The sequence below is a fragment of the Prionailurus viverrinus genome, chromosome A2, assembly GCF_022837055.1.
Source record: "Prionailurus viverrinus isolate Anna chromosome A2, UM_Priviv_1.0, whole genome shotgun sequence".
NCBI lineage: Eukaryota > Metazoa > Chordata > Mammalia > Carnivora > Felidae > Prionailurus > Prionailurus viverrinus.
The window spans coordinates 9177386-9283460 of NC_062562.1; the positions used below are offsets into that span (position 1 = coordinate 9177386).

Sequence of the window (106075 nt, forward strand, 5' to 3'; positions counted from 1 at the left end):
CGCTCAGGTCACGGATCTCGCAGTTCAGTTTGTGAGTTTCAGCCCCATGTTGGGCTCTGCGCTGACAGCTGCAGAGCCTGCTTGGGATTCTCCGTCTCCCTCTCTCTCTGCCCCTGCCCTAATCGCTGTCTCTGGAAAATAAGTGAACACTAAAAAAACAAAAGAATGGACTCATTTAAGCTTCCCAGTAACCCTATGAAGCTGCGTGGATTATCATCCCCTTTTACAGACGAAGAAACTGAAGCACAGGGCAGTGAAGTCACTTGCTCAGAATTTTACTGTTGGTCTGGGGCGCTGCCAGGATTTGAGCCCAGGGAGCCTCACTCACCTGAGCCAGGATGCCTGGCACACCACAGGACACTAGCCCCTATGTTTGTTACAAACTTGATACATAGTTTCACTTTCTGTTCTTCAGTAATGGATATAAGCACTATCAAATTGTATCATTTTTTTTCTGCTTGCTTTTTTTTTTTTTTTTTTTTTTAATTCCCCCTCCAACCCAATGGTTTTTTGAGTTTAGCCTTGTTGATACGTTTATTCTTTCTGGTGCCAGACGAATCTACTCCCCTCTCTTTTTCTGGCCCCTGCTGGAGGAGACTTGGTTTGCAAAGAGCCTTATCTTTTGAGAAACGATCCTTAGTCCCTCCCCTGCTAAGAATCCGTCAGTCGCTCCCACAATCCTCAGGGTCAAGCTTGAACTCCAGAGACGTGCTGGAACCCCTCCATCCCCACCATCTGCAGCATCTGGAGACTGCCCCCCACTTCAGGTTCGTCAGCGTGAAAAACTCCAGCCATACCCCATCATGCTCTGTTTGTTCAACCATCTGTTCACCCAGCAGCTACTTACTGAGCCCTTTCCACACGCTAGACACTGTTGTAGGAGCCAGGGACTCAGCAGAGGACAAGACAGACAATGATCCTTGGGGAGCTGACATCCTGGTTGAGACAGACAAGTAAAAAAAAAAATAGAGTTGTATTTACTAAAATTTGCAAGGAAGAAAAATTGAGCTGTTTGAGGATAAGAATTTGGTAGAGATGGGGTGGGGCCTGTTTTAGGCAGAGATGCAATCAGGGAGGATTTCTCTAAGAAGGCAACATTTGAGGGGCGCCTGGGTGGCTCGGTCGGTTGAGCATCCGACTTCGGCTCAGGTCATGATCTCATGGTCCGTGAGTTCGAGCCCCGCGTCGGGCTCTGTGCTGACAGCTCAGAGTCTGGAGCCTGTTTCGGATTCTGGGTCTCCCTCTCTCTCTGCTCCTCCCCTGTTCATGCTCTGTCTCTCTCTGTCTCAAAAATAAATAAATGTTAAAAAAAATTAAAAAAAAAAAAGAAGGCGGCAACATTTGAGCGAAAATGGAAATGAAGTGAAGAAGAGAGAATGCGGAGAAGGGAAAGCATTGCGGGCAGAGAAGACAACAAGTACAAAGGCCCTGAGGTTGGAATAGGCGGGTTTTTTTTTTTTTTTGAGGAGCGGTGAGGAGGCCACATGGCCAGAGGGGCAGGAGCGAGGGGAGCAGAGTGGGAGATCGGGGGAGAAGTCAGGACGTGCCAGGTTCTCCCTCGCCCACCTCTAGGGCTTTGTCCTTGCTGTTCCTTCAATCAGACACCCTTTTCCTCTCTATCCACTTTGCAGTTTCCTAATTGGTCCCTCAATGTCAGCCCTTCTGCCTCTTCCACAGTAGTCCTGGGATACCTTTCTCCTGACACCCGACACCCTGTCCACTCACTCATTCGGCAAAGACTCATTGAGAATAGGCCAACTGCTGGGCAATTTCAGAGGAGTGACAGTTAAATAAAATAGGGCTGTATTTGATAATAAATACAACAGGGCTTAGAAAGGTCTCTCAAGGAGGTGGCATTTCAACAGAGACCTAAATGATCAGAAGAGGCCCGTCTTGGGGAGATATGATGAAAGGGCACTCCAGACACCGGCTAGTGCAAAGGCCCTGCAGTTGGAAGTAAAGTGAGAATATCTGAGGAACAGAGGGAAAGCCAGCGTTGTTGGATGGGGATGAGGGGAGTGGAGGAGGTACCTCTGGACAGGTGGGCAGAGGCCATACAAGACTGCCTTGTAGACCAGGTGAGGGGCGGATGTGTTTCCTAAGGCCTCCAAAGAACCAGGAACAGGTTGTCCAGCAGGCAGAGGTGGGGAATGGGGTGTGATTTAGGGTTCCTGAGGCCCCGGAGAAGACTGGAGAGGGGCCAAGAGCAGCTGCGGGGACGTGCCAGTACACTTATCGTATTCGATTGAGATTGCACAGTAAGTCCCTCGGTCTCCTTGTTTCAAGCCTGCATGCGACTCTGTTTACAGTGCCACCAAAGTCCCCAGTGGGCATCGATAAATACTCACTGAATAAATGAATGCTGGGAGTTTGGAGTGAGAATTTGGCAGGGTTCCCCAGCTCTATCCAGGGAGGGAGTCTGGGACCTGGCAGGCAGCAGAAAGCCCATCCCTGGACACAGTAGCCCAGTCCCTGGGCCAGCCTGGAGCCTAGCTTTGCCACATCCTCTCCATCTGTGAAATAGTTGGGCTGAAGAATTAGAAGAAGACAGGGCAAAGTCTATAGACATCCCAGCTCCAGAGCTGGGGACTTTCCTGACACCCCACACTGTGTCCACCCACTCTTTCCACAAAGATGGAGTGCACCTAGGCCAAATGCTGGGCAATTTCGGAGAGGAGTGACAGTTTAAATAAAGAAAACAGGGCCATGTTTATATATGACAGGGCATGGAAAGGTCTCTCAGAGGAGGTGACGTTTAAATGGACACCTAAATGATCAGAAAAGCCTTGGGGAGATGTGTGCCTCAGTTTCCTCATCTGTAAATTGGGAGCAAAAGAACTACCTCAAAGCATTCTTTAAAAAAATTTAAAAAAAATTTTTTTTAACGTTTATTTATTTTTGAGACAGAGAGAGACAGAGCATGAACGGGGGAGGGTCAGAGAGAGAGGGAGACACAGAATCCGAAACAGGCTCCAGGCTCTGAGCCATCAGCACAGAGCCTGACGCGGGGCTTGAACTCACGAACCGCGAGATCATGACGTGAGCCGAAGTCGGACGCTTAACCGACTAAGCCACCCAGGCGCCCCTAAAAAAAATTTTTTTAAAACAATATTTATTTGGGAGAGAGAGAAAGAGAGAGAGTGGGGGAGGGGCAGAGAGTGAGGGAGACACAGAATCCAAAGCAGGCTCCAGGATCCGAGCTGTCAGCACAGAGCCTGACATGGGGCTCAAATTCACAAACAGGGAGATCGTGACCTGAGCCGAATTGGGATGCTTAACCAAATGAGCCACCCAGGCGCCCCTCAAAACGCTCTTTAATTCAATTGACAAATGAACGAGGGACAGCCAGGAGGCTGGTATGGATGGACTAGTGCGCAAGGGGAAGAGATACAGGGAGAGAGAAAAGGGAAGGTGAAGGAGGTGAATCGTGTAGGGCCTGTGGTCTTTGGGTAGGACTTAGGCTTCTACTATAAAGACAGTGGGAGCCATGGAGGGATCTAGGCAGAGGAGGGAGGTGACCACACTCAGGTGTTCACAGGCGTTCTTAGACTGTTGTTTAGGCTGTGGTGGGGAAAATAGACTAGGAGGTAAAGGGTGGAGCTGGGAGACCTGAGAGGAGGCTACCGCGCTGGTCCAGATGAGCAATGAGACCGGACCAGGTAGGTGAGGGCCGAGGAAGGGGTGAGAAGTGGGCGGATTCTGGATCGGTGTCATTCTCCTCCTCTTCCTTCTTTTTCTTTCTCCGTTAAAACACCCCAAATTAAAAAAAAAAAAAAAGAGGAAAGAAAACATCTCTCCCTGGTCTCTAGGTAACCAAAGTATCCTCAGCCCTCGGCGTTTTGGCTGATCCCCGGAGGGCGCTAATGTTCAGGCTCAGTCGCCAGGGAGCGCTCCCCGCCCTGAGCCCCAAGGGACCAAGGTTTGGCTCACTTACCGGGTTTCCAAGGGAGTGCGGGGTCGGCCTCGAGCCAAGCTGCGCGCTCTAGAGACTCCAGAGACCCTGGAGAAGCTCCGAAGAGACCTCCACTCTCCTCCGCTTGGGCACGGGCCTGCTGCATTTATGGAACGCCACCTGCATGCAACAGCTCTGAAGAAGAGTACGGTCTACATTTTACAGCGGGGAAGATTGAGGCTCAGCAGCCACAGGATCCTTCGGGCCCACAGCGAGTCAGTTGTAACAACGGCAATAACATTAAGCATGACAGCCGCTAACATTTATTAAGCGCTTACTGTGTTCTCAACACTTGGCACGCACGGTCTCAATTTCATCAACACCGAGGGGTGGGTAGGGTAAATCCCACTTCACAGATGAGGCGCTCTTTGGACGTGGGGCTCCCCCAAGGCATGAGATGCTGGGATTTGAACCCAAATCTGTCCAGAGATTGTCTCCAGGCAAAGGATGGTCCTTCCCAGGAGCCCCGAGCTTGCGAACGAGGGGGGAGATGAATTGTTTTTGTGTTTAGAGGGGTCCCGGGAGGCCCAAAGGCCTCTGCCAACCCCCGCCTTAACGTGGCTCAGTCTTTTCTTCGGGTTCCCGCGCGCTCAGATGGGGGACACCTGGGCAGGGTGAGGATGCAGAAACAGGCAAGGGCGGGGGGAGCAGACGGGGTGAATTCGGCCGGGAACGCGGACGGCCCTGCAGCCGAGACCCCGCAGCCCCGGGGGCCGCCGGGAGCCGCGCCCCCTCGGCCCCGCCCCCTCCCCGGGCGCCGACCTCGGCGGTCACGTGACCCGGCCCGGCGGCCGCTGGGGCCGGAGGGCGCGGCGCGCGGACGCGGCGGCCTGGCCAGGCGGGGCCCGAGCGGAGCAGGCCGGAGCGGGCCGCGCGCTGGCGGGGGCTCGCGCCGCGCCCGCCCCTTCCCCGCCCCGCGCGGGGCGCACGCGCGCTCCTCCTGTTGCCCCTCCCTCCGCGCGGGGACCCCTGGCGGGCGGCGCGAGGACATGGCCAGCGACGCCGTGCAGGTAGGCGCACCTGCGTCCGCAGCCGCCGGGCGGCCGGCCAGCGCCGGGGACCCCCCGCCCGCGCGTTGCCGGGGCTCCCCGGGGCCCGGGAGGCCAAGGTGGGGGCCTCCCGAGGGCCCGGCGCCCCCTCCCTGGGACGACACCGTGGAACCAGCACGGTCCCCCTTTCGGCAGGTGAAGGTACGCACCGAGGGGAACGGGGAGGTCCGGAAGGCCCCCGCCGCACCCCTAAGCTCCTCCCCTCCCTGAGCATTAGAAGGGGCGCGGCGGAGGCTCTCGTTCGAACGTCTGTGGCTGGCTGTGCGTCCCGGTGCCTGTCGCCCCCGTCACTCAACTAGGCACTCCCCACCCCCCCACCCCCCCAGCATTCAGTTCCCGGCAGGTGCGGCTCCACCTGGGGCAGGTGCCTGGCGCAGTGGCCCGGAGGGGAGGAGGCCTTTCGGTCGGTGCCCCTCCCCCAGCACAACAAAGCTCTGGCGGCCCCCCGCCTCCAGACGGAGCTTTATGATGGTCCCGACGCCACCCAGATTGGCACCTGTTGGCGGAAGTGCCCGAGTCACCTCATTAGATTGAGGAATGGGGGATCCACATGGCCACCCTCAAGGCTGCCTGGTGGAACCTCATCCCCAGCTGGGGATTCTCTTGCACCTAGAACCCAACCTGGGCATGGGTGGCAGGGCTGGGTCACCCTTCCCGCACATGCAAACACACACAGATTGGCACCAACCTGCCACCCAGCCAGGTTCTCCATGTGCCACCTTGTGAATATCACAGCCTTGGACTCACCTTCCACATCTGTGACAAGCGAGGCCAGGGTGACTTCTGACTTTGGTTCAGAATCTGAGGCACATCCTGTGCCTCTGGCACCCTCGTTAGTGCCTCAAAATCCCTCTTTTGTCCTGTGGTTGCTGTGTAACTGGGTTTTCGTCTCCTTCTGCACCTGCCCCCATCCCCTCTGTGTCTCCCCCATGATCCCCTGTCCCCCACCCCAGTCCTGCTGATGGCCTGTCAGCCTTGCCGCGGAGCTGGGCGTATCTGGTGTTGCCGATCACATAAGGTCAGACCTTGGGGCCGGGGTGGGCCGGGGTTTCTGCCTCTACCCGCAGCCCTGGGAGGGCTGTGTAGGAACCCCCTGGCGCATGCATGCACTTGGCATGTAGCAAACACGACCTGAGAGGAGGCTGTGAGTCCTGGAATGAGGCTGGGCCTGTGCTGTGGTCCCCCCTGCCATCTCTTGCCCAGTTTCTTACCCCCTCCTGGTCACCCCTTTCTTGTGCCTGCTTGGGCCTGCCACCCTGTCACTGTCTGTCTGTCCCGACGTATGCCTGTCTGTCCTGTGTCCGGCAAACGGATGTCCTGTCCAGATTCCGGAAACGCCCAAAGCATTGAAATCTCCGGATGTGAGGGTCTAGGTCCCTGGCTGCTCTGGGAAGGCGGGGCAGGGAGGGAGGATTCTGGGAAGTGGACCCTCTGGACCTGGGTGTCCTGTGCCTTGGTAGGAGGTGGGGGAGCAGGGCTTCTCCAAGGCTGGGCCAGGCTTCTGATTCATGGGTTTGCCTTGCTGGCCCACAGGTGACCTCTGCCCTCTGGGTAGGAGTGAGTCACCCAAGGGAAGAGAACCCAGGAGGCTGGACCTCCCTCCCTCCTTCCCTCCCTGCTCTGCGTACTCTCAGGCCTCAGCTTCTGTTCCTCTGTGCCTGGGCTTTCCCCATTTGAGCTGGCCTGGATCTTCGCAGTACCCTGCTCGGCCTGCTAGGGATGGGATGGGGCTGGGTGGTGGGCGGGGACTGGTAGCCAGCCGGTAGTATTAGGTGAACTGGGGTTTAAATTCCAGCGCTGTCACTTTCTCACTGTATGTCCTGGATCCACTGCCTTTGCCTCTCTGAGCTGTGGTTTTGCCACCAGAAACAATGGGCCTAAAAGTGCATTCATTGTCCAAAGGGAGAGGTGTAGATGAGCCTGTGCTCTGCAGGTGGGGCTGCTGGGAAAGCCTTACTGGGGAACATGGTCAGCAGCCCAGGGTGTGAGTCTGTGTCCTTTAACGCAGGGTTTCTCAGTCTCAGCACTATTGACGTTTGGCGCTGAATCATTCTTTGAGGTGGGGGCTGCCCTGTGCAGGGAAGGATATGGAGCAGGCTCCCTGGTCTCAACCCAGTAGATGCCAGGAGCACACCCTCCCCACCCCCAGCTGGGACAACCCAGAATGTTTCTGGATGTCGCCCAACGCCCCTGGAGATGTGTGTGGGGATAACCCCCCGCCCCCCCATCTGCTGCTGTCATCTCTCTGAGCCTCAGTTTCCTCAGGATTAATGTGAGGGATGGGTAGGCTGGCGAGAGTGATACTCTTGGCATGCATAAACCCTCCCTGGGGGCAGCTGCCCTCCAAGTTGGCTGGGAGCCAAGGAAGACTTTGCTCATCTGTGAAATGGGTTCTCCTGGTGGGGGTTCTCACGTATTGCGAGGCCTGCCACTTAGCTGGTGATCAGATTCTGGGCACTCCCGTTTTAAATCCCAGCCCTTACTCCTGCTGGCTGTGGGACCTTGGGGACAAGTTATGTCACCACTCCAGGCCTCAGTTTCCTTGTCTTGAAATGGGGTGATAATAGCACCCCACTCGTGGACTCACATTAGTTGACCTAGGTGGAGCTTGTAATAACTGCTCTTATTATTAAGTCATACTTGGCCTTCAGTGGGCTGCCGGTTTGTGGGTACCATCACCCCAGAGCTCCAGCACTGGCTTCTCATGATGTGGGTTTCAGGGAGGTGGCATGGCTGGGCCCTAGCTGTGGTCACAGCAATTGGCGACCAAATTGAGAGGAAGCCGGAAGTCGGGACAGCCTGCATCTGCAGGAAGGGGGCTGGCCCATAGAAGCACTCGTATATCGGGCATGTGCACATCAGCGTCTGTGGGGTAGGCACAGGGGTGTGCACACACTTGCCTGCCTGTGTTCCGAGTACACTCCTGTAGGTACATGAGAGGGTGTATACACCCCAGTCGGCCCCTGGAGCCTGTATACACCCAAGGGAGCTTAGTCTCCATGTCTACACTAATGGGCATGTGAGGTGCATGTACACCTTTCAAGTCCTAGGACAAAGAGCGAGGGCCCTCCCTGGTTGTCTCCTGAGAAGCAGGCTTAGTCCTAGGGGAGGTGATGAGGAAAAGGTCCTCTACATGCCCCAGAGCCCCGGAGCTGGCCCCACGCAGGGGATGCTGGGAGCTGGCAGGAAAGAGGAAGTGGCGGTCAGGAGGCCCTAGCAGGGCTGAGGTTCAGGAAGAGGGCGGGGCCCTCAGCCCGGACCCAGGATGGCGCAGGCCAGTCCCCCTTTGGACCAGGAGCTGGAGGTGGGGGCTGGGGTTGGGGTGGGGGGCAAAGAGGATCCCAGTGACACCGGCCGGAGGCCCTGCCCTTGGGACCTCTTGATTTTGGACCAAGAGGAGGAGACGGGTCCCTAGCCTGGGAGTTTTCTGTTTTGAAGATGAAAATATGTGGGGCTTTTTGAGGCTCCCAGGCCAGGATAGAGGAGGAAGGAGCCGGGGCGCTGCTCTTTGGGGTCCAGGTGTAGAGGACAAGAGGAAGGGAGACAGGGCTTGTCCCAGGACCTCCCAGTTTGAGGACACAGCAGGGGAAAGATGGGGTTTGTCCCCAGGATGTCATTTGGAAGGAGGGAAGAGGAGGCCTGCCCTTGGCACTTCCCAGTTTGAGGGCATCCCAGAGAGGAAAAGGGGCCTGCTCTCCAGATCTCAAGGCCATTGTTTTGGGGGGCGGGGGAGCAGCAGCAGAGGCCTGCCCTTGATACTTGTTTGAGGAGCCGCAGAGGGAAGATGGGGCCTGCCCTGGGGACCTAGTTTTAGGGACAGCAGAGGGGAGTTGGGGTCTACCCTTGGAACCTCCTAGTTTAGGGGGGCAGCAGAAGGGAGAAGGGGTCTGCCCTCCGGACCTTGTTTTGTGGGGGGGCAGTGGGAGGTAAGGCCTGAACCTGGGGACCTTCAAGTTGGGGGGGGAATGCACTGGTGGGGTAATGGGGCCTGTGCTCCCGAAACCCGGTGCATAAGGAATAGATGAAAGGAGATAAGACTGTACTTACTTATGGGGCCCCCTAGTCCGAGGGGACAGAGAAGGAAGAAGGCCCTGCCCTTGGGACCTCACAGTTTGGGGGAATCGGGAAGCCGGGACAGGGCCTTGTCTCACCTCCCAGTTTGGGGGCTCAGAGTATGCGGAGCAGGCCGGGTCTCGGAAGTCCCAGGCCCAGCTGGCCACGTGCGGCGTGCACCGTGGGGTGGGGTCCCCCCTCCTCCCACTGACCACGCTCCGTCTCCTGCAGAGCGAGCCGCGCAGCTGGTCCCTGCTGGAGCAGCTGGGCCTGGCAGGTGCGGACCTGGCGGCCCCGGGGGTGCAGCAGCAGCTGGAGCTGGAGCGGGAGCGGCTGCGGAAAGAGATCCGCAAGGAGCTGAAGCTGAAGGAGGGCGCCGAGAACCTGCGGCGGGCCACCACCGACCTGGGCCGCAGCCTGGGCCCCGTGGAGCTGCTGCTGCGCGGCTCCTCGCGCCGCCTGGACCTGCTGCACCAGCAGCTGCAGGAGCTGCACGCCCACGTGGTGCTGCCCGACCCTGCGGCCGCCGCCCGAGGTGAGCTGGGGGCTTCTCCGGAGGGGGCGGGCCTGCGGGGGGTGGGGTGGGGGTGGGGGGCTCTGCTGCCAGGGGCCCGCCCCGGGTCTCCCAGAGCCAGGCTGGCCCGGTGTGCACGGAGCCCCGGGGAGACGCACCGGCGCGTGACAGCCTCCGGCCTTGGCCTCCGATCCCAACCAACACCCAAACCGGCCCCCAGGGCAGGGTCCTGCGCAGGCGCACCGCCACCCGACCCACACGGGGTCACGTGAATATCTGAAGACTCACACAGTTGTACCAACATCCGGACAACACCCAGAGATGCTTTAAAAATTTTCTTTAGTTTTTGTTTCTTTAAACAATTCTCGGGGCTCCTGGGTGGCTCAGTCAGTTAGGCTTCTGACTTGGGCTCAGGTCACGATCTCACAGTTCGTGAGTCGGAGCCCCGCGGTTGCATGGGGCTCTGTGCGGACAGCTGGGAGCCTGGAGCCGCTTGGATCCTGTGTCTCCCTCTGTCTTTCTGTCCTTCCCCTGCTCGCACTCTCTCTCTCTCTCAAAAATAAACATAAATAAAATAAAATAAAATAAAAATTTATTTGTGGTCAGAAAACACACAACATAAAATTTATCGGTTTTTAAAAAAGCGTTATTTATTTGTTTTGAGAGAGAAACAGAGCCTGCGAGTGGGGAGGGGCTGAGAGAGAGGCAGGGAGAGGATCCCAAGCAGGCTCAGCACGGTCAGTGCAGATCCCAACACGGGGCTCGAACCCATGAGCCATGAGAGCATGACCTGAGCTGAAATCTAGAGTCAGACGCTTCACCGATTGAGCCACCCAGATGCCCCTAAAAGTTACCATTTTTAAGCATACAGTAGATTCACATTGTCGTGCAAGGCATTACAGAACTTTTTCTCTTGCAGCCAAAGACTTCTTCCACATCACATCAGTAGCCAGAGACCCTCACACACAGTCAACACCAGCACCCAGATGACACCCAAGGACCCAGGCATTATCATGCGAACACCCAGAAACTTCCATACCTCTGCCCAAAGAAGCACACACACAGTCACAGCCACACACAGACAGTATCTAGAGCCTCTTGCCCATGGTTACACCAACCCCCAGAGATTGACACACACAGCCGTCCAACCCTTACAGATGTACATTGTCCCGTCCACAGCTGGAGACATACACGCACAGTCAGACCAGGCCCGCAGACTCCCCTGACACCCGTACCCTGCCTCGGCCTGTCAGCAGCTGGGGACCGACGTTGTTATGGCAGTGCTCGGAGATAGCTCATCTAACACCCGGCGTCTCCTACGGTAGCATCTGCACCGAAATTCCCTCACCCCCACTCCCAAGTTACACCACCCTCCGGGACTCACACAGAGCCATGCCGGCATCTAGGGACACACGGGTCTGACTGTACCCACAGGCAGAGAGAGCCAGTGCAGGCACACCGGCTGGAGATCTGAACGCACCATTGGGCCAACAGTTAGAAACGCGTGCATTGGGTCACCCCAGCACCCAGACCTCATGCCTGGCGTTTCGCCTAGGTACGGGAGCACGTGAGGAGATGCATACTCAGTCATGCCAACACCCTGTGGGCACAGACATAACCACACCTGAGCCCACAGACTCTCACACAGCTGCGTGAGGAGTGGGGGGCTTCTGTACATAGTTACACCAACACCAAGGACATATGTACACGTGGACGTTTGCCCACACTTGTTCACACCGGTCTCGTCCCAGTGCCGAGGGGGTTTCTCTGGGCAGGCCGGAGTGGAGGGACCTTCTGGGCCCTGGCCCCCTTTTCCTCTTTCCCCTGGCCTTGGGGGCAGAACCCAGGCTGGGCAAAAGGTGGATCCTCTCAGCTGGGCAAAGCCTCTTAGGCAGATGGAGGTGAGGGCCGTTGTGACTTTGTCCTCCCCCCTCCCCCCCCCAACACCTCTTAGATGCCCCTCAGTCTCCTGGTGCAGGTAGCCAGGCCTGCTCGGCCACCAACCTGAGCCGTGTGGCCGGCCTGGAGAAGCAGCTGGCCATCGAGCTGAAGGTGAAGCAGGGGGCAGAAAACATGATCCAGACATACAGCAACGGCAGCACCAAGGTAGGGGCAGCATGCATGCGCACACCCCACGTGCGTGTGCACAACCCCCACGTGCGTGCACACCGGTGAGCAGATCCCAGGCTGGGGGGTGGGAACCGCCGTGCCACCTACGTCTATCTGCCCCGTGGGAGGCTGGGACCCTCTGGGTTGGGGACAGAGGGACTGATGGGGGACTTGGAGGCTGGACTGCGGTGTGAGCAGCTTGTAGGGGGCATCTGAGAAACAGGATGACCGTCTGAGATGTCAGACACACGGCAGAGGCCATGCCCCACGCTCAGTCACGCCAGAGACTCGAGGGATGTCCACATCTGGTGGTGTCACTGCTGGTGGCATCTCTGAAACGTACACACATGGTCAGGTCAATACTAACACCTGGAGACACACAGGGTCATGTCAACACTTGGGCACACGTCGGCACTGCCATAACATCTAGAGACGCAGCCATAATGACACTTGGAGACCCGTGGAGGAGGCCCACCACGGCCACCTCTAGACGTAGAGACCTACGCCATCACTTAATCCCCTAGGACACACGCACAGGCCAACAGGGTGCCTTGGACACACAGACCCACAGACCATTACATTCACACCCAGAGACTGGAGGTGTCACACAGATTGGAGGTGTCACACCCAGTCCTGGTGTCCCTGGAGTCCCCTTACTGCAGCCTGTCAAACACATCCACCCAGCGACCCTTGGACTCACCCATGTGGCTGTAGTCAGGGCTATGCCCGCCTCAGGGAACACTCACCCACGTGTCTGCTGTGGTGACAGCTGACTCTAATACGGTGCGGCCCTGAGCCCCGCACACAGATGGGCTCCCTCAGTCCTCAGCCCCGTGGTGGTCGCTACTCCCCTCCCTGCAGGGGAGGAAACGGGCCCGGGAGGCTGAGTGGCTTGCCAGCAGTTACGTGTGTTAGGGGGGCAGAGCCAGGATTCAGACGCCACGGGCCACATCTCCCCTCTCCTCCTGGGAGTGCGTGGATGCGCGTGCTGTCTACACATCGCCTCTGTGACACAGTCACCACGGCCCGCACGGGGTGCATGGAGGGCCTGTGGGCAGACCCCCGCTTGCCCAGCCTTCCCCTTACAGCCCGTCCCCACCTCCAGGACCGGAAGCTGCTGCTGACGGCCCAGCAGATGCTGCAGGACAGCAAGACCAAGATCGACATCATCCGAATGCAGCTTCGCCGGGCGGGCCAGCTGGAGAGCCAGGCAGCCCCCGATGATGCCCAAGGTGAGCCCCTCGCCCCGAGGCACACTAGCCCGCGTCCCACCTTGCAAGAGCTCAGCTCCCGGCCCCGTCAGGGGACCCTTTCTGAGGCAGGGAGGTGGCTGTGGTTACTCACGGTATGACCGGAACCCATTCCTGACCGTCTCTGGGCCGGTTTCCCATTGTGTCCTATGTAGGGTCTGCCCTAGACCAGCTATTAGCAGACTACAGCCCGAGGACTAAATCTGCCACTGCCGTCTTATTTTTGTAAATAAAGTTTTACTGACACACAGCCATGTGCATTCGTTTACTATCTCGTGAGGCTGCTTTCGCTCCGCAGGAGCAGAGCTGAGCGGTGGCAACAGAGGCTGTGTGCTCCGCAGAGCTGAAAAGACGGACTCTCTGGCCCTTCGTGAAAAGAAATGGCGGACCCCCGGACTAGGTGGCCGCCTCGTCACGTTGGCCCCCGCTGTGTAGCACTGGGGGTGTCCACAGCGTGTGTCTGTGTCCACGAATGGGTCTGTGTGTGGATTCCCGGGGGTGACTTGAGCTGACTGCCAACCTGAATTTGTGGCAGGGTCTTGATGTGTGCAGGGTGGTAGCTGGGTCTGTGCCACAGATGTGTGTCAGTATTAATGTGACATTGTGGGGACCAGGGTCCGTGTGTGTGTCCCGGTAGCCATGACAGTTTGTGTGTCCCCCATGTAACAGTGTTAGCTGTTAGTGGGGATTAGTGTGTTCGGGCCGCTGGAACAGAATGCCGTAGACTAGGTGCCTCACAAACAACAGAGATCTGTTGCTCACAGTCCCGGAGGCCCAGAAGTCCAGGATCAAGGTGTCTCGTGAGAGCCCTCTTCTGGGTTCACAGACCGCTGCCTTCCTGCTGTGTGTGTCCTCCCATGGTGGAGGGGTGGAGGAGCTCTCTGAGGGCCTCTCTTAAGAGCCCACTGCTCCCATTCACGAGGGCTCCGTCCTCATGACCTAATCACTTGCCAAAGGCCCCACCTCCTAACACATAATACCATCACATTATGGGTTAGGTTTGTTTGTTTCTTTTCTTTTCCTTTCCTTTTCTTTCTTTTCTTTTCTTTTCTTTTCTTTTCTTTTCTCTTCTTTTCTTTTCCTTTCCTTTTCTTTCTTTTCTTTCTTTCTTTCTTTCTTTCTTTCTTTCTTTCTTTCTTTCTTTCTTTCTCCTCTCTCTCCCTTTCCCTTTTTCTTCCTTCCTTCCTTCCTTTCATTTTTATGAAAGACAGAGGCAGCTTGAGTGGGGAAGGAACAGAGAGAGAGGGAGAAAGAGAATCCCAAGCAGGCTCTGCACCGCCAGCACAGAGCCTGATGTGAGGCTTGAACCCATGAAACTGTAAGATGACGACCTGAGTCAAAACCAAGAGTTGGTTGCTCAATCAACTGAGCCGCCCAGGCACCCGGGGTAGGGTTTCAATATATGAATTTCAGGGGAACAGAAACATCCAGTCCATAGCAATGGGAATAGATAACTCAGATGACAGAGTGTGGGTGTCGTGTGTGTGTCTTTGAGGTAGGGGAGGTGTTAGTGTGATTGCTCATCTGTACTGGGAATACCTACATGGGCTCTCGGTGACAGTGAATGATGGTATGGTCATGTCCCTGTGCCTGTGGGTGGTATTGTAGCCTTGGGTAATGGTACGATCTTGTCCCTGTAAGTGTAAAAGCCCTGGCGACTCTCTGGACATGTGTGACAGCAGGCCTGGGGGCAAGAGTGCGGCTGTGTTTGTCAGACAGTGTGCCTGTGACTGCTATGTCTGTGTGGTTGGTGTCTGAGTGAGTGCCTGTGAGTGATAGCATGACTCTCTCTGAGTGCCAGGGTCTGAGTCTGGGTCAATATACAAGATAGTGGGACTGTCCTTGGAACCTACACCCATGGAGAGTGTGGTCTTATGCCTCTGGTGACAGTGTGTCCTTATTGTGCCTGTCCCTGTGCCATTGGGTAACTGTGACCGTCCTTTATTGGGCCATGGCTGTGTCCCTACGACTTCATACTGGGTGTGATACCCAGTCTGTTTCCCTGCAACATTTGTGCCTGTGGGTATTGGTGATGCTGTCCTGCCTGTGTGACAGTGTGATGGCATTTCTTTGCCGTCCCTGTGCCTTACCCATGTGGCAGTGTGATTATGGTTCTCCCTGGGCTGGAGTTAGGGGGCCCCAGGGGTTTTGCCACAGTGTAAATGTGTCCCGTGAGGATGTTTGTGTCTTGTGATCATGTCTCTCTGCCCTGTGACAATATCCCTGTGTGGTGGTGTGGCTGAATCTTTGTGAGAGTGTGTTCTCTGCCTGTGGGTGACTGTGTGCCTACGCTGGTGACAAAGCAATAATGCCACTGTTCCCCTGTGAGTGACAGTGTGGCGATGTCTGTGTGACAGTGCCCTTGCTCTCCCAACTGCATTGTATTTCACCACGTGGATGGTCACATTCATTTACCCAGACTCCTACTGGAAGAAACGGGGTTATTTCCGATCTTTTGCTCTTAGAAAGAAGGCTTCGGTGAGTAGCGATGTACGTATGTCAAGTGCAGAGGTGTTTCTATGGGATAAAGTTCCTGAACTGGGTTTGCTGGATCAAAGGGCCATTACATTTGCAATTTTGATAGGTGTGGGCAAACTGCCGACCTTGGAAGGCAGTTAGTAAAAGTTACTTTTTTTTTTTTTTTTAAGTGTCCCTGGGCCTGTGTGATTATCTCCTTCTGGTTATCTTTTTTTTTTTTTTCTTCTGGCTATCTAAATGGCCACAGTGTCCCTGTGACCGTCCCTGGGATGCAAGGGGACCCTGCCAACACGTCTGTCCTTTAAGCCTTTGTTGATCGTGTCCCTGTGTACATGACTGTTCCTGTATGACAGCCTAACTCTGTCCCTGGGATGGTGCCTGTGGGTGACCATGTTTGGATGAAAGAGTGATTGCATTTGGGTGGAAGTCTGACTGCCTGCAGGTGACAGCGCGACTGTGGCACCGTCACCCCTTGCTTGGGAAAAACCTGACGCATCTTGGCGGTGGTGCGTCTGTGGCCAGTGCCCGTTCCTGCGGATACCTGCGCATCCGGGGCTGGGGTGGTCGGACCTGGGTCCTAAGCTGGCCTCACCACCCGGCGTCCCACGCCCACAGGGAGTGCAGACCTGGGGTCCGTGGAGCTGCGCATTGAGGAGCTGAGGCACCACTTCCGAGTGGAGCACGCGGTGGCCGAGGGTGCCAAGAACGTGCTGCGCCTGCTCAGCGCCGCCAAGGCCCCGGACCGCAAGGCGGTCTGCGAGGTGAGGGGCGGGACTTTGGGGGGCGGGGCCCCAGCGAAGGGGCGGGAATTGACCCCGTAGGGCCTCCTGCGGTGAGGCTTCAGCGAGGGGCGGGACCTTGGCCAGGGGTGGGGCCTCAGCCGGGGGTGGGGCCTCGTTTTCCCGGAGCCCAGGGGTAGGACCCAGGTGGTTTGAAGGCTAGGGCCAGGTAAGACTTAACCAGGCTTGGGGAGGCGCATGCCAGGCCCCACCCCTAGTCCCACTCTGTCCCTCCCATTACAGGCCCAGGAGAAGCTGACCGAGTCCAACCAGAAGCTGGGGCTGCTGCGGGAGGCTCTGGAGCGGCGACTCGGGGAGTTGCCCGCGGACCATCCGAAGGGGCGTCTGCTGCGCGAGGAGCTTGCTGTGGCCTCGTCGGCAGCCTTCAGTGCCCGCCTGGCGGGGCCCTTCCCTCCCACGCACTACAACACCCTGTGCAAGCCCGCGCCACTCACAGGTGGGTCCAGACCTCCCCCACCCAGACCCCGCCACCGCGGCTCTGTATCCTCGACTTCTCCCCAAGCCCTGAGAACCTCAACCTAGATCTCCGCTTTCCCCACGCCTGTACCCCATCCTACTTCATCCTCCATGCATCCCAGCTCTGTAGCCCGGGTCCCCACTTCCCTAGGCCCCACAGCTCTATGCAGTCGACTTCCGGGCCCAGCTTGTCCTCTGATTCTGGACTCTTGCCCCCATGCCCACCATGTCCCCATCACTACCCCTTCTTACCCGGCCCTGTTTTTCCCTCCAGCCCATAGCCCCCCAGCCCAAGTCCCGCAACCCCTCATTCTCAGAACCCTCAGCCCTGAGTCTGCCCCCACCCTGCAAGGCCAGCTAGCTCCTCCCTCCCTAGACCCCTCAGCGGTTACTTCCCCCTTAGATCAGCCCTACCCTAGACCCCTGACCCCTTCTGGGACCTCTGGTCAGCTCCCTGAGTCCTACCCTCGACGCCCTAGTCCAGTCTGGCTCCCATTGCCTCATCGGCCCGTGCCCTAAACCCGTCTTCTGTCGATAACCCCCAGCATCCAGAGCCCCTCCCCAGCCTGGCCTACTCCAGCCTCAGCCCTGCCCCTTCTCCCATATTTCTCACTTGTGGGCATCCCTGCATCAGACCCCCTGCCCCACCCCCCGCCCCGGTTGTCCCTCACCGACTTCCACCTGTGTGCTGGCCACTTCTGGATATGCCCACTTCGCCTTTGGCCTGTGCCAGATATGGGCGCCTCCTGAGCCTACCCTCCCTCAGGGACCCTGGAGGTGCGTGTGGTAGGCTGCAGGGACCTTCCAGAGACCGTCCCCTGGAGCTCCTCACCCTCGGTGGGGGTGCCTGGCACCCCCGACAGCCGCACCACCTTCCTGAGCCGCCCAGCCCGGGGCCTTTACAGCCGAAGCGGAAGCCTCAGTGGCCGGGGCAGCCTCAAAGTGGAAGCCGAGAACACCAGTGAGTGGGCACTGAGCCTTGGAGGGATGAGATGGGGCGGGGATCCTGGGATGTCACACGCTTGTAACACTTTATTTATTTATTTTGAGAAAGAGACAGAGCATGAGCAGGGGAGGGGCAGAGAGAGAGGGAGACACAGAATCCGAAGCAGGCTCCAGGCTCTGAGCTGTCAGCACAGAGCCCGATGTGGGGCTCGACCCCATGAGCTGTGAGATCATGACCTGAGCCAAAGTCAGACTCTCAACCGACTAAGCCACCCAGGCGCCCCTAGAACTAGTACGTTACCTTCATTAGGGTGGATATTGTTTTAAGAAAAAAAAAAAAAAATACAAGTGCTGGGGAGGATGTGGAGAAACCGGAACCCTCGCGCACTACCGTTGGGACTATAAAGTGCTGCAGGCTCCGTGGAAAGCAGGATGGCAGGTCCTCAAAAAATTAAACATGGCATTACCGTATGACCAGCAACCCCTCTTCTGAGTACACACCCCAAAGAGTTGATCTGTGGACGCTCATGTCCACAGCGGCATTATTCCCGACGGCCAAGTTGTAGAAGCGACACAGGTGTCCGCTGACGGATGAACGGATAAGCAGAATGCGCTGTGTATGTGCCGCGGGGTGGTAGCCTCAATACTGACACGGGCTACAGCATCGGCGAACCTGAGGGCATTAAGCTAAGTGAAACAAGCCCGTCACAAAAAGACACGTTCTGTACGATTCCACTTCTCTGAGGTGTCGAGACTAGTCCAGGTCACGGAAATGAAAGAAGGGTGGTTGCCAGTGGCTGGGCGGGAGGGGAGAGCAGAGAATTGTTGTTTCACGGGGACAGAGTTTCAGTAGAGGGAGATGAAAAACGTTCTGGAGATGGATGGTGGTGGTAGTCGCACAACAGTGTGAACGGAACGCTTCAAAGTGATTACAGCGATAAATTTTATGTTACGTGAATTTTACCCCAGTTAAAAAAAAAAAAAGGCATCCAAGAAAGTAGGTACAAAAGAAGAAGAATAATGGAGCAAACACCCATGATACCACCACCCAGGTCAAGTCAAGCAATAGAACTTTCTGGAAACCCCCCTTCCCTCTCCCCTCCCATTCTAGCCCCTTCCTCTGTCCAGAGGTAGCTACTCTCCTGACGTGTGGTTATCATTTCCCTGCTTTTCTTTGTAGTTTTAGCACCTATGTACACATCTCAAAACAACATAGTTTAACCTTGCCTGGTGTTTGAACTTTACATACACAGAATCATACAGAACGTATTCCATGGTAATGGCTTCTTCCACTTAACATTGTTTGGGAGATTTAGCCATATCATAGCATGAAGCTATAGTTTATTCATTCATTTTAACTCCTGTTTAATAGCCTGTTGTCTTAGACTGAGCTGTAACAAACTGCTGGGGCTTTTTAAAGTAAAAAATAGTAAGAGTTGAATATCAGCTAATAAGACTATACTATAGTTTATATGTTAATTCTCCTCTTAATAGATATTTCTAGTCTGGGGCCAATGTAAGCGTTACATATGTGCATTTCCCAATGTAAACTGCATGCATTTTTTTAGGGTGAATTCTCAGGAGTACATTGCTGGAAGTTGCATATAGAGTAAAAGCGAATTTGGGTCCCTACCTCACACCATACACAGACATCAACTGGAAGTATATTAAACGCCTTAACGTGAAAGGCAGAACCATAAAGCTTTGTCACGATAGCACGGTGAACATGATGGGGGGAGGAGAGATTTCTTTACTAGGATAGGAGATATGATCCCCCCTACACACACCCCAAACATTTTCTGACACCCTCCCCCACCCCTCATTCCAGGCGAGGTTAGCACTGTGCTCAAGCTGGATAACACAGTGGTGGGGCAGACCTCCTGGAAGCCGTGTGGCCCCAACGCCTGGGACCAGAGCTTCACCCTGGAGCTGGAAAGGGTGAGCTAGGTGGGGGGGATGGCAGGGCCTGGAGGAGGAGGGTTCTGGACCTCAGGCACCCCAAGTGATGGCTCAATTCCTCTCCCTCAATTGAGGCCCGGGAACTGGAGTTGGCTGTGTTCTGGCGGGACCAACGGGGCCTGTGTGCCCTCAAATTCCTGAAGTTGGAGGATTTCTTGGACAACGAGAGGCATGAAGTGCAGCTGGACATGGAACCCCAGGGCTGCCTGGTGGCCGAGGTACAGCCCGACCCCTGAGCACGAGAAACTACTTTCCCACATACTCCCATTGTCCAGAAGGGAAGAGAGGTTTGGGATTAATCTCTGAACCTTGATAGAAAAATGTATGTAATTAGTGACATCAGTGACACAACGTAAGCTGGGGTTGGTTTTGTTCTGAGGGGAAAAGATTGACCAAAAAAAAAAAAATTGCAAAATTTTGCCAAGCCCGAAAAGAAAAGAAAAACCTGGTGATGTGTCAAGGAGATTGCTATCAGAGCCACAGCAGACTAGAGAGAAATCCCTTCTGCAGTGCTGTTAGGGTTAGGGTCTCAGTCGGGGTACCCCACCCTTGGTGCTGTGGCCAAGTGCGCCCCAGTGGGCCGGATCCTTCTCGGTTTGTGCGGTCGGGTGTTGAGCAGCACCCCTGGTTTGCACCCACAGGAAGCCAGCACCCACCCCCACCCCCAGTTGTGACAATCAAAGATGTCTCCAGACACTGCCAGTGTCCCCTGGGTGAGGGCCCGAGGTCTAATAAATGACATTCCTAGCTGACCCCTTGAGGTGTGAGCCACACCCTGTCCTAAGTGCTTTGCCGGCTTTAACTTGTTAATCCTCACAAAGACCCACTTCAACCCAGTTCAGAAGCGATCCTCCTTAGTCACATCTGAGCGGGGAGAAAACAGAGGCACTGAGTAGGAAAGCCCCTGGCCCTCTCATCAGCCAAAAGCTTCCTCAAAAGTGCTTTAAATTTGCCCCTGACACATATACATGTGCCCTGTGTGTGTGGGAATCCGTGCCTCGGTGTGGGAATTCTGCCGTGATCTCATAATCGAGGACCACTGGTGGAAAAGAGCAGGGACCAGGGCTGACTCGAGCGGCAGGGCAGTGAAATTGTTCTTCCGTTAGGGAGACCGGCCAAAACCCAGCGGGTGGCTGGGTGGGTAGCAGGGGTGCGAATTCTGAAGCAGTCCTGCTCGCCCTCGAGGTCTACTTATAGCGTTCTGTTTTGTTTCTCTGCCTCCCCAAAAGCACCAGCCGATAGAACTTTCTACAGTTCTGTGGTCTATGAGCCTACAATAGTCGCATTGTGTGGTAGATGGAAATGCTGTATCCAAGCCCCGTCCAACACAGCAGCCGCCAGCCACGTGAAGCGTGGCTAGCCGGACCAGGGAACTCAAGTTTTAATGTTCCTTTACATTTTTCCTGAATTTAAATAGCCCTTCATGGCTAGTGGTGACCATATCGGACACGCATAAGGTCACACGGTTCTGTGACTTTTAGCACCTTACTAGAAGATGCAACCAGAATTGGGAGAATGGCGCCAGACCGGCGGCTCCCCCACATGGGTGGCACCGGCATCCCCTGGAGAGCTTGTTGACACATGGACTTCTGGGCCCCTCCCCCGTATTTCTGATTCAGTGGGTCCAGGTGGGGGGCCCAAGAATCTGCATTTCCGGCAGATTCCCCAGGTGATGCTGCTGGTCCGGGACCACACTTGGGGAATCAGGACACTCGAGGATGTAGGACCTTGCTGGAGCTGAGTGTGCGTCTTGTTGGGTCAGACCCCCCCTCTGCACCCCTGGAGGAGGGTTTGGTTGCCTGCTTCTTGCCTTTCCAAGATGGGGTTTCAGGAGGTAGCCCTGCCAGGCCATGGATTGTTTTTTTAGCCCCTTAGTACCTTATAACTTCTTAATACTCTGTGTTTGGATATGGGGCCGCAGTGATCAGAACCCCCAAAACATATGGGTGTGCACACCTCCTCTCCTAAGGGCTTCCCCCTCTGCCTAGAGGTGGGGGCAGGTTCTCACCCACTGGCGCCTCTCCCCAGGTTACCTTCCGCAACCCTGTCATTGAGAGGATACCCCGGCTCCGAAGGCAGAAGAAAATTTTCTCCAAGCAACAAGGTGAGGAGGGGGTGAGCAAGGCAGAGGAGAGGCCAGGGGTCCCGGGAGTATCATGAAGGGTGACGCCTGCCCCCATCCCTCCAGGGAAAACATTTCAGCGCGCTAGGCAGATGAACATCGATGTTGCCACCTGGGTGCGGCTGCTTCGAAGGCTCATTCCCAATGCCACGGCCACGGGTACCTTCAGCCCTGGAGCCTCTCCGGGACCTGAGGCCCGGTCCACAGGGTAAGGAGGGAGGTCCCTGGGGTCTAGGCTGTCCCTGGTTGCTTGGCAGGGTGCTGGGTCCCAGACAAACCCTCCTCCCGTGTTCTACAGCGATATATCTGTGGAGAAGCTGAACCTTGGGGCTGACTTGGATAGTTTGCCCCAGAAGAGTCCTCTGGGCCCTCCTTCCAGCCCATCGAGCCTGGTGAGTATCCCACTCATTTCCCCCTGGGCCTGGCTCAGGCAGCTTCAAAGATTCCTCCTCCGGGCCTCTTTCCCAGCTCAAGGTCCAGAGACCACCGGGAACTTCCCTGGGTCACACACCTCTTCTAGAAGCAGGGTCCCACTCTCTATTCCTGAATAAAAACATGAGCTCAGGAGCCAGGCCACCTGGGTCCTTGTCCCTGCTCTGCTATTTATCAGCTGTGTGACCCACAGCAAGTTGTTTCGCCTTGCTCTGCTCTGTGCACTGGCCTGTAAACCAAGCACGTTTAAGACTCAAGTCAAGGACAGAAGTCAAGATAGAGGTTTTCTCTGGTTGTGGGGGGGGAGGCGGTTATTGATAGGAGGGAGATACAAGGGAGCCCATCAGGGTCATGGCGATGTTGTGGGTCTTAATCTCGGGCAGAGATCAGCACAGTTTTTCCATAAAGGGCCATTGCAGAAAGCAGCCACACATGATACATCCATACACCAACGGCGTGGCCGGATCCTGGCACAACCTCGCTGACGGACACTGAAGCTTGAATGTCATATCACTTCCACAGATCATAAAATGTCACTCTCCTTTTGATTCCGCACCCCCCCCCCCCTTTAAAAACGTCAAAGCTATTCTTAGCTCACAGATGGTGCAAAACATGATTTACCCACCCCCGGTCTGGGTGCCACGCACCCAGGTGGACACGTGTGTGTAAGAGCTGGCTCCCTTGAGTGCATTTTACACGTCGCCTAAAAAAAAGAAGAATAACATATGCTTCTGGGTTATATTTATAATAATAATATAATGACAGGCACCATGAGATGAGTTTGGCAAAACAAAATCCAAAAGTTTCATACCACCAAATGCTGGGCAGGAGGCGGGGGAACAGGCAGTCAGTGGGAGGCTCGCAAATTGTTGCACCTCGGGAGGGCATAGCCGGCTGAGCTAAAAATGGGACATCGTCTCGACCCAGGAGTTCCAATCCTGGACGTGCACACATGTGCGCATCCCGGAAGTTCACTGCGGCAGCTTTGTGTGGGCAGAAGTGAAAACGTCAGAGTCCGTTCGTAGGAGCCAGTGCTAAATAAATGACAGGTTGGAATAGTACGTGGCTGTGACATATGCGCAGTGGCGTAGAATAGCTTCTAAGACAGGTTGTCCGGTAGGAACGTCCGGATTAGGATATTGTCAGTCGTGGGAGCCAGGAAAATGGAGCCTCTACCATCAACATTTGCTTGTAGAAAATCTATCTAGAAAGGCACTCAGGAAATCCTTCATGGTGGCTGGTTCCGGGGAGGGGGGCTGGGGCACGAGAGGCCGGTGTTTCCCACCACACACCTATCCGTCTGATTGGATTTTTACAGCCGTGTCTGCAGTGGAGGATGATGAACCAGTAGTAACATATTCCCGTTTGCAATATTGATCTTGACTCTTTCCAAAGTTCCATGCACACGTGGGGTAAAGAATTAAGTGGCTCCCAGGGCACCTACCCATCAAGGCAATAAGTAGGCAAAATGATGAAATGTATTTACAGCATGAAAAAAAGCAGCGAAAGGGGACGGGGAGTATGTGTGTCTTGGGGAGGGGGGTTCTGTGAGTTGTCTGATATGCTGACCAGCTGACCATCTGCGAAGGTGACATCCCGATAAATGCCCGGAGGCAAGGGAGGAGCTGTGCAGATGCTGGTGGGGAAGAGAGGACTCCCCACCCTGGGTGGAGGGAATAGTCTGGGCAAAGGACTTGAGCTGGTGTGTGCACAGGACAGTGTGGCAGGAGGGGAGTGAGCATGGGGGCGAGCGGGAGGAGAGGCTACGTCAGAGAGGTGACTAGAGTGCAGTTATATTATGGGGTGCCTCTGACCCCCTGTCTCTGCTGCAGAGCTCCCCGATCCAGGAAGCTACCACTACTCCCGAGCTGCCTTCGGAGACCCAGGAGACCCCAGGCCCCGCCCTGTGCAGGTGACGCCCCTCCCCCACTCCCCACCTGCCACCCCTGCCTGCCATCCTTGTCCCCACCACTGTCTTCTCTCCGCAGCCCTCTGAGGAAGTCACCCCTGACCCTCGAGGATTTCAAATTCCTGGCGGTGCTGGGCCGGGGTCACTTTGGGAAGGTGAGGCAGGGGGCAAGGAGTTGAGGGAACTGGGGGTTCCCAGGCTGGCCACGAAGGTCCTCGCTGTCCACTGTGGTTCCAGGTGCTGCTCTCTGAGTTCCGGCCCAGCGGGGAGCTGTTCGCCATCAAGGCTTTGAAGAAAGGCGACATTGTGGCCCGAGATGAGGTGGAGAGGTGGGGAACCAGCTGGGGCCCTCTGAGAACCTTGGTCTCTTCTTCTGGGGAGTGGGAGACAGAGCAGTCCCCTCTTTGGAGCTGCTGTGACAGTGATTTATAACAGCCACTTATTACTAAGCCAGCACTTAAGATGTTAACAGCTCTTAGAAAGTGCCCACCGTGCGCTTTATGTCCAGTAACTCATGACAGTCCTATGCGGTAAATATTACTGTTCCCCTTCTGCCGATAACACAGAGAGGTCGAGCAAGCTTCCCAAGGTCACAAAGCCAGTAAGCAGCAGGTCAGGGATTCAAACCTAGGGACTCGGACTCTTAAGCCTGCACTCCTTTTTTTTTTTTTAAATGTTTGTTTCTTTATTTTGAGAGACATTGGGAGAGAAAGAGGGGAATTCCCAGCAGGCTCCACACTCAGTGTGAAGGCCCAATGCGAGGCTCGATCTCACGACCATGAGATCATGACCTGAGCAGAAATCAAGAGTCAGATGCTTAACTGACTGAGTCACCCAAGCACCCTTGAAGGCTGCACTCTTAATGGCACCATTACACTGCCCCTGCTTTGGGGTTAGGGCCCTGGGTCCAAATCCCACCTCTGCCACCAATTTGCTTAGAGGCCTGGGAGAAGTCACTTTGCTCTTCTGATCCCCAGCCTCCCCATGTATAAAAGGGGGGTAATGATGCCTTTCTTGCAGGGTTGTCAGGTAGATTAAGTGAGGGGATGCATCTAGAGCATTCTACACAGTATCTGCCCCCCCCTGTAAAAATGCCCGAGAGAGACCCTGATTGTCCCTAATCTTCCTGACATTTTTTTTTTTTGTTAATCAGGAACCCAACTCAGACAGCCTTAAGCAAAAGAGGAATTTATTGCTCTGGATCAGAAAAGTGTAGGGGTGCGTTGCCTTCAGGCATGGCTGTATCCAGTTGCTCAGATGACGTCTCGCTGTCCTCTTTCCTCTTTGTGGGCTTTGCTTGCAGTCATTTCACTGGGGGCAGAGAGAGCCCCCTACCACAGCAATTTAAGGTTCATCTACCAGTTTTAGCCCTTCTTCCTTAATAATTCCAGCAGAAATCCTGAGGTTGAGCCCCACTAGCTTGGCTCGACCATTCCCAAACCAATTCCTGGCCAGGAAAATGGGGTGCTCCAATTAGCCCACCCGGGCTGTTCCCTAAAGGGATGTCTGGCGGGGCAGGGGGGCGCTGTTACTAGGATGATAGATGGATTCTGGGTGCTTGTTTGGCCGCTGAGGTTCAGAAATATTAAGCAACTTGCCTCAGGTTGCACAGCCATTCGAGGCCCCCAGCAAATAGGTGACGGCTGAGGACTCCGGGGAGTGTGGGGCTTGGGGGTGGGGGGCTGCTGTGGTCTCTGACCCCTGCCTGCAACCCTGCCCAGCCTGATGTGCGAGAAGCGGATCTTGGCGGCGGTGACCAGAGCAGCACATCCCTTCCTGGTGAACCTGTTCGGCTGTTTCCAGACGCCAGAGCACGTGTGCTTCGTGATGGAGTACTCAGCCGGCGGGGATCTGATGCTGCACATCCACAGTGACGTGTTCTCTGAGCCCCGCGCTGTGTGAGCCCCCCGCCCCCGCCCCGCGCCCCGCCCCCGGAGAGGCTGTGGCGGCCCTCTTCCTACCCTCCACCCTTTGGCCCCTGCCTTCTTCCCCCAACCTCCTGGAGTTCTGGGGAGCTGGGGGGCTTTGGGGGACGTGAGAGCCGGGTTTCTGTGGCCTGCCTTCCTTGCCGGGAGGCCTGGCCCCGTCACACGAGCTTCTCTCTGCAGCTTTTATTCGGCCTGTGTGGTGCTGGGGCTGCAGTTCCTGCACGAACACAAGATCGTCTACAGGTGTGTGCCCGTGTGTGCGTGTGCTCCTGTACACACGCTCTGCCCGCGGGGGGCCCTCAGGCTTCAGGCAGGGCCCCCCCCACTCATCCCTCTTTACATCCCCCCAACCCATCACAGGGACCTGAAGTTGGACAATTTGCTCCTGGACACCGAGGGCTATGTCAAGATCGCAGACTTTGGCCTCTGCAAGGAGGGTGAGGGGCGGGGCTGGGATGTGAAGGGCTGGCCTTTGGGGATTAGACAGAGTGGGGAGGGAATGGAGTCCCCAACCCCACCTGGGCCGCCCCCAACCCTAACGCTGGGGCGGGGCTGACTGGCTAGGCCACCCCATGCTGGGCTGGGCTGGGCTACTGCTGGGACCCCCACCCGTAGCTGGGACCCCCCACCCGAAACCTCACGTGGCCCTACTGCCCCCAGGGATGGGCTATGGGGACCGGACCAGCACATTTTGTGGGACCCCGGAGTTCCTGGCACCTGAGGTGCTGACAGACACATCTTACACGAGGGCTGTGGACTGGTGGGGGCTGGGTGTGCTGCTCTACGAGATGCTGGTTGGAGAGGTGAGGCCCCAGGCTGCTCCCACCCTGCCTGACCCTGGGATCACACTGGGAACTGCTTAAGCCTGGGGGAGGGGGGGGGAGGAGGGGGGAATGGGGAAAAGGGAGGAGCGGGGGAGAGGGGAGAGGGGGAGGGGGGAGCAGGGGAGGGCCGGTGGGGAATCATAGTGTGCCTCCATGTACTGTGTGATGGGGGCAGCTGGCTTTGCCTCCCTAGCCTCAATTTTTGCATCTCTAAAATGGGGTACTTACCTTCCCTCATCAGTCAGCCCCCAGAAGTAGCTGGGAGTAGATGGCTCAGGTGGGGCTGGGAGGGGAGTGGCCAGAGGAGGGGCCTAATTCACCCTGGCTCTTCCTGTCCCCAGTCCCCGTTCCCAGGGGACGACGAGGAGGAGGTATTTGACAGCATAGTCAATGATGAGGTTCGCTACCCACGCTTCCTGTCGGCCGAAGCCATTGGCATCATGCGCAGGGTGAGGAGCCCCCGACTTGGGCCTCGGGAGGGGCTCTGGGGCCGGGACGGGGAGGACTGACACCTCTCCTCCCCCCAGCTGCTGCGGAGGAATCCAGAGCGGAGGTTGGGGTCCAGCGAGAGGGACGCAGAGGATGTGAAAAAGCAGCCCTTCTTTCGGGTAAGGTCCCCCCAAGTGCCTGGCCAACCCTCCCCCCACCAGAGACCTGGTCAACCTGGTCACCCTGTCCCCCAGGGCCTAGTCATTTCTCCCCTACCAAGACCTAGTCACTTCACCTCCAACATTGTCACCTCCGTCCCCCACCTCACTCCCACTGACCCTCCTACACGCACATCTGCGTGAACCCAGGCTTCCTCTCCCCCACCCCTGGGCTCCCCATGCTCACACTGTGATCCTTATTGGGCTGCCAGTAAGGATCACATTTTATCCCTCTATCTTATGACTCCTTATGTCAATCCCCCAGATGCAGGGCTGGTCAGGGCACAGGGGCTGGTCGCTCGGGCAGCCTGCTCCCCAGCCTCTCCTGCTGACTTCTGTCTCTCCTCCGCCCCTGCAGACACTGGGCTGGGACACTCTGCTGGCCCGGCGCTTGCCACCTCCCTTCGTGCCCACGCTGTCAGGCCGCACGGATGTCAGCAACTTCGATGAGGAATTCACAGGGGAGGCCCCCACGCTGAGCCCGCCCCGCGACGCGCGGCCCCTCACGGCCACTGAGCAGGCAGCCTTCCAGGACTTCGACTTCGTGGCCGGGGGCTGCTAGCCCTCTCCCCTGCCCCTGCCCCTGCCCTGACCAAGCTCTTAGTAGTTTTTAAAAAGGCCTTTGGGGTTTGCCCCACCCACGCATCCTCTGGCTCCTAATGTGTGCAGTAATGTTGGCATGGGGCGGGGGTAGGGGAGAGGGGTGTGCTTGGAAGCGGCCAGAGTTGTGGGGGGCAGATCCGATGGGTGGCCAGGGGCATAAAGAGTGACGGGGAGATGCCCTGAGTTTGCATGGGGCTCGCTTGATGAGGGTTAAGGGAAGGTGGGGACTCTGGGCTATTATAGTGGGGATCGTGCGTTGGCTGGGATGGGACAGACATGGCTCGGAGCTGTGTTTAGGGATTTTGGAGTTTGGAGGCCCTGATGGGGCGTGGATTGGGGGTAGGGCCTTGAGGATGTGTTGGGGGAGCTCAGGGTCACAATGAGAGAATTGTTGCTGGGGTCAGTCTGGGCGGTGGCAGGACAAAAAGCGCCCCTGGCGGCTCTGGGTCGGCCAGCCGCTCTGCTCCAGACGGGAGCCCGGGCCCTCGGGCTGCGGCCGTGGCTTTCTGCGCATGCTCCGGCAGCTCTAACTCCGCGTCTGGCGTGTCTGCGCCTCTGCCTGGCAGGTCCCAGAACTGCACACCCCGAAGGTTCATGGGGCGCCTCTGTCACCCCCGCGCGGTCACAGGGGCGCTGCAGCCCCGACCGGACACATGCCCTGCGCATGTCCGCAACATGGCTTTATTCCCCCGAGGGCTCAGTGCTGCGGCCCCACCTGGGCCCGGCCCGGGATGGTCTGACTCAGCCGCTGGGGCTGTTGGCGCGCCTAGAGGTGGCTGAGGCTACTGTGCCTGGAGCTGCGCAGCGAGCTGGCCTCCCAGGCGCTCTTGGTTAGGCCCAGCCCTGCAGGGCTGCCCTTGGCGCCGGCCCTCGGGGGCAGGAGGCGAAGCAGTTGGCGCAGCACGGCCTGGCGCAGCAGGATGTACACCCAGGGGTCCAGGATCTGGTTCCACGAAGCGAGGCGCACAGCCAAAAACAGCGGCCGCTGCAGGGAGCCGGAGCCCCAGCCCCCGACAGCCAGCACCACTAACACCTGCGGGAGAAGCGGGTGTGAGCAGTGGGGCAGGTGTGAGAGAAGGGGGCTGGCCAAGGGTGGGGCTGGGATGGATGAAGCGTGGCTGGAAAGTAAGGGGGCTGTGAAGAGGAGCAGAGGCTCACCGGGAGGGTAAATGGGAGACCTGGTGGGAAGGAGCTCCGGAAGGAGGGAGAAGGTGTGGCGGAAGCAAAGGCCTTCAGCGAGTGGCGGCTCGAGCAAAAAAAAAGGAGAGAAGTCCCAGGTATCCCGAAAGACAGGGGACCGAAGGGGGAGAGAAACGGGGCAGCGTGGTGACGGAAGGGGGCTGGGGAGGAGGCTCGAGTGGGTAGGGTGAACTGCAAAGACCCCAGGCAGGAGAAAGACAAGGGGACTGGGTGGAGGGGTGGGAGATGAGAGGGAGGGACGAAAGGGCGGGCTGCGTGACAGGTGGAGCCTCGAGGGGGTGGGACCGTGGTTGGAAAACGCAGAGAGAACCCAGGGATCCTAGGATGGAAAAGGGTGGGAAGGATGGGGGGGGGGGGGAGACAGGAAGGAGCCCGGCCGGAGGGGCGTGTGCGCCCCTCACCAGCAGCGGGCTCCAGCAGATGCACGACACCGCCATGATGCCCACGAGCTGGCCCACCATCTCCACATCGTGAGCGCGGGCTCTGCGCGCTGAGCCGCGGCCCGGGGAGCCGCCGGCGGCCGAAGCTACGGACGAGGCGGACGAGGCGGAGGCCGAGCGGGGCGCGCGCGCCCCCCAGCGACGGCGGCTGTCGGGGCCACTCGCCGGAGGACGCCGTCGAGAGCGGCGGCGCCAGCGGGCGCGCAGCAAGGCCAGGCCGCTGAGCGTGTTGCACACGAGCGCGGCGAGCAGAGCGGCCAGACCGAGGCCGGCGAAGAGGCCGGGGAGCAGCGCCTGGCGCCAGCCGCCCGCCGGGCCCAGGCCGATGAAGCACCACGTGCCCGGGTACTGCAGCTCGTAGCGGCCCACTCGCGCCAGCGGCAGCAGCGCCACCGCCAAAGCCACGGCGGCCAGCGCGGCCAGCGCCAGGCGCGCGCGGGCCGCCGAGACGCGCGCCGCGTGCAGTAGCGGCCGCGTGACGCCCACGCAGCGCTCCACGGCCATGCCGCAGCCCAGCAGCAGCGGGCACAGGCCGAAGAACACCATGCAGCCGCCCAGGAAGTGGCAGGCGCCGCCGGCCGGCGAGCGGCCCGCCGCGTACAGGCGCAGCACCAGGGCTCCGGGGATGACGTGGCCCGCCAGGTCGGTGGCCAGAAGGCTGGCGACGAACAGCAGGAAGGTGGCAGCCGAGCGGCGGCGCCGCAGGCGGCCCGCGGCCTGCGCCAGCAGCGCCAGCGCCAGCACGTTGGACACGGCGCCCAGCGTCATGGAGAAGATGGGCAGCGCCGGCGAGGCGCCCGCCCGCCCGGCCGGCGGCCCGGCCGACGCGTTGGGGGCCCCGGGCTCCGCACACATGGTCGCCTCGCCTGCCAGGCTCAGGTTGAGGGGCCCGCAGAGACTCATGTCAGGTGCCGGGGGTGGGGCTGGGGAGAGGAGAGGAGGGTACGGTGAGGCCGGCCAGGAGCGCAACGGCCATCCCAGGCCATCCCATCGTCAAGCTGAGCCTAGCGGGTGGCTGGCTCCACCTCAGATCGTCGGGACCCATTTGAGGCCACTGGCATTTTCCCGTCCACCTGCTGCCCGTGGCAACTCCAGGTGACCACGACTGCCCCATTCCCGACCCTTTCTCCTCCTCTGCCCCATCAGCCCGTCTCTTGCTCCCCGCCTGCTCTGTCCACCCCGGTTCCTCCAGCTCCAGCCTTCCTCCGGGTCCGTGTCCCCACCTCTGGGCCTCACAGATCCACCGCTGGCACCCACCTCCCGTTTTTACACCACGGCCAATTCCCGGCCTCTGGCTCTGTCCGATGCCCACTGACCCACTTCTGACCCCAGGGCCCACCTGCCCTCACTGCCCTTTCCTGACGATCACCAGGTCACCTTTGGTCCAGTCCCACGTTTGATGCTCACAGCCCCACCTCTGCCGCCAGGCGCACATCTCTCCCCACCGCGTTGTCCTTTTCCCCAAGGCCACGTCTCTGTCCCTACAGTCCCTGTCCCCCCACACTGCAACCTCAGAGACCTGTTACTGGGTCACCCTGGCCCTACCCCCGACCACAGCCGCCCGGATGCCCCACGGTGCCGTTCCTGCCAGCTCCACGTCCCTGCCCCAAAGGCCTCAAGGCGGACCCAGCACCACCCATCTCTGGATGCCCTGGTGGTGAGGGCTGAGAGGGCAGAACTGCCTGCTGGCCAGGTGGGAAGGGCGGATGGACAGATGGTAAGACGGACAGGGACAGACCGACGGGGCTGAGAGTCAAGAACATGGGACAGAGAGACTGAGGTAGCCACGGCCCCATCCTTCCAAGCCCCCCTCCCCCACCAGGGACACTCTTGCCCCCCTTTTCTTACCCACTCGGCTTGGGGCTCCAGGCCCCCATAGCCTGCTGCCGGCTGCACGCGCCGCCCCAGAGCTCTGCGCACCAGAGCTCTCCGGCAAGCAGGCAGGAAGGCAGGCCGCTCCCTCTCCCTCCCTCCTAGGGCGGCTCCTCAGCTCCTGGCCTCCTCCCGCTGCCCTCTCCGGCCTCCAGGGGCCTCTCCGACCACCCCATCTCCCCAGCTCAGCCATCCCATCTCGTGCCCGCAGGGAGCCTGGGGTGACAGTGACCTCTCTCTCTGCTCCTGGCAACGGGCAGCGGCCACTCAGAACCCCAGCTGCCCCACCAGGAAGGGGGCTCCCGGGGAGCTGGCCTGGTCCCCCATGACTCCCTCCCCCTGGCAGGGCGGGAATAGCCCTCTCCACCCTCCCCCCCCCCCCCGCCCCCAGGCGCGGGCCTTTTGCCTGCCTCATTAATAAAGTGGATAAAATCTAAACACTGGAAAATGTGAGCATCGCCCAGGGCGGGCTGGGGCGGCTGCAGGGGGTGCCACTGCCTCCGTGGAGATGGCCAGGTTGTGGGGGCTAGCCCTGCTGGGAGGCAGCAACACCCTCCTGTCTTGCCAAAGCCTTCATGGATGCTGGGGCGGTGGGGGTGGGGGTGGGGGTGGCGGTGGCGGGCAATGCCTCGGCAGACCAGCTTGGATCAGGCCCAGCCTGGCCTGGAGACCCGCCCACTATTTACACAGGGGCTTAAAGCCCAAGCCAGGGCCAGCGGGCGAGTCATGGGAGGGGGAGTGGGGGAGGCTGAAGGCGGGCTGGGGAACCAAGATGCCTGGTGACCAGGGGACCATCTCCTGGGACTCACAAGTCCCAAGCCACCTGTGGACACATGACGGCGACCTCCCCTCCTGCCCTGAGAAGCAGGGGACACACACACACACACACACACACACACACAGTCTCCCATCCTAAAACAACACAATCATACCCCTTAACACCCTGAGATCAGATACTGTCAACTCTGTCCCCAGCACAGCAGCAGCCACGTTCCTCAAAGCCTTGGGGTCACCTGTCGTCCTACCCGTGAACTCACTGAGACAGTGTCCCCCCCCAAGAGATGCCCCGACAGTCACTGGCTCAGACTTCTCCCAACGCGCTGAAACGCAGGCCCCTTAGCGCTGCGGGACCCAGTCTCAGCACTGAGACAGCCACAGTCTGTATCACCCGGAGACACCCCCTCACAGTCCGAGACGGGCCCACCGGTACACTGCATGCACCCAAGACACAATGGGTTGCACCTCCTGGACATCCTGGGATCTAGCTGGTCAACACCTACCCCGCAAACAGAAAAGCGCAGGGACACCCTCGCTCGCGGCCTCGGCCACGTCGAGACGCGCCTCCTTGGCCGCCCTCCACACAGAGGTGCCGCCAGTTACACCCACAGACACCCGGGAACACGGAGACAGTCACGTTCTTCCCTCAGCAGAGTCACAGACGGCCAACTCCCCGAGAGACACAGTCGTACTCTCGAAACACGGAGGCGCGACCCGAGCTGTTTACCAGCACAGACACAGGGGGCACCCGTGGGTGTTGGGACCCCAACATCAGCCGTCTCCGTCCCACCCCAAGAACACAACTGCGGGCCGCGCGCACACCCCAGGCCTAGCCGGTCCTCCCAGCTGCCCTTTCCTGGGCAGGCCCCTCACCCTCTTGTTGGAAATAGGGATGGAAGAGGGGAGCGGGCTGAGCTCACACATTCCTGCCGGGACCTCTGGCCTGGCCCCCCTTGCTTCAATTCCTGCCCTTCCCTCCAGGTCTGGCCAGGGTCCCACCCCCCTTCCTCGATCCCCACTCAAATCCTTGAGGATGAAGTGGGTTGTCAAAACAAGCACGCGGGGTTTATGTCCAGTGCAAAACATGGTGCACCGTGGACGCCAGCGGACCCCACACGTCCAGAGCGGGCAGGAGTGGGGGCTCCGTCATGACTGCTCCCCTCGGTCTTGGGGGGCAGGGCTCCTGCCCACAGCATTTGCCCTGGCAGGCCTCCATCTTGGGCCCGCCATCTTTCTTTTCCCAAGCCAGGCTTCCACACCCCTCCGGGCCCTGGTGCTCCCCACGGCCCCGGGGCTGGGACGGGCTGTAGCCCACAGTCTTGCGCCCACGGCGCGCCTCAGGCTTGAGGTGGCGGGAGCTTCGTTCAAGAGGGAGCAAGACTTGAACCCCAGTAGGCCGAGAAGCTCCAGCCTTTGACAGGAAGCCTGGTGGCCCACGGCCAGAAACCTCGTCAGGCAGAACGGGTGTGGGGGGTGGGGGGAGGGTGGCCCAGGCAGGCTCCTAATTCAATTTGGAGCCTGAAGGGGATGGATTTCAGCTGCTACATTCTTTCCCAGCCTTGGCTCACCCCCTTCTCCCACCCCGAAGCCGCCACACAGGTCCAACGGCAGATAGATTCTTTATGTTCAAGACAGCAAATTCAGATACAAAAGCCCACCGCCATCCTCCCTCCTGCCCCTTCTGTCCGGGGCTGGGCTGAGGGAGACACAGGGGGCAGGGGAGGGAGGGAGGTTGGGGGGTTCACAGCAGACTAGTATTTCAAATGCAGAGGTAACAGACTCCACAGCGAGGGGGTTCCTCTGGGGGGGGGGGCGCGGAGGGGGAGGGCGTTATTGCATTTGCTGAGGGGGGATGCCCCCCTTCTGCATTCCCTGCAGCAGGAAACTAGGGAGGTCACGACCCCCAAAACAGGCCCCAGGGAGACAGAGGGACCAGTTTGGCAGCTGATGCGGAAAGTGTTGCGGGCGGGGGTGGACGCCCAATCTGGCTGGTCCCTCCCCGCGCCCGGCCCGGCTGAGGTAGGTGGGGAACAGGGCAAGGGGGGACCGGGGACCCCACCCAGGGCGGGAGCTGGGGAGGGGTGGTACCGATTGGAGTGGGGCAGGGGCCTGGCGCCACCTCCACTCTGCATCATCCTCGGGCTGCTGAGCCAGGTCCAAGCCGGATGCTGGGGTCCAGGCCACGGTGTCCCTCCCATAGGGGGCTCCCACCAAGCGGAGCCAGGTCACTGAGAGGTCTGGAGGGAGGCCTAGAAGCGGCCAACCTTGGCATCCCCAATGGCACCCCAGACGTCAAAGACAAACTCATCAGGGAAGGCAAAGTCACCAAGCCGTTCGTCCAGGGCCTCCGCCAGCTCATCCGGGTTCCTCTTGTCCTTTCCGAGCTCCACCATGGTGGCCGCTGGACAAGGGTAGGGGCGGAATGGAAGCACAGATGGCAGAGGTACCCAGGAGACACCCAGCCCCGCAGGACCTAGAAGCCCCTCCCCCAAACTCGCACCCATCCCCAGATCCAGGTGTCCCCACTCACCCAACTCCGTGTCCCGGATGCCCATGTAACTCTCCAGAAGGTCATCTACCTTCTCAATGGCCTTCTCCTCAAAGGCTGAGGGCTGGGGGGTGGGTAGGAGGGACAGCGACACCACAGTGATGTGAATACGTTTGCCATCGTACTTACTGAGTGCCGCACCATCTTTTCACCACTTCCTGTGTATTAAGCCACAGCTCATCCTCACCACAACCCTGGGTGTTATCGTCCCATTTTACACACAAGGAAACTGAGGCCCACTTGCCCAGCAAAAGTCCCAGAGCTGGGATGTGGCAGAGGTAGATGATACATCTAGTGCTCCGAGGTCCTCAGCTAACAAAGGATGCGGCCACCTATGGGTACGCAGGGAAGGAGGGATCGGGCTGGGCTAGAGCACTCACCACATCCTCTACTGTGGCGGGGCCGCGGGATCTGAGCCGGAGGGTCCCTCGGCCAGTGCCCAGCTGGGGGCCAGAGCCAGGGCGGCCACCCCCTGAGCGTACGCTGATCATGTCTGTGGGAGGCAGGCGAGGGGTGAGTGAGGGTCGGGGAAGCCCAATTCCAGCATGCCCTGGGCAGGACCCCAGGCATCCTGGCCTCAGTTACCCTCTTCTACCTTCTCGAAGCTTCTGCAGGCTCTGGGGAGATGGGGCCTGAGGTGACCCCAGGAGGGCAGGACTCCCGACTCAGGCTTGGCATGGACTGGGGAGGGACAGCCAGGGGCTGAGAATGGAAAAGGCTGGAGGGGAGACAGAAGGGGGCCCTGTTCCCAGGGCAAGAGGGACAGGAAGGGGGTGGGGCCTGGGTCTTGAGCTGCTCTCCCCAAGGCCAAGGAGATATAGCTGCTGGGCCAAGGACCAGTCCTGTCTGCCGGGGGAAGCATTTGAGAGTCCCCCACCCCCAACCTCGGGGGCCTCAGGCCCATTCCAGAGAGTTAGTGAAGCCAGACGGAAAAGAGGGGGTACTGGCACAGGGCAGCCAACCCTGGCCTCTCCAGGCTGGGGGGGGCTCGCCAGGGTTGGGGGCGCTTGGCTGGGCTAATGGTTCCGGGAAGCTGGGTGCGGGGGGGGGGGGGGGGGGGCAACTTCCTCCTTGCTCTGGCCCTCCGGGGGCTGGGCAGAGAGCCAGCACCCCTCCCCAGGGCAGGGCGGGGCTACCCCTCCATTCCACCGCAGCTGGCTGGGTTTGGGCGCCACCTGCTGGTGGCTCCCTGCCACTGTAGCCTGAACCCAAGAGAATAGGGTGACGACAGGGGTTCCGGGGGGCAGCCCCCTCACCAAAAGCTTTGCGGGGCTCTGTGAGCTTCAGCGTGAAGGTGCGGCCTCGGGGTAACTCCTTGAGCAGACGGGCCACCTCGTAGTGGCGGCAGCCCAGCAGGCTCTGCCCGTTGATGGCCTCAATCATGTCCCCCACGCTGATGAGCTGGATGTGGTCGATCACGCTTCCCTCCTTAATGCGCTGTGGGGAAAGGAGCCGTGAGTCCCCTTGGCTCGGCCCTTGGGTCCTACGGCCAATCTTTACCCTTAGGACCCGGGTGTCCCCATCCACCCCAGGCACCTTGATGAAGGCATAGCCGGCCCCGTTGTCGGTAATGGTGAGTCCCAGCGCCTCCTCAGACTTGAACACCTCTACCTCCTTGCGCTGCCCCTTGATGTGGGCGAAGATGAAGTCTTCCAGTCCGATCTGGCCCCCCAAGAGTTTGTCCATGTCCACTTTGTGGGTGTTGAGGGTACAGAACATCACCTGCATGGGGGGAGACACTCAACCCTCACCTTCATCCCTCGCCCTTTGCTAACCATAACCCGGGGGGATAAAGGGAGCTGGGAAAGGGCTGGGGGTCCCCACCCCGGGGCCTGACCACCCCCAGACTGGCCTCCACTGGGATGCAGCTCTTCTAGAGTCGGATTTCTGTCCTAGCAAAAACTCTGTGCTGGTTCCAGGGCACAGAGCCTGACACACAGTGGGTGCTCAGTAAAGGGCTTGTGGAATGAATGAAGGGGAACAGAATACCCGCCACCCCTACTGAGACCCCTGCATCTACTTCCTGTTCAATCCCACTGCGGCCCTTCTTGTCCCCCTGCCTTCAGCCCCCCAAGTCCTTGGGGTCAGGCCTCCCAATGCATCCCAGAGAAACGAACCTCACATCTGACCGCCAGACCCCATAATCAACTGGGGCACAAGCCTCCCGATGCATCATGGGAAGATAGCATCCAGCCCTGGCCATCCATCTCCGCAGTCCACTGGGGCACAGGCCTCCCAATGCTTAATGGGAACTCAGCACCCAGCCCTACTCTCCAGTTCCCCACAGTTTGCTGGGGTGCAGGCGCCCTAATGACTGATGGGAACTCAGCACCCAGTGTGACCCCACCAGTTCCTCCAGTAGGGAGCTGGTGTCGGCGTCTGCACCTTCAGCAACTGAGCCGCAGCTCATGGACAGGACGCACGCCCAGGCCTCAGCCCGCCGTCAGGGACCCTGGTGCCTGGCTCCCTGGTGGGTACCTCGGCAGCCGGCAGCCGGAAGGCCTCGGCGATCTTGCCATACAGCTCCTTGACGTTGGTAAAACCCTCGATGCGGCCAGTGGGACTGCCGTGGGCCAGCTGGGTGTGGAACACGAGGCGGGGCCGCAGGGCCGGGGGAGGGGGGGGCAACCCCATTTGGGGCCCCCCCGCCCCACCCCCACCCAGGGGCCCCGGCTCCCCCACGCCCAGCCCCCCACGGCCTGGCTCGGCCTCCTCATTCTCCACCAGAGGCGGCGCCTTTTTCCGCCGCCCCAGTCCCAGCGGCATGAGCGGTGAGAAGCAGGGGGCACACTCAGGAGACCTGCAGGGCGGGAAGGCGGGCTCAGGGCCTGGGCGGTGGCCTCGGGTCGCCCCTCCCCCACTAGGAGCACACTGCTGACCCGGTGAACAGACCGGCCTCGGCTCAAAACCCGGTCCAGCGTTTCTGTACTGGTTCAGAAGTAACCACAGCATATAACAGCTACTACGACCCCGTGCAAAGTGCTCTGTGACCTTACTTAACCCTCACACGACGTCGTGATATGGGGACAATGTTTTGCTACGAATACGCCCACTTAACGAGAAAGTGGAGGCTCAAAGCGGTCACGTTTCTCTTCATTCTTCTAGATATTTATTCATTATTATTTTTTTAAAGTAGGTTTCACGCCGAGTGCGGAGCCCAACACGGGGCTTGAGCCCACGACCCTGAGGTCAAGACCTGAGCTGAAATCAAGAGGCAGATGCTTCACTGACTGAGCCGCCCAGGTGCCTCCAGTTTCTCCTTCTTCTTCTACTGGTTGCAGTCACTGGTGCTGTGCACAAAAAGTTTCCGACTCTCCCTTCAAAGCACACGGCCAGGTGACATTTACTGACCTCCCTGTGACTGGGCAGGCATATGACTAGTTCTGGCCAATGAGCTGTGAGAGGAGGGGACACATGGCATTTCTGGGCTGAAGCATTTCAGTACTAGATCAAGAGCCTCCGGGGGTCTGCATCTCCCAGGCAGGGTGACCTGACACATTTGTCCAGGTGGCAGCGCCATCAGCCTGGCTCCGAGTGACAACGGACTACGACGAATGGAACCCCCTAATGAGCTGCAATGGAGACGTAGCAGGACTAAAAAAATAAACCTTTGTGGAATTCAGCCAGTAAGATTTTGGAGGTTGTCGGTTACTGTAGCAAAACTTGTCCTGATACACTTTCTTTCTTTCTCCTACTGCTATTCTCTCAGTTTCTCTCTCCCACCCTCCTTTCAAATAAGTATCTTTCGCATACTTACTATATGACATGCACCATTTTAGATACTGCCTTCAGTAAGATGACCAAGGTCCCTGACTAGGGGCACTGTATGCAGTTCCACAGGTTGTTCACTGTGCAAAAGCACCCGACCAAGGTGGCGAGTGGGACTGAAACTCAGCCTCTGCTCTGGCTCGTCGAGCTACATGCCAAGCTGATGTGTTTGCTGGGAGGAAGGCCTGCCTCTTTCTAACTCTCTCCTGGGTGCCATATACACCAGCTGGGGTTCTGTTCACGCTTTTCCGAAGCATACAGTCCAGAGGAAATGCGCAGCGAGCAAGCCAATGTGTAAAAGCCTAGTATAATTTCTAAGGGTGCTATGAAGACAATAAAACAAGACAAGTGCTTCTACTGACAAAATCAAGGAAGGCCTCTCTGAGCAGGTGAAGCTGAACTTGAGACTCGAATGACAGGAAGAAGCCTCCATATAATGACGTGAGGCAAGACAGCTCCAGGCAGAGGGAACCGCCAGTGCAAAGGCCCTGAGATGGGGACACGCTTGGCATGTGTTTGAGGGACAGCAAGTGGGCCTGCACGGTTGGAACAGAGTGGTGAGGGGGACAGCAGGAGGAGGTGAGGGCAGGGAGGGATAGGGCAGAGCGGGCAGGGCCCTGAGGGCCCAGGCAGGACTTAGGCTTTCGCTCTGAGCAAGGGGCAGCCGCGGGAGGGCTCTGAGCAGACTCGCAGACTCTGCTCACAGAGCAGCAAGGGGCCAGTGTAACTGGAACAGAGAGAGCGATGCGTGAAGGCGGGGGGATTAAAGAAGTGCTGGGTGTAGGAGGGGTTGACCGTGCCGGCTTCCCAGAATGGGAAGGAGGTCAGGTTTCATTTTCAAGCCACGCACCCTAAGCCACAGAAGCCGCCCTAAGCCACAGAAGCCGGCAGCACTCTCGGGTCTGTCTGCCCCCCACGTGCAAAGTGGTTCCCTAGGCCACTCGCTCTCCCTGGGCCTCGGATGCCTGTTCTGCAGACGGGGACACTCACCTGGCCAGGCTGTGCTGAGGATCACATCATGCCAAACGATATTCTTCTGTGTAAAGGGGACTTCCCGCTCCCTCCCTTCAACTCTCCTCTTCCAGGGAGCCCTCCAGGATTCTGCCAAGCCCAGTGCGCTGCACTCACACTCACGCATCCGTTCATTCGCTCCCGCATGCATTCGTCTGCTCTCCACCGCCTCCTCTAGGGGCACCTGGTCCAGCCCCATCATCTCTCACCTACACTAGTGCGGTTGCCTCCTCCGAGTCTCCCGGCTTCTGCCCTCACCCTCCACGGTCTCCGGTCAACACGGCAGCCAGAATGATCCTGTAAAACACAAGTCCCGTCTCACCTCTGTCCTCTGCTTCGACCCCTCCCGGAGCTCCCACCTCATTCACAGTAAAAGTCACCGTCCTCCCCTCCACCCACACGCCCCAAAAGACCTGCCCCCATCGCCTCCCTCCCCCCACCTTCTCCCGCTCTCCCCCTTGCTCGGTCCTCCCAGGCACACGGGCCCGGTCCCTGCCCCTCTAACACACCAGGTACAATCGAGTGTCCGAGCTTTTGCACTTGACTGCGCCCTGTGGCATCCACACAGAGACTGTCACACCTCTTTCAGGTGGGATGTAGATTTCATCCACTGTTCTCGTTCACTGTTTTGGGAAAGGGCAAGGCAGTCTGTCTGCCTTGCTCATCCCTATATTCTTAGCACAGAAAACAGTGCCCGGGGGTGTAGCAGGTGCTCAGTATGCATTTGTCGAATGAATGAAGGGATGGATGAAGGAATGATCCTAATAGTCATTAGCCCACCAGTCCCCGTGCCTGGCTCTGTAGTCCCTGCCCTCGAGGGGGTACTGTCTCCCCAGCAAACACGCAAGCCCCACCTCTGTGATCCTCGGCCCTCACTTCCCAGCATGGTGCTGGGTGCAGGGTAGGTGCTCCATCCGGCCACACAGACACGGAGTGTGTCTCCCTCACCTTTCATCGCAGTTTCGTTTTTACTCCCTTCATCATCAGTGATGCTGAACAACTGTTAACACGTTCATGAACTGGTTGGATTTGTCCTGTTGCAAACTGCCTGTTTAAGTCTTTGCCCGCTTTTAAAAATTGCATTCAGTTTGTTTTTTATCATAATGCCTATCTTTTTTCTTCTTGATTTGCGGGCACTCCTTAGACATTTCAAGTGACCGGTCTTTTTTTTTTTCTTTAATGTTTTTTTTAATGTTTTTATTTATTTTTGAGAGACAGAGAGTGACAGAGCACAAGCGGGGCAGGGGCAGAGAGAGAGGGAGACACAGAATCGGAAGCAGGCTCCAGGCTCTGAGCTGTCAGCGCACAGCCCGATGTGGGGCTCGAACTCATGAAGCGTGAGATCACGACCTGAGCCGAAGTGGGACGCTTAACTGACCGAGCCACCCAGGCGCCCAAGAGACCAGCCTTTCATCGGTTATCCATCTATCTCCAGCACCCATCGCAGAAGGCGCTCACAGAACATTTGACAAAAAAGAAAATTCTGAATGAACCAAAACTTTTGCCTCGGGGTATGAAGGTATTTCATCACACTCAATGATGCTTAAACAAACAAAACCACCACGAATCCTCATCATCCCCTCCCCTGGTTCTCCTGCTGCTGCTCCTCATACATTTTAGCAGGAGGCTGAGAACATGAGTCTGGAACCTGGCTTTTCCACTTACTGGCTGTGTGACCCTGGGCAAGTGTCTTAACTTCTCTGAGCTCCAAGGAAATCACGCATGTGGGCGCACAATAAGGGTTCCGTAAAGGGTGATTTTTCCTACTGGTTCCATCTGTCCCACCATCTTTCAGTCAGTTGCTAAGATTCAAACTTCCCCCTTTTCCCAGGGCCCCCACATCCAGATCACCAGTTCCCAGCCTCCTCACTCTGCCTACATTTGCTGCCCTGGTTCAGGCTAGTTTCCATGGCCTTACCTGTGAGGAGGGAATAGTGGTGGTGAAGAAAGTGAGTGATTAATGAAGTTGCCTTTCAGGCTACAAGAGGCAGGATGGCCTGGGTTCAGATCCCACCCCTGCCACTTACCAGCTGTGTGGCTGTGGGCAAGTCACTTCATGTGATGGGGCCTCAGTTTTCTCATCCGAAAAAATGGGCAGAATTCCTGTTTCTCAAGGTGCTTATGGGAGTCCAAAGAGATCACGCATACAACCTGATTAGCATTAACAAGCATTTTGCCTGACATTCAATTTAAGGAAACTGTTACTATGATTGTCATTATGATTATTGCCTCCTCCCCTGCCCTGCCCGGGAACATCCCAGTCCTCTCTGCCTGCCTGCCGAGGCCTATGCTAAGCCACCTCCTCCAGGCAGCCTCCCTGGCTTGCCCCAGCCTGTAGGAACCGCCCCTGTGGTCCAGACAGCTCAGGCCCATGAACTTAATTACACGTTGCCCTGGCAGAACTCTTGTCTTCCAGTCTTAGGCTGCTATTTAACTTCGTGTCTCTATTTTAAAATGTAAACCAGATCGCGTCACTACCCGGCTTCCAATTTTACAACGGGTTCCCACCTCACGGGAGAAAAGCTCTGAGCTCCTTAATATGAGCCACAGACCCCTGCGGAACGGCCACTGTGGCCTTATCCCGTGCCCCAGCCACACTATTCCAAGCTCGGTCTAGCCTCAGAGCCTTTGCCCTGGCCGTGCCCTCTGCCCGATCTTCCCATGGCTGCCTACTTTTTGTCATTCAGACCCTGTCTCTGAAGTCACCTCCTCCAAGAGCCCCCACCCCCACCCCCGCCTTGCCCAACAGATTCTACCAAGCCACCCCCTCATATTTTATTCATAGCACGGAGCACTTCTCCCGTCTGCAGGGATCTTTATTTCCTTGTTAACTTGGTTGTGTCCACGAGAATGACAGCTCCCACAGAGCTGGGAGTTTTGTCTTGTTCACTATTGTGTTCTCTGTCCCAACAACAGTGCCTGGCACATGGTAGGTGCTCAGTAAGTGTAGAATGAATGGATGTGCCTTATGCCCTCATCCCGCCTACTCTGAGCCCTCCTATCCTCGGAACATGCCTGCCGTGGAGTTGCTAACGGCCACCCCCTCCCCACGTTCCCGGTCTCCCCTCAAACCTGAACATAGGGATGGAGGAAAAGAGCGTCAGCTTGGGCGCCAAGCACATTGGCTGGAATCCCAGCATTCCCACCCTCTCTTCCCTGGGAAGGGCCTGAAACTTAGCAACGCCACAACCACGCAGAAGTGCAGTGGGGGCAGCAGGAAGCAGGGGAGGGGGTTCCTGGGGGCTGACATAAACTGGGGGAGGGGGGGACACCACACCCAGCCTCCCCTTTCCAGTAGGATATTGCTTCGGAGAGGAGGAGGGAGGGGGAGGCCTCTGATTCAGTCTTGAAAAACCGGCTCCCGGGTGTTTCCGGGAGAACGCCTACTGCCCAGGGCCTCAGCCCAGGCTTCCCAGAGGGGCCCAGGGGGCAAAGGACCCCAACATCCAGGTCCCCTATGTCCCCCACAGACGTCACTCTCTTCTTTGGACCTTGGTATTCAGACCTTGCCTTTCCAGCTCAGGGGAGGCAAAGTAGGGCTGATGTCTGGTGACCTCTTAGGGGGAAAGCAAAAACCGGCAGGTGTGGCCAGATGTGTATGCTTGGGGGCTGGGGATAGCAGCAAGCAGAGAGGCCACGGAGCCATGTGGTCTAGTGGCTGAGACTCCAGATCTGGACTCTGCAGCACGGGTTCGAGTTCCAGATCTGCCACTTACTAGCTAGCTGTGTCACCCTGGGCAAGTCACTCTACCTCCTGGGTCTGTTGCTTCACCTCTAAAAGAAGTAAGCGTACCTTCCATGAGGTGTTCAGACCCACTGATACGCATGGTAAATGCCTGACATGGAAGCGTTCAGCAAGTGCCAGCCAGGGTGATTTTCTTCATTATTATTGTCGGGACCTCGGTCCTCCCCAGGTTCCTCTAGGCCCTGGAGGATGGGGACGAGGCCACCTCCAGGGAGATGCCCAGGCAGGGCTCACAAATACCGACCCCGCGCCTGTCCCTAACGGGAGGGGGATTGTCCAGAGGAGCGCAGGGGGCAGGGTGGCCTGTCGGCCCCGTTTGAGCGGCGGGAAGCGTCTGACCCTGCCCCCAGCGGAAAGACAGGCGCCCCTCTGGGAAGGGGCCTCGGGCATCCTGGCGCCCAACCTAGACTTCCAGCCATGTCCCTGGGGCCGGCCCCGCCCCGCTCGATCCGCCGGATCCCCGCGCGTCTGCGGCCCCGCAGGCCCGCGCTGGGGTCCCCGGAGCGGCCGCGCCGCGCCCCGCCCGCGGGGGGCACTCACCTGCGCCGCCGCCGCCACCCTGCGCGCGCCCCGCTCGGCCCTCCGCAAACTCCGGGCCGGGCCTCTCCCGCAGCCGCGGCCAGGGGGGCGGGGCCGGCGCCCGCGCCCCGCCAATCAGAAGCGGCCGTCCGACGCTCGTGGCCAATCCGCGCCGTGCCGCCCCGCCCCGGGTGGTTTCGACGGAAACATTCCAAAGGGATCCCTCCGCCTCGCCCGGCTCTTCCCGACCCACTCCCCCCGCGCCGCGGCGCAGTGGACCTTCCCACCCCGCCTAAGCCACGGCAGGCTGTACCACCGTAGGGCGCGGAGGGGGGACCTGAGGCTGGGCCCCTCCCAATCGCGGGGAAGGAAGGAGACAAGCAGCCAATGGGAAGCTGGGGCCCCTGGACCACGTGCTGGTGGCTGAGTGTCGGTCTGGGGTGTCCTGGGTGGTAAGGGGCGGGAGGGACTGGGGGCTGGTCATCAGGTGGCCGAGGCTGAGTTTCGCCAAGAGGTAAACTCCCCACGTCCGGAAAAGCTGACCCTTTAGGAGACCCGGGAGGGGGCCCAGGACAGCCCCCGATCCCCTCCTCCTCCCGGTCTGCCCCCGACCCGGCCCGGCCATCCTCGGAGCGGATAAAAGGGAGGCATTCATTCCAGGCCGGCGAGCGGGCGGAGGATCGAGATGAATAGGGAGGGTCCCGAGTGTCCCTGCTTCCTGGGATGGACAATGGACAAGGGCATTCATTCATTCATTCATTCACTCGTCAAATATTTAATGTGCTGCTGCTCCGTGCCAGGCTCTGGCCTACAGACACACCAACGGGGAAGCTGAGTGTGCTTCTGGTAGACGTAACAGCGCGTGCAGAAGGCCTGGAGGCCGGACAGAGAGATACAGCACATTTCAGGACAGTGCCGTATCCTAGGAGCCGGCAAAACCGGGGGAAATGGTGTAATGGAAGGGAAGACAAGGGAGAGATAGACTGTCTGCTTGTTGGTTAGGCCAGCGGATGTTTACTGAGCACGTAATAGATGCTAGACTATAAGGGGTACCCAACCAGCCCAAGCCATTTCTCTTTCATGAGGCTGTCTCCTCCATCTCAGTGCTCCCCATCCACGCCCGGGTCCTGAGACTGGCACAGAGCAGGGTGACAGCACACATGTGTGAATCTCACCGTCGCCAGGTTTGGCTTGTAACCGAGAGTTCTCAGGCAGGAGGAGGTCCAAGAAACACAGACACGAACGCACCTCATGCAGACCAGGACGCTGAGTTCCCAGGACAGGTGAGATTTCCTTGTTCTGCTTCAAAGCCGGGGCCACTGGGGCAGTTGGGGCTGGGCCAGGGGCTTGCTGTGTGTTCTGGGAATTGTAGTTCTTGGAGGCCCCTAACAGCTGCGACTCTGCTCAAGCTTCATTAAATAACTGGGTCTCTGCAGTGCCCAGGGTGAGTTGTTGCACATCCCAGCCCCGCCAGGGCCTACTGAGGGGAGAAGTGGAAGAGGAGAGTGTGGCCTGGGCTTAGCCACTGACGGCTTCGAGCGAGACCGGCCCCACCCAGCTGGCAAACACTGCCACTGCCGTGGCAACAGGCACAGCTATTGTCCTTCTCTTCCTGTTCTGCTGACCTCTGCCATCCCCAGTGAGTGATCGGTTGCTGTGGCTGGGCCAGTGTCCTCTGTGGGACTGTACCCACTGCCCTGCTTGTGCCTGGCATCTGAGCTGCCTCCCACACACCTGAAGAGGACAGTATGTGAGGCCACGGGGACAGCAGAGTCCTGAGCAGAATCCACCTGGATCCACCTGTTGACTGATGAGGCGCCTAGGGAGGGGTGTGGGGGTTGTCCAAGGGCGCAGAGGTGGCCACCTCTTTACCCAGTGTTACAGCTCAAGAGGTTGGGGGGCCCAGCTGCTGAGGAGCTTAGACCTGAGCGCTACCTCTGCCCCTTTGGGGGGAGGAAAAAGTCTGGAGTGCCAGCTAAAATGTGCCGAAGGAAAGATTGAGTGAGAAAATCCCCATTTTGCAGCCAGTAGAGGAATAATTAACTCAGGCTAGGCTCCTCAGTGGGGGAGTAGATATTCACACAGTCTCAAAGGACCAGCCCACAAATTACTTGTTAATTACAGTGGGAAAAAGATACCTCAGAAAATTCACCATGGAGAAAGTTGGCAGTCACCACTTTAACCAAATGATCAAAATTAACATCATCAGGGATGGGACAGGCTGACCTCACATGCATCTTGCTGTGATGTACTGAGAAGGACACCTGCAAAGTACTTGGTCCTGTCCAAAGTGTTTACCTGAGTCTAATCATAAGGACACAACCAGATACTTCCCGATTAAGGGGCATTCTGCCGGCAAACAAATAAACAAAAAAACCCAAACCAAAAAACAAAAACCAAAAGTGCCTGGACTCTTCAAACAGATCTATGTCATGAAAGGGAAAATCAATCTATTCATCGAATGAATGAAGGAGTGAATGAATGAAATGCCAGGAAACTGTTCTAGACTGAAGGAAACAAAGAGATGACAGCCAAAATCAATGTATAATCCTTGATTGGATCCTTGATAATTTTCTTTAAAAAAAAAAGGATGAAACAGCTACAAAAGATATTCTGGGGATAATCGAGGATATTTGAATGTGGGTGGATCTTAGATAATATCATATCCAGGTTAAATTTCCTGAATGTGGGCATTGCACCGTGGTTGGATAAAAGAATGTTCTTATTTGCGGGAGAAACACACTGAATTCTTTAGTGGTATATTTGTGATGGTTGCGACTGCCAAATAGCTCAGAAGAAAATCATATGTGTATATATCTTATATACAACATCATAATATGTTATACATTAGTATTAATATAGAGGAGGAGAGGAGAGAGAGTGTGAGCAAATGTGGCAAAATAGTAACAATTGTCGCTGAAGCCAGGAGAGTAAGTAAGCATATGGGTATTATTATTTTTTTTTTAATTTTTTTTAACGTTTTTATTTATTTTTGGGACAGAGAGAGACAGAGCATGAACGGGGGAGGGGCAGAGAGAGAGGGAGACACAGAATCGGAAACAGGCTCCAGGCTCCGAGCCATCAGCCCAGAGCCCGACGCGGGGCTCGAACTCACGGACCGCGAGATCGTGACCTGGCTGAAGTCGGATGCTTAACCGACTGTGCCACCCAGGCGCCCCAACATATGGGTATTATTTTACTGTTCTTGTGAGTTTTCTTTTTTTTTTCCATACATTTTTTATTCTCTTTTTTTTTAATTTTTTTTTTTAACATTTATTTATTTTTGAGACAGAGAGACAGAGCATGAACAGGGGAAGGGCAGAGAGAGAGGGAGACACAGAATCTGAAACAGGGTCCAGGCTCTGAGCTGTCAGCACAGAGCCTGACGCGGGGCTCGAACTCACGGATCGTGAGATCATGACCTGAGCCGAAGTCGGACGCTTAACCGACCAAGCCACCCAGGAGCCCCTATTCTCTATTTTTGAGAGAGAGAGAGACGGTGAGACAGAGCGCAGTGGGGAAGGAACAGAGAGAGAGGGAGGCACAGAATTCGAAGCAAGATCCAGGCTCTGAGCTGTCAGCACAGAACTCGACGTAGGGCTCAAAGTCATGAACCGCGAGATCGTGACCTGAGCCGAAGTCGGACACTTAACCGACTGAGCCACCCAAGCGCCCTAAGTTTTCTTTTTTTTTTTTTAATGTTTGTTTTTGAGAGACAGAGAGAGAGAGAGAGAGCAAGTGGAGAGGGTCGGAGAGAGAGGGAGACACAGAATCTGAAGCAGGCTTCAGGCTCTTAGCTGTCAGCATAGAGCCCCACGTGGGGCTCAAACTCACGGACCATGAAATCATGACCTGAGCAAAGTCGGGTGTTTAACCTACTGAGCCACCCAGGCGCCCCAAGTTTTCTTTTTTTTAATGTTTATTTTTGAGAGAGAGAGTGAGTGGGGGAGGGGCAGAGAGAGAGAAAGAGAGAGAGGATCCGAAGCAGACTCCAGGCTCTGAGCTGTCAGCACAGAGCCTGATGCAGGGCTTGAACTCACGAGCCATGAGATCATGACCCAAGCCAAAGTCGGTCCGTCAACCGACTGAGCCATCCAGGGGCTCCTCTTTTATTTTTTTTAAGTTTATTTATTTATTTTGAGAGAGAGCAAAAGAGCGAGCAGGAGCAGGGGAGGGGCAGAAAGAAAGAAAGGTTGAGAGAGAGAGGATCCCAAGCAGGCTCCACACTGTCAGCGCAGAACCTGACTCGGGGCTTGAACTCACCAACCTTGAGATCATGACCTGAGCTGAAACCAAACATCGGATGCTAACCAACTGAGTCACCCAGGTGCCCCTTCTTGTGAGTTTTCTGTACCTTTGGAAATTTCAAAATAAACATTAGGGAAAAATACCCCCCAATTCCCTCCCATCTCTGGTCCAACACTGCCATGGGCTTAATGTGCACCTTTCTGTTTGTATGTTTCCTTGAAAATGTGCCTTGTTTTATGTGAGTATTCTATTACATTTGGCTTCTTACTTTCCTTTTCCAGTTAGCACTGTATTGCTTGCTTGCTTGTTTGCTTGTCTTGCAGTAGGAATTCAGTATACATCCGTGTTGTCAATCTCTTGCGTCTGTTTTCTTCTGATTTCTACTTGATGTTCCACAGATGCATCCCTCACGTCTTACGACTCTGTCCCCTGGGGATGGACATCAGGCAGCCTCCAGCTCCCAGCCACTGAAGCCTTGGACATGTCCCTTCAGAGACCTGTGTGGAAATCTCCCTAGGAGAGAGACCTGGTTGCAGAGATGCTGGATCACAGGGCACAGTCCGTTGCTGTGTGGCATCCTGGACTAGCTGCCCCCAGCCACACCTTCTGTCAGTGCAGAGGGTCCCCTGTACCCACATCTCCACCAGCTGTTAGCTTTATCCAGCTTCTGATTTTTACCACTCTGACTCGATGTCAAGTGATGTCACCATTGCTATCTTTCACATTTCTCTGATTTCAGGTCACTTTGAGCATCTCCTCATTTGCTTGATCGCCTTCAGTTTCTCCTCTTTTGTAAATTGCCTGTTCATATTCTTTGCCCTGTTTGCACTTGGGTTGCCGTCTTTTACTCGTTGATTTGCATGTGCTCCTCATAGAATCTAGCTGTGCCCTGTCCCATCCGATCTGTCCTACACGAAATCTCTGCTCTCCACATGTAGGTATGAGCACTTGAAATACGGCAAATACAAATTGCGATGTGCCGTAAGTGTAAAATACACACCAGATTTCGGAAACTTAGTACAAAGAAAAGATGTAAAAAGATGTAAAAGATGTAAAATATCTCATTAACTCATTTTTATTCTGTCTACGTTATAATAATAATAATAATGTGGATGTATTGGGCTGCATAAAATGAACTACTCAAATTACTTTCACCTATTTGTTTTTTATTATTTAAAATTTTTTTAATGTTTATTTTTGAGAGAGAGAGAGAGAGAGAGAGAGAGAGAGAGAGACAGCAGGAGCCTGGGAGGGGCATAGATAGGGAGACACAGAATCCGAAGCAGGCTCCAGGCTCTGAGCTGTCAGCACGGAGCCCGACGCGGTGCTTGGGCTCACAAACTGTGAGATCGTGACTGGAGCCGATGTCGCACGCTTCACCTACTGAGCCACCCAGGTGCTCCTGAGCCGTGTAACTCTCTTAACAGCCCTGTGAGGTAGGTGCAGTATGAGGCATTGCGAACATATTCTCCCATTCTGCCATGTGATGATTCGTGTCACCATTATATCCTTTCTTGGAAGAAAATTCTCAGCTGCAATACAACAGGACTTACCCGCTTGTGGTTTCCACCCATGATGTTTCATTAAAGGGGCTCTTCTCTTAAGTCACAAAGTCATTCTTCTGTATTTTCTTCTATTCGCTCTATGGTTTTGCTTTGCTTTTGCTTCTATTCGTTCTATGTCTTTTATTCCATCTCTCGTCCACCTCAGGTTGTGGGGTAGGATACAGTCTTTTTTCTCTATCACCTCTACTGGTCGCCGGCTGTGTGGCCCCGGGCAAGCCCCTTCGCCCTGTGTGCCTCAGTCTCCTCCTCTCTAAAATGGGAATAATAATAGGACCCACCTCCTAAAGCTGTTATGATTATGTCAGAATAAAATGAGCTCTTCTGTGTCAAGTGCCTACAGTCGTGTTGGGCAGATAGTAAATGCTCAGTGAACACCACCTGCTATAACTAAATGGTGTTGTGGTCACAGAGATGACCTCGTATGTCATGATAGAAACATGATAGAAATAGACACCTTTATTAAGCTCTTACTATGTACCAGGGTCTGTGCTGCCTGCTTTTCATGAATAATCCCACTGGATATCACCCCTATTCTACAGAGGAGGAGGCTGAGGCTCAGAGAGGGGCAGCCACTAGCTCGAAGTTGAACAGTGACTCATAGGTGTGGTGTTTTCAACCCCAAGATACCCCTCTGGGTGGGTGGGGCCTGCTCTGAGCCATGGGGGACAGGGAGGACCAAGGAGGGACAATGCCCTGGCCACAGTGATCTTGGGAGTTTGATGGCCTGTGCTTGGGGTCCCCCTATCAGCCTGGCAGGCGTGGTCTCAGCGGGATGGGCCTGGAGGGGAAGCAAAGGAGGTGGCCCTTCCCAGGCTGGGTCCTCTGGCCCCAGGTCTCTCAGACTCTGCTCGAGCAGCTGCCTTTTGCTGCTGGATTGTAGGATGTCATGATAAAACCCTGAAGCAGCACTGTTTTCTGGAGGGCCAATGGGCAGCTCTCTTTTTCAAATGCATCGCTGGTGATTTCCCACCACCGCCTTGGCCCCTTGCCTCGTCCAGCACCCCCAAGCAGCTGACTTGTGGCATCTCTCCCAGCTCCGTCCTCTCTCCATTCCCGGACCTACAACCCCAACAGCGGCCAGAGGGTGCCTGAGAGCTCATAAGTCAGGTCCTGTCCCCTCCTCTGCTGAAGGCCCCCCCCCCACCAAAAGGCCATCTGCCCACAAAACACCCTTTGCTGAAGTAGCCCATCTGGAGGCAGGCCCAGTCATACTGATGTCCACCAATACCTTCCCAAGGAAAGCTGGGCCCCCACTGAGACAAAACACCCAGGGCCTCAGCCGGGACTTCCAGCAAAGGCAAACCAGGCCCTGTCCCTCCTGACTCAGACTCTCTCAACAGGCTTCTCTTCTGCCTCAGGCTTGTAGGCCTGCCTCAGCAGGGCTCTGGCACTGGCCTGTCTCACCCAGGCCAGGCCCCACCCTACCCTGTCCTACCCTCTCTGTTCCAGGCACCCGAGGGCCTCACTCCTCAGCCCAGCCTTTGTCAGCTCACACCCCTTGTGTGCCTAAGAGACTCAAGGGGTGGGGGCTTCGGCTCCCATGGCCCATCCTCGAGCTCTGACAGACTCCTGTCCCCTGGCCTGTTCCCCCAGGGCCAGGCCTCTTCCCTCCAAGCCCTACGGTCATGGGCAGTGCCTTGCCCAGTGTAGTGGGCTGAATGGTGGCCTTCCAAAGATACGCCCGTGTCTCTGAAACTGTCAATGTGACCCAATCTGGAATAAGGAAGGGTCTTTGCAGAGGTAATTAAGTTAAGGATCTTGAGATGAGATCAGCCTGGATTAGGGCGGGCCCCTGAATCTAACAAGCGTCCTTATAAGAGACAGAAGAGAGAACCCAGAGACAGGCGGGGGAGGAGGGCCCTGGGAGGGGGAGGCAGGGACTGGGGCAGAGAGGCACAGGACGGATCTTCCTCACAGCCTCCAGAAGGAACCAACCTTGCTCACACCTTGGTTTCGGACTTTTGGCCTCCCGTCCTGTGGAAGAATGAATTACCGTTGTTTCAAGCCACATAGTCTGTGGCACCTTGTTACGGCAGCCCCAGGAACCTAAAACTTCTGACTTGGTAAGGGTTCGGGAACGAACCCTCCCCCCCACCCCCCCGCCGCCGGGTCTCTGAGTCTCCTAGGGCTTAGTGTTGACCTGCCACTTAGGAACTGTGCCTAATGACTAAGCCATGAATCACGAAGTGGGAAAAGGACCCCAGGAAAGAGGGGCTTTTCCTGGAGCCCAAGAGAACAGCCATTTCTACCAGGTGGGAGCTGGGGCAAGTGGGGCACGGGGGGGACCCTTCCCAGGGCCGGGTTGTCTTTCCTCTGCACACGCCCTAACATCAGTGGTCACAGGATAGATGTGGCCAGTCCTCTTGTCTGAATCAGTTTGTCACTCAATTACTCATTTGACAAACGCTCAGAGGGCAGTTTCTGGGCCAGGCACTGCTGTGAGCACCGGTGATGGAAAGATTGTTAGGGCATGGTTTGTGACCTCCAGGAAACTAGGGTTGGCGGGGGGCGGGGGTGGGTGGTGGCAGGGGCTTGAGGCTCTTTCCTGAGGTTGTCTCTCCTCCCTTCATGAGGGAAGATGTCTGACCGAATAATTGTAGTTTGAGAACTCAGAAATCAGACGCCCCACCTCCACCCCTCCTCGGGCAAGTGTGGGATCAGCAGACCAGGGGAGCATGCTCAGGTCGGTGCGAGAGAGCATGATGAGCACATGTACTTTAAGAACTAGATTGTAATAGAAAACACAGATACTTATTGTTTGCGCTGTGCTCTTTTCAGACAAAAGGTTGGTGCGTTGAAGTTTCGAGAGTCTGATGATCTGTCTCAGGGACTCGAAGTTATACAATCAAATGACACGCCCCACCCTCCACCCGAACAGAGGAAAATTAAGACAAAGCAAAAACCAAAATGCTTGCAAGTTCCTACCTCACTCGGGAAACGCTGAAGTCCTCCCAGTGGCCCCAGGTCCTGCACCACTGCCTCGTCACCCCCTGCCCTCGCTTCCTCCCACTCACCCCTCACTTACTCTGCTCCAGCCTCACTGGGCTCCTGGCTGCCCCTTAAATATCTCAGACACGCCCCTGCCTCAGGGCCTTTGCACAGGCTGCTCCCTCTGCCTGGAACACCCTTCCCTCCATATCCACCTGAAGAAGTGACCTCCTTCAAGTCTTTGCTCAAATATCACCTTCTCGAGGAGGCGTTCGCTAACTGTGTTTAAAAAAAAAAAAATACCCCAAGGGGCACCTGGGTGGCTCAGTCGGTTGAGCGTCCGACTTCGGCTCAGGTCACGATCTCAAAGCTCGTGAGTTTAAGCCCAACGTCGGGCTCTGTGCTGACAGCTCGGAGCCTGGAGCCTGCTTCGGATTCTGTGCCTCCCTCCCTCTGCCCCTAACCCACTTGCATTCTGTCTGTGTCTCTCTCAAAAATAAACATTAAAAAAAAGTTTTAAAAATACCCCAAACTCTCTACCCCCATGTTTCATATTTTCATCACTCTCCCCATTATCTAGTACATTAGTTTTATTTATTTATCCTTATTTTCTCCTCCCCCCCCCGCCGCGCCTCCCACTCAACTGTTAGCTCTGCCAAAGGCAGGAAGTTTTGCTGGGTTTGTTCACTGCTGTGTCCCCAGCATTAAGCACAGGGGCTGGGTCCACAGTAGGTGGTCAATAAATGTTGATGGAATGAACAATACTTACGACGTGTCAGGTGCTATGCCGTGTACCTCAATAATTAATAACTAATAAGAATAATATTTAAGGCGTGGGACATGGGGCGCCTGGCTGGCTCAGTCAGTAGAACATGGGACTCATGATCTCTGGGTCGTGAGTTCAAGCCCAATGTTGGGTGTAGAGCCTCCATAAAAAAAAGAAAAAGAAAGAAAGAAAGAAAAGAAAAGAAAAGAAAAGAGAAAAGAAAAAAGAAAGAAAATTGAAGAAAAAGACGACCCGGGACAGGTTTTCAACTAAGTGCTTTAGAAATATTTGCTCATGTTAATTGCACACTTGCTCTGTGCCAGGTCTGTGGCACAGAGACCTCAGGGGTTAACTGAGTTTTGGCCTGGGGGCAGTAAGAAGGGAGAGCTAGCTGGGATCTTCCTGTTTTATAAGGGAGGAAACTGAGGCTTTGAGAGGTTTTGCCATTTTCTCACGGGAATGCAGCGAGCAGAACTTGAACTCAACACCCCCTTGAGTGTGCACAGAAGCCAAGTTCATAATTTCATGTGCTCTTCTTCCCTGCTGCATTAACTTACCCACTTTTCACTTGGAACGCTATGAAGTCTGTGCCTCGTTTGTGTCATTTTTTTAAAGGCCACTGAGACTCGGAGTGGTAAAGTCACGTGCCTAGGGATACACAACAGCAGAGTGACAGAGTTAGGATTCAAGGTGCTGCTCTGCTCTGGAGCCTCGTGCTCTGCATCTCTCGAGTGAGCTGGTTGTCACATTGAGATTGCAATGGGAGTGATCCTGCTTCAGGTACAGCTTCCTCAGGGTGCGCTGAATGTCTCAGGGGATCCCCTGGCAAGTGGGTTCCTGGAGCTCAGCTGAGAGCACTCACTCCCAAAGGCTTTTGGGGTTTCCAGCTGTGGAATAAGAAACCTTCACATAATAACTGGCACACAGTGCTTATTCTTTTTATTTTTAATATTTATTTTTTGAGAGAAAGAGCAGGGGAGGGGCAGAGAGAGGAGGACGGAGGATCCGAAGCAAGCTCCTCACCAACAGCAGCGAGCGAGCCCGATGTGGGGCTTGAACTCACGAATCGCGAGAGCCAAAGTCTGACGCTCAAACAACTGAGCCACCCAGGCGTCCCTCATATGGTGCTTCTATGCTGGGTCCTGGTGTGTGTGTGTGTATGGGGGGGGGGTGGATTATCTCCATATCCAGAAAACCCTTACAATCCTAGAAGAGGTACTGTTATTATGCCTGTTTTACAGTTGAAGAAACTGAGGCACAGAGAGGCTGAGTCACCTGACCAAGGTCACACAGCTAGCAAGTGGTTGTCCCGGACTCGAATCTGGAAGCAAGAACAATGGCTAGGGGAGAGGTAGGGGCCACTGAACACCGGTCTGGATCTTCACATCCAGCTAGGTAGTCCTGGCAGGATAAAGGCACACTCTAACAGGAATGAGGAAGCTCGCTATTTCCACCACACGTGAGGGGGAAAATGCAGAATGCACAGTATATACCCTTTGTGTAAAAGGAAAAATTGATTTGTGCAGCGACTCAGGGAAGGTACCTGAGAAACTGGGGACATTCGTTGGGGGTGGACTCGAATAGCAGGGTGGAGGGGAGGATTTTCATTCTGTCCCCTCCAGAGTCTAGTACTGTGATTGATTACCTGGGCAAAAACAGACTGACATCTTAGAAGTTATGCTTAAACAGCCTCTGGAGAGAATGCGCACACAAAAATCGTTTTTCTTTTTCTAAAGGGAAAGCTCTCATGATGCCGTGGCCAGTCTGTACAGGGACAGCAGCTGAGGGAACTGCAGGCCCGGAGGAGGGAGGGGACTCCGCTTCTGTCCACAGGCCAAACGTGCATCTTGGGTTTTGCACTGTTTAAGTGATGTTAAAACATGACTGCTGGGCCGGTGGCTTAAGACGCAGCTCCACACGGACTGACACGGAAGTTCTGGAATGTGCTCAGAGTCCGCGTGGGAAAGAAGAAATCCCCTAAAGGGAAGCCAAGGAAGCGAGGGAGGAGTCTCTTGGGAGATACACCAAACCTCGGGACACACACACACACACACACACACACACACACACAGAGGCATGCGCCAGGCCCCCCATGGCAAAACAACGCAGTGTCAGAGGGGCCGGTTTTCTGTCCACCTGGGTCCTTTTTGTCCTTTTCACCACGAACACGTTCCTAAAGAATCCCACTGCCCCACCCACTGTGCTGGGTAGGTGATTTCTAGAAGTTCCCAGAACTGTGTGCACTTTGAGGTTTTGTGTGCTTTTGTGTCGGTGACTTTGACAGGAAGGTTGCAGGGACCTGCCACCTAATGGTGACAGGGGCACAGGGATGGCACTCCGGGGGAGGGGTGGCCTACGACCCAAGGCCAGGGCCAATTCCGCAGGAAGGGTCATCTTGGTGCCTGAGGTAGCTCAGTAAACATCTGTGACAAGCTCCCTTATGGCTCTGACACTCAGGGTCGCCTCCCAACTGGGACGGCGTCCTCTGGGCTCACTGAGAGCCCCATCTTAGGTTTGGGGGGCAAGCCCTCTGATCTGTGCTGTCCAGCACTTGCCACTAGCTGTGTGTGGCTGCTGCCGAGCCCTGGAAATGTGACTGGAACAACGGAGAGGCTGAATGTATTTTGTTGCATCTTAAAGCAGTCCCATTTAAAGACGACCTAAAACATTCCCATTGCTTGCAGAAACTTCTCTTGGACAGCCCGGCCCCCATTCGCTCCCAGTGGTCACCTTTCAGTCGGAAGGGAAAGCCATTCCTTGATTGATTTTAAACGCTGTTTTTAAGACATCTCATAGCAAAGTAGCAATACCACTGTTTTAAGCCTCTGTAATTACTTACTGTGTAATAAAACCAGTTTTCTTAAAAAAAAAAAGTTACAAAGCAAAAGCAAAAGCAACTTCAGCGGCCTGCGAATGAAGCCAGGGCAGGAAATATGTCTTCTCCAGGAGGAGCTCAGCCCTGGGCCGGAATTCGGGTCTGGTTTGGCCAGGGCCTGCCTGCCACTCTGCCTGTTCCAGCAAGAAAGGAGTGCACGGGGATCACAGGGCAGGCCCTACACCACCCCTTGGCCCCAGCCACCAGGCCCTGCCTGGAACACGGGAAAGTGAACTGCTTAACTCCAGCCCCAACCTTCACAAAACAGAGCTTCAAATCCATTGGGCTCTCTGGATGCCTGGATCGCGTCCATGTAGGTGGTGTGGACGGACGTTCTTTGCTCCCCATGTAGCCCTGGGAGACTTCTCTCCCTCTCGCAGGGGACTCCTGCCTCCCCCCTGACTGCATCTGAGGGACGCCCAGCCACCGCCCCAGCCCCAGCCAGCAAAGCCCTCAAACAGAGTCGCAGGACTGCCCCCCTGAGGTTTAGCATCGGTCTTTAATGCTGTCGTGCTGCACATTGACAAGTCACACGCTTTGGTCTCGTGCTGGCAGTGGCAGCTTACAATGAGTCCCAATGTCTGAGCACCAGACTGGCCTGCAGGGAACAGACACTTTGTTCCCTCCCTGCCCCCCTCCCCGATTCCCAAGGTTCCTTTGGAGTTCCATCATGGCCCGATACAGAAAGCAGCAGTTGCCGGGGGGCTGGTTTCCTGTGAGTGCACACCAACGTTACACGGAATTATAAAAACATATTTACAAACGTTCCACAGTGCTCCTGTAATCAGAAGCAAAGACCCTTTTATCAAAAGGGATTATAGCCAGGGCTGTGCAAAATCAAAAGGATCAGATCCTTTTGAAAGAGTCCAGAGTCCGTTAAACACAAAATTACCCGGGTCGCCGGTAAGTCCCAGGTGTGCCTAAAGATTGCCTTACAGAAAAAAGAAAGAGTATGACCCCTAAGTGAGTGCACTTGGCCTCGGAGTCAGGGGTCGAGAGGGCCCCCAGCTCTGTCCAGGGCCCTAGGCCCTCCAGGGAGAAGCGTCTGTGCAGCTCATTCACACGAGGACGGCGCCCTTGGTCCTGCTGGAACGAGAGGTATTGCTTGTGGGTGCCGGCCAGGCAGTTTTGCAAAAACAGTCTAGGTCAGTTCTCAATTTGAGATGGCGAAAGAGAAAATAGTATTCTTCAGAGGAACAGCAAGACGTGGGAGACAAATACAGAATAAAACACGAACTGATCACACAACAAAAACCGAGGAGCGTACAGGGTCTGGGAACCGAGACGGCAGGCTGATACCAACTAATGGCCACACAAGCAAAGGGCTACAGACGGATCAAGTCCAGCTGTGGGTCTGCCTCTCACCCACAGGCGGGGCCTGGAGGAGGGCGTGGGCCCATCTGAGGAGGGCTGCAGGACCCAGTGGGACAGACTGGAAGGCCTTTTCCTGCGGTCCCCACCACCTGCCGCCCTATCGCTCGAAAAACCACTTAAGTCTAGTGCACGACTTTGAAAGATTGTAATATATTCTCTGGAAAACATTCAGCAGTACGAAAGCCCTCCCTGGGCCCTCCCGACCTCTCATGGGTCCACAACTGGTGGAACAGTCTGGAAATCCTTGAGCTCTGGAAAGGTCCCCAGTCAGTCCTTGGGAAACCCTGGTGACTATATCGGAAGAACCTGCTCCAGTACGGTTCTTGATGTCTGGGGGATCCTTTCAGGGAAGATCACTTCGAACTCAATAATGAGGTCCCCGCGTTTCTCGGGCGTTTTGGGGAGGGGGAGGCCTTCTCCAGGAACTTTTCGCCTCATGCCAGGCCTGATGACATCTTTGAACACGACGGGGATGGTCCTGCCGTCCAGAGTGGGTACGTTCACCGTGCAGCCACACAGAGCCTTGGGAGAGCAAAGAGAGAACGTTAGATGGAAGGCAGCTCAGGGCGCTCGACTCCTGCCCCGACGCTGTTTGATGTAGGATAAGCGCCACCACGTCCCTATCGCTAAAACCAGGTCCCTGGATCGGTCTTGCCCTGTCCCCTGAGTGCTCAGAAGTATCTGTCATGAAGTCGAACGCTTCAAAAACCAACCGGCTCCCCTCCCCCCCCCACCACCACCCTACTTAGCATCCTACCTCTCGAAGGCTGATCCTGGCTGGGTAAATGACGTCAGAGCCATCTCTCTTAAAGATATTGTGTGGCTTGTCCTTTAAAACAAAGACAATGTCAGCTGGAATGTTGTTGGAGGTCTGGTCGCCTTCCTTGGGGAAGGTGATTTTGGTCCCTTCTTTCCAGCCCCGCTTTACTTCGATGGTCAAGATCTTGTCTTCGTTGCGAATGCTCTTTCCATCGGGGTTCAGCCGCTTATGGGAGATTTTCATCTTCTTGGTACAGCCGCTATAGATCTCTTCAAGCGAGACCCTGAGGTCGTGTGTGACGGGGGGATCTTGCTTCTTTCGGGTGGGCTCTTGGGCAGGACGGGAGCGGACAAAGTTCAGGTTGGTGAAGCCACCCATGCCCATGGGTAAGCCAGAGAACGGGTCGTCGATGTCCATGCCTTCCTCCCCATTCCGCTGCCCAAAAAAGTTGTCAAAGGGATTGCGGCCACCGAAGAACTCAGCGAACATGGCATGAGGGTCTCCGTGGAACGTGTAGCTGAAAGAGGTACCGTTAGCACCACCGCTGCTCCCGCCACTGGGGCCACCACCCTTTAGGCCTGAAAGGCAAAGTCAGAGGAAATCAGATGGTTGGCGGGGAGCCTCTCCCCCTCCAAGACCTTTCGCTAAGGGAAAAAAGCTTGGGAGCCATGGGGTGGGGGGGTGGGGGGGGCAGCAAATTCTTTTAGCCTCCCTTCTCTGTCACAGAAGATCAAGGAAGAACCCTAAGCTTTCACCGCCCCTCCTCCAGGTACTTCAGGGTGCCAGGACAGTGGCAAGGGGCCCAAGCGCCCTCTCTGAGGGCCACCCAACTCCTGCCACTTCTTGACTGCCTATCCTCCCTGCCTGGAGGTGAAAACTTACAAAGAACCCATTAAGAGATCAGACGAAAAAGACATGATCCCGGGTCCACCTTCAGTAAGCGCTTCCTCTTAAAAATACTTTAGAGCTGGTCAAGTGTGAAGTGCAGAAGTGAAGGCAAAACAATAAACACAGCTTTTCAAAATCTCACACCCTGACACCAACTGTCACCATCCTTACATAAGAAGCCACTTCATTTCTTAAGACCCGGCGCAGAAGCCAGTCTGAGTCATCAACGGGCAACTGGACAACAAGAAAGCTTCCTCCTCCTGCCCGAAGAGGCCTACGCCGATGAGGCGGGCAGAGGCGGGCCCCGCCGCTCCCCGCACCTGGACTGCTCCGGCGCCCGCTGCCATCTACGTGCCTGGCACCAGGTTAGGTAAGCACTTTACAGGGATTACCTCACTCCGCCCTCACAGGGGCCCCGGAGCGAGGTCGGCGCTAATCGGCGCGCTCGTCGCAGGCTCGCGGCTCGCAGGTCGTGCCCGGCGCGCAGCCAGAGGCCCCGCCCTGCGCCCCTGGACGCCAGCGCCTGCCACCTCGGCCCAGGTGAGCCCCGGACCCCCGGGGCCCTAGCGCCACCGGCCCGGCTAAGGCTGTCCTCCTTGCCGCCCGCGCCCGCACCCCCGGGGCCGCTCGGGGACGTGGGCGGAGGCGCCTAGGGAGGGGCAGCCCCAGACTTGCTAGAAGCTTCTGGGCAAGCACAGCGGCCAGGACTCCTCCTCCCATCGGGCGGCCGCCAATCCGAGGGCGGAGGCCCGCGTGGCCGGAGGGCGGGGGCTGCTCTCCCACCGGGACCGGGGCGTCCCCCGGGGACGCCGCAGCCTGGCCACCGAGCCTCGGTTTCCCCTTCAGTCAAACGGCGGGGGCGCGCCCCTAGCCGCGCGCGCACGCACCTTCTTCCCCGTAGCGGTCGAAGATCTCGCGCTTGCGCGGGTCGCTGAGCACGTCGTAGGCCTCGGCGATCTCCTTGAACTTCTCCTCGGCGCCGGGCTCCTTGTTCTTGTCCGGGTGGTAGCGCAGTGCCTGGCGGCGGTAAGCCCGCTTGATTTCCTCGTCCGAAGCGCCGCGGGCCAGGCCCAGCGTCTGATAATAGTCCTTGCCCATAGCCCTCGCCTGCGGCCCGCCGCCCAGCTATCGCCGTACCCCGGCTTCGCCGCCGCCCCGTCCCGGACTCTATATACCCGTCCGGCGGAAGCTTCCAGAGCCCGCCAGCCCCCTCCAGAACCTTCCGCCCCGCCCCCTGCGCCGCTCCGACCAATCGCCGCCGCCCAGTCCGCGACGCGCGACATCCGGGGCGGGGCCACGCTGCCAACGGCCGCCCGCCCACGGCCACGCCCCTTCCCGCTACGCCCCCGGCAACGCATCCCGGCGGCGGCGCGCGCACCGAGCGAAGGAGGCCCCGCCCACTCTATGCGGGGAGCCAATCGCGACCTACTTTGACTGCCTTTGCTGACCCGGCCTGCGGCGAGTCCCGTCCGAAGCCTGGGTCAATAGGTTACGACACTGCCCTCCGGCAAGGGGCAGGGCTGGAGGCGGCCACGCCCATCAGAGCTGCCCCGCCCTGCCCCAGGTGACAGTAGAGCTGGTCGCACACATCTCACCGGGCTCCGGGGGTGGGTTCCCCTCCGGGTGATTCTGAGCAAGTTGACTAATCTTTCCTTGCCGCAGGTTTCCCCCCCTACGCCGACTTATGTAACAGGGGAATAAAAACACCCACCGTTCTCTTGGCTGTGGGGAGAATGCAATTAGGAGCCCCAGGACTGTCCCTGTCCTCACCATAAAGCAGGGTGAGGCTCCAGGACCAAAGCTCACTTCTCCGGAGTAATCTTCCCTCCGGGGGAAAAAGGCTCCTCCTCGTGCCTTTCGCTTTACCTGCCATTGAAATCTGAAGTTATCTCGTTCTTTGACTTTTCGTGTTCAATTCACCTCCCTCCCGGCCTGCAGTTGTCAGTGCTGGGTCTCCAGTGCCTGGAACAGTATCTGGTGCCCGGTCACAGTGGACGCTCGTAAGTATTCCTGCCTGTTTCTAATGCATCTGCTTCATTTTTCTCCCCACTACATTTATGATTTGGGGGGACATGGACGTGTCATACACCCCACAGGGCCTCTGTTTCCTCCTCTGTGGGCAACATGATCCCCTTTGGCTCTGACAGTCTGGGGTGCCTGTGGTCAAAGACAGGGCTGATGGCGAAAGGAGGCTCAGAAAGGGGTACCACCTGAGAAGGCCGTAGGGAAAAAGCGGTCGGCAGTGATGATGGCTGAGGCGGAATGTTCCTGGAAGAACTGCTTGGGAGGTCAGGGTGGTGTGCAGCTGGCTCTGGAGCCAGACAGCAGGTTTCATTTCCAGTTCCAGTATTTCCTGGCTGCACCATCTTGGGCTGGTTACTGAGCCATGTGGGGCCTCAGTTTCCTCATCTGTACAATGGGGGCAGCAGTTAGTTGTACCCGCCTCACAGGGCTTTGAAACCGACATGAGTTGGGGCACCTGGGTGGCTCAGTGGGCTGAGTATCTGACTTCAGCTCAGGTCACGATCTCACAGTTCGTGAGTTCGAGTCCTGCGTTGGGCTCTGTGCTGACAGCTCAGAGCCTGGAGCCTGCTTCGGATTCTGTGTCTCCCTCTCTCTCTGCCCCTCCCCTGCTTGGTCTCTGTCTCTCTGTCTCTCTCTCAAAAATAAATAAACATGAAAAAAAAAAAAAAGAAAGAAATTGACATGAGTCAACATTTGTAAAGTGCCCAGGACAGACCCGGCACAGAGGAAGCACTATCAAAGGGGTGACTAACTGTCTTGTTGAATGATGGGCTCCTGAGCCACCCCCTTCCTGGCAGCGTCACCAGCAAAAAGCTTCTAGAGACTTCCACCCCTGTGCAAGCTGAAACTCCTGAGAAGGAAGACCATGGCTTTCCGCTGCTTTCCAGCTGGGGGATTCCGGCCATCCTTGGCCACTCACTGACCCCACCAAGGGTAACTGTGTCAGTAAGGACTGGATTAGTACACACACTGGTCAATCCAGGAGGATGGATCTGGGCTGGGCACCCGTGAGTACACACAGCAGGGTCCTGAACCATCATGGGGGGAAATAATTCAATTTTTCAAAAAGTTACATAAATAGCTGGAGAGTCATCATCAGGAAGGAAAATCCAGCGCTTGTGGGTTTCATGCTTACATGCTAGTATTTTATAGTATGAATTTAATTTATTAAAACAAAAATTTTTAACATTTATTTATTTTTGAGAGAGACAGAGACAGAATGCGAGTGGGTTAGGGGCAGAGGGGGAGGGAGACACAGAATCGAAAGCAGGCTCCAGGCTCTGAGTTGTCAACACAGAGCCCAACACGGGGCTTGAACTCACCAGCTGTGAGATCATGACCTGAGCCGAAGTCGGACGGTAAACCGACTGAGCCACCCAGGCACCCCTAGTATGAATTTAGAGTTACAAATATGGCAGCCTCCAAAGGTCTTTACATGACTTTGGGTGTCTTTGTATTTGGGGGCAAACTTAGGGCTGGAGACTCCCTCTTCCTTGTGTGAGTCTGGGTCATGTTCAGGATTTTTGTTTAACGCCAATATATGCAAAATAACCCCAACACCTCTCCTTAGGATTTTTTGGCCTGGACACTCATTGGACACTTCAAAATGTTACTGGGAAAGTAGCCTCTGCAGAAACCTCAGCCGATCTTGAGCTCTCAACTCTGAGAAGATGGGGTGGTTAATTTTATGCATCAGTTTAGTTGGGCTATAGTACCCAGATGCTCAATTAAACAGTAATGTAAGTGTTGATGTGGTTAACATTTATAGTCAGTTGATTTAAGTATAGGAGATGACCCTGGATAATGTGGGTGAGCCTTGTCCCATCAGTTGAAAGGCTTTAAAAGCAAATAATACTTAGGTTTCCCTGAGGAAGAAGCATCAGCTCCTGGCCAAGAGTTTCTAGCCTGCTGGTCAGCCCTACAGATTTCAGACTTGCCTAGGTAGTGCCCACAATTGTGTAAACCAATGCCTTGAAATACATGTCTTATATATATATTTTTTTTTTGAAAAATTTCTTTAAATGTTTATTTTTGAGAGAGAGAGAGAGCGAGCACAAAGAGGGGAGGGGCAGAGAGCAAGGGAGACAGAATCTGAAGCAGGCTCCAGGCTCTGAGCTGTCAGCCCAGAGCCTGATGTGGGGCTGGAACTTGACCTGAGCCAATATGATGTCAGATGCTTAACTGACTGAGCCCCCCAGGCACCCCGAAATACATCTCTTAACACACACACACACACACACACACACACACACACACACACACACACATATCCTGGTTCTGTTTCTTTGGGAGAACCCTTGCTGATACAGGAACAAAGCAGGTGAGCCTGGAGTCAGTCAGCCTCAGCTGAAATCTTGGACCCACTATTTACTTATTTACTGACTGTGTGATCTTGTACAACTTGCTTGATCATTATAGGTGTGTTTCCTATAAAATGGAGGTAAGAGTGAGATCTTACCTCCCAGGGTTGCTATAAGGATGAAATTGAGAGGGGCCAGGAAATAAACATTATAACGGCTATTCTATTGACATGGCCTTACTATGTGCCAAGCCAGCTCCAAATGCTCCATAACTCATTTAATCTTTGCAATAATCCAATGGGGTTGGCCTAATATTACCTGCACGTTGCAGTGGAAAAACTGAGGCTCTGAGAGGTCATGTCACTTGCCTGCAGTCACCCAGTGACTGAAATGCTGAAGTATAAAGTGTTCAGCACACTCAATGTTTATAGGTAAGCCCTCAGCTTGTGTAAAATGTGATTCAGATGATGACAGAGCCTTAATTTTTAAGGAATGCATCACCACTTTTTCAACATTGCTTCTCTTCGTTAAAAAGACCTTCAAAAGCACTACCACCATATGAGCCAACAGTCTCACCCCTAGTGGAATACCCATGTGAAATAAAAACCCAAGTTCCCATAAAATCCCACGAGCGAATCTTTATCAAAGCTTGATGCGTAATTATCAACAGCCATCAAAACCTAAGTTTCCTGGGCGCCTGGGTGGCGCAGTCGGTTGAGCGTCCGACTTCAGCCAGGTCACGATCTCGCGGTCCGTGAGTTCGAGCCCCGCGTCGGGCTCTGGGCTGATGGCTCAGAGCCTGGAGCCTGTTTCCGATTCTGTGTCTCCCTCTCTCTCTGCCCCTCCCCCGTTCATGCTCTGTCTCTCTCTGTCCCAAAAATAAATAAACGTTGGAAAAAAAATTAAAAAAAAAACACACCTAAATTTCCTTCAGTGGGAGAATGGATACATAAACTGTGGTCGAGCCACATGATGGAATGCTATTCAGCCATTAAAAAGGACCGAGCTATTGGTACAGACAACACGGCAGATGAATCTCAAATGCCTTATGTTAGTCAAAGGAGCCAGATTCAAAAGACCGTTTGAACCCTACTGCTGTGATGCCGTTTTATAAGGCATTCTGGGAAAGGTACAAGTATTGGGGCAGAAAGCAGATCAGTGGCTTCCAGGGGCTGGGATTTGCTACAAAGGGATACGGGGGAATTTGGGAGGGGGGGGGGTGATGGAAAATTTTCTACATCTTGAGTGTGATGATGGTGACACAGCTGCATATACTCTGAGCTGTACCCTCTAAAAGGTAAATTCTACTGTATGTAAATGATAGCTGAATAAAAAGACAAAAAATTCTACGGACTTAAGGCAAGACGGGTAGGACTTTGGAAGCCTCTCTCTGGGATTCCTGACACAATGGCAAGTTGCTAACCAGCCTTGGCTTGTCTGCTCTAGGATTCACCTGTCCCACAACTCTGAACCAGCTCCATCGCATACGCCAAAACAAGCCAAGCCAGGTTCCCAGAGAAATCAAGATCCTACCTACTTGCATGTGGGAAATACAAAAGGAGCCTGTGAGATAGACAGACACACCAGAGTTTCATCATCCAAATGACCCTGGGTTCCAGCAGATCTGAGATCAAAGGAGCCCTCGCTCATCCTTCAGTGCTGCCACTGCGCCAGGCTTTTCTGCAATTTCCCCTTTGGAAATCGCCTGAAGGGGCTTGTCATAGTTGGCTCAGCAAACGTGAACTGTGACTGTTGCGAATTAGCCACTGTGCTGGGGATGCTGGGGACAGAAGGAGGGTCTAGCTGTCCTAACTGACAGGCACAGTGAGAGCCTCAGTAGAGTATCGTGAATGGTTCGAACAAAGTGGCCAGTCTTCATTCTGAAGGTGGATATTATTTCTGACAGCCTGGTTAGTGGAAGCCAGATGAGGCCAATAAGGGGTCCTTGCATCTGCAATATCCATTTAAAAAAAAAAAAAGGAGGAATTCTTCTTTCTGGGCTAGATCCTGCCTTTTTATGAGCTTCTTGTGGATGAAAAGAGGGTGGAAATTATTTGTGTGCCCTTGCTGGCACACGATATCGTAGGATCACAGAATGATTTTGTGCCTTTTGACTGAGTATAAGGCTCAGGAAAGCAGTCTCAAAAGGTACATTCCAGGATGTTCTGAGTCCGTAGGAATGTACATGGACTCTCTCCAAAACGACATCTGTTTGGACCCCACACACCTTATTGGCTGCAACGCAGCATGACAGAAGACACACGGACCCAGCCCACATTAGAGAAGCTGGAAATTGACGGGCAAAGTAGCAAAACGTGGCTAGATTTTAGCAGTTCAAATGTGCCCCTCAGCGCTGCACCATTAAGATGTTTCAAGTAACTCAACTTGGTAGGGTTTTAACTTTTGGTTTCTAGGTGATTACTCCTCTTGTCCCCCCTCAGTGAGGGCAGGGAGTGAAGGCTGTCAGGACACAAAGGATCTCAAGATACTGTGAGCCCTCAGTTGCCAATCGAGAAAGATCTGTGTTTTTGAAAGCACAATTATAAAACATTTAGGTTTTCACCTCTTTTGCCCAGATAGACCTGGGCAAAAAACATCGTGTGTTTCTGAAGACCACAACGTTGGCTTCCTTCACTGGGAGTCACTGGTCCCCGAAAGCTGTAGCTTCAGAAGTTTCCAGAACCGAACCTGGATGACTAAGTGCTAAGCACTGACTCACCTTGCCCCACCCTGCTCCCCGGTGAATCAGTGATCTACCTTTGAGGACTTCTCACCACTGTCTCTGATGTCAGGCTTGTAAATTCCAAAGGGTTCAACGGTTGATGAAGGCTCAGGGGCAGGGTCCGGAACCAGGAGAAAGGAGAGAAGGTAGGTGAGGGCGTGTGCCAGGTGCTACTCACTCCTTACCCTGTCCTGTAATCTTGCGTGGTGTGTGTGTGTGTGTGTGTGTGTGTGTGTGTGTGTGCACGCGCTTGTGTGTGCGTGTATGAGGTGGTGCCCAACTTTCCCAGCCTGCTCATGACAAAGGAGCAAAAGCATGGCATAACCCCAGACCAGCATTGTCCAGTAAAGGCACAACTACCAGCCACAAATGCAAGCCAGGTCTGTGATTCTAAATGTTCCAACAGGCATGTTGAAAAAGGTAAAGAGGAACAGGGGAACTTAATTTTAATAATCTATTTTAATCCAATATATCCAAAATACTATCATTTCAACTTGTAATTAACATTAAAGGTTATTAGTGAGATTTTTATTTTACATTCTCTTCAATACTAAGTCTTTGAAGTCAGTGTGTGTTTTACATTTACAACACATCTCAGTTTGCACCAACCAGCCACATTTCAAGGGCTCACTAGCTACATGTGACCAGTGGTGACCATGCTGGACAGCACAGGTGGACAAGTGTGGGCCCTCCGCCTATGGGGCCGGACAAGGTGGGGCGGTGGGGCTTGCATTGAAAAGGGCAGTGAAGGCATTCCCCCCTCCGATTCATGACAGATGGGGGGGGGGTCCCCTGGCTGGAGAGGCTTCTCCATCCAGGAGCCCAAGCACACGCCCCCAGCTCCTATCCCTTTCAGGTTGCTCCCCTTTACCCAGGGGGCTGCCCACCTGGGAGTTCACAGCCGCGCCTCCAGCCAGGCGGATGATGCTCCCCCTGTCACTCAACTTTTTGCTCCCGCCCCCAGCTTTATGGTAACCGTTGCTTCCCTCGGTTTCCACAGCGACGCCACCGAGAGGCGGGCAAGGGGCGCGCGGCGCCGAGGCCTTATTTTGATTGGTGGGTGGCCAAGCACCTTTTAGCGCTTCCCTGTGTCCCGCAAGCTGATTGGCCAGCCTCGTGGCGAGAGCTGCTAGTCCTCTCTCAAGACCTGCCCCGCGGGGCGGGGTCGAAGGTGAGCGCCCCGCGCGCTGATTGGCTGTAGGGGCGCTCGTGGCAGGGAGGGGCGGGGCGGACGCGGAACCGATGTTAGTCTCGCGCGGCGGTCGCGAGCGCGTGAGGGAGTCTGTTCCTTGTTGCGCGCAGGTAGGCAGCAGCGGCAGCAGGATTAGTAGGGGTCGTGTGAAGAAGCCATGAAACACTATGAGGTAAGGAACGAGGGAACCGGGACCTAGCGGCCGCCGCAGACTCATTCGTTTTTCTTCTTCGTGGGACCATGGGACCCCCCCTTTCTGGTCCTGTGCCCCAAAGGGCGAGCGGGACGGCGCAGGCGCAGTGGGCGCGCGTCGTGTCCCGGGGCCACTCGTAAATCGCACCGCGCATGTGCAGGGGGGGTATTTCTAATTCTGCAACCTAGGCTGTTGTGGGGTTGCCTTTTCTTGGGGTCTCTGCAGGATGTGGGAAACTTGCAGGTTCCTTGCAGCTCCCCCAGCGGGCCGGGGCAGACTTGGCAGGAGAGGAACAAAGGTGTGGGACCCTGGCTCCCGATCCGAGGGTGTCTTGCTTAAGTGTTTCACTATGCTACCTTCGGTTTAGGAAAGGGCTTTGCAGTCAGCCTCTGGACGATCTTTGGACCCCTTCCCTCGTCCGGGACGTCCGCGAGGAGATTAGGCGGTGAGGGAGGTGCAGTTCCAGGCCTGGCTCCCGGCGAGTAGCAAAGCTGATCTTGCTTTTTGGTAATCTAAGAGATCGTCTCAGTCAATCCTTGCGTGTCACCTGGGAGAAATCTCACGCCCACAGCCATTCTTGAAGCCTAGGTCCCCTGACTCCTAACTTGGGCTGCTGCTTCCCTTAAAACGAAGTCTGATGCGCTTATCGATCTAGCTGATAATAGAATATTAATAATTTAATTTGATCAGTACTGACTTTCAAATAACATTAAATAATAAACTAATTTATTCTTAAAACGCATAATAACTTAGCGTGTGATTACTCTTGTGCTATGAGATTATGTTCTCTTATTTTTTATCCTCATAGGCCTATGAGGTTGGGGACTATTATTATTCCCATTTTTACAGATGAAGAAATAGTCTCAGAGATGTCAAATGACTTGCCCAACCCCCGCCCCCCCCCCCCCCCCCCCCCGCCCCGAGGGTTAATGCAGAACAGAGAGAGAAACTCAGGACTTGGGTCTTAGTTGCCAGCCCCTAGGCCATGCTGGTCCCCAAATGAAAACTAGCAGGTAGAGATGTCTTTTTTTTTTTTTTTCTTTCTCCTCAGTTTAAAAAATTGTGGCAAAATGCACATAACATAAAATTTATCATGTAACCATTTGTAAGTGGCATTAAGTACATTTACATTATTGTGCACCCATCACCACCCTCCATCTCCAGAACTCTTTTCTTTTGAATTTATAAAACTGAAACTCTGTCCGCATTGAACACTAACTCCCTGTTCCCCATTCTGTCCAGCCCCTAGCAACCGCCATTCTATTTTCCGTCTCTATGAATTTGACTATGTTAGGTACTTCACATATAATTATAATTCATTTAATTAAAAAAAAAATTAAATGAATTATAATTCATTTAATTAAAAAAAAAAACCTTTTTTTTAACGTTTATTTATTATTGAGAGGCAGAGACACAGCATGAGAGGGGCAGAGACAGGGGAGATAGAGAATCTGAAGCAGGCTCCAGGATCCAGCGGTCAGCACAGAGCCCAACGCGGGGCTCGAAATCACGAAGCGAGAGATCATGATCTGAGCCGAAGTCAAGACACTGAACTAACTGAGCCACCCAGGCGCCCCGAGATTTCTTGTTTTTATTCTCGGGTTGCATCTGAGCCACCCAGGCGCCCCCGAGATTATTCTCGGGTTGCATACATACCATTACCTGTGTCTGCCCCCTTTATTGTTATTATTATTTTGCTAATTATTTAAAAAAAATTTTTTTTTTCAACGTTTATTTATTTTTGGGACAGAGAGAGACAGAGCGTGAACAGGGGAGGGGCAGAGAGAGAGGGAGACACAGAATCGGAAACAGGCTCCAGGCTCTGAGCCATCAGCCCAGAGCCCGACGCGGGGCTCGAACTCACGGACCGCGAGATCGTGACCTGGCTGAAGTCGGACGCTTAACCGACTGCGCCACCCAAGCGCCCCGCTAATTATTTTTTTAATTTGAAACCTGGAAGTCCTCGCTCATTTTTGACACAGTACCAGGAATGAGGAGGTAGGATTCAACGATCTCTCATGCCCCATTCAACTTTATGATTATAGAATAAAGTTCTAATAAGGTTTTCCCTCTCAAACCCTCTTATACTCCGGGAGAAAAAGCCACAGTTTGAAAGATGCAGGAAGGAAGATCCAAATGGCATTTTGCAAAATGGAGTTTTAGTTTCCTTAGTTAGCAGTCAGATAAAGTAGGCCTCTGAGGCCCTTGGGGTGAGCACATTTGTTCCAGAAACGGTGCAGGCTGAGGCCTGTGGCTTGCACTGGAGAACGTGCTCTACCTTATGGAAATAAGTCTTTTTCCTGCCAGAAGGAAGGGGGGAGCTTCAAACCCACTGTTCAAAGTGATCTTGGAGGGAGAAAAAATTATTTTGCTGTGTTCTCTATTCTCATTTTCTGCTAACATTTGCCAAGTACCCTCCAAGGTGATAGCTACACTTTCCGTGTGGGAGGATCCCTTGTCTCCCAGCAAGCAGAATAGTTTTACTCCAAGTGTCTGTTGCAGAACAGTAAAAATAGCACGGATGCTACTTCCACTCCCATTTAACAAACTTTGAGTAAAGGTTCGGTATCTTCATCAAAGAATATATTTCTATTTGAAACTAAGCCCATCCTTCACCCCCAAGTGAGCCCCTGTCCACCGAGGGGTTCACCTCCCTCAAAAGACCTTTGTGGCTCCGAGAGAGACCTCGAGATAATGAAGTGGAGTTTACAAACGATAGAAGTGATGTTCAGAAAAATGTGATCTGCGTGGAGTGTCACACAGGGCGCTGATGGAGGCTGAGGTCTGATGTCATGGCGGTTGGGATTCCAGCTGGAGGGGAGATTTGTTGCCGTTTCAGTAACAGTTTACCATCACTGCCAGTGTCCCCTCTGTGATCTGGGAGGAAGAAGTATCCCTTCAGTGGACTAGTTGAGATGAAGCAGATAGAACGGGTCCCCTTTGGGTCCTGGCTGAAGCTGGTTTCTTGGAAGGCAAAGGAGGCCTTGGGATTGTCTTGGGGTCGGATGGATCAGGGTTGATAAGAGAGCTGCTTATCTTACGCTACAGGATTCTTTCCTTTTCTTTTCTTCTCTTTTTTCTTTTCCTTCCTTCCTTCCATATTTTTTTATTGCTGTTTTTGCCATTGCAGATGAGAGCTCAAAGTAATGATCCCAGCGTAACTGGAAAAACAGCTCTTGTGTCTTGTAAATGAGTCTGTTAATTCCCAGGAAGATCAGCGCCTCTCAGTCTTCTGAGCCCTTCACTGCCCGTCACTGCCCGTCACTGCCCGTTTCCTCTAGATGGGTACCTGGAGACAAGGAAGCCTCATCCTCTTGGGGTCCCCACTGCCCTTATGTAGGATCTTCCACCCCCCCGCCCCCCAAAAAGTGTAGCTCTGTTGGTGCTTATTTTAAAAAAAAAAATTTTTTTTTAACTTTTATTTATTTTTGAGACAGAGAGAGACAGAGCATGAACGGGGAGGGGCAGAGAGAGAGGGAGACACAGAATCGGAAACAGGCTCCAGGCTCCGAGCCATCAGCCCAGAGCTGACGCGGGGCTCGAACTCACGGACCGCGAGATCGTGACCTGGCTGAAGTCGGCCGCTTAACCGACTGAGCCACCCAGGCGCCCCTGTTGGTGCTTATTTTGCGAATAATCCTAGACCAACACAGTACCTTGCTCAGGCAAGTTTTGCTTCCACTAACGCCACAGGAATAAGCATGTGAAAGTTCTGGAAGGTAGAGTTCTGGTCAAATGGCAGTTGTTTAGAGCCAGGAAACTGGGCTGGAAGGCAAAAATTAAGGAGAAAGTAGACCCATTGTTAATGGTGTCTTAAGTGTGTGGGCTTTGGGCAGGGGTGGGGCTGAATCCTGGTTCTGCCACTCAGTACATAACTGTGTCACTGACCAGAGCAGCTTGACTAACTACTTTGAGCCTTTCTGTGACTGCTCATTGGGGACAAATGCAACCTGCAAAGGCAAAGGTCAGTATGAAAGAACATTAGGAAGTTGATGGAAATATATCATCAGAGGGTGCTACAGGTAGCCCTGGTTCATTCATTTTAACTGTTGTGCACAGTTCCATTTTATGAAAAAAAAAATCTACTTTGGTTTCCCAGTCCTTTCGTAAATCTCCAGATATCCTGTTGAGTGGAAAAAAGCAAGCTGCAAAAGATTCTATGTATTTCAAAAAGTACCAAATGAGAGAGATTTATCTGTACTGCTTCTGGATATGTACATAATAAGTGGATATGTTGTGATTAGAGGTTAGAAGTATGTGGGAATCACACAGTTAGAGGAACCGTTGCTTGGGGAGAGGGAGTGGGGAGAAAAGGGGTGTGGAAGGCTTTCAGCTATGTCTGTTTTATTAAAAAAAAAAAAAGGAATCTGATGTAAATAATTCTTAAATCTGGGAGGTGGGATCTTGGGTGTCTGCTGGGTTTTTTTTATACTTTTTTCTTCTGAATTCTTGTGGCCTTTTGGAATAGGTGAGGGATATTTTGGGTTTCTCTGACTGTTGAGCCCGTTTTATGTGTGGGTCTCCGACTTTCGTACCTTAAATGTGGCGCCTGTTTGCAGAAAGGTATTGGTGTTCTGAAATGGGGACTGCTTGACCTCTTCACTCTCACACCCTTCTGCGTGCTGCATCGAAAGAAAAGGCCTTCCAAAAATGTCTTTGGGACTGGTTTTGCATTTGCAGACAGGCTGGGATGCTGGTTGTGATCCCCTCTTCTTGGGCCAGATAATCAATCCTGCTGGATTAATAGCAGGGACAGGTCACATTTATTGTATCTGTCCGAAAACCTGAGAGGTGGGTCCTCTTTGCTCACATTTGTGGATAAGGAACACGAGGCTCAGGTGAAGGAACTTGCCCAACTTACCCAAGGTCGTGTTGTGGCAGAGAGGGGATCCAGACTCAGGTCTGTCTGATTGCCCATCCGTAGAAGAGGAATGGGGGGGGGGCACCAACAAGCACAGGTGATCGGGTGGGCACGAGTATTACTTCTACTTTGCACATAAGGAAACTGAGGCTCAGAGAAGCAAATTAAGTTGTGGAAGGTCACAGAGTCAGGAAGCCGTGTAGCTGGGCTTGAGCCCTGGGTTTGCGCCTTTCCAGTTTCTGTCCCTGCTGATGCTTCCAAAGGCTGCTGGTGGCCAGGCTGTGCTGTGCAACGCCGCGCCATTGTTCTGAGGACAAAGCGTCCCTGGAGGGAGAGTGGGAGAGGCTCTGTGGGTCGGTATGGAGTGCTGGCCGAGGGTCTCTCTTGGCCCTAAAATCGGATGGGCTGTCCCTCGGAGTTCTAGAGGGGGGAGCCGGATTGGGATTGGCAGGCCGGGAAAGCCGCCGTGAGGTTTAAAGACCTTCCTTGTGTTGGTGTGCCTTGGCCCAAGAGCCTTGGGTCGGGTTGAGTGGGAAGGGCGGGGCTTAAGTCTGGCAGGTGGGGCCGAGGCGGGGAGGGCGGGGCCTAGGCAGCGGAGGTGGGGCCGAGGCGGGGAGGGCGGGGCCTAAGCAGGAGAGGTGGGGCCTAGGCGGGGAGGGCGGGGCTGAGGCTGGGAGGTGAGTGGGAGGATCGGAGTGGTGGGCGGGGTGGGCCTAGGTGAGCCTGGGTGGGACCCGGGAGCTCCTTCGGAGCCGCGCAGAGCCTCTTGAATAACCGGTTCCTGAGGAGAGGTAAGTGGCGAGTGGACAGACAGCCCTGAGTGGGGACTGTGCTAGGCAGGGACTCAGCCCTTGAGTTTGGTTGGCAGTCCGTGCGCTCTCACCGACAGATTTGGCCAGACCTTGGGCTGGGTGGCGGTGGCAGCAGAGGATGTTTTAATACCTGGGGACAGTCAGGGAATCCTCCTCCTCAGAACGCCTCTACCAGCTTGGTACTCACTCTGAGCGCTTTTAGCTGATAACTCATTTAATCCTGGTAACGAACCCATGGGGTAGGGACCGTTCTTCTCTCTGTTTGACAGATGGGGAAACTGGGGCACAGAGGAGTGAAGCGACGGGCCCTTAGTCCCTCAGCGAGTGGCAGAGCCAGGATTCTGGTGGGCCCCGGGGGGCTTCACTGTGGGTGGGCCCGGGCGGTTGTGCGTTGAGGGGGGGATGTCTTTGGAGGCCACCGGCTCTGCCCTTGGGACAGACAGTTCTCCCTGCTTGAGCTTCGGTTTTCTCTCCCATGAATCCAGGGTAAGGACACCTGTCTCGGAGGGCCGCTGGGGAGTGTGACGTGTCCAGCACACTTCCTGGCCCGCAGTCGGGGTACAGAGCGTTAGGTGGTTCAGGACAAATCACTGGACGGATCGGGAGAGCCACATCGGTCAGGTCTCAGAAATGCTTTCTGCACGTGGCCTCTCTTGAAAGCCTTACGACTTGCCAGTGAACCGGGCCACGGAGGCCTCCTTCACGGAAGCTGCTGGAGATGGGTTCATGCTAAATGGTATGCCCAGAAGAGGGAGGAAGCAGCCGGTGGCCAGTCTTGATACACTGTCACACACGGTGGAGGTCACATTTGGGGACGACCTCTTTCCCTGGGCCAAGTGGAAGCACAGTCAGAACCCACTTTTCGGACTTAGTGGGACAGAGAGCCGTCCCAGGAAGTGGGTGCTTCGGGTGGGTCTGCCCATCTGATGGCCGTCGAACCTGCTCCCTCGGAAGCCGGGCAGCTTCTGGCATGTTCCGCACCCTGCATCGGCTGCAGGGGCTTCTCCCGTGTAAATGGGAGGATCTTAGCACCCGGGCCTCAGAACCGTCTCTCGGGCTCCTCGTCGTCCTCTGTCCCCTGCCTTCCTCACCCTCTACACTTCTGTCTTTCGTCTCCTCAAACACCCGCAGCCCCATTCCAGCCCTGAGCATCTGCCTGTTTCCTCAGCCAGAAGGCTCTTCCTCTGTGTTTCCCCGGCCGCTACTTACTGAGAGCTCAGCTTCCACGTCCTGCAGAGAGAGGCCTTCCTGGACCATCTTACCTGGAGGATGACCCCCGCCCCACCCCCTGGCACCCTGCTCCCGTCCATCGGGCCCACCTTGGGCCGTGGTTGCATTTTCACTTGGGTTCTACACGGTCAGACTGTGAGCTTGGTGACGGCAGGAAGGGACTCTGTGTCTTGTCCCTGCAATTTCCCTGGTGCCTAGCCGGCGCCTCCTTACTGACTGACGAGATGCACGAATGCATCTTCTCCTGGTGGTCAGGCTCCCGGGGCGCAGAGGGGCTAGTGTGGGGCTGCTGCAGAGACCTGGCTGAGAACTGCATCTCCCGCGTTGGGCCGAGTCAGTCCTTACTGATCGTGACCCAGGGAAGCTGGCTTCTTACGGCCCGTTGTCCGCGAGCCCCGGGTCCAGCACCGCCGCGGCCAGCCAGCCTGTTCCGCATCATCCTCTCCTCCCCTCCCCATGCTTGGGCCTCACCACGAGCTGCCAGCTCCGCGCCTGGGCCTGTCCCCGGCCACACGGGATGCTTGCGGGTCGTCCTGGTCTGAGCGGTCTCCTGTCGTGGGCCTCCACTTATCTGTTTCCTTCTGCCATTTATTCATTCGTTCATTCGCTCCAGTGCATTTCTCTGTGCCTGTCACTCTCCAGGAAGACGGACTAACCGCAGCCTCTGCCCTCCAGGTCTTTTCATCGAGCCGAGGCCCTAAAGGGAAGGTTTTCAGGGAAGGGGAGGGGACAGCTTGTGCAGAGGCCGGGAAGCCTGACTTTGTGGATGGCCCATGTCGAGTGATGAGGCCGACTGGCCAGAGGCCTGTGGACTTTATCCTGAGGGTGATGAAGTCCCTTCTCTGTTGATTTTGCCTAAAAGGTCAACTTTAAGAGGGCGGTTTATTTTTTAAGTCCTGGGGGGGGGGGGAGGGGTCCTCGCGTTCTGCTGTGTGTTGCATAAATGGGCAGAGTAGTTGTTCCTTATTACTGACTGGTGGGTGTGGATGGTGTTTGGGGCTCCCCCCGCTCCCCCGACCGCCACCGCCCCGCCAGTCTCGTGGTTAGTTAGAGATAGGCCACGAGCCTTTCCCAGCTCTCTGAGGGATAAAGAGCCTCTCAGTAGGTCACGGTGACTGGCAGGCTGGCACGGCCCTGGCCCTGTCCCTGCTCGAACCAGGCTCTTATGTAAGCAGAGTCCCCAGGCCATTCAGTTGGCCCCACAGACTGCAGGGTTTGTGCCATTGTCCGGGTCCTTCTGAACTCTGTTTTTCCTTTTTAAAGGGACCAGGGAGCATTGGCCAGGGCCATGCCAATTTTGTGGTGGGGCCCGTGGGAACAGTGCCTGTCCTCAGGGTGAGGGCGGGCCGGCTGAGTTTGGGGGAGGGCGGTTTCTCACTGGCACTGGGGCATCCTGGAACATCAGGAGGCAGGTCACAGACCCGGAGCCTCCACTCTTGGGGGAAGCTGTTCCCCAGGACCCCTCAAGAGTCTGACTCGGGAGAAGGGTGGGTCAGTGGGAGGAGGGAAGGTTGGGGAAACATACTCTTTGTGGGGAGTGAGGGGAGTATCAGAATTCTTGGGGAGATACGTGTAGTCCGAAACAGTATGTTGTGGAATATTATTTCCACCAGAGAATAAAGTCTAACAGAATCTCCTGGCTGGGGATGGGGATCCATCGACCATCCACCATCCACCCCAGGGCTGGGTTGAGTCGTGCAACCCCTGTGCTAATACCAGTGTTTCAGGAGAGATGGCTTTGTCCTTCCTGGCTGGGAATCCCGTCATTCAGGGCTCAGCATGAATGTCACCTCCTCTTGAGAGGTTCCCCCCACCCTGATCCACTCAGGCCACACTCGCCACCTGTCGCCTCTCCTGTTTTAGTTCTCTGCACAGCACTTAGCACCTTCTGATAGTTTGTGTCTTTGAGCTCCTCGCTCGTAAGCCCTGGCCCCTGGCGGAACAGGCGATCATGTGCACATCTGTTAGAGACACTGGCTTGCAGAGCAAGGCACCGGGCACGCTCAGGCAGTTAGCCGCATCGCTGATGCCCCCCCCCCCCCCCCCCCCCGCCAAAGACACTGCAATCGGATGAGGAGGAAGGACCCTCACATGGTTGTGGGGTACACGGCTGCCCCTCGGGGCTGGCAGTCCTGACCCTGAGCTCCTGCCTTTCCGTCATGAAGCTGGTCACGGCTCATCTTTGGGCACTTTGGAGTTTGGCCCTCCCCCTCCCCCCCACTTTTTGACCCAAAAGTTACCTGAACTCTGAGTTTTCATGTGCGGATGAGGTGGGGATCCCGTGGGTAGTGCTAAGCCACGATCACCAGACCCTAAGAATGTTTCCTGCCAGGCCCCTCCAGGCGTGGTCTGAGGAGTGGGCCTGGGAACTGCATCTTCTGCCACATTCCGGCTCACCTGGGGTGTCGTGGACGCCACATGGAAGTGAACTCATTGCCAGCCTCCCCGGCTGGGCCTGGGAACGAGCATCATGGGGAGAGAAGGCACGGGGAAGCACGTGCATGTAAAACTCTTGGTTCCTTTTCCCTCGCTTCATTTTGCTGTCGACCAGAGGGGCTGAGCGGAGCCAGAGAGGCCTGCGGGGCTCAGGGTGCTGCTCACAGGTAATGCTGCAGGTGGGAAGACAGCCAAGGGCATCTTCCTGGACCCCTCTGTCAACGGCGAGAGCCACCTCTTAATTCACCTCTCCCTTTAAAGATGCAGGGAGGCCTGTTAAACCTTCCAGAAGCCCTGCCCTCCTCTGCCAAAATCCTCTTAACTTGTTAGTGTTCTCCTTTTATCCCAGAATGCAGTTTTCACCTTAAGTTGGGCTGTGTCTTATGATTGATATATATACATGTCATGTTTATGTAGAAAGTTCTCCACTCCCCGACCCCCCCCCCCCCAAATTGGCAGCTTGGTCTCAATCAGTGGTGTCTCAGGATCCAGGAACTAGAGTGTCTTTTTTACCACTTGTCACCTCTGCCCTAGTCCAAGCCCCACTGAGGTCTCTGGCCTGGGTTGTTTCTGAGACTCACTGCTGTGTCTGCTTCCATGCTTGTTCCCACCAGTGGCAGCGGGAGGGCTCTTTCTCAAAACCAAAGCAGGTGGTGGCACTCCAGTGACTTCCCAAAGTGCTGGTCTGGGCCTCCGTGCACTCCAGCCTCCTCAGCTGCTCAAGTCCATTCTGTTCCTGCTGGATGTTCCAGAGCACTGCCAAACTCACTGCTGCCTCAGGGCCTTTGCACTTCCCACAGGGAGCCTCAGGCCGGTCCTCCCTTTGGCTTCTTTCTGGCTATGGCTCAGATAATACTTCCTTAGAGTGGCTTTCCCTGACCACTTCCTCTGGTGCTCTGGGTCCCCTGCCAGGCTCTCTTCACAGCACCTGGTATGTCCCAACCTCATGTTACGTGATAGGTGCTTTGCCCGCGTTCCCCTTGAGTGTGAACAGGACCAGTCGAGGAGCATGGCCTCTCTCAGCTGTGCTCACCATTCTGTCCCAGCACTGGGAACACTGCCCAGCACGCTACTGTCACACATAGGTCTCTCTATTCATCAAGCCCAGCCCCTAGCAAGGGCCCAGCACGTCGAGGGGCTCGGTAAGCACTTCCCGAGAGAATGAACGGGAACTTCTCAGTCAGCAGAACAGGCTTGTGAAGGTTCCACGTCGCCCCTGGCCCCCCCACCTTATGTGGTCTCTCAGTGAGCTGGAGCTCTCCGTGGGGCCGTTTAGTGGGCATTTCACACTTAATAATGTCCCGACCTGAGCTCCAGACTGCCCTCAAACTGCGTGTCCCCCCTCCAGTTAACGGCACTTCCGGCCTTCTCATCACCCAGCCCCGAGGCTCTGGCTCTGCTTGTTCTCTCATGTGTCCAAGTCAGCGAACCCTGCAGCTCAGCCTTCACTGTAGAGCTGGAATGCGGCCACTTGTCATCAGCCCCCCACCATCACCGGGCCCAGGCCAGGGGTCGGCAGGCTTTATCCGTGAAGGGCCAGACGGGAAATACTGTGGGCTTGGTGGGCCATACAGCCCCTGTGACATCTTCTCAACTCGATAGTTGTAAAAAAAAAAAAAAACAACAAAGCAGCCGTAGATGATACATTAACAGTCAGTGAGCCATGGGCTTGTCCCTGTGATACAGCTTTGTGGATCCTGAAGTTTGAATTTCACGTCATGTCCTTGTGCTGCGCAATAGGCTTCTGATTTTTTCCCCAACCATTTAAAAGTATAAGGACGAATTTAGTTTGTACAGAAACAGGCGGTGGACCAGAATTGGCCTCTGGGCCATAGTTGGCCGACCCTTGGGTCTAAGACATCTTTTATCCTGACAGAATTATTCCCGTAGCTTCTTACTCGGCTCCCTGCTTCCACTCTTTCTCCCCTGTAGTCCAGATGGATCCTTTAGGAACTTGTCAGGTCATATCCCTGCTCTGCCCAGAATCCTCCAGGGTTCTCACCTCACTTGGAATAGAAGCCAGGGGCGCCTGGGTGGCTCCGTCAGTTGAGCATCCGACTTCAGCTCAGGTCACGACGTCACGGTCAGTGTTTGAGCCCCGTGTCGGACTCTGTGCTGAAAGCTCGGAGCCTGGAGCCTGCTTCGGATTCTGTGTCTCCCTCTCTCCCTGCCCCTCCCCTGCTCACACTCTGTCTTTCTCTCTCTCAAAAATAAACATTAAAAAAAAAGGGGGGGGGAATAGAAGCCATAATCTTCATCTGGAGGGTGAGACCCTGCACAACCTGTTACCTCCCCCCAGCCCCCTCGTTGCTCACTCTCTCCAGCCACACAGTCCTCTGCACTGTTGCTTGAACACACCAAGAATGCTGAACCTCAGGGCCTTTGCACAGGCCATTTCTCTGCCTGGATGCTTTCCCCAGATTTCTCAACAGCTCTTTCCTCCACTGCATTCAGGGCTTGTCCCAAGGTCTCCTCCGGAGGCCTTTCTTGACCAGTTTGTATAAAACTGCACACCCCCTCTTCACCTTCCACTCTCTGTCCCCTTTCCCTGCTCTGCTTTTCCTATGGCACATGACATCTTCTAATGTTATGTGCAACTTTATTTGATGGTCTTTGTCCCCCCACCCCCCCCACCCCCCGCTAAAATGTCAGCTGCGCATGGGCAAAGATTTCTGTCTCTCTTTCCAGAGCTGAATTCCCAGAGCCTTTAACAGTGCCTGGCATGTAGCAGTTAGTAGATGTTCAATCAGTATTTATGTGGTGAACGAATGAGCCTCAGTTTCCTCATCTGTAAAAGGGGATCAATAGTAAAAGGTAATTTGTGTTGAGAATGTGCCTCTGTGTCTGGCACCTTGTGAGCATGTGGGAGGTGTTAGCTGTTGCTGTGTATGAAGCTGGCCATGGGGGTCCCAGAGCAGGCGATTCCGGAAGTTTCTGGGGTGAACTAACCTGCCTGCCGCACTGGGCCAGATGTGCTGGACGCAGGTGGGGGGTCATCCTGGATGGGCTCCTCCTGCTGCTCCCATCAGCCTGTGTTTGCAGGGCTCAGTGTCTCCTGCCTCTTCCAGCTTCTTGGCCTGATGGCACCTTCCTGCTCAGAGATGCAGAGACCAGACACGGTCACTACCCTTGATCTGGCCAGGGGGTGCCGGGGTGCAGATCTGGGCCATCCCCCAAGGGTCTGGGGCCGGGGACAGCCCTGGAGGAAGAGCATTCAGTTCTAAGGAGCAAATATAGACGGGGTCTTGCCACTGGAGCTCGTAGCCGGGTGCTGTTGGGCTGGTGACTTGTGTTCCTCAGCCTCAGCCTCCTTGTCTGTAAAATGGGGTAACAGTGCCAATCTAGTAGGATCAGTGTGAGCTGGTGGTGGCTGGGTACTCAGGACTCACACCCTGCAGGGGGCAGGGCAAGGAAGGGGTGGGTTGCACCTGCAGGGAATGGTTGAGGCCCCACTGGGAGGGGTTTTGGGCTTCCAGAGACAGCCTGGGTCGAGGTGGCTGTTCCCATCTGTCACCTGGGAGCTTTTGAAGCTGTGGGCGCCGGCTCCCCCTTCAGAGACCCCGGTCCCCCGCCTAGGCTGCCCAGTCCAGGGCTCTTCAGCGGAGTCACATTAGCAGGCAGGGTTCGGGACCACGGGTGGGACTTCTGCCACGTGTGCCACGAGAACCCTGTCTGTTAGGTCTTCTTTCAAATGTTCCCATCGACCAGAGGGAGACGCTGAGGCTCAGGCTGGGAGACTGGGCTGACTCTGGCCTCTGCTGAGGCACTGCCGTGGGGACTCCCTCCACCCCTCCCCCTGGGGCCTGACAGGAAACCGTGCAGGAAGTGTTAAGACAGCCGCTGAGCCTGCCTGGACACCTCTGTGTGGTGTCAGGAGGTGACGGGTCTTTCTCCCTTGGGACCCTGAGTGTGCTGGGGCCACGGGAGCCTGAGGCCTGCGAGGAGTGGGCTCAGTCCCTGGGCTCCCTGGTAGTGACATGTTCTGCAGAGTCTGGACCTTCCAAGACGAGTGTGCTGGAGTTGGAGCATCGGGAGGGAAGGGGGTACCTTCCAGATGATCAGATCCCGGGGCCCCTTCCACCTTTTTTCCCCCGTTGGCATCTAACCCCACTCTTCGGAGTGGTGGTGGTGGTGTGGCCGGGGCTGTGGGCCCAAGCGGGAGCGTCGGCGCTGGCCGCGGCACTTCCTGGCTGTGTGCCCTGGGTGAGGGCCCCCTTGTTTCTGAGCTGCATAACTGGGATCACAGTCCTTAGCTTACAGGCCCCGGTGAGGCTAGGTGAGTTAGGCAGGCGAAGGTCTCAGCATGGCCCTTGGCACGAGGTAAGCATCCGACAGATATTTCTTGGGGAGGCGCTTCCCAGTGGCACAGGCCCCAGGGGCAGCCCTGCTCTGGGTGGGACAGCGCCCTCTGGAGTCCCGGAAGGTGCAGCCTGTGCCAGCGCAGGGAGGTGCGGGGGCTGTGGGTGCCAGTGGGCAGCTGGTCAATGGGCCCGAGACCCAGAGTCCCCGCTGTGTTGGTTCGGTGTCCCCTTCAGGTTGTGCTCTGTGTGGTTGCTGCCACCAACCTGGGGTCACCTGAGCACCTGAAGAATGTTCTCCAGGACGCCGCTGGGGTGTATGGGGCTCCTCCAGCGTCTCCTGGCCCCCATCCCAGAGCCCAGGGACATTGGCACTCAGACCCTGGCTCTTGTTGTCTGGCCAGTGGGGGCAGGAGGTGGGAACTGGCTGGTTGAGGGCCTGGAAGTGGGTGGTCAGCGTCTCCCCGCCCTTGCCAGCCTTGGTGACGTTCTGCCCCCGTGGTGGCACGTCGGGGAGGCTGGTGCAAGTGCGCTGGGCACCTCAGAGAAATGGGGTCACGAGCTGAGGCCACTGGGGAAGGAGGTATTTCTGGCGGAGCAGGTGCGGCCTGTGCTGGCCTCCTGGCAGCTGAGCCCAAGGTCTTTTCAGCCACCCTGGCGCGAGCGGTGTGACTTCGATATTTCTGGAAAGTGGAAGGGAAAGGGAGCTGCAAGTGCTGAGTCGCGGAGTCCAGGGGAACGTGCCCGAGCCTCTGCATCTGTGAAGCGGGTGAGCCGGCTGGGTGCTGTGCCGCTCGCGGCCAGGCCTCCCTCCTCTGGGTGCGGCAGCTCTTATGCCCCGAGCGGGGGCCCGTGGGGGCCGCGAGGGCCTGGGCCAGCCGGCGGAAGGACCTGTCAAGGTCTTTGCATCTTTGTCTGGAGTCCCAGGTTGCCCTGAGCAGGGCTTGCACCCACAGCGGGCCTCTCGTGCCCCAGGCCCAGGAGAAGACGTCACCACCAGGGCGCACACGTCCCTCACAAGGTGGCCTAGTTGCAGGGCCCTTTCCTGGCCGGCAGACCCACGTGGGGTCTCAGAGAGCCCGCCGGAGGCTGGGTGTGCTGCTTGTGCAGTCTCTGCGCAGGGCCTCCCCAGAGCCTGCGCCGGCTGGGGGTGTGGCCCCAGAGGCCTGTGTGGGCGGGGCGGGGCGGGGCGGGGCGGGGGGGGGGGGGGGTTGCTGGCCTTTCTCCGCACACAAGAGCGCGCGTCTGGGCTCAGGTGTTTCTGTGTGACCCGGGAGCGTCCCTCACCCTTTGGAACACGGCTTCCTTATCTGAGAAGTGGAGCCAAGAGCTCCTGCCCTCTTGGCTGCTGGGCAGGTGAAAGGGGAGGACGAGGAGAGGGGCCTGGGAAGCCGCCGCAGCTCCAGGCCTGCTGTTTTCCACGCGTGCCCATTGGGCGGGTCCGCCTGAGGATGCACAGAGGTTCCAGGGGCATCGTCGGGAGCTGGTGAGGGTGACCTGGAATCCGGGCCGACCCTCGGGCCTGTGCCTACCCCTTGTCCCAAGGGGCCCTGGGATGTGGACTCCACCTCGAGGCCACGGAGGCTTGTTGGCGGATGGGAGGGGCCTGGAGAGCACTGGGCCCGGCGGTGATTATGAGGATGGGGGGACACTGAGGCTCGAGAGGGGCCCGGGCCCCCGGCTTGCAGGCCTCGTGGGCGCTGGTGCCCGGGCCCCTGTGTGCCGCGCCCGCCTGGCAGCTCCTGCAGGTGCAGCAGATGCAAGCGTGGCTCTTCACACCTGGGCTCAGGTGGTGCCTACTCCCCCTGCTGCCTTTTTTCTGGCGCTCCTTCCTCCTGGGGCTCAGGTCGGACCCCCCGGGCCCCCCAGACCATCATCAGCAGATCCCGTGGTCCTGCCCTTAGTCTGTCCAGAATGCCACCACGTTCCACTCCTCCGTGGCCACCTCCCTGTTCCGTCTGCATTGTTGTCCTGGTCTCCCAGTTCCCAGGGGAACCTGCCCACTTCCCTTGGGGTAAGAGCCAGAGCCCTCACCTGTGCCGTCTGCCTGCTCTGTGCTGGCCACCTGGGCCTTCTGCTCCTCAGAGCCGCTGAGCGCATCCAGCCACAGGGCCCTTGTACTTGGCCTTCCCTCTGCCTCGTGTGCACACTTGTTGCCTGGCGTCTCACTGGCCTTTGCCCGGATGCCCCCCGCTCAGGGAGGCTTTCCCTGACCACTGTCCCGAAAATGGCCTTCCTTCCCACCCCGGACTCCCCCGCCCAGTTCTGTTTTTCTCCACGACGCTTGGTGACAGACGGGTCGCTGTTGTCCCCCGCCTCGCCCCCGTCCCCCTCCCCTACAGCACGCACAGGGTGGGGTGCGGTCCTGAAGGCTGGGATGGGTCTTGTTCACTGCACTGCCTGAGATGGGGGAGGAGGGGAGGCGGGAGCGGGCGAGGGGCCGAAAGAGGGAACGTGGGGCAGTGGCTCCCGAGGCCTCTTGGCTGGTAAGTGGCGGAGCCCGAGCCAGTACTCGCTCTTGGTCCTGCACTGGCATTTTCTGCCTGACAGGGGTCTTCGTCCTCCCGCAGTTGGGAGGGGAGTCCACGGCCACAAGGGGGCAGTGGAGCGCAGGGCAGCCGCCGCCGCAGCCTGGCAGCGAACCGTAGTAGGGACTTCGCTGCAGCCCCGCCCCTCCCACCCACACGTGTCTTGCTATTGTTAGGGTTCGGGCGCATTGTCACCGGCTGGTTGGAGCGGCTGGATGGAGCGTTACCACATCACCTCCCTGACCTTGGTGTCTTCACGGCCAGGATTTGGGGAGAAAGGGCCTGGCTGTACTGCCAGTACTGTTTTGCCAGTGTTGGTCTGATGATAGTTAACTCCATGCAGGATCTCTTCTAGGCTGGGTGTGTTTATCTCCTGTTTTTGGGTGTCATTATCTCTGTAAATCTTACGGTAATTCTGCGAGATGGCAGGTGGGGGCAGCCCACATTATAGATGAAAAAACGGAGGCTCAGAGAGGTTGAGTAACTTGTCCAGGGCCACACAGCCAGGAAGTAGGTGAGTCTTCTTGACCTTAGAGCCTAGGTAATGTGCACACAGCCGAGGAGGCCCTTGAGCCCTCCTTGTGTGGGGACCACGGGGCCTGTGGTAGTGCCTCTGAGGGCCCAGGCTCCATAGAGCCGGTCAGCATGGAGCCCCTCTTCTGTGTTGGGCTTTTGCTGGTGCAGAAAGTCAACAAGCTTTCCCTGGAGTTGGGAGCTGGCTTGGTCCCTGGCCCTTTCCCCCAGTGAGTGGTGCTCCAGAGCCTGGGAGGAGGGTCTGGCTGCCAGAATGCTGGGCCTCACAGGGTCACAGGAGCCTGGCGGGCATGTGTGGGGGCCTCACAGAGGCTTCCCTGGCACTAGGTCCCTGGCCCAGGGTACGGAGAACTCCAGGCAGCAGCTTCCACCCTGCCGCCACCCTGGGGTTGGGCGAGGTGGGCAGGGCCCCCTGGGGTGTGGTGAAGGGAAAGGCCTGGGCTCAGAGGCCAGTGGTGGGGCCTTGGGCAAGCCCAGGTGCCTCATGCAGGTGGGGAGGTCTGTGTGCTGGGAAATGGTCAAGAACGGGGCGGGCAGTCCTTGTCCTTGGGAGCTGGTATCTGGGAGTTTCTATTTTAAGTTGGGAAGGACCTCACCGAGCATTTGTCTGAAGACCCAAGGAGGTGAAGGGAGGAGCCCTGAGGGGTCTGGGGGAGAGTGGTCCAGGCAGTGGGAACAGCATGTGCAAAGGCCCTGAGCCTCTCCTACAGATGCATAACTGCTCTGCTTTCCCACTGCTCTGGTGTTTCTCATCTACTAGGTGGGGTTCACCCCTGGAGCCTTGCTCTGGGCGCCGACACTAGCTCAGAACGGTGCTCAGAAAACAGCACCCCTGTTTCCACTGTGACTACCTTGATCAGCAGCTTCTTTGTTTCCATGAAGACCAGAAGGCCGTGGGCCCTGCTGCTCAGCAGTGGCTCTGGGTGTTCCCCTCCAAGCTGGGGAAGGCTGCAGCCTGACCCCCGCCCCTCTTTCAGGGTGGCCTGTGGCCCCATCCTTGGTCCTGCCCCCTCCCCCAACCCCCATGCCCTGACCTCGTGGTGCCACGAGTTGCTGTTGGCCGGATCCTGGAATCTCAGGCGCCTGGGTGAGAATTCCTCCCGGGCTAGTGGAACTGTCATCGCAGAGCCGTGCTCCCGTGTCCCAGGCCAGGGTGTCCGCCCCGTCCTTGTCCTCTGTATCCATTGTGCCGGAGCCTGCTGTGCCACACCCCTGAGCTATGGTCCACGGCTGGGACCTCCGGCCAGTGACCCCCTTCCCAGCCCTTCACCTGCCTCCAGCTCCCTTAGGAGGGCTGACCTCTCCTCCCTTCCCCAGGCCTGTCTTCTCCCCAGGGATGGGGCCTGGGCCTGCTGCCTACCCTTCTGTGCTCAGGAACCCTGCCTAAGGGCTGTGCTTGGCAGCTGCCTGCACCGTCTGACCTGGCATAGGCCTACCCTGGGTCCCCACCCTAGGCTGGCATCAGGCCTGGGCAGGCGACACAGAGAGAGAGAGAGACAGACAGACAGACAGAGAGACAGAGAGACAGGGCATGGGAGGTATGCTCAGCACAGAGCAGGGGCTGGGGTCGCAGCGGGGTGGGGAGGGGTGCAGTGGGTGGGTAAGCTGAGGGGCTGAAAAATGGGAAGCATATGACCATGTCCCCTCTGTTTAGGCCCTCAGTGTTGGGAGGTGGATGGGGGTGGGGTACCCTTGCTGCTCCCTGCCCTGGGGCATTTTCTTTTGATGGGTAATTGGGGCCTGCTTCTTAGCACATCCCCCCCCCCCCCCGCTTAAAAATAATTTATTGAAATGCAGTTCACATCAAATGAACCATTAAAAATGAATAGTGCAGTGGCATTTGGTAGAGTCACAGTGTTGTCTGTCCCACTGCAGCCACCACCTCGTTTTAGTTTTAGAATGTTTCCGTCACCCCTAAAAGATACCAGGTTCCCATCAGGCAACATTCCCCATCTCCCCTCCGCAGCCCCCTGGCAACCCAGTCTTTCTGGCTCTTTGGGTTTGCCGATTCTGAACACTTTACATAATATGGTGAGTCTTTGTGTCTGGCCTCTTTTACTTAGCATAACTTTCTTTCTTTCTTTCTCTCTCTCTCTCTCTCTCTCTCTCTCTCTCTCTCTCTCTTTCTTTCTTTCCTTCCTTCCTTCCTTCCTTCCTTTCCTTCCTTTCTTTCCTTTCTTCCACCTAGCATAAACTTTTATTTCACTTTTCAGTTTGCAGTAATTATAAAATCGTACGGAGAGGTCCTGGGTCCTACATTCCCCTCACTCCTCAGGGCCTCTGAGACCTCTCTCAGCATGAAAGCTGCTGGGTCCTGGGATGAGGGGGTGAGAAGTGGGAAATGACCGACCCAGCCCCAGATCCAGCCGCGGCAGCCCTGAGCTGAGGCAACCCCCACCCCAGTGGGCTGGGCCCCAGGGTGCTGCCCGGAGGGCCAGGCTTACCTCTGTGAGGGCGCGGGCTCCCGTCCTCCAGCTTGGGACTGACCCCGGTGCGGCCGCTGGGAGTGTGCCCCTCGCCCGGCCACCCCTCCTGCCCCCCAGCTTCCTCTCCGGCAGCCAGTCGGGGCCCCCGACTCTCCCCGGACCCTGGTCTGGTGCCCAGGCTGGGGGAGAGGGGTAGGATTTCAGCCCTCCCCCAGCAGCTGGCCGGCAGGGAGAGGGGCTGCTTATATTTTAAGCTATTGAGTGGCTCAGCAGGAACTTGGAGGCCTCCTCTCCCAGTGGGCCTGGTGCTGCCTTCCTGCCCCACACGGGCTCTGAAGGCATGTGGGCACCGCCCTGCTGGGACCCAGGAACTATTAATATACCTGCAGCCACAGGGCAGGCCCTATGCCTGCCCACAGCCCTGCTATTCTAGCCCTTTCTGGCACGTTCCAAGTGTGCCCCTTCCCTCTCCCACAAGTCCCCTGGGTGGGACCAGACACCCTGGGCGGTATGACCAGCTTCTTTTCTGGCCCCATCTGTTTGGCCCGTGGCTCAGAGGGGCTCGGTAGGCTGTCCCCCAAGGCCACACGGCCGGCAGTCCCCAGCAGGCTCACTCCGGTGCAGCACCAACAGGCAGCATGGGCCAGGGCTTCTGGGTGTTGGGCCCTCTCGTGTCCCTGATGTGGCGTGGGCGTAGCATACGTGGGCAAACAGGCCTGCAGGCTGCCAGGATCTGCACCCAGGCCTGTGCCCTTCCCACCGGGCCTCCTCACGCCCAGCCTCGTGGCCCCAGGTTTTGGGGCACTTCCTGTCAGGCCCCATGCTGGTGCTCCACTCACATTGTCTCATGACCCCTTATAACCCCTTGAGGCCCACGCCTTCCTACCTGCCTCCTGGACGAGGCTCAGAGAGAAGTGAGGGGCTGGTCACGGGCGACCTCGTGGCATGGCCAGACTCAGTCCCCACATCTTCCGTGTTGTTGGGGGATGTGTGAGGGGATCCCTTTCCCTCTAGGGGGTGCTGGTTGCGGTGGACCATCTGCCGGGCTGTGGGTGGCCGGCCTTGCCCTCAGAGAGCCCTGGCTGGGGCCCTGCCCTGGGGTTTCTTGGGAGCACCTGGGCCCATGGGAGCACCTGGGCCTTTGGGGATCCACTGGCCACTGCTGGGCCTCCCTCCAGCTTCAGCAGTTCACATGCTCACGGCCCCTCCTGGGGCCTTCTCTGACCTGCTTGGGATGGGTGGGCCAGACCCCCACCCCCACCCCCCGGGGGGCTCTCTCCCTCCCAACTCTGCCCACTGCTCTGCCACTGTCTGGGGGCGGCTCTGGGAGAAGGGTGGGGTTGGGGGTGGCCAGGCTTTGGGCTTTGTGGGCTCAGGGCCTAGGCAAGGGCACTGTGTTGGGCTGACGTGGTGGGAAGACTGCCCCAGAGGTGGCCTTGGACAGGCCCGGGTGGACCTAGTGAGAAATGAGTGGAGAAGGGAGGTCAGGGAGGCAGGGGCCGGGGCCAGGGCCTCATCCATCCAGGCTGGGGATGCTAGCTGGAAACTTCTCCGTTTCCTGACCCTTTCCACACTTAGAGAGAGGCTCTCTGCACCAATAACTTCGGAATCTGTCACCTCCCTGGGAACACAAATGCACAAGGAAAATAATCCGCAGTGTCTCTTACAGCTCAGAAGGGGAAGTGGATGATCTGTCTCTGGGATTCTCAAAATAGCTGGGATTTCTCCAAGCCCCGTGAGCCCTGTGGGCCTGAGCCGGCCGAGGCTTGGGCCGCCCTCGGCCTCTCTCGCCCTCCTCCCGAGGCCCGCCCCGCCCTGCACTGGGCCAGGCGGGAGGTGCCTCCCTGCCTGCCTCCGAGGGTCTCCCTGCCCCCAGTGCTGTCCAGGCGCTGTGTCCACTCAAAAGCCTCAGTTTTGGGGGACCCAGCCCCCAGGGGTCGCCCCCAGGAGGTCTGTGGCATGGCTCCTAGGGGGCTCGGTCTGGGGCAGTTTTATATTTAGCTGGGCCGTGGCTGTGGGGCACTCGGGTTACATCTGCACAGAAGGTGGCGGTGCCAGGGCAGGCGCGGGCTCCTCTCCAGCACCGCGGCAGAATTTGATCGCGCCCGCCCGGCCCAGAGCCGCTCCGCCTGGGGAGGTCCGAGGTGGGGGCTGACGGCCGGCAGCCGGGGCCGCTGGCCGCAGCGGGCAGAGCAGGGCAGCATGGACCTGAACATGGGCATGGTGGCCCGGGAGGCCGGCCCGGGCCCGGGCCCCGGCCTCGGCCTCAACGGCCTCCCCCGAATCGCCCCCGCCAAGACCAAAAAACCTAAAAAGGCCGTCCTCTTTTTCGAGGTGGAGATTCTGGACGCGAAGACGCGAGAGAAGCTGTGCTTCCTGGACAAGGTACGACCGTGGCGTCGGCGGCCCTGGGCCAAGGCCACGGAGTCTGGGCCCGTTACTTCCTGGGGATCCTGGTTCTGAGGAGGCGGACTCCTTGCGTCCCCCCAACCTGTGTCCTGACACCCCACCTACTCCTCGGGCAGATGAGGGGTACCGTCCCCGGGCCTGCCCCTGCCGGCATGGGGTGGGGTGGGCAGCGCTGGCCCTTGGGTGTGGCCGGGAGCGGGCCCCCTGGTGGGAGGAGGTGAGGCAACCTCTGTGGACCCTGCAGGGCTTTGGGGCCTGGGAAGAAGGTGGGGGTTCTGAGAGCTGCCCCCTGCAGACGCCAGGCAGGGGGGAAGGGGCTCCTGCCCCAGTGAGTTCTGGCCCTGACCGAGGGCCGTCACTGCGGGCAGCTGTGTGGGGGTGAGCACAGGCAGGGAAGCAGGCCCAGCTTCGCAGGCTCATACCGTCTCCACTCTGGGGGGGCCGTTGCTGTGCTGTTCAGCCATGTAGGTAGGGGGGCCTGAACTCCGGCCTTCCCACTCCCATGGCAGCGGCCCAGGCCCCCTGTCCGACCCCCCTCACCAGGAGGGGTCCTGACTAGGCTCCCCTACCCCCGACTTCTTTGCGGCCTCTGCTTCCCCCAGGTGGAGCCCCATGCCACCATTGCCGAGATCAAGAACCTCTTCACCAAGACCCGTAAGTCCAGGGCCCAGCTGTGCCACCCCTGTGACCTCTGGGCAGGGGCCTCTGGGTGGGACCCTGTCCTGTACACCTGTCCTCCCAGGTCCTGCAGAGGTGCCCCCAGTGTGGCCCAGGCTTCTCTTGGCTTGCCTGGGGCAGATGTCCCTGCGTGGCCTTCAGCAGGAATGTCGTTGCCGGGCCTTCGGAAGGATAACATCCCTCTCCTGCTTGGGTTGTTCCCGGCTGGGTCCTAGCACGGGCCTCAGAGGCCTTGTCCTGGGGCTGGAGGAGGCGTGGGGTCCCTGGGCTCCACCGTGCTGTGCGCTGTGATGCCCTGCTCTCCCCGCAGATCCACAGTGGTACCCTGCCCGCCAGTCCCTCCGCCTGGACCCCAGTGAGTACAGCTGTCTGCTCGGCCGCCCCTAGGCTCCTGGGTGGCAGTGGGCGAAGTCCTGGGCAGCTCTGAGCCCCGGCCTGGTCTCTCTGCAGAGGGCAAGTCCCTGAAGGATGAGGACGTCCTGCAGAAGCTGCCTGTGGGCACCACGGCCACACTCTACTTCCGGGACCTGGGGGCCCAGATCAGCTGGGTGACGGTGAGCCGCAGCCCTGTCCGTGGCCTCCTTTCCCAGCAGCCACACTGGGGTGACTCACCTGCTCCCCGTACCCCCAGGTCTTCCTGACCGAGTACGCAGGGCCCCTTTTCATCTACCTGCTCTTCTACTTCCGGGTGCCCTTCATCTACGGCCACAAGTATGACTTCACGTCCAGCCGGCACACGGTGGTGCAGTGAGTGGGGCCAGGGGGAGGGGCGGTGGGGGGGGGGGGGGCCTGCTGGACCTGCCCCAGCTGAGCCTGCCCCGCCCCTCCCCCCCCAGCCTCGCCTGCATCTGCCACTCATTCCACTACATCAAGCGTCTGCTGGAGACGCTCTTCGTGCACCGCTTCTCCCACGGCACCATGCCCCTGCGCAACATCTTCAAGGTGAGCGCCCCGGGGTGTGTCCAGCCAGACCCTGGCCGCCTCCCGGCCCCACCCACCTGGACCCCGTGCCCAGACCCCGCCCGTCCCTGGCCCCACCCACTGCCGCCCGACTCACCGCAGCCCCGCTCCCTTTCAGAACTGCACCTACTACTGGGGCTTCGCCGCTTGGATGGCCTATTACATTAACCACCCTCTCTACACACCGCCCAGTAAGTGGCCTTGGACCCTGCCCCTCCCCACCCGCCCTGGGCTCTCCCCTCACAGGCCACCCCTCTGCTTCCTCTTCAGCCTATGGAGCTCAGCAGGTGAAACTGGCCCTCGCCATCTTCGTGGTAAGCAGGCTGGGGAGGAGGGGCCTGGGGTGGGGAGTCTGGGGGCTCCCGGCTGACCCTGCTGCTCTGACAGATCTGCCAGCTTGGCAACTTTTCCATCCACATGGCCCTGCGGGACCTGCGGCCAGCTGGTGAGTGGCCTGCCCCAGGCGAGGGGGTGGGGGTCGGGCCGGGTGAGGGGGTCTCACTTGCCCCTCCTGTCCTGCCCTGCAGGGTCCAAGACCAGGAAGATCCCATACCCCACCAAGAACCCCTTCACCTGGCTCTTCCTGCTGGTGTCCTGCCCCAACTATACGTACGAGGTGCGGCTCTGCCCCGCTCTCCTCCCCTCTCCCTCCTGGGGCTGGGGTCCCACACGGAGGGACCGGCCCCTGATAGGGGTCCCTGGCTCACCAGCTGCCTTGGCAGTTTGTAGCGTCTGGAGACGGAAAAGCTGGCCTTTCTGGGAGTTGGGAGGTGTGCAAGGCCAGGCTCGCAGCCACAAGGAAGCGGGGGGCGCCTTCATCAGGTCATCCTGTCTACTCGAGGCCTCTCTGGCATCGGCATTTGGATAGTAAGGGTTGGGGGGAGGTGGGCGAGGCCTCCGTGGAGCGGCCGGCACTGCCCTGTCCTGCCCACCCTGACCCCTGACCCCTCTCCCCACAGGTGGGATCCTGGATTGGCTTTGCCATCATGACACAGTGTCTCCCAGGTGAACCCGCTGCTCCTCCCTCCTCCCCCCCGCCCCCCCCCCGCCCCCGGCCCGGGCTCTGCGGCCCCCCTGACGCCCCCGCTCTGCCCCACAGTGGCCCTCTTCTCCCTGGTGGGCTTCACTCAGATGACCATCTGGGCCAAGGGCAAGCACCGCAGCTACCTGAAGGAGTTCCGGGACTACCCGCCTCTGCGCATGCCCATCATCCCCTTCCTGCTCTGAGCCGCCGCCGGCTCCCAGGCTCCACCAAGCCAGGCTCTTCCTCTGTCCCAGCAGCATTCCGGGGGAGGAGGGGGGGCCACCACTGTCCGGCCCTTGGAATAAAACCTGCCTGCCCCTGCCAGACTTGGGCTCAGGCTCCGCGTGTTTCTTTCGGGGGAGGGGGGTGAGGGCGGGGTTGGGGAGCCAGCACACCACAGGAGGAGGCAGGGTTCGGGCTGAGGGGCCCGGAGGCTTTTATTTATCGACTGGTCCACAGGGTGGGGGCGGGTCCGCTACAGGGCTACCTCGGGGGCCACCTCGCCGGGCCCCTGGCCTTGGGCCACGGCTGCCGCCCGCTGCTCCCGCCGCTTCTTCCGCTGGAGCAGCCTCCGTTCCCGCTCAAACTCCTTCATGCGCATCACGTAGCTGCGAGCAGAGCACGTGAACGGGTGTCAGGGCCCCTGGCCAGGTCCTCCCAAGCCCCAGGAGGTGGAAGGGCCCGGAATGGGCGTCCCACGGCTTTCTGGGAGGTCTCTGAGTAGGACAGACCTACCGGCGTGTGGCTGGCTGCTTTAAGTCTGGGGTCTGCCGAGCAGGTGCTGGCTGGTTGACAGCGAGCCCTGGGGCGGAAGCTGGGCCTCCCACCAGGAAGCCTGGCCTGGCCATTCCTCCAGGTGGCCTCGAGACCACCCGTCCACCCAGCAGGCCCTTGAGAGTCCTCCTTCCACCAAGGTGGGGCCGGGCCAGGGCTGGGGCGTGGGCTGGGCTGGGGTGCAGGGTTGAGGTCAGGCCAGGGGCTGGGGCTGAGGCCAGGGTTGGGGCTGGGGCCGGGGGCTCACTCGAGGTGCTCGCAGTGGTCCCAGTCGTGCTGCTCGTGCTTGCAGGCCAGGAAGTTGGGGAAGCTGTCACGCTTGCACTTGAGCAGCCGGATGAGGTAGTGGGCGCAGTAGTCTCGCTGCTGGAGCACCAGCTGCGCGTCATTCATCTGCTGCTGTGTGGCCACCATCTCTGCAAGGAGCGGGTGGGCTCGTCGGGGTCTCACTGCTAGACACCCGTCCCCACCATCACACCTGATTCCAGGCGGACCCAGCGGGCAACGTGCAGCTGGCGGCCACGGATCAGGGTCCGTCTCTTCCCTTCACCCCGGGGCACCTCGACGTCTGTGCTGGATCCTCACCTCCCTTTCCTGGGTCTCCTTCCCTCCTCCCCCCCGCCCCCAACCCTGGGCTCACTCTCTGGACAGGCCCACCCTGCAGGGCCCACGCTCAGAAACACTTTCTCCCAGCGCGTCCCTCTGCGGGGCGCACCCCGGCGTGGGGCGTGTTGCCTGGCAGACCCGGACCCCAGCTTTGCCCTCTGGGCCGGCCTCTGCTTCCTCCGCTAAGAAATGGAGTAACGGTCCCCCGCCCCGAGTCCACAGTGAGTGCTGCCTGAGCGAACACATGGGAAGTGCCCAGGCTCGTGACTCAGAGCTGAACACTAGCTCCAGGGTCCCAGTGGGTGAATCCCCTTTCGGGGGGCCCAGTGGGGCTGTTAGGAACTGGCCACATACCCCAGCCTGTGCCCACCGTGCCTGATGACCTGCGTTCCTTTCTCGGCCTCCAAGAGGGCTCAGGGCAGCACGGGCGCCCAGGACCCAGCCTGCCGGCACCCTCAGGCGCCACCTCCGCTCCCCTCGACATCTTTCTCGGTCCGGCTCCTTCCCATCAGCACCTAAAGGCGTCCCCGGCAATCTCGCGCTCTTCCCCTGGCTGGCTTCCCTCCCCTCTGCCTGTCTCTCTGGCCCAGGCCCTCCTCCTGCCCCTGCACCCCACTCTCTTCCAGCTTCCACACCCCACCCCAGCACTGCTCACACGGGGCTCTCACCAGGGCCTCCCAAGATGCCAGGACCCCGTGCGTGTGTGCTTCCTCTCGAACCTCATCCCCACAGCTCCCTGGGGACCACCCCCTCTTCACGTCCCCTCCCGCTCCGCGGCTGCCCAAACATTAAATGTTGGTTTCCAGTGGTCCTTGCTAGGAGCCCTCTGCGCATTCCAGTCGGCGGCTTCGATCGCTACTCCCCGGGGATGAGCCCCAACCTGCTCCCCCCACTCCCTTCATCTGAGCCCCAGGCGGGGGTATCCACCTGCTGGCTTCCACGGCAACGCGGTGCACCCGGGGCTCCGGCATCATCCCTCAGCAGCCAGGATTTACAGAGCGCCTACCATGTGCCGGTGTTGGGGGTACAGTAGGAACCATGCCAGACAGGGACGCAGGCCCTTGAAGGCAGACGCAGACCACACAGATAGAACTACAGCGTTGCAGAATGTCTGGCAACGGTCTGGAGTAGGGAGAACAGTAAAGCAAGGGAGGGAGGGGCGGGGTTGGGGGCTGCGTCACAGCTTTATGTGGAGGGGTCCCTCAGGACTGGCATCCGAAGGCGAGGGAGTGAGTCACACACACACCTGGGGGAAGAGCACTGCCAGCCGTGGAACAGCAGGTGCAAAGGCCCTGGGGTTCAGGATGCCCCAGGGATCAGCCTGAGCATGCCGTCAGAGCTGGAGGCAGGGGCCCGCTTGGTGGGGGCGGGGAGGGTGTCACAAACTCTTTCAGACCTGATGAGTGGGAGATGCCATACAGGTAGTGCACCTGTGAGCCCAGAGTTCAGGGTCCAGGCCCGGCCGGAGATGAAAACTTGGGAGCATCACAAGGCATGTGAAACGGGGGGTCTAGCAGACACACGCCCAGGGATGGGTGGGAGTGAGTGGAGACAGAAGGCCCAAGCAGCGAGGCACCTCAACAGTCACAAGACAGGGACGTGGGCAAGAATCCTGAGGGAGCATCAGTGAGGTGGGTGGGCGCGTGGGGGCCCAGGTGACGAGGGGTTTCCAGGAAGCGGTAGTGATCAACTTGGAGGTGACTGCGGTGGGTCGATGAGAAGTGACAACTGACAACGGGGTCCAGTGGTACGTGCGGTGTGGGGGTGGGAGGGAAGCGGGACAGCAGCCCCTTCAGTGAGGTGGCGGGGAGACCGCTGGAGGAGATTTTGAAACGGCAGGAGCAACAGCGTGTTTGCACGTTGACGGGGAAACCAATGCTGCGAGAGGGGAGAACGGCTGGGGCAGCCCCTCTGATAGGTGAGGGGGCACAAAAGGGTTCCTCTGGAGCGGGGCGGGGGGGGGGGGGGGGGGGCGGGGCGGTGTGCTTAGCTAGAGCAGGGGCAGATCGTGCACAGTAACAGGAGAGAAGGCCAAGGCCCAGGGACGCAGGGAGGCCAGGTGAGCTCTTCTGGTTGCTTCTGGCTCGTTGACGGGTGGATGTAAAGTGACCAGCCGACGGAAGTGGGAGGGAGGTGGGAGAAGGTGCCAGAGTCACAGAGAAGGTGGGGGACAGTGATCTAGGAAGGCACAAGGGCGACCCGAGTGCCAGGGAATATGGTGGGAAAACCAGTAACATGAAGGGTCCGCCGAGGGGAGCAAAGGGGAGACCAGTCACCGAGGTTGGGGGTTTCTCTCCCGTGATACTCAGCTGCACCTCCTGCCAGGAGGGAGAGCCGAGTTTCAGCAGGTCAGTGGAGCACGGGCCCGTGGGATTATAGGCAACGCGAGGGGCGATGGGCAGTGGATCAGGAGGTGGGGGGACTGATGGACTGCAGGACTCTCAGGATTTGGGGCACCGGAGGCGTCCGCCTCCTGGTTCTCTCGAACCCAGACCTCTCTGCACACCACCGGCTTCGGTCGCCCTGCCTGTGGCCCGCCCAGCAGCCAGCACAACCTTTTGACAAAGCAAATCTGGTCAGAAGCACTGACCCTCCCCTCTCCTTGTATGTCATCTGGCCGATTCCTACGTATCCCTCTCAGATCTCGCCTCCAGCCACCGACTCCTGGGAGCCTGCCTTGATATCCCCCAGGGGCGGCGCCCGAGATAATGCCTGGCTCCGCTGTCTCTCCCACGGGGCTGGGGCTCTCTTTAGTCACTGCCTGATGTATGCGCGGTGCCCGACCCGAGACCTGGCCAGGTTGGCCCTCGATGTGCTTGACATTACTCATTAAAAAAAAGAGAGAAGCAACGAGCGGGACAGCATGTGCGGCGCGAGCCCCCCTTTCGCTTTGTGTACACCCCCAAACAGCAGCGATATCTGGATAGAGGTACGGTGGACACGGGCCTTCCGTGATAAGCCCTCCCCTGGCTCCCCAGTGATTCCGGGACTGAGCTCAGCTCCGCCCGCCTCATTAGCCCCCCGACTGTCACTCTCGCCCCCGGGCTTTTCGCTCACACCGTGACTTCTGCCTGGGATGCCTCCACACTCAGGCAGGCTCACGCGTGTCCTCCGCACTCTTCCGGGCCGAGACCAGGGCTGAGCCCAGACATAGCACGAGAAGCCCGAACCCAACCCCGGGGACCCCGGGATTCGGGGGTTCGCGCCCCGAGCCCGCCGGTCGCGCCTGCGCACTGGGCCTCACCGCGCTCCTTGCGCCCCGGGAAGCCGTAGTCGGGGGGGAAGGTGGGCATCCGCTGGGGGTCGGGTTCCCCCGACGGATCGGTCACATAGCGCCGGGCGAGATGCGCCCCCATGGCTGCAGTAGCCGCAGGTTCCTGCAGCCGCCGGGGTCACCTCGCTCCTACCCGGAAGCACTGCTCCTTCGCCAGCCACGGCTTCCGGGTTGTGCAGGCCGCAGCCGGGATCAGGGAGATGAACGACTCCGGAGGCCTTCCGTTTTCTCTGGCTCCACCTGGCGGTCAGGCGGAGACAGCACAGGCGCAGCGCGTCCTTTCTAGGGATCAGGTGGATTCCAGAAGGGGGGCTTCCTGCTTCTGGAAACCAGCGGGGCAGGCGATGAGGGACAGTGGGGCCAGGGGCCAGGGGCCTTTCCCTCCCCTCCCCGGGCGCCTCTGGTCTCCCGGGGCTAGAGCATAAATGAAAGTTATTTTTCATAGTATACAGTATTTCCCCCCAAAAACGTTTTTCCTCTAGAACTTTTGACTTTGTCTTAAAAACAAAACGAAATAAAAACAAAACCCTGCACAGTACTGGTAATATAATTAGCAAACATCAAAAGTTTAAATACAGTTATTCACAATCAATATTTTAATTGATTAAATTGAATTCAAATAATCAGATAAAGTTATTTGTAAATAAAAGTATTTAAAACTGACATTTTAAATAAATCCCATTGGATGCTTTTGTAAAAATAAAATAAGATGCAATTGTAGATGCATTTCTACGTGCATAAAATAAGATGCATTTCTACCCTGGTCATGATCCCAGGGCCGTGGGATAGAGCCCCGAGACTGGCTCCGCGCTGCTCAAGATTCTCTTTTTCCCTCCCTCCTTCTCCCCCCCACACTTTCTCTCTCTCTCTCTCTCTCAAATAATAATAATAATAATAAAAAATCTAGGGGCGTCTGGGTGACTCGGTTAAGCGTCTAACTCTTGATTTCGGGTCAGGTCATGATCTCACAGTTTGTGGGTTGGAGCCCCACCTCGCCTCTGTGCTGTGCCCAAGGGCCTGCCTGGGATTCTCTCTCTCCTTCCCTCTCTCTCTGCCCCTCCCTTGCTTGCTTGCTTTCTCTCTCAGAATACGTAAATATTTTATTTAAATAAATATTTTAAATATTTCTCTCTCAGAATAAATACTTTAACTACACTTTAAACAAAGTAATAGCTTTATAAAGAAAAAAGATGCAATTCTACTAGTCCTCTAACGGCCACTCTAAAGAATTGGTATTACACTTCACGCTTGTTACATTAGGGCTTGCATGTATGAAAATTTAAGAGTACAGAACACAGTTTAATGCCGCCGAATACGCTTCTTGGCCTCAGCGTTCAACTGTACCAAATGTTGTGCAAATTTGTTACTGTCCGGAAACCCGCACAGGCTCACAAAGAGGAGTCGTTCAATGGGGGCTTGGCAGTGTCTCGTGCACCTGGCAGAAAGGAAGTTAGATCGTGTCATTCCTCGGCTGCAACCCTCTCCTGGTCCCTCATTTCATACGGAGTAAAAGCTGGACCCAGCCCCAAAGGGTCGGACTCAGGAGGTATGGGGTGGGTTCCCAGAATCTGCATTTCTAACAAGTTTCCGGGTGATGGCGATGTTGCTGGTCTGAAAACCACCCTTGGGGGAATTGCTGAGCTGACTTTCACGTGCTGACACGGAGAAGTGGCCGCAATACGTTATTAGGTGGAGAAAACAGGCTCTCGAGGATGGACCCACGGTGTCTGAGACTTCCTTTCCAGGGCTACTTGGGACCTGACCCAGGAGCATGACATAGAGTTGTGATTCTTGTGCTCTTTCGGACTCCAGGGGTCAGCATTCACATTGCAGTCTTTCTGAACGGCGCTCCTGGAATTGTGCAGTGCACCATCTGCACAGCTGTACCAGGCAGCCCAACCTTGTTCTGGATGTCTCTCCTCCCCCTCCCTTTCTCTGGGCTTCAGCTGCTTACCCAGAGGTGACGGGCTGCGTAAGCGTCTATGCGGTCAGCAGATGAATAACCGGAGAGCGTGGTTTGGAGGAGTCAGTTAGGTGGTCGCACGAAAAGCGCTCACTGCCTAGTATACAGTAGGCGCCCAGTACTTGCTTGCCACGATTACTCGTGTCCGGGCTGCACCCTAACTGGAAGGCAGGAGGCGGGGAAAAGGAAGCCGCGTTGCAAATGGAGCGGGGCGGCCAGGAGGGGGCGCTCTCGCGCCCTACCGCCCTCCTCCATAGCAGACCCTGCAGGAGAAGAGGTACCTTGCCGAGCTTTGCTCCCTCCGCAGGGAGGGTGAAAGAGTTCCTCCTTGGAGGCGACGGCTCAGCGGGTGAGACAAGGTCACGACTCAGCCCGTGAGAAGCCAGCACACTTGCAACTCCAGATTTGTTCCAGCGGACTTTTTGTATATACGAGGCCCTCCGACCCCCTCTTTTCCTTTATAGAAGAGCGGGCCTCCCCTTGGTTCTCTGGACTCGCCTGTGGCTTGGCCGCACCTTGCTCATCCCGGGGTGCGATTCTCTGCTTTTCCCAAACACACTCATTTTGCTGGTCAAATAATTGGCTGTTTTATTTATTTATTTATTTTTTCCGGGTTAACAAAGGGCAACCAGAGAGAAGGCTCCTGGACCAGTCATTTCACTAGAGGCTGAAGGGTGGGGGGAAGGGGCCCATTTTTGTCCCGAGGGCCGTGGACTCGAATGCCTCAGTGTGGCCTGTGCATACTCAGAGTCGGGACCTGGGGGAGCTGGTGTCAGGGGGACGGTGATATGACGCAGCCTGTGGCCGGGTGAGGAAGGGGCCGGGCCTTGGCCAACGGTGCCACGCAATCTTCCTGTTTTTCTCTACTAACCATTTGACAAAGAGACTTTCCGGTGTCCCCTGCCCGTCCCCCCCTCCCCTCTCCCCCCCCCCCCCCCCCATACGCTAGTTCACTGCTCACAGCCCCCCACCCCTCCTTCCTGCTTCCCTGGCCACCCTCTCCTGCCTCCTGTGGCCTGCCCCAGGCAGGTGCTGTCTTAACATTCTGGGCGGTGTCTGCGCCTTGCCACGGTCTGCTGGATGGGAGATAGGAAGCTTTGGGTAATTCGGTTCAGGGGGAGGAGGAAAAACAAGGTCAGCGAGGCCTAGAAAGCCCCTGGGGCAGGCCTTAATCTGCCCACGGGGCAGAAAAGATGGCATCTGTAATCTGGCCCTGGAGCCGCCCTGGGATTGCGGCTGCCTGTGGGGAGGTTGGCTGGTTGGTGTTGGAGGGATGAGTGAGGGGCTTGGCCTCCTGGGTGGCCTTCGTCAGGGCTGGGCAGGTAGGCCAGTCACTCATTCATTCAACAAACACCCATTGGACACCTACTGTGTGCCGTGTAGTGCAGCTGAGCTGTTAATGGGGGGCAGACAGGCAACGGACAAGAGAAAGAACTGACGGATATGGAATGTCAGATGGTGCTAACGATCACGGAGAATTATAAAGAAGGAAGGTTGGGAGGAGGGCCGGTTGTTAAAGAAACGCTCACGGAGAAGGGGGACATTTCCTGTTTTTTTGAACACACCTCAGGGCCTTTGCACAGCCTGGATTCCTCTTCCACCAGATAGCCATTATCCGTGGCTTCCTCCATGTCCTCCAGTCTATTCCAGTTGTCAGGCTTTTCCCCGACCACCTTTTTATTTTATTTATCTTATTTTATTTATTTTTAACATTTTTTTTGAAGTTTATTTCTGATAGAGCGAGCGAGCATGAGCAAGGGAGGAGCAGAGAGAGGGAGACACAGAATCCGAAGCAGGCTCCAGGTTCTGAGCTGTCAGCACAGAGCCCGACGTGGGGCTCGAACCCACGAGCTGTGAGATCATGACCTGAGCCGAAGTCGGACGCTCAGGCGCCCCACTTTTTCTTCTTTTTAAAAATTGAGATATAAATGACACATGACATCATATTAGTGTCAGATGCGCAACAAAATGCTTCTACATATGTGTATATGGCAAAGTGATTGCCACAATAAGTCTAGTTCGCATCCACTCAGAGTTACAATTTTTTTCTTGTGATGAGAACTTTATGTATTTATTTGAGAGTGAGCGAGCGAGAGAATTCCAAGCAGGCTCCACGCTCCGTGCAGAGCCCAACATGGGGCTCAGTCTCGTGAACCCCGAGGCCATGCCCTGAGCCAGTATCAAGAGTTGGATGCTTAACCGATGAGTCACCCAGGCGCCCCGAGAAAGACGGATCTTTATGAGTGTTCCCTATTTGGCTTCTTGTGAACAGTGTTAGTGAATGGATGGGTCGGCAACCCTGTAAAGAATGTAGACAATTGCCTAGAAAGATGTTTCCAAGAGTGTTACTCGGGGAAAAAAAAAAAAAAAGGACTCTCAGCAGCTTTCAAATATACCCCATCCCCTGCTTCAACGTAAGCATCCGTGCCCTGTGTCGCCCCCTTAGCCCTGCTTTCGCCGCACCCCCCGCAGTTTGATACGGCATCCTTTCACTTTTCGTCAGTTAAAAATATTTTTAATTTTCAACTTCCTCTTTGACCTGTGGGCGTGACTTAATTTCCAAACACTTGCGGGTTTTCCAGATACCGTTCTGCGAGTTCTAGTTTAATTCGCGTCCGGTCTGAGAACATGCTTTGTGAGATTTCCATTCTGAGATCTTCCTTTGTGTTGTGTTGTTGTTGAACAAGGTATCCCAGTACCCTGGAATACAGCGTAACACGTAGGGAGCTGTGGGATGAAATGAACAACTGAATCCCCGATCCCCATTGGGCCTATCAGAAGACCTTTGCTCAGAGATGTTGTTCTACTCCCCTGGGGTCACGCAGCAAGACTGGGGCAGAGCTGGGGTCAGCCTGGGCCCGTGGCCTTATGTATGCCCGGTGGATGGGGCTGGATTCCTCTACCAGGTCCTGAGCACCCACTGTGTGGCCGGCCCTGAAGGATGGCCCCGGCCGTGTGGCCGTTACCAGCTCCCAGCGAGACCATCCGGCCTTCGCCGCCCTGATCTTGCCCCGCATCCGCTCACCTCAAGGGGCGCCCTTGGTGGGGCAGAGATGCTATCAGTCCTCTTGGCTGGTGCAACCCCACCTTCGTCCCCTCCCTTCCCTCTGACCTCACACATCCTTCTGGAGCCTTGTGGTCCAGGGTGTGCTCAGCAGACAGGCTCCTTTTCTCAGACGAGTCTCTATTTCCCCATCTGTAGAATGGGCACAGCTGTACCTACGCCTCAGGCAGGTTGGGGAAGTTTTGCACGTTACTTCTTGCAGTGTAATGGGGAAAGCCCAGCCCTTGGGGTGAGCTTTCCCTGGAGAGGGAGGCTGGTCTGCTGCAGCCCCCCCCCCCCCCCCCCCAGCTTCAGCCAGGGCTGAGCACACACCTTCCCCATGTGCTGGCGAAGATTTTCCACTTGTGGAGACTGTGGGTTGCTTATATTGATCTGTGAGGCAAGCAATTCTATTTTAAGCTGATGTTGTTCTGAATGTCTGTTACAGCAACCCAACCTAATATCCTACCCTGGGCACACGCCAGGTGGGATTTCCTTGTTGCTTAAGCCTTAAGCCAGTTTGCGTTTCAATGCCTTTTACTTTTAGCAGAAAGCCCTTATGAGGGGGGAGAATTGGGGTCTTGCCCCTTGCAGTACAGAGTGGTTTCCTATGGTTACCATGGCAAATCCCCCCAAATTTAGTGGCTTCGCACAACAGGAACGGGCTCTTTTACAGTTCTCGAGGTCTGAAGTTCAAATTGTTCGATGGGGGCTGAACCCAGGTGTCAGCAGAGGATCCCGTGGGAGAATCTGTTTGTTTGGTTTTTAAAAATATTTTTATTTTATTTATTTTTTTAAATGTTTATTTTTGAGAGAGACAGAGCATGAGCAGGGGAGGGGCAGAGAGAGAGGGAGACGCAGAATCCGAAGCAGGCTCCGGGCTCCGAGCTGGCAGCCCAGAGCGTGACGCGGGGCTCGAACTCACGGACCGTGAGATCGTGACCTGAGCCGAAGTCAGACGCTTAAGCGATTGGGCCACCTTTTTTTTTTTGCCTTTTCAAGCTTCTAGACCTGCATTCCTTGGCTCATGGCCCCTTCCTGCGTCTTCAAAGCCACCAGCATGGTGTAAAGCTTCAGAGGAAGGAGAGAGACACTTGAGGCACAGACACACAGGGAGAGGCCGGGTGACCACGGAGGCAGACACTGGGGGGACGCGGCCGCAGCCAGGGAGCACCAGGAGCCCCAGATGCTGGAAGAGTCAAGAGAGGGTCCCCCCCCTAGAGCTTCTGGAAAGAGCATGGCTGTGCCAAAACCTTGAGTTCAGACTTCTTTCCTGCCAACGCCGAGATAAAATAGATGTTTCGTGTATATTCGGGGTGTGCAAACTGATGATCTGATGTACGTGTACATTGTGAAATAGTTACCATAACATATCCATCACCTGCCAGACCCATTCTATGAAGCCAGCGTTACCTTGGTTCCCAAACCAGACAAAGACCCCACTCAAAAGGAGAATTACGGGCCAATATCCCCGATGAACCTGGATGCAAAAGTTCTCGACAAGATACTAGCAAACTGAATTCAACAGCACATTGACAGAATTTTTCAACCTGATCAAGTGGGAGTCATTCCTGGGCTTCAGGGCTGCTTCGAGATCTGTGAATCAATCAGTGTGATAACACCACATTGATAAAAGAAAGGACAAGAACCAGATGATCCTCTCACTAGATGCAGAAAAAGCATCTGACAAACCACAGCATCCTTTCTTGAGAAAAATCCCCAAGAAAGTAGGGATAGAGGGATCTCACCACTCTCACCACCGTTGTTCAACACAGCGTTGGAAGTCCCAGCCTCAGCAATCAGACAACACAAAGAAATAAAAGGCATCCAGATTGCCAAGGAAGGAGTCGAACTTTCACTCTTTGCAGATAACACGATACTCTAGGTGGAAAACCTGACAGGCTCCACCAAAAACTGCTAGAGCTGTTACCTTACAGTTACTAGTTCCCTTTCTTTCCCTTTCTTTCTTTCTTTCTTTCTTTTTCCTTTTTTTCTTTCCTCCTTCCTTTCTTTTTTTCTTTTTTCTTTTTCTTTCTTTCTTTCTTTCTTTCTTTCTTTCCTCCTTCCTTCCTTTCTTTTTTTTCTTTTTTTCTTTTTCTTTTTCTTTCTTCCTTCCTTCCTTTCTTTTTTCTTTTTCTTTCTTTCTTTCTTTCTTTCTTTCTTTCTCTTTCCTTTTTTTCTTTCCTCCTTCCTTTCTTTTTTTCTTTTTTCTTTTTCTTTCTTTCTTTCTTTCTTTCTTTCTTCCTTCCTTTCTTTTTCTTTCTTTCTTTCTTTCTTTCTTTCTTTCTTTCTTTCTTTTTCTTTCTTTCCTCCTTCCTTCCTTTATTTTTTATTTTTCTTTCTTTCTTTCTTCCTTCCTTCCTTCCTTTCTTTTTTCTCTTTCTTTCTTTCTTTCCTCCTTCCTTTCTTTCTTTTTTTTCTTTTTTTTCTCTTTCTTTCTTTCCTCCTTCCTTTCTTTCTTTTTTTTCTTTTTCCCTTCCTTCCTTCCTTCCTTTCGAGAAGATCCAAGATCTACCCTTATAGCAAATTTCAACTACACAGTACAACATCATCAATTATAGTCACATCATTGTACACTGATTCCCCAGAACTCATTTATCTTACATAACTGAAACTCTGCTCCCCTTAACCAACACCTACCCAATTTTTGCCTCCTCCGGTCCCTGGCAACCACCTGTCTGCTTCTATGAGTTCTACTCTATGGAGGGCAAGGGCAGAAGGCAGGCAGACCAGAAGGAGGCTGTTACTGTAATCCGAGCAGACGGCTTAGACTGGGAGGTCAGACCGGCTCAGAAGCTGGTTATATTGTGAAGGTACAGCCACCCAGGATTACTAACAGATTTGCCAGATTTCCAATATCTAGGGTATCTAACAAACCAGCCCAAACTTAGTGGCTAAGAGTCACTTCAGTGACAGTCACAGATTCTAGGGGACAGGGCATGGTAGGGACAGCTGGTTTCTGCTCCACAACGTCCGAGGCCTCAGATAGGAAGATTCAATGGGCTGGAGGTTGAATCTACTCTATAGTGACTCTACTGTCCTGGGGGCTGGAAACATCAGGAGGTGTCTTCACTTGCATGTCTGGCACCTGGGCTGGGACAGCTTGAAGTCTGGCCTCAGCTGGGACTGTTGAGCGAACACCTCCATACGGCTTGTGTTTCCTCGCAACATGGCGGCAGGGAGCACGTGTTCTGACACAGCCAGGTGGAGGCTGCATGGCAGCTGTCAGTCACACCACATTCTGTGGTCAGAAGAGAGTCACTGCCACCATCCCAGATTCAAGGGGAGTGTTGGACTCCTTCGCGGACTGGCGAGGTCACGTTGCATGAGCACATGTAGGGAAGACAGATACGGTTGCAGCCATCTTTTTTATTTACTTTTTATTTTTTTTTCAACGTTTATTTATTTTTGGGACAGAGAGAGACAGAGCATGAACGGGGGAGGGGCAGAGAGAGAGGGAGACACAGAATCGGAAACAGGCTCCAGGCTCTGAGCCATCAGCCCAGAGCCTGACGTGGGGCTCGAACTCCCGGACCGCGAGATCGTGACCTGGCTGAAGTCGGACGCTTAACCGACTGCGCCACCCAGGCGCCCCAACAGCCATCTTTTGAAAATTCAACTTGCCAGAGCCATGCAATGAGAGAAGAGAGGAGTCATGGGTGATTCTCAGGCCGTTGGCCCCAAAGGCTGATGGCAGGCCTTTGGAGAAACACAAGGCAGGCTGCCCACTTGGGCAGAGCACTCCAAATAGCTCCAGCCTGGTTACCCCACTGTCTTCACTTGGCTCTCAGAGAACTCCCACATCTGTGCTGAACCCAAAGATGTGGCCACCCCTCCTGCAGCCCCTTCCCACAGGTCCCTGGTTTGGGATCAGAGTCAAAACCTCATCCCTTGCTTTACCAATGAGGTGGACAGACTTGTCTCTTCAACTCTCACTTTTTAAATAACTTCCAGTCCATGTCAAGCTCAGGGTGAAAAACCTTCCTTTGCAAGTTCTGTGCATGTGATGGTGGTGACCAGCCTTCAGGATGGCCCCCGATGATCCTCACGTCTCGGTGTTCACGCTCTCATGCCGTCTCTCCCGCGACGACTCGGAACCGGTCGGGGTGAAAAAAGATAGCAGCGGTCACCGCTTGTGACTTGTGCGGCCAAAGCATCCAAGGTGGCATGGCTTCCACCCTGGCCTGTGCCACATTGGGAGGACGCTCCATCGGCCCTTTGGAGAGAGCGCCCCATCTTGGAAGCAGATCTCCCAGCTTCAGCACAGAGACCTTGGCCCCAGGGAGCCTCTTGATGGGATATGCGAGATCCCGGGGAAGAACCAGTCACCCAGCCAAGCTGCTCTTGAACTCAGCGCCACGGAAACTGGGAGCTAATAAATGCTTGTTGTCGTTTACGAAGCTTTGGGGTAATTTGTGATGCAGCCAGAGATAACTGAGCCAGGAATGTGGAACATGGAACGTTCGCTGTGGA

At 56.5% G+C, this 106075-nt stretch overlaps 6 protein-coding genes and 2 long non-coding RNA genes across 20 annotated transcripts; 3 read left to right on the forward strand and 5 right to left on the reverse strand.

Annotated features, from left to right (window-relative positions):
• Positions 1 to 254: 254 nt before the first annotated feature.
• Positions 255 to 4691, reverse strand: LOC125156422 (uncharacterized). The gene is made up of 2 exons (XR_007148604.1): positions 3935 to 4691; positions 255 to 936 (listed from the first exon to the last, which is right to left on the reverse strand). It is a non-coding gene; the product is annotated as an uncharacterized LOC125156422 (long non-coding RNA).
• Positions 4692 to 4788: 97 nt separating this feature from the next.
• PKN1 (protein kinase N1) lies at positions 4789 to 28072 on the forward strand. Of its 3 annotated transcripts, none has more exons than XM_047842167.1 (22): positions 4789 to 4962; positions 9286 to 9589; positions 11523 to 11674; positions 12783 to 12909; positions 16021 to 16166; positions 16428 to 16641; positions 17428 to 17622; positions 19435 to 19544; positions 19640 to 19783; positions 21594 to 21669; positions 21754 to 21895; positions 21986 to 22079; positions 23952 to 24031; positions 24108 to 24183; positions 24266 to 24357; positions 25750 to 25926; positions 26137 to 26199; positions 26317 to 26393; positions 26617 to 26759; positions 27122 to 27229; positions 27308 to 27388; positions 27786 to 28072. In XM_047842167.1, exons 1-22 carry the CDS (start codon positions 4942 to 4944, stop codon positions 27987 to 27989), a joined length of 2826 nt encoding a protein of 941 aa, XP_047698123.1. In that variant the 5' UTR covers positions 4789 to 4941; the 3' UTR covers positions 27990 to 28072. The 3 variants fall into 3 exon arrangements, with proteins under 3 accessions (XP_047698123.1, XP_047698134.1, XP_047698113.1); XM_047842178.1 differs by lacking the exon at positions 4789 to 4962 and adding an exon at positions 5010 to 5142; XM_047842157.1 differs by lacking the exon at positions 4789 to 4962 and adding an exon at positions 8180 to 8305.
• Positions 16556 to 31909, reverse strand: PTGER1 (prostaglandin E receptor 1). 2 transcript variants are annotated; one of them, XR_007148553.1, is made up of 5 exons: positions 31519 to 31909; positions 29062 to 30593; positions 22779 to 22791; positions 19918 to 19922; positions 16556 to 16567 (listed from the first exon to the last, which is right to left on the reverse strand). XR_007148553.1 is itself a non-coding variant. In XM_047842300.1 (3 exons), the coding sequence occupies exons 1-3, from the start codon at positions 31733 to 31735 to the stop codon at positions 28797 to 28799; spliced, it is 1446 nt and encodes a 481-aa protein (XP_047698256.1). In that variant the 5' UTR covers positions 31736 to 31909; the 3' UTR covers positions 28199 to 28796. The 2 variants fall into 2 exon arrangements, 1 of the variants encoding a protein (XP_047698256.1); XM_047842300.1 differs by lacking the exons at positions 16556 to 16567; positions 19918 to 19922; positions 22779 to 22791 and having other exon boundaries at positions 28199 to 29063; positions 29632 to 30593.
• A 532-nt stretch (positions 31910 to 32441) lies between these two features.
• On the reverse strand, positions 32442 to 44057 carry GIPC1 (GIPC PDZ domain containing family member 1). 7 transcript variants are annotated; one of them, XR_007148566.1, is made up of 10 exons: positions 43932 to 44057; positions 41674 to 41797; positions 39856 to 39943; positions 37346 to 37667; positions 36404 to 36589; positions 36124 to 36304; positions 35248 to 35360; positions 34850 to 34931; positions 33926 to 34720; positions 32442 to 32446 (listed from the first exon to the last, which is right to left on the reverse strand). XR_007148566.1 is itself a non-coding variant. In XM_047842362.1 (8 exons), the coding sequence occupies exons 3-8, from the start codon at positions 37631 to 37633 to the stop codon at positions 34569 to 34571; spliced, it is 1002 nt and encodes a 333-aa protein (XP_047698318.1). In that variant the 5' UTR covers positions 37634 to 37667; positions 39856 to 39943; positions 41674 to 42352; the 3' UTR covers positions 33920 to 34568. The 7 variants fall into 7 exon arrangements, 1 of the variants encoding a protein (XP_047698318.1); XR_007148568.1 differs by having other exon boundaries at positions 41674 to 41764; positions 43932 to 44014; XR_007148571.1 differs by lacking the exon at positions 41674 to 41797 and having other exon boundaries at positions 43932 to 43996.
• An 80-nt stretch (positions 44058 to 44137) lies between these two features.
• LOC125156427 (uncharacterized) lies at positions 44138 to 49312 on the forward strand. Of its 2 annotated transcripts, none has more exons than XR_007148606.1 (3): positions 44138 to 44339; positions 45015 to 45193; positions 48557 to 49312. It is a non-coding gene; the product is annotated as an uncharacterized LOC125156427 (long non-coding RNA). The 2 variants fall into 2 exon arrangements; XR_007148605.1 differs by having other exon boundaries at positions 44321 to 44424.
• Positions 49313 to 56772: 7460 nt separating this feature from the next.
• Positions 56773 to 60517, reverse strand: DNAJB1 (DnaJ heat shock protein family (Hsp40) member B1). Of its 3 annotated transcripts, none has more exons than XM_047842325.1 (3): positions 60202 to 60517; positions 58424 to 59004; positions 56773 to 58188 (listed from the first exon to the last, which is right to left on the reverse strand). In XM_047842325.1, the coding sequence occupies exons 1-3, from the start codon at positions 60410 to 60412 to the stop codon at positions 57958 to 57960; spliced, it is 1023 nt and encodes a 340-aa protein (XP_047698281.1). In that variant the 5' UTR covers positions 60413 to 60517; the 3' UTR covers positions 56773 to 57957. The 3 variants fall into 3 exon arrangements, with proteins under 3 accessions (XP_047698281.1, XP_047698291.1, XP_047698298.1); XM_047842335.1 differs by lacking the exon at positions 60202 to 60517 and adding an exon at positions 59707 to 59967; XM_047842342.1 differs by lacking the exon at positions 60202 to 60517 and adding an exon at positions 59309 to 59663.
• A 7063-nt stretch (positions 60518 to 67580) lies between these two features.
• Positions 67581 to 92268, forward strand: TECR (trans-2,3-enoyl-CoA reductase). Its single transcript, XM_047842414.1, has 13 exons — positions 67581 to 67725; positions 89206 to 89256; positions 89883 to 89934; positions 90269 to 90313; positions 90409 to 90512; positions 90590 to 90705; positions 90795 to 90900; positions 91037 to 91109; positions 91189 to 91232; positions 91306 to 91363; positions 91446 to 91534; positions 91878 to 91923; positions 92018 to 92268. Exons 1-13 carry the CDS (start codon positions 67711 to 67713, stop codon positions 92143 to 92145), a joined length of 927 nt encoding a protein of 308 aa, XP_047698370.1. The 5' UTR covers positions 67581 to 67710; the 3' UTR covers positions 92146 to 92268.
• Positions 92269 to 92349: 81 nt separating this feature from the next.
• Positions 92350 to 96755, reverse strand: NDUFB7 (NADH:ubiquinone oxidoreductase subunit B7). The gene is made up of 3 exons (XM_047842432.1): positions 96567 to 96755; positions 92964 to 93132; positions 92350 to 92550 (listed from the first exon to the last, which is right to left on the reverse strand). The coding sequence occupies exons 1-3, from the start codon at positions 96676 to 96678 to the stop codon at positions 92418 to 92420; spliced, it is 414 nt and encodes a 137-aa protein (XP_047698388.1). The 5' UTR covers positions 96679 to 96755; the 3' UTR covers positions 92350 to 92417.
• Positions 96756 to 106075: the final 9320 nt, after the last annotated feature.

Bases quoted from the DNA above. Each gene is read 5' to 3' on its own strand.
- GIPC1 (XM_047842362.1), bottom strand. From the start codon at position 37,633: ATGCCGCTGGGACTGGGGCGGCGGAAAAAGGCGCCGCCTCTGGTGGAG. The intron at 36,305-36,403 runs GTGCCTGGGGTG...CTTTCCCCACAG, and splicing joins CCGGCTATGCCTTCATCAAG to CGCATTAAGGAGGGAAGCGT. The intron at 35,361-36,123 runs GTGAGGGGGCTG...TGCCTCCCACAG, and splicing joins AGAGCCCCGCAAAGCTTTTG to ACATGATCAGCGTACGCTCA.
- NDUFB7 (XM_047842432.1), bottom strand. From the start codon at position 96,678: ATGGGGGCGCATCTCGCCCGGCGCTATGTGACCGATCCGTCGGGGGAA. The intron at 93,133-96,566 runs GTGAGGCCCAGT...CGCTCCTTGCAG, and splicing joins CCCGGGGCGCAAGGAGCGCG to AGATGGTGGCCACACAGCAG. The intron at 92,551-92,963 runs GTGAGCCCCCGG...CTCTGCTCGCAG, and splicing joins GACCACTGCGAGCACCTCGA to CTACGTGATGCGCATGAAGG.
- DNAJB1 (XM_047842325.1), bottom strand. From the start codon at position 60,412: ATGGGCAAGGACTATTATCAGACGCTGGGCCTGGCCCGCGGCGCTTCG. The intron at 59,005-60,201 runs GTGCGTGCGCGC...TTTGCCTTTCAG, and splicing joins CGACCGCTACGGGGAAGAAG to GCCTAAAGGGTGGTGGCCCC. The intron at 58,189-58,423 runs GTAGGATGCTAA...TGCTCTCCCAAG, and splicing joins CCAGGATCAGCCTTCGAGAG to GCTCTGTGTGGCTGCACGGT.
- PKN1 (XM_047842157.1), top strand. From the start codon at position 8,267: ATGGCGCAGGCCAGTCCCCCTTTGGACCAGGAGCTGGAG. The intron at 8,306-9,285 runs GTGGGGGCTGGG...CGTCTCCTGCAG, and splicing joins CTTTGGACCAGGAGCTGGAG to AGCGAGCCGCGCAGCTGGTC. The intron at 27,230-27,307 runs GTGAGGAGCCCC...TCCTCCCCCCAG, and splicing joins CCATTGGCATCATGCGCAGG to CTGCTGCGGAGGAATCCAGA.
- TECR (XM_047842414.1), top strand. The intron at 89,257-89,882 runs GTACGACCGTGG...TGCTTCCCCCAG, and splicing joins AGCTGTGCTTCCTGGACAAG to GTGGAGCCCCATGCCACCAT. The intron at 90,706-90,794 runs GTGAGTGGGGCC...CTCCCCCCCCAG, and splicing joins AGCCGGCACACGGTGGTGCA to CCTCGCCTGCATCTGCCACT.
- PTGER1 (XM_047842300.1), bottom strand. From the start codon at position 31,735: ATGGCTGAGCTGGGGAGATGGGGTGGTCGGAGAGGCCCCTGGAGGCCG. The intron at 30,594-31,518 runs GTAAGAAAAGGG...TCCTCTCCCCAG, and splicing joins TGGAGCCCCAAGCCGAGTGG to CCCCACCCCCGGCACCTGAC. The intron at 29,064-29,631 runs GTGAGGGGCGCA...CTTCTCCCGCAG, and splicing joins TCTGCTGGAGCCCGCTGCTG to GTGTTAGTGGTGCTGGCTGT.